Raw genomic sequence first — 142972 nt, 5'->3', positions numbered from 1 at the left:
TAAAAGAAAACTTAACAACACCACCGATCAATCTCCATACAATGTGTGGGCTGATATCTTAGAAGCCTTGATACACATTTATACCAGAGAGAACTTTAGTAATGGAAAGAGTGGTTATTTTGAAAAAATTAAAAGCCAACCAGATCGTTATTTATTGAAAACCAGTCCAGTAGTTATCGATTGGCTGCGAAAGCTTAAAGAGTCGAATAAGAAACTCTTCCTATTGACCGGATCGCATATAGATTTTGCAAATTTCACTGCCTCCTATGCTCTGGGTGAGAATTGGAGAGACTTATTTGATGTTGTGATATGTTTTGCCCGAAAACCAGGTTTCTTTCATGCTGGGCGAGAATTTCACCAAATCGATGGTTTCCGAGAAGCTGATCCAATAAACTTGGATGAGAATTTGGAATTTAACAAAGTTTATTCAATGGGAAATTGGAAACAGTTGCAAAAGGCGTTTGCTCAAAGTATCGATATTGATGTGAGTGATATGAGGTCTTTGTATGTGGGAGATAATCTTATTCAAGATGTATACGCTCCGGAAGCTTTGGCTGGCATGGATAGTCTTGCTATATCGGAGGAAATGCTTTCTGAGTCTGAAGAATCGGAATTGCCAAATCATTTTAAAAAGATTATTGCATCGAATTATTGGGAGTCGTACTTTTATGAAGATGGAGTGCCAACACTTTGGACGCACATTGTAGCCAAGTACTCAAAGATGTGTGTTCCGACATTGGAACATGCAGCAGCCAAGCCAATTGATTATGAATTTAGAATGAACAATGAAATCGGTTTCTATCCATCGCCACCTGTAGTCGTAGAGTAGAAGGAAAAATAAAAACAAAAATTCAGAAAAAAGCACAAAAAATTGCTTACTATGTGACTTTCTAGCTTTAACAAATAATGCAAGTTAAAAAAAGAATCCAGTATAGATAATGCGTTTTAATTTATAAGAAAAAAAAAAAAAAAAACAAATTTTGTAGCTAATTTTGAATAAAATATATTTTATTGTTATGTTAAATAGAGAGGTTTTTTAAATATTCGAGATTTATTTCTTTTTTAAATACGTTCGATAGCCATGGCAATGCCCATGCCTCCACCAATACACAAACTAGCAACACCCTTTTTACCTCCGGTGCGTTCTAGTGCATAGAGTAGAGTGACGAGAATACGTGTTCCTGATGCAGCAATTGGATGACCCAATGCAATAGCTCCACCATTTATATTTACTTTACTTGGATCAAGTTCGAGACATTTGAGGACGGCCAATGCTTGAGCTGAAAATGCTTCATTGAGTTCGTATAGATCGACTTCCTCTTTGGTCCATCCAGCTTTAGCCAACTAGAAGAAAAATTAATATTTTTTAAATATTTTTTGAAGCTATAACAATATTATACATACAACTGCTTTTACTGCACAGACAGGACCGATACCCATAACAGTGGGATCGCAGCCAGTTTGAGTCCAAGCAACTATTTTGGCCAAGGGTTTTAGAGAGCGTTTTTTAAGTTCCGCATCAGACATTAAAAGAACAGCGGCTGCTGAATCATTAATTCCAGATGCGTTTCCAGGTGTTACAGTTCCGTTCTAAATGTGTTATACAAATTGTAAAAATTTAATACAAAACATAAACATTACCTTACCGCTCTTGAAATTAAGTGAAGTAATGATTGTTTTTCTATTTTTAAATATTGCTTACAAGATAACTTTATTGGTATTTTTGTATATATTTTTAAACTGTATGTAGAGTTTGGAAACAAATTCGACTTAAAAACTAATATTCGAAATCGAGCTAAATTTTAACTCCCATAAAAATTATCGAAAAAATTTATCCGAGCTAAAATTTATCCCATTATAGATAATTTGTATTAACTGCGAAAATTAAAAATTAATATCAAGCTTAATAATGGTTTTCGAAACAGAAGAAGTTATGCGAATGCAAATCAATTTTGTTTTCGACCAATTAGTAAAAATAGTAAATTTAAATGTTAGATGTTGTTGTTCAAAGATTGTAATGGAATTGACTAAAACAGCATCCTAACTGCAAGTATGGAAACATACGAAAATTAAAATTTAGTGCTAACTTTAATCAAGTACACCGCAGTGTATGTACAAAATTCTCTGAAATGTAAAGACAAATTTTAATTTGGATAGTATTTCTTAAGGAATACTGTCTTAATTGGTTGCCGGTCTCTTCTGTGTACGTCAGGATGATTTTATTTTATTTTTAAGTAATAAAAATAGGCACGTTTATCAAATAGTTTTAATCAGCTGATAATGGTTATCAAGGAAATTAACAATTAATTATGTGTTAACCCTCTTATCTGAAATAATATTTTTTTCTCTAGGTGTCAAAAGCTAAAGTCTATTGCAACTCTAAGGTGTAAGCCGTAGTATGATTCATATATATTTATAAATTGTGTTACCTATTCAAATAATAAAATAAAAAACTTTTAAAACCAATTTAATTTCTTTTCTACGCCTCGTATTTGAACATTTTTTGGTTAACCACCCACAACTCGTGGAATGCGTTTTTTTCTAGGCTTATAAAGCAAACATTTTTTGCATAGGAAAAAACAATGAAATGAAAATGTGATTAAAATTTTTTTTTCACACACGGAATTGTTAGCTAAACTTATGCCGCATATCGGTATTTTTCCAGCGCTTACAAAAAATTTAAAAATTTTCAAATTTTTTTTTGCAGTTAGGGATTAGAACTAAAGAGTAATCGAGACTACTCATTAGCTTAGCTTGGTCATTATAGTCAGAATTATGTTAGGCTTAATGTAAGAACAATACAAAACAAAAATGACACAAATTTTAAGACTCCTTAAGGCTCAAAACTATAGCAAGATTCTTACTACCATAGACCTAGAAATCCTTTTTCGCACGTCAACATCAAAAAATCAAATATCCATTACATATTATTTAATAGTAAGATATTAGATTTTTTTGTTTATAATATGGTTGTACTCCTTTATTAATAACTGTGGCAATATTACTATCGACAAAAAAAAATAGCGAGCTGTGCTATACTCAGCGATTAATAGCGTGGTAGACTGAAATTAACTTACATTCATTATAAAAAATTTTTTAATTAAAATTGTAGTATGAAAGAAAACTATAATCAATTTAATAAAAAAAAGCCCTGTAATTGACCTTGATAACTTTTAGTTCCTTTTAAAAAATAAGCAAAAAACTAGAGGTGACCAATGAAATCACATGGACCTTTGGGGTCAAGTGAAAGAAAAACAAACATATACGTCACTTTAAAAATAAGCAACAAAATTAAGATCTAAACCAGCGATAACATTATGAACTATTAGGTTGGCTAAAGTTTATATCAAAGATCACATGTATCAACATTTTTTTTTGCTCAAGCTAGATTTAATATGCATGTAGTTGACCTCGGTTATCTACATAATGTGACTATTAGGGTCAAGTCAAAGATTATCATGCAAGTTAACATTTTCTATTTCTAAATTTACTGAAAGCAGATTAAGTTCATAGGGCCGAGCAACGCAAATAATATTTTGAAATATTTCTGTGGAATTCAAGAAGTTTTCTTTTAAAAAACGGGTATGGTTTTTTTTTATAGTTGCTGATGAATGCTTAGTAAATTTTTATTGAGAATTCGCCTGCGAAAAGCAATATTAATAACTCTATAGAATCTATTTTTTTATTGCTGTCGCCTCTGCGCCGACGAATTATTACGACTTTTCGTGAAGAATAATAGTAAAATAAAGAGCTCTGCACAACAATATCACAGTATATAGTTATTTAATGAAAGTATAGCCAATCTACTAAAAACAGGTGAAACCACAAACCTCCAATTCCAAGCATCTAAACGATATAGGGACAAACTTAGGGCAGTATTGAGATTTTTTCAGAGAAGAGAGTTCCAAAGTTTTTTTTTTTTGAGGATAGTGAAAAGTTCACCTCTGGATGTACATATAAAGTGAGTCACATACACTCAACACAAAAAAAAAAGTTTTTGAATATAAAAAAATAAAATAATTTTAAAAAATATCAAATAATTAGGAATTTTGGTTTAAACTTTTTGTAAAACAAAATATGTACATAAGAAAAATGAATAAATGCGTTTAGAATTTTGTCTCAAATATTTCTTTAGTTGGTGGTTTCAAAAAGTTATTCATTGAAGATCGTTCAAATAATTTGATTTTATTCATATTATTTGTACGATGAGTATATCGGCCGTATTCTGCTATTCGATTCATGTAAAAGTCTAAAATAAGAAGCGTTTAAAAAGGGCGTTAAAATTAAACTTAAACAATTTTTTTTCTTTGAAATATCGAAAACAGACGGAAAAAACGTTTTGCTTCCGAAATTAAGCGTTTTTTCAAAGAAATGTTAACGTGGTAAAGGAAGGAAATCTTTCGATTCACGTGAATCGAATAGCAGAATACGGGTGTATATAATTATATCTTCGTATGCATTTAATAATTTCGGGTTAGATTGATTTTTTTTTGTGTAAATTTAAATTTAAAATAATATTTTCTCATATTGCTTTAAACTTAAAGATATGAAGAATTCTCAAAAACGTTTGCTGAAATAAACAAAAAATTATGTTACAACAAGAAAATATTGCTAATCTCGGCAAAATTCGAGATCTGTAAAATTTGATCTCGGATCGTAAAAATAGAATTATGCCAATATTTCTCTGTATTTTTTACATAATTGATTTTTTTGTGACATACGGTAATTCACATAAGATGTAGGTGTTTCGAACTACATTCTTAATGACTTTTCAGTCTTTTTTCTACTTGCTATATATCTTAGAAAAGAAGGCACAAAAAATAACAGTTTAAAAGCTTTAAATTAATCAAATTGCAAGCATTTGGAATTGGAATTTAAAAATGAGAAAATTGAACAAATATTTTAATAAAAAGTTTTAGAAATTGAAGTAACATAATAAATCAAAGCCCTTTCCACTATATAGAAGCAAGTACAAGCGTACCAGTCTTGCCTCGTGCGCCTTATTTATTATATTTCGTCATATTCTTATTTTTTCACCATATCTATCAGAAAAATGAAGAAAGGTGCAAGATTGAAAAAATGGCAAATAAATCATTCTTTTTTCCAATTAGAATAGCCAACAAGTGTTCTATTATACTATTCATCTATATCAAACTAATGTTGAAAGCTTCAATTTTGATATTTACTGGGAAGGCTTAAAATAGCCAAACAAAATCAAATCGATCTAATAAACGTCAATAATAATAAAATAGTCTTTCGTAATAAACTAAACTACTCGTAAGTACCTACCTGCCTACAATAACAAATTAGTTTACTTATTTACGTAGTAATATATTTAATTTAAATAATACTTTGTTGTAGTAAATTGCGTTTTAAAACTTACATCAACAAAACAAGGCCTCAGTTTTGCTATAGACTCGATTTTTGCATCTTTCTTAATATATTCATCTTTATCAAATATAATAGTTCCTTTGCGTTCCACAATTTCGACAGCTACGATCTCTTTATCAAAATAGCCATTTTTCTGTGCAGCCTCTGCTGTATTCTGTGAGCGTATAGCATTTTCATCTTGTTCCAATCGAGTGATACCATATTGAGTAGCTAGATTTTCTGCTGTCACACCCATATGAATGTTATGCATTGCATCTGTGAGTCCATCATTCAATATTGTATCGAGAAATGTGCCAGCACCCATTTTGATTCCATCTCGCATGTGCATGACATGAGGTGCCTTTGACATACTTTCCTGACCCCCACAAATAACAATTGAAGAATCACCTGATCGTATTGATTGATACCCCAGAGCAACAGTCCTTTTTAAATTGGTATTCATAGTCAAATAAAAATTATCTAATTTGAAATCAATTTTGTTCTTACTTAAGACCTGAACCACAAAGCATGTTTATGCAATAAGCAGGCACATCTAAAGAAAGTCCAGCTTTTAGAGATGCTTGTCTAGCTGGATTTTGACCTTGTCCAGCAGTCAAGGTCTATACAAGAACTTTATGCAAATAAGTCTAAAGATATTTTTATCTGGGTTTCACTTACCTGACCGATTATCACTTCATTAACATCGTTGGGCTCAGTGTTAGATCTTTTGAGAACCTCTTTTATCACAATGCTGCCCAAATCAGATGCTTTGAGCTTCGAAAGTGTGCCATTGAAAGACCCTAAATATTTTGGTGAAAGTTGTAATGTAACGTTTTTATGATGTTAATATGAATATAGTTTAAAATTGTTATTCGATACAGTGGAAACTATTTTAATTTTCATTCAAAGAATAAGATAGTTTATGCAAAAATCATCAACGTTACGAAACTTAAAAAAAAGCATCTTAATTATAACTACATAAATATACGTATCTAGGAACGTAGGGTATACATACCAATTGGAGTGCGGGCGGCTGAAACGATGTATACTTCGGGCAAACTCATTTTTATGAACAAACACTAAAAATGTATTAAATTTTGTGGAATGTGAAAGCTAAAGGCACTACAAGAAGGCGAAGACGAACCAGAGAGGTTTTCCAATTTCAACTGAAAGCAAAAACGTGAAATGATTCTCGAATAGGTTCCGCATTTTAGAATAATATCTATTCTCTTTTTTTTGTCTCAAGTAAACTTTTACTCTACTTGTTGATAACAAAAGAGTGACGGACGAAAGCTCTAATGTCGTTTTGAGTGAACTGTCAAAATAAGGAGTGTGTGTGTAAGGAAAGTTAAAAACTATGTGTGTGTGTGTGTATAAGGCAGTGCTGCCAGGTTTTATTATCATTAAAGCGTTCAGAATAGCATACATGTTATCAAACATGAATAGCCGATGTGAACGTACTGTTCGAAATCAAGGCTTGACCACACCGGAAAAGTATGCGGTAGAGGTTCGGAATGAAAACAAAAATCGAAAGTTTACGTGTGGAATTTATTTCATACGATTACCCGTACCACCACCACATACCATTCCGGGGTGGTCCAGCCTTCATGGCTCCAAATCAAAACTAATTGATTTTTTGCTTGTCTCGAGAAGTTTTCTGTGGAAGTGTGATTTTTCATGATGATGATGACAACAAAAGCCGAATTTTAATATCCCACTTGATCCATATAGATCAATATTTAAAGCCAGAACTATAATTGTTGGATGCGTTGGACGAAACGAAGGGGAACAGCGCTCGCAACCGCACTCGACGGATGAAAACTTGTCGAAAAGTAAAAAAAAAAACAACAACAAAAACGTGAATTTGACATTAGCATCCGACTGCTTCCTCCAATTATAGTTCTGGCTTAACACGTATTACAACAACTGCATGAGATCTTGCTTTTCATCAGGATCACAAATCGTGATCTTGCTTTTCATCAGGATCATGAATCGTGATCTTGCTCATGTAGTTGTTGTAATACGTGTTAATTGGTGATCTATATGGATCAAGTGCGATAGTAAAAAAACGGCTATTGTTTCTATAATTTCAACCAGACAAACTCTTCCGAAGCTATCTGTCAAATCTCCAAGTTGCGATAGAGCTTCGGTAAATTTTCGTTTAAGCTTCTTATAAACCTTATAAGGAGATTGTTATGAAGGGTCCAACTTGAATAACGTTTTCTTGTCCCAACAACCTTAGTGCCAGTTGTACAAACGCGGATCAGTCTTCGTTCAAGAATTTAACTCGCTGATGGTTTCGGTGGATTAGCTGCGAGTCAACTTCGGTTTAAAGCCTGGTACGCTGCTCGCGCTAAATTTTAGCTCCCATACAAATTATCGAAAATTTTTAGCCGAGATAAAATGGATCCCATACAAGTTATCGATAACTTGTATGGGAATTTTATCTCAGCTAAAATTTAGCGCGAGCAGCGTACCAGGCTTAAGCATGGATGTGGCTATTAGGTGTGTTTTTTATTACCACCGGTCTTAACTGGACAAAAAAAACGCCTCGGGGCTTAACCTGAAATCTTGGCAGCACAGTATATTGAATGTTCCGAAAACAGCAGACACAACAAAAATTTAGTCATATTTTTCGCTTTCGTCATTTTCTTGTATTTTGCATGTATGTTTTACAAAGAGATATAAAAATGTATGCTAGCAAAACTATTTTAATACATTTTGTCCTTCCAAACGTGAGTTTTCACGTTTTTAAACAAATTCTAAACAATTTATGAAAAAATTAGTTTGGTAGCACAGATTTAAAACTCTTCAAAAAGTTAAGCCCAGAGAAATCTTCGGGCTAAACAACTAAGCCCAAGGGGCTAAGGTGTTGTTGTATTTAACATGTAAATTGCTTAGCCCAGACTGCGTTTTTTTTGTCAAGTTAAGACCGGTTGTAATAAAAAAAACACCTATTATTACATATATATAAACCTTGAACCAGTGTAAACCTCAGCTTTACTACCGATTTCAGAAGATAAAAGTTGATGATCCATGGATTAAATATTTGTACAACTGGCCCTTACTAAACTTGAAAGAAAGCGAAATTTGGATACGCGGTTAAATGCTTTTACCGAAGCTGAAATGTTAATTTGGTTTGTTCAGTAGTCGAAACAGGCTATAAGCCAAACAGAATTGAAATTAAAGAGGAATGAAAGGACTCACTTCTCTTACCTGAAAACTCCCTTATCATACTTAAAAACTTAAAGCCTGGTACGCTGCTCGCGCTAAATTTTAGCTCCCATACAAATTATCGAAAAATTTTATCTGAGCTAAAATGGATCCCATACAAATTATCGATAACTTGTATAGGAATTTTATCTCGGCTAAAATTTAGCGCGAACAGCGTACCAGGCTTAAGCCTGGTACGCTGCTCGCGCTAAATTTTAGCTTCCACACAAATTATCGAAAATTTTTAGCCGAGATAAAATGGATCCCATACAAGTTATCGATAACTTGTATGGGAATTTTATCTCAGCTAAATTTTAGCGCGAGCAGCGTACCAGGCTTTAAGCCTGGTACGCTGCTCGCGCTAAATTTTAGCTCCCATACAAATTATCGAAAATTTTTAGCCGAGATAAAATGGATCCCATACAAGTTATCGATAACTTGTATGGGAATTTTATCTCAGCTAAATTTTAGCGCGAGCAGCGTACCAGGCTTTAAACAAAAAAAAATTTAAACAGCTTGTCAGAGGTTAGATGCTCAATTTAGAGATTCATCGTGTAAAATACAACACAATCATTTCGTATCTTACTTTTTAAACACAACTCTGACAAATTTTTTTCTGATATTTTGGCATCACCGTCTACCGCTATAATTTGACATTTCATTTCATCTCCAAACATTTTTAAAAATTTTGCATCTTTTGTATTTTGCTCCTGAATAATTACAAAAATTAATATGCCAGCTCAAATGGAAACTACACAAACAGCCGAAGAAATAAAGCGAAAACATTTGCCATGGTAAGTTTTCAAGTATTAAAGATAACAATTTTTTAAACACCAATTGGAAACATAATCAGGATTGAAAAGTATCGACCGTCAAAGTTCGAGGAAATTGTAGGCAATGAGGACACAGTTAGCCGGCTTTCTGTTTTTTCCACCCAAGGAAATGCCCCAAACATCATTATTGCTGTAAGCTTGTTAACTATTTCATGAAGCTTTTATATATTTATATTTTTCACTATAAGGGTCCTCCAGGAGTGGGTAAAACCACAACAATTCAATGTCTTGCACGTATCCTTCTCGGCGACAGTTACAAAGAAGCTGTTCTCGAATTGAACGCATCAAATGAAAGAGGTATCGATGTAGTTCGTAATAAAATAAAAATGTTTGCCCAACAAAAAGTCACCTTGCCAAAGGGAAGACATAAGATTATTATCTTAGACGAGGCTGACAGCATGACCGAAGGAGCTCAGCAAGCTCTCAGACGAACCATGGAAATATACAGTAATACAACACGTTTTGCTTTAGCATGCAACACCAGTGAGAAAATCATTGAGCCAATACAATCCCGTTGTGCGATGTTGCGTTTTAGCAAACTATCGGATGCTCAAATTCTTGCCAAACTAATTGAAGTTTGTCAAAAGGAAAATCTCACTTTTGAGGAAGAAGGTTTAGAAGCTATAGTGTTTACCGCACAAGGTGATATGCGACAGGCATTGAATAATCTCCAATCGACGGCAAATGGGTTTGGGACAATTACTGGGGCTAATGTATTTAAGGTTTGCGACGAACCACATCCCATGCTTATTCAAGACATGCTGGAACATTGCGTGCACAATGATATTCATAAAGCTTACAAGATTTTGGCTAAACTCTGGAGGTTGGGCTATGCTGCTGAAGATGTTATTGGAAATATATTTCGGGTGTGCAAACGAATGTCATTCGATGAGAAGGTAAAACTTGAATTTATTCGGGAAATAGGTGTCACACATATGAAAATTGTGGATGGATTGAATTCGTTGTTGCAACTTACGGGATTGTTGGCGAAATTGTGTGCTATTGCAGAGAGGAACTAAACAAGCATCAGGTGGATTGTGTTTTCTTTTTTATAATGATTGGTTCAAATACAAATTTAATTTTTAATGTTAATATTTTTTGTTTACGTTTTACTTTAATGAACTTGTTTATTGGGTATGCAGCTAATCACTTTCTTATAAGGGTCAAAATCATGGAGGTGGAAAATTTGATGTCCAGGCATTTTTTTTAATCAAAACATTTATTTAAAGTTTTTTTCTCATTTACCAATTAAAATAGTAGACACGCATCTACGAATATATTTGTTTCGGTTAGAAAAGATACAATTTCTTTTTTATGGCATCTTATATACCCAAAAACAGAGTTCCCGGACATGTCCATAGCTCGAAAACTTATATTCAAATGACTTAAAAATACATTAAAGTGAATTATTTTTAAGTATTTCTTTTCTAAATACTACATATACACAATACTTTTTATAAATTGGTACATCTCTTACAAAAAAATTAAGTTTTGTTATTTTTTATACAGTTGTCCCAAGAAAAATGACGCATAAAACAAACATTTCTTAATGTATCAATATTAAAATCATCTAACGTACAAATTGTGCTGCAAGCAGTTTTTAAAGTTGATTTTATATAGATTTATCTTTCCACGCTTATTTTAATGGATATATATATAAAATGTATGTAAGAAGCTTGTTTTCGTTTAATTTTTAAGTAGCGTACATCAATTAACCGTCATTCCGGGAACGCTTGTTTTGGGGTATAGTTAGATTGAAATTTTATTTTTTTTTTTTGTGATATTATGATCAAAAATCGAGGCCACTACAATATAATCTCAAAAATATTTCGTTTTACTTTGTGACATAAAAAATAAAAATAAATTATGGTCAAAACGTCATTCCCGGGAACGCTCTTATAATCTGAATAAATAATGTTGCCTTACACTCATAATTTTGCATTTTTTAGGTTTTTTTACTCAGTATCCGATCGAAGTATGGCTGTAATATACACTTTTATCAAAAAAGTTACAAAAAAACAAAAGAAAAAATTACTTATGTCCTAAGTGTTTCGGACGTGCATATAAGCATTTTTTTTTGTAGAAATCGGTCTCTGCCCCAAGAAATAAAATTTCGAGTATAATTTTTGGGGTTTTGCGGCAAATTGAAAAATATACATTTTTGTGCTCTGCCCGTTCATAAACCAACAAATTATGGCTAAAGCGAACATTTGAGCATGAAATTTTTATCATAAAACAAAGTTGATTTTTTAAGAATTCGGTCATCGAAATTTCCCACCTCCATGATTTTGACCCATAAACAATACATATCTAGGAAAGTAATAAAATTTAAAAGACTTGAATAATGAATTCACTTATTAGGATAAGCAGATAGTTATACAATTCATTATAAATTGTTTCATTGATAAAATAACTTGCACTTTTTTGCTGTAATTTAATCGCTTGTAAAACCAGTAGCGGTTGTAGAAATCGGGTAAACAAAAAGAAATCAACTTGGTGATAGCCAATAAATCTTTAGTTAATAAAAACTAACCAAGTTGAAGAAAGTTAAAACACCCACGCTACATTGGCTCGGCCACATAAAAACTCTCATTATTTTCAGTATGGTCTATAACTTTTGGAACAATATCCTAGTTCTTTATTATTCTCAAAAAGAACCGAATACTTACTTCTATAATTTGTTTAAAATGTAAAATAAGTTACTACTGAGTTGTAGAAAAAACAGGGCTAACATACATTAGGATGGTTTTTTAGTTTGCAAATTTTGAAGTTTGTATGTTTTCAGAGCCTAGTAATAAGGTTAGAAAGTTTCAAGTCTCCAACTCAAGCACCTGAAGTTTCTTATCAGAATAACAACCTAACATGGGGTTTTGCTCCATGAAATATAAATATAAAATTCCAGCCAAATTATTTGTTTTAAAAATTTGAAACTTGGTATTCTTAAAAAAAAAAAAAAAAAAAAACAGACTAATCAAAAACCTCCTCCTTTTAGGAACTCGGTTAGAAAAAACTGTTTTTTTCCTTTTTTTTTGATTTTCTTTTTAATAAAAAAAAAAAAAAAAATAAAAAACTTAATGTTTTTTATCACCAACTTTCACTTTTTAATATTAATGTCGATTTCCATTTGAAACAGATATTTTTGTAGCAAATCCAATGATCTCTTGTGGCAAGTGGATATTGCAAAAAGATTTATTTTTATTTGTAACTGTGTGCGAGCAATTTTCCCATATAAAAAAAAACCTGGTCAAAAGTTAATAAAAACAAATGTTCACATAAATGTGAAGAGATTCTTTCGCGACCAAAATCCACCTTTAAGCGTCTTGATAAGCTGTACCGGCATAAAACAATATTAAACCGAAAAAAAAAAATTCAGTAATGGCTACTTTTTGTATTTTTGAGTACTTGATTTTAAGAAAAAAAAATCAACGTATTTTTTGAAAATTTTACTTAATTTTAATTTAAAGGCTAGCAAAATTATTCTTCTGTTTAAATTTCGTGAATTAAATGTGGTAACTGTTCCAAAAACATTCTTTAAATTTCAAAAATACGACAGAACATCAGTTTTTTTTTATCAAAATCGTTATTACCATTTTTGCGAAACGATTATTTTTTTGATTTTTTTTAACAAAATTGACCATTTTCGAGAAAATTATACTTTTCAATTATACTTGTCATAAGTACCGTTAGCTTTAGTCCAAGAAAATGTATTCCAAAAGCCCTCTAGAGAGTCTAAACATGTTTTATGTTACCTAAACTTTATTTTCTTTACGAATGCATAATTTCATAAGTATATAGTGCCTAGTTTATAGTAAACAAAAACATAGAATCCATTTGACCCCGTCATTTCAAGATCCTCTCAAGTCATGATTTTTTTGCTGAAAATGGTTCCTTTAAACTAGATGCGTATTCTGGATAAGAACCAGGTAAGTTAATACATTCCTTTTCCCCTTCAAATTTTACTGGTGAGAAAAATCTTAACACGAGTAACGACTATTAATTCCGCTCTTAATCGAAAAAATACCATCGAGTTTTATGTCAAAGTCAAAATAATAGGGGTATTCACGATCCGGTGCAACGAAAAGGTGTAAAATTGCTAAATTTTATTTTTCTACTACTACATCTACAAAAGACAAATTTTGCACCATTGTATTTTATTTTTGCAATACGGTTAGGGTATAGCAAAAGTGTAAAAAAAATTATAGTCTGTAGGTATATTTGGTTATTTTAGTTTAAGAAAATGTTACACTTTTGCACTTTTACAATGATACAAGACCATTTGCATCGAATCGTGAATACCCCTAATAATAATACCTACAAACGAAAAAAAAATCAAGAAAAAATAAATTGCACGACTGGGGTCGCACGTACTTGCTCTTATGCTTAAAGTAACTATAATGTTAAAGCTTTTTATTCAAGAAATTTAAAATTTGATATTTTGAAGAAATTTCATAAGTAGTATAAAAAAATTAAATCTGTTTTTATAATTAATTAAACTCCGTTTTAAATTATCTTAAAAAAAAAACAAATATGCCATTTTATTTCTAGTATAAAAAGGTATTTTTAGAAAAAAATTTTCGAAAATTGTAGGAGCCGTTTTTTAAAAAAATAATTTTTTATGTATAAAAATTTCTTAACATTTTTCAAAAAAAAAGTTGGTATGCCATTTTGAAGAAATAATTAATTTACACATAAAAACTAAATTTCAAAATTTTTCATTGATCCGTTTTCAAAAAATTGATTTTTCAAAAAAAAATTTTGAAATATTTTTTAAAAATCCAAAATTGCGTTTTTTGAAAATTTTCTAAATTTTTAATATTATTTTTACTTACACACGTTTGTATAAAAATTTTCATTTAAATCGGGTTAATGTTGTACGAGATATTCAGAAACGAAAAAAACCGTTCTATGACAGGTACCGTTAATAACGGTACAAAAAATATTTTTTTTATTTAAAAAGTTGGCTCTTATGTGTAGTACTACACACAAAAATTTTAATCAAAATCGTTAGAGCCGTTTTTGAAAAAAATTAACTTTTCTATTTCCGTTATATGGCAGGTACCGTTAGTTTTGGTCATAAAAAAAAAATTTCAATTTCCCCTCTAGGGAATCACCAAAAACTGCTAACTACCAAGTTTGAAGAAAATCACTTCACTCGTGTAGGCTGCAGCTCCAGATAGAGACAGACACACAGACAGACAGACAGACAGAATTGCCGGACCCACTTTTTTGGCATTCTCCATCATCGTAATGTCATGTAAAATTGTTATCTCGAGTTCGATTTTTTTTACGAATCCTAAACTTGCCCTATAGTACCTATATCGCAAGTAAAAATAAAGGCATAACTACAACGGCCACTTTTTGCACAAAGTGAAAAATTTTAAAAAGTAAAAAAAAATGTTCTTCCTAGCGCTATGTGAGTTTGAAAAAAAGCTACAAAAACTGTTTTTGAAACCAAAAAATAAGCTTTCTGCATCATTGTTTTTCATTCTGGGGTCGGAAAAACTGTCACAAAATAAGTTTGAAAATTAACACTTTTTGACTCTTTGCAAAAAGTGCTCGTTGTAGTTACACCTTAAATTTCGTTGTGCTATTTTTGTATTGAAAATTTCGTTTCGCTTTGTGCCGGGCTACACGGTGATTTTTCAATCGCCTAACCAAGAAAATATAAATTGGAACGTGATTGGGCACAACACTGTGTAGCCAGGCCCTTTAGCTTTAATAATTATGTAAATAAATAAGTTTGTAAGATTAATTTTTCAATATTAAGCCATAGAACTCCAAGATTTGTTTGAAAGGGCATGAACAATTTTTGGACTATGTTTTTATAACCGATTCATTCGGTTATAAAAAGGCAATTGTTATCAGGGTTAACATTACGAGAATCCGTTTTTTTTTCGAAATTAAACCATGATTATTTTCCTACTAACATGTTTGGAAGTTTTAATGTTTCAAATTTTTAATTAATTTTTCATATTTATGACTCTTCACAAAAAGTTTCATACTGTGATTTCGTCGCCGTAAAGCAAAATTGTTCTAAGTCACAAAAAGCAAATTTTACAGGGGACGATTTTTAAGTTTCAAATTGGTTTAAAGCGACAATTTTCTGCTCGTTTGCCATTCAAGTTATATTTTTTATAATGTTTGTTCTTTTCTCTTGAATAATACAACGTTTCCACCTAGTCTAAATCCGAGGTTAAGCTAAGTAGATTTACGGCCATATTATTCACTAGTTTAAAAAATACATCTGGATGTAAAGAAATTGAAATGTCAAAAATAAATCCAAATCAATGATATTCACTATCACAATAGCCATTTTTAACTATATTATTTAACTATTTTCACTGTTAAAATCGTGATAACTATTTTGGATTTGGATTTATTTTTGACATTTGACAATTTTACATCCAGATGTATTTTTTAAACTAGTGAATAATATGGCCGTTAGAATAAATCTCGAGATTTATTCTAAATCTCGGATTGAAAGTAGATGAGAACTTTAGATTTAGGGTAGTTAAACCCAAATCTGAGATTTAGCGAAGTAGATTTACAGCCATATTATTCACTAGTTTAAAAAACACATCTGGATGTAAGGAAATTAAAATGTCAAAAATAAATCCAAATCCATGATATTCACTATCTCACAGAGAAAAAAATAGTCATTTTTAACTATTTTCATAGTTAAAATCGGGATAACTATTTTGGATTTATTTTTGACATTTGACAATTTTACATCCAGTTGTATTTTTTAAACTTGTGAATAATATGGCCGTTAAAATAAATCTCGAGATTTATTCTAAATCTACTTAGCTAAATCTCGGATTTAGGCTAGGTGGAAACATAGTATAAAATATACAAGTTTACCTCATTAATAGGTGCATACCTACTATTTTTAAATATTTTTTAAAACTAAAAACCCAAAATTGGACATAAAACAATTCCTATACAAGTACGTTTTTTCCTTAAATTAAAAGTGGGCTCATTTTCAAAATTCTACTTCCCTGTTTGTATTGTTCTATGTCCCATTAAATTATATTACCTATCTGCGGAATGAAATTTTTTTTGACAAAAACGGTTTTCAAATTCAGAAAGAGCACCCTCAAATTAGTAAAACTGCATCATTAACTCATTTTCGGTAAAAAGTGGATTTAGAACAATTATTAGGTGTGTTTTTTATTACCACCGGTCTTAACTGGACAAAAAAAACGCAGTCGGGGCTAAGGAATTTACATGTTAAATGCAACAACACTTTAGCCCCTTGGGCTTAGCTGTTAAGCCCAGAGAATTCTCTGGGCTTAACTTTTTCAACAGATTTAAATCTGTGCTACCAACTCAACTTGTTCGTAAATTGTTTAGAATTTGTTTAAAAACATCAAAACTGATGTTTGGAAGGACAATTATTATTTTAAATATTTATTTAATAGTTAGTTAAACTTTTTTTTTCAAAAACACACAAGAAAACTCAAAAGCGAAAAATATGACAACTTTATCATGCCTATTACCGAAGACGCAGATGCACTGCTGCGGGAGTGAGAGTCACTTTTACAAGATTTCGTATTCCCGAAGCCGCCGGTGCGGAAGTGATAGAATGACGTTTGGCTATGTAAGTGTCAACAATGACATATGTCGGTAAGCAGTTTAGTGTGTTTTCGTGGATCGATAATACAGTTCATCCCGGGGAGTTCACAGATTGAAATTTGATTCGGTTGCGGATCGAGTAGATTCCCGGGGACTGAGTCACTGCGTCTTCTGTAATAGGCATGTATATTTTTTTGTGTCAGCTGATTTCGGAACATTTAGTATGTAGTGCTGCCAATTTTTCTCGCTAATCCCCGAGGCGTTTTTTTTTAACCAGTTAAGCCCGGTGGTAATAAAAAACACACCTATTATTTTGCTTTAAGGCTTATCTACATTCACCACTTTTTGAAAAAGTACAAAAGTGAAAATATTTTTTTTCTCGCTAGCGGGATTTTTTTGTAAAAAAGAGTTTATAAATTGATTTTTGGACGGAAAAATAAGCATTCTGCATCATTTATTTTAATTTTCTAGCCCGAAAAACCATACAAAAATGCGTTTGAAAATTTTCACTTTTGTACTTTTTCACTTTTTGAGCCAATGTAGTTAAGGCTTTACGCCGACAATTTTTTAAAAATAAACTACATCAAAAATATTTTACTTAAATTTCTATAGTCTGAACTGACCTTTAAATTCTGCCTTAAAAACAACAGACTCTACTGTAAATTCATACCAATATCAGTGCGGTCTAAATGAGAAAATTTCCATTCTCGCCCACAGATGTCACTATATGCAAAAACGCCATCCATCTTTAGTACTCGGGTGTTGCACTGCTGATTTTTCTTCTTCTTTCATCTCTGCTTCTTCTTCGGTCTGTGTGCCTCCGTCATATTGTTCTAAAAAAATTCCAAGTGACTGATGTAAAGTGAGAAAATATGGCGAGTCTTGGGGGCGAACAATTAATTTCTACAAATAGTCAATCAGGTACGAAAAATACAAGTGAAAAACTATTAAAATTACCATATTCAATTGTTAAACAATGTTTTTGTGTAAAAATTTATCGTGTTACCAATAAAAATCGCCCAAAAACAATCGATCGAAAAACAGCCTTGACAGATTTCTAAAATGAAAAAAAAAAACGAAAAAAAAAAAATATTTTCCACTGTGCTGTGTGCTGCTTTGCGTTTTTTTTTTCTTCTTTCTTTCTTTTTTCTAATTTCACATAGGTGAATAAAAATATAATTTTTAATTCCATAGAGATGAAAAAGAGTGCAGTTCCAGAGTAATAATAATAATTTATTATAGTCAATTTGTCTTTGGAAAATTTCTAAAGAAAAAAAAAAAAACCTACTACATACATGCCCCTACCGACCAAAGTGTTTGAGTCGTCGCGAAAAAAAAACCGATTCGATTGATGGCACTGTGTCCATGTTTTTCGGCAATTACAAGACAAGTCATTGAAACTCGCACATATAGTATAGAAAATATAAAAGACGAAGGAAAGGCAAAGAAAGAGGGGGCTGTTAAGGATGGTGCCGGGGGGGCAAAGTGGGGTACATTGCAAGTAGAGTCAGACACCATTCATTCTTTCCATAGTTTGCATACTTTGCAACGACCATGCACCAAAGTCAGTGAAAATTGCAATAAAATAGTTCTCTCTCGGTGCGAAAGGCGATGTAAATGATGATGATGATGGTGATGGCTTCGTTGTGTTTCATTTTTCTAGGTGTTGTTCCATAAATCTTTCTTTGTGTATTTTTGTAGTTCAATCAAACAATAATGAATATTTTAATGTTTCTTTTTTTTTTCTTCTTTGATTCTTTTCGAATCAACAAAGAAAATTGTAATTCAGAATTCAGTCACTTCATTATTTCAGAATAAAAAAAAAATATTTGACTTTCGATTCGAGTTTATACATACAAAATTATTTTTTTCTTCTTTTTCGCCTTTGAATGATGGGTCGGGGGCTGGCGATGCCCATTTATGAATAATCATACAGTCGAAACACTTTAAACTGAATTGTTTCGACATATATAGATAAAATTAGAAAATTTAATTTTTATATCAAATTTCTTGATAACGCCTTTGGATGACTGTTTAATTGTTACGTGATTTCATTTAAAACCCCATTGTAAACAAAACCAAACAAAAATTCTATAAAAATATTTATTTTGCATTTAGTAGTTAGTAAATTTATATCTTAACACATTTTAAATATAAATATTTAGGTGCAGTCAATTTAAATTTAAATAAATTACGATATAGAGTAATTTTTACATTTTTTTTTACCATATTTCTATTCTTGTCTCGCATACCTAATTTCAATTTTGTTTATAAAAAATGAGTAAAAATCTTAAAACAATTTTTTCTTTTATGTGGGCAAGGTCATTGAACTTAAGCTTTCAAAAACAAAAAATAGAATTAAAATCGATCTTGATGCGATTTAAGTGTTGTAAATAATGTCGCGATTGTGATTTTATTAAACAAAAAATCGCTTTCAAATCGATTTTTTTAAAGAAATTCGATATAGTCATCCCTCAGATCATTAATTGAACCATCATTGCAAATCTTTTGAAAGAATAAATACCTACGAAGTTATTTTTTTTTTTTTTTTTTGCTAGACCCGAATCGGATTTTATTTTTCTAATATGATGTTACATAAATCGATGAATGCCGGCTGCATGCACGAAAAAGCGTTACTCATGCTGACGTTTTGTCTTACACCTTTGAATAAATTGTGTTTTGCACCAGGGTCCGAATCCCAAAGACAGCCAGTACTTCTTTTTACTTTTCTATTTTTGTTTGTGGTTACAAATAACTTTTCGACGTGATAACCTGTTTTCTTATGACGATATCACGTAAATAGACTTACAGACAAGCATTATGTTGTCATTTTGTTTGAAATTTTCTCAGTCGTATAAATTTGGCTTAATTGTGGTGAATGGTGTTGCTCTGGGATGCTCCGAAAAGAAAGAAATACCCAACTTTGGGCGAATTTATAAATGCAGGACTGCAGCAGTGCTGCAAAAAAGAATTTATAATATTGTTATAATTACGATTGAATTTTGACTAATTTATTACTCGTTCTTAGAAACAAACACAAACAGTTCTAATAAGTTGGATACATTTTTCAACAGACAGTCCTTGGCTGAATAAATGGAAATTCTATTTTGCAGAACTGCTGCTGTCCTGCATTTATGAACTCGCCCATTATTATTCAACGACGTATTTCTTTTTCAAACTGTTCTAGTTTTAGGTTCAATAACGTTGTCTTGAACAGTTTAGACTTTACAACAAGGTTTTCTGCTCTAGCTTTTGAGCACAAAAGGTTTGAATAGATTCGCGAGAACTGTAAAATGTGTTAGTTTTGAGTGATTCTTTACTCATTATTAATTTCACTCTCTCATTATTTTTGATACGATTTTGAGTTTGTTTTCCGATTAACAAATTTGAAAGATTTACTGAAATCACAAAAAATCAGGTGTGAAGTCAACAAAAACGAATACGTTTAAATTTTCTCTTGAAAACAGCTATTACAATTCGAAATAATTTATTAATACATGTTTTTGGCACATTTTAATTGGCGCTGGACTTTTTTAAACACAATAAATTTTCTTAAAATTTGATAAATTTACTATGGGAAAAGCCACAGACAGAAATACAATACAAACAAAACACTACTACTAACAGAGAGCTTATTTTTATGGTTTAAACTTTAAAACACAATCTTACATATTTTCGCATCTATAGTGAGAGTTTCATGAAAATTGTAAAGTAGAAACTCCATTGCGATTCAGATTCGCGAAAAAATATTGTTTTCTTGTCATAACTATAAAAAACCTTTTTTGGGCTCAAGTCATTACATTTTTAATAACTTCAAAGTAAATTTTATCACCAATTTATTTTATAGAAAACTTTGTTCCAAATGAAAATTCTTTTTTATCAGAAATGGGATATATAAATCATTTTATATTTATCTCTTATTTGATAAACCGTTATCAATTTAATAATAACTTTCTCATGGAGTTTGGCACACATTTACTACAATATTGTATTGTTATCTGTTATCTGTGTTTGCAAATTTGAGCTGATTACAATTGGACCTGTCGTCTAACTTGATTATACGCTTTCTTCTTTAAAAATTAGCAATGAAAAGCTCTTGAAAAGCAATAATATTTCCATAAGCATTTTTATATAAATAATAAATTCTCTCAGTGTTGACAAGAGTTGTTGACACTGACATAAAATTTATTCAATGAGACACACGCTAGTGTAGAAAAAGTGTAAATCATATCTAGATAAGGAAAAAAACCATAAACATGTTTGAATATAAAACAAATCTTTTGTAGTTAAAATTTATGTTACATATCAGAAATAGGAAAACTTATCAGTATGTTTATAAATGCAATAAAAATTTTACTTGCATTTTTTTTAAACTTCCATTGAAAAATAAAACTACTTTTATTTTCATTTTTAAATTTATTGTATTTGTTGTTGTTTGTAATTTTTTTTTTTTTGCATAAAATAAACAGAAATCTTTAACTTAAGTGGCACCGACTGCCGATAGCTATCTGTTTTGATGGCGATTGTGGTTTTACATTTTTTTTTTGTATGAAGAAATAGTACGTAGTAAAAACAGCAAGATTTTCAGTTGTAATTAAATCTTTGTTTTATGCAGAAAGTTGTGCCTTTTTTCTGATAAAAAAATCTTAAAATTCTGTCAAAAATTGTATAAAAACATAAAGGATTTGAAAAAGAAACATTGCATATTTTATTATTTCTGTAGAAAATTCAATATATTGGCGTTTTTTCTTTTTTTTTTATTAAGTCGTCAAAACTACCTTGAGTGTTTCTGGTATTTTCTTCGATTTTTACTTTCAGACTAAACAAGAAAACCTTAAACCTTATTGTTTGGTACCCTTAAGAGCATTATTTTAATTGCTTGCATAATAAAAAATGAAAATAAGTTCTTTATCGGGTGCAAAAGCGTTAAAGTATTTCACTTCATTGAAATCTTAATTTTGATTTTATACCAGCTCATTATCTTTTTATATAATCTATTTTATAATTTCGCATTCAAAATAATAAAACAAAAAAAACAAGTATTTTCAAACACGTTTGCAATCCCACACACAAACGCGATTAAATTAAACCGAAGCGTTTTGTTTTTTTTTTTTTTTACTTTTTCAAACATTTGAGATTAGCAAAACAAAAAATGTAAATGTATTTTCCTTTACCCGGAAAACTTGAAGTTTTTCCTCTCAATTGAGAACAAAACAATTTGAAGCATTTTAAAGAATTATTTTTATTTTAAGAACATTCACCATCGATGTAAAGTGATTCGACTGTAATTAATTTTTATTGAGTTAATTTGTATGATGAGTAATCGTTATGAATTGGTTTCATTCCAGAACCAGCTCCAATTGATAGAAGCCGTGAAGGGAGTGTAGAAAGAAAAGGTGAGTGACTTGGTTATATTTGTTTCATTTCTTCATTTCAAATGAGTCTTAGGGATAAACATGATTTATTGGTGATATCTTTCTATCATTTCTTTTTGCATTACATTGTTTTTGTCTTATCTTATCTACCTACATGTACAAAAACAAAAAACAAAAAATATATATAAAATTCAAAAAAACTAAATAAAAACAACAAGCAGCAATGGAGTGTTCCAATATGACGTCAAGTCTGCATTGGTTTGCTCAGGCTGGTGGAGACGATTCCAATTCTATTCAAGGTATACCATACTGCCTGTGTGTGTACCGCAAGGTGCATTCCAATTTACCCACTCGCATGCACTTGGAGCTAATTGCAAATAATTTATTGTACTTACATTTAATATTGTTTTGTTTTTTTTTTTTTGTGTTTTTTTTTAATCATACTCTACAAACTACTTCAATTGAAATTGTTTTTGTTTTTTTTTTTTTTTTTTTTTTTTTAATTTGCGATAAAAGATTCATGCTGAGAAGAGAATAAATGTATTATGTTTTCGTTGTGATAAAAGTTTGTTTACGTTTACTAACAAATTATAATCAGATTAACTTATGACGCATAAAAATAAACAAAAAAAAGTCATAGCGATAGCATGTCCTTCTGAAGGTCGTGTCGTATCATAGTATCAGTAGTATTTTAGTATTTAATTCAAAAATAATGGAAAATAGAAAAAAAAACATATTTTGTTTATCTATTTGAAAATGTGTCAAAAAAATCTTGATTTTGATATAATTATTACAAAAGTGTAATAATGCCTTTAGAATGTCGCACATTAACACCAAGATCTCACAAAGATCAAAGTGGGTGCTGTGGACTAATGTGTCAGTGTGCAGGTATGTTAGCGGAAAAACATAGCATAACTTAGTGAATAATTTCGATACAAGAACTGAATTTGATATATACGAGAAAACAAAGTCAGAAAATTACATTGCTAGTTAACTATGTGTTACAACAAACGATAAATATCATTCAAACTAAAAAAGGAGAGAAACCACACGCAAAAAATCAATAGCATTGTAATTAGGGAGGGTGTGTTGGAGTTTGTGTTTGTGACGAATTGCTAATTAGGGTGCTAAAAACCTACATGTATTTAACTTATAATTACAAACAATAGACTTTTTTCTCATTTATTGAATACACTACACATGTCACTCGGGTTGAGTTATTTTTTCTCTAATCCAACAAGTTTAGAAAAATCTTTAGAATTTGCTCAAGCTAAGTTAGTGAAAAACAATCTTGACTTGAGAAAAATTATTTCACAGGCAAGCTCACAACAAAATAGGGAGTCTTGATTTGAGTTAACTGATAAGTAGAGATTACAATTTTGTATCATTTTGACATTTTTGTTCAATTCTCTGGTTCGTCGCAATTTTAAAAACCTGAAACAATTTTGATATTAAGAAGAAATAGCAAACCTAACTATAACCGCGCATTGGCCTGAGACCGACGAGTTTGTCATACTTCATAAAATGCATTAATTTAAACAAAGGAGAATGGGCATTTTGGACGTTGAGCGGCCATTAATGAAATTGGTATCAAATGAAAGAATTATAACCTAGGAAAAACTTTTACTATGCACGTTTCGCTGTATTGCGTTAACAATACAAGATAATGTAGTATTAGTATTGTTAATGCACTGTTCAATGTATGTAGGATAAATTGATTCATATTTTTATTTGGAACATAAAATATGATGCTCTGTCATTTTCCCTGAGTCTGAAGACATTAATCTCGAAAATCCGACCAATAGAACTCAAAATATAAGATTTTTAAGACAACCACTTCAAGATTTTGTTCGAAAGTTTTCAAACAATTGAAACTAACAAAAAATTGAACAACAAAACTCTTAAAATGGGCTTGAAAATGTTGTTTTAAAATGCTTATTGTTTGGGTTCTAGTGGTTGGATATTCAAGATAAAGGTCTTCAGACTCAGGGAAAATGACAGAGTATCATGTTTTGCACTTAAAACACACAATTAAGTTATAACATTGAGGCAATTAATATAAAGTGTTAAATGCAAAACTGCATTTTATTCATTTTTGGAGTCACAAGGATAAAACTTCTGCACCATATTAATAAACCTTAATTACGTCAAAAAAATAACAGATTCATTCCTGGACGCGTAACGTCCACGTTCCATACAAACTTGCCCATTCTCCTTTTTGTTTTATTTCAAAAACAATATAGCTATCACTCTGCTTATTAAAACAAATTTTGTAAAAAAAATCTAAGTAGAAGAGAAAATACGGACTCTTGAGTTTAATGTTAGTTTTTGACACGGGTATAGAAAGGTTTTTAAGAGATGTGTACTTCAATACATATGTTTTGAATATTTTGACCTGTGTGAGTGTTAATTACGTACGGAAAAGTGACTTATGGTCGCTGTTGTCGAAAATTAATTTGGGACATCTAACAAAATAACCTGCTCTGTCCCGAGCTTCATGACTAAATTGAAAATACATATAATAGCTCAAAAATCTGCACATGTTTTGAATAGTTCTATTTCGCTCATACACTACGTTTTTATTAATTTCATGCAATACACATTTCATTTTTTGGAAAACCACCCCATTACGTGCTGATTAAAAGCTGCAAAAATCGACAATAATTGGGATATGTCTCGGTATTTCTCGCAAGAAATATTATTGAAAAGAGAAGCTCATAAATCAGTGTTCGTACAATCTTCATTTCGCCCATACTTATTTTACAATTTTTGGCGAGATATTTGCATATTGTTTTTCGTGAATTTCTTTCATTCCCTGCCTCTTCCCCTTAATGAAAACGTGCTGAAAACGTTGCCGAAAGACATTTAAGTCTATTTTTTGTGAAAATGTAAAATTTGATTTGATGGTTCCCGAATCACCCAAGTCAACAAATAAGTTGTATGTTCCTGAACTTAGCAATACAGAAGGGAATGATATAGCAGATCAACTGGCAAAAAAAGGGTCAACGTCAAGAAGACATTCCGATCGGCGTTTATAAAACGAAAATAAAACTAACAGCCCTATTCTGCTATTCGATTCACGTGAAAGTCTAAAATAAGAAGTGTTTAAAAGGTGGTTAACATTTTTTTTTTCTTTAGAATTTCTAAAACAGACGGGAACAACACTTTGCTATCAAAAGTTAGAAGTTTTTCAAAGCCAATTTGACATGATTAAGAAAGAGATTCCTTCGATTCACGTGAATCGAATAGCAGAATAGGGCTGCAATATCGAAATAAAAAATCTCAGTATTGCTGATTATTCGCATCCGATTTCGGTAGGAATTGTCAGGGCGTAGAAGTGTTAGAAACCATTAAAAAAATGCTCTGCGACTGTCGAAACCTCCAAACAAATCGCCCCAGCTAATTTGAAAATAGTTAGGTCTTACTGAAAAATATGAAAAAAATTCCAAGTAAACCAGTCTTTGTAGAGAACTAGTTTAGGAGGATCTACCTCTCATAATGGGATCACAATAGATAAATAGGCCCTTGTTTACGCAACAGCCTCTGTGCTGTGTACGGCCCTCCTAACCTAAGCTATTTTGCAAACTAAACACAAATCATGGGTTAAAGTAACGATAGGAATATGCAGGTTCCCTATTTATGATAAATCGGACGATCTTGTCAGCCAGCGAGATTATTCACAATTATTCAATTATTCCGTGTTAGTAGGGATCAATGGAGTTGTATTTTGTATCTATTTGCAAAAATATAGCATAAATTAACTCTCAGCAACATTTTTTTTTCATTTTTCTGTTCTAATTTTATTTATCAGTATACTCTTCTGACTACCACGTGGATCAAAAATAAAGTTATTCACTTTATTATGATTAAATTCAAATCAACTTTTTGTTTTGTGTATATTCTTTTGCATCTGTATTATTTATATATAGCTTCGTACGATGTTCTAAATAAATTTCAAGACGGTTAAAAATGATATTAATTCAGTACGTACGGTGCTACTAACACGAAGCAGCCAGTAATTAAGCATACAATTAAGCTTTAATTGCGTTTATATATATTTTGTTTTCATCTACTACGATCGCATCTCTCATATAATAAACTAAAAACAATAACTACTTTTTTATTGAAAATTCACACTGCTACATTTTCAGAGAGATACAAAAATATAATAAATGATTTTTTTTTTTTGTAATTTTTTTGTTCTTATATCTTCACCACCATCCATCCATTCCAACTATCCCAATGAATTAAGTAGCCAGAGACCGTGAAGAAAAACTTCGACTAGCTAAAGAACGGCAAAATGAAGAAAGGCAAAAAAAGATTGAAGAGCTAAAAGCTCAGGCCGAGGCTGCACAAAAATATCGCGAGCAAAAAGAGGAAGAAAGGAAACGTCGCATCGAAGAAATAAGACTTCGAGATACCGAAAAGCGACAACAGGTCGAAGAAAGGAAGAAAGCAATAATTGAAGCCGAAAAAGAACGCCGCGAATATATACTTCGAAAGAACCAGGTAATTATTTATATAAAAAAAAAAAACATTTACAATTAATTAAACATCATGTTGTAAAGTAATTAAAGCAACAAATGAACATTCATAAATCACTTTTACTTTCACTTTCAATCAAAAAAAAAACAACAAAAGGAGAGAGAGGCCAGATTGGAGGTTAAGAAACGCGATAGAAATTCAATTGGTTTTGCTTTTGGTTCATCAACACCTCGTCTATTGGAACCTGCAGATTTTGGAACGGTTTCGCCTAGCATTTATTGGGGTCATCGACGGTATTCCTAAATTTATTTTAATATAATTATTATTATTTCTTTTACTTCCCAGTTCTTTTTCTATCTTCATAATACTCTAATATGAGTATAGCTAGCTACCTACTTGTAGTTAAATTTAAATTAAATTTTTTACCACATTCAAGTCTACTCTATTCCCGATTCCAAGCAAAGATATAATTTATGAACACACATATCGTTTTACTTATTTTTTATTCTTTTTGTTTCTACTCTTTTTTTTCAAATTCATTTGTCTGTGGTCAACACAACACACATTGTAGGTCAACGTCTATAACAAATGTTGCTTATACTGGTGCTCCACTCTCACGTCGAAGTTCCGAGAGGGAGCTTGCAGACGGCTCAAAAAAGCGGGCAACATCAGCCAGTGGAGCGGATCGACATGACGGTAAGTAAATCAGTAACATTTCGAGTCACTTAATTTACGGCAATATAATTTTTATACCCTAATCATAAGTTGTCTTTAAGCAAGTTACCAAGAGTTTTACTTTTTTATTTTTTATTTTTTTGTTTTTGTTTTATTTTTATTTGTTAAAGTACACGTTTTTTTAGTTTTTATTATTATTAATTTGGTAACTTATGTTTATTTTAAGTACGTTTTATTTTTATTATTATTTTTTTTAATTAATATTCGCAATTTCACTTGTCTTACAAAAAGAAACTTAAATGTATTTTTTTTTTTTCAAAGTTATTGAAATTGAAACATATGAAAGAAGAAAAAAAAACAAGAAAATAATGTAAAATTGTTTGATGAATGAAATGTTAATTGTTATGTTATTTCATTATGCACGCACACACCGACATTTATTTTATTATTACTACTACTACTGCTGCCTATCCACCATTTAGATCATCGTCGTAAGTCATCATCAATGTACGAGGTTTTTAATTGGGGCTATTCGAATGATGAACCTCCCAAAAGGTTCTCCTTATCAATTGTTGGAAGTGAAATAAACATAGGCGAGCCCCCAACTACTACCAAACTACTACCATCAGCACCACAGTGTTCTGCCCCTCGCAGACAATATTCAAAAAATATTTTCAAGGGTGAGGGTGGTGTGTCTCTAACAATAAAGAAACAAAACACTTTTGTTTTCAAAACTAATCGAACATACCAAAAAAAAAAATCAATAATCACAAGTTTTTCAATCTTTTGTTTTTGTCTCTGCATCGTGGTTTCTTTTTTTATTTTTTGTCTAAGTGCATGAGTAAAAAAATCATCTTTTCATTTAATGTCTGACAAAAAACCAGTGCATGTAAGTGTGCAGTGTGCAGTGAGTGATGTATCTTTATTCTAATTAATATTTTAAAAAAAATTGTAGTTGGAACAAAATCAACAGTTTAATTACATAAATCAAAATGAATTTTGTAATTAGTTTTTAAAATATTATAACATTTTGAAATAATTTATTTTAGAAGAAACTTTTAATTTTTTAATCATTTTATGTATAAGTGCTTGGAAGGGGTGGAAAATGTTGTACTTCCACGCAGACAAAACAAGACCATATTTTTTTTTGTGTTGACTCATGACACAGAAGAGAATTTTAGTTAAATCGTTTAGTTTCGAAACAACAGTAGTTCTTCCTGATTATTGAGTTGTCAAATGGAAAATCTACGAGTATGCATTCTTTAGCTTAACTGAAAATATTTTCACTTAAAAGGTGTGTCATAGTGTTGCAGTGCTCAAGGTTCGTTATTAATATATAAAAATAATTCCTTTAAGCGCATTCATAAAGGAAAATTTATATTATAACTCGAGGACATATTGCAATTTTCATTGTGGGCGTTGTATTTCAACTGTTGCTGTTTTTCTTTAGGAAAGTAATAAAGAAAGTAATTTTGAAGATTAATTGATTGGAATATAGTATAAAATACATATATATACTTTAAAAGTTGTGATATTTTTCTTCGCCCTGAAAAAAAATCAGTACAAAATGTGTTAATAAAAAGTTCTAATACGTCATATAGGAAAAAAAAAACTATGTAAGTTGTTCAAGTGAATCATCCTTTGCTGGTAGTTTCCAAAAAAAAAAAATAGCTTTTTACCAAATTAAAAGCTAAAACCTGGAATTTCTCAAATGGTCGTCTTCTAAATATATTGTTCTATGGATTGACCGAGACATTGCACTTGTATACATTGAAAAAATATTCTTTGAGAGCTGATTTCTTCCTTCCTAGAATGGGATATTCACATATCCACAAATAAAATTATATGAACCCTTTTCCGCTTTATCCTCCTGAAAGCCTCTGTAAAATCACAGAAACATGTTTAACTTCTTCCGTGAACCAAGGTGATTACAGTTTTTGCTCTGATATTATATCAAATATTATTGTTCAATCGCATTTTTTTGTGTTCATTTCTGTTTTGTTTTGGTTTTTTTACAAAAAAAAAAATACTATTCACACATTAAAAATGTTGATCAATATCTACAGTTACTTTTTCCAACAAAACAGGAAATATTAATTCAACTAATAAGGGAACTGTTGCGATTAGTTTATTTTTCCGGGCCCAAGTTAATAAGAGATTTTGAAGGTTTATTGGAAACGAAAAACAAACTTCTTCGATTTATCTGCATGTTACGGAACAATGGAAGCATACATATTTGCATGCTGGGACAAATTTGACCCATTCAGATTATAAGTATACATAGCATAAAGTAATTTTTTTCAAAAACTAACATTTAGTTTTATGCGTAAGGTTTTTTTTATAAAATTTTGAATTTTCCCAAGAAATTGTCGTTAGCTCTTGGAACATTTTTCACGGTAGAAGACCTTGTTTATAAAAATAGGGATTATTAATAACATCTATAACGTATTCAATACTAATTTCTTTCAATATGCGCAAAAAACTATATTTTTGTGAGAAAATTCTGTCTGAACCAAAAACGCGAAAACCCAGGTTCAAGGTTTCAAAACCAAAAGTATCATTAAACCGTCTTTAAATTTTATGCTTCAAATGGGATATTGATTTATAAAATCCGCTTTTGTTTTGGACAAGCTTACATTCAAAGTTAACTTAGAATAAGTTTATCTGAAAATAATTCTAACCCCAGATTATTCGAAAAGCAGCTTTTCAATGGAATATGCATTCTGAAAGCTCTAACAAATTGGGAGAGTAAACATTGAATGCTTAATCTATTTGGAAAAGTGAAAAGTACCTATCTATAAGATGCTAGATCTAAAGTACTTCATATAAGGCGTTCAGCATAATAATGTGTCGAATCTACTTTAAAGGAGTGTAACAACTGAAGTGCAATTTGTGTTTGAAAATTGAATATAAGAAAAATAAAAAGTTGTTTTTGATCAAATCGTAAAGACAGCTTCACAAAATTATTAATCTTGCAAGAGTCTCAAGTAAATTTAAATCATTATTATACTGAACGTTTAATATAAATGGACTAAAAAAATAACGTTCTAGCAAATTATAATTTTTGCAACGAAGTCAATCATTTAATGCCCTTTTTCATAAATTTTAACATATCTTTAAGAATTCCTTAAAATTTTGCATCATCGAATATCAAATTTCAAAAATCAAATACTTCAAAGTTAATTTTTGTTAAAAGTTTGGGCTGAGTTTTCTTCAATAAATTAAAAAAAAAAAAAATGTTTCAGCGCAGTCATAAAACGCATGCCGATTCTAACGAAGCTAGTTTTTGTTTTTTTTTTTTTTTCTTTATAAGCTCTTACAAGTTATAAGCATTTTAAATATAAATTTTCGTTAAAAAAAAAGAACAAAATATACTATAACACAAGCAAACCCACATTACAGAGGATAACGTCGATACAGCTCACATTGCTTTTCGAAGTGTGGCAAGGAGAAAAACCGATCTAATGCCAACAATCCCTAGCCCGAGAGACACTCATTACGGATCGAAATCTTCTTTAAGCACCACTCCCAGAACGCCAGGTAAGCTAAATCAACACAAACAAACACATCTCTTCTCCCCTTCTTCAGCTATATTAGTCATCCATATCGTCATTGGTTTTTATATAACTGAAAAAAGGGTTTTAGAAATAAATTTATTTAATATAATATAAATTGTGTTACATCGATTGCAAGGGGAGAACTTTAGTATCAGCATTTTATTGTTATTATTGTTAAGATTTTTTTCTTTCAAAACAATTTGTTTCTGAGTTTTAAAGGATGATACCTATTTTAGAGTTAAAATATTTATATTAAATATTTGTTCGGAATGCTTCTGCTAGATTTTGTTTTTATAAATTGCAATTTGGCTTGCCTATTTTTAGTGATTTTATTTTTAAATTAATATATAATTTAAAACAAACAATTTTCCCTCATTTATTCATTCATACATAACGATTTTGTTTTAATAAAAAAAACAATCAAACAACAAAACAAACAATATCAACGCAATAACCTTTTGCGCTACAAATTGGCATGCATGCGCTTTATAATCAACAACCAATACCAAAAATGTAAAGGACGTGCCTTTTCAATGAACCGTCTGGATCAGTTGGCGCAACCAATCCGTCGAAATGGTGAGCACATTCGCGCCATTGTCGAACGCGAACGACAGCATCAATTAGAGATGCTGATGGAAACTGAATCGTTAGATTCGTCGACTAATGCAGCAGCAAAGAGAAGCCGCAACCACCACGACGGAGGAAGCCGCAAAAATATGTCTCGCAGCATGACTCATTTAGTATCGTCTGGACACACGAAGTTAAGCCATTCGAAGCATATCGATTCAGTTGGATCAGCCTTCCGTCCATTAAATGAAATGGAATGCAAGGTTTTAAATCAAATAACAGCTCGCAGAAAAACCACCCAGAGTAGTATTTCAACAGGTGTGTTTGTGCGCTTTGCATTAAATTATCCAAAACGAATACAAACTCCAATTAAAATGGATTCAAACAATCGATTTTTAAATACTCATTTTTATATTCATATTTATATTTAAAAAAATTTATGTTGTTTTGTTTTATTTTTATTTTTTTTTTAAATTTTTATTTTGATTTTCGGGAAAGCGTTTTTCTTTTTAAAAATCCATCTGCTTAAGAAATGTTTTTGTTTTAAGTTTAAAATACTTTTTGCTTTAACTTTTCAGTCTGGATGATAATTAAATGGGCTTTCTCTTCGCTATGTTTTTACACTGTAGAAATGCTATAAATGCGTAGGTTTTTGTGTCCAGGAATCAAAGCATATAGACACATTTTTTGGAATGCACAACATACACACTCAACTAACACATCAACCATGTGGCTAATTTTTTTTCTAATTTTAATTTCAATTTTATTTTTTTGTTTAAAATGAATTTTTGTTTTTGTTCGTTGTTTGTTTGATTTATTATTATTATTTGCAATTTAATTCTTCTTCGGTTTTGGGCCGCCCAGTTTTATGTTTTTTATTCCATTCCATTGATTTTTATATTGTTTCTATCGCAGGTGGTGGTTTAATCTTTTATTTTATTCAATTTTATTTTGTTTTATTTCAATTCATTTAAAATTGTTCCATAGACATGACAAGGAGTTGGTTAATTTATTTATTTATTTAAATTTTTTATTTTAAATAATTATTTTATCTTAATTATGATAAAGTTAAATTAATAATTTTAAAAATTTTAATAGGTTATCGATCTGGTGATGTGACACCAGGTGGCAGCAACAACACTTCTAGACCAGGAAGTGCAATGTCCACATCCACAAATATGTCTATGTCTGGATACGTGCACAGGCGTCCTGCAACGACACCAAGAAAACCAAGGCCAGCTAGTATTGCAGGAACTGGTGTATCACTTGATGGTAAATTTTTAATTTAATTTATTAACAAAGAATAGGAAACTTAGAGGGGATACGTTGCTTTTGCTAAATACACAATGGAATCAGTTGGCCATTTGTGAAGCATTAGTTTAATGTATGGGTAAACCGACCCCTATTGGCCTATTCTTACAGTTTACAAGTACCTTAAAAACAACCCTCTCGATTGCAAGTCATTTCAGCTTGAACTTATTTAAAATTTGTCTTTCTTGAACTACAAATTTGTGATTGTAAATTGTAGTTTCGTGCAATAGACCCCAGATCATTAGCTTCAGAAGAAGGTTTGTCTGCTTGATATCAAACCCCTTTTAAGGTATTGGGAAACATGACTGAAGCTGTTTTTACAATTAGTCTGCAATTTTTTTTACTTAGGTTAGCATTAAAAACGCTTAATTCAATAACACTTTAAATCATATTTTTCATAATCACCACCTCATAATTTACCAACCTAATTATGGTCATCTGTTTTGAAACGTGCGTTTTTGTTACACAGGAAACAAATTTTGTATTCATTTTCAGCGTTTAAGCTTAAACGGTCACTGTGACGTATGTGGAACATTTTTTTAAACGAATTTTCTTAAGGCTCAGAAAAATGTTTCTTTTGCTAAACGCAAAATGGAATCAGTTGGCCTTTCAAGGACATTTGGGAACCATTAGTTTAATGTATGGGTTACAAGTACTTTAAAAATAATTCTCTCGGTTGCAACTCAGTTCAGCTGGAACTTATCTAGCAATTTGTCTTTCTTGAACTACAAATTTAGCTTTTCAAGTCTTTTCGAGTATTTTGTACAAAGTTCGAGTAGCAATTTTTGATTGCATTTTTTTTTTTATTAATTTAAAAAAAAACATAATTGTGCCCATGATTATGAAAGTGGACTAAGTCACTTTTTGCATTGTTTAAAGAAAAACTTACATAATAATTTTTTTATAATGATTTAATTATATTTCTTTTATGAAATCACTAGAGGAGCAATAAAGAAGTTTATTTACTGCAATTTCGGTTTCAAATAAACTTTATCCCCTAAATTATAATTATTTTTAGGCTAGATTTGATGGCATTTTTAGGAGTGACTTAGCCCACTTTCATAAATAAGGGCACAATTAGACATCGAATAAGACCACTCTGGTATCATAACCCATGAATAACAAATCAATTTGCAAGAAGAATTAAGCCAAAAGTGTTTCGTGAATTCAAGAATACGACGAGGAGAGAGAAATTCTACGTTGCAGAGTCGACTGCACATGTATACGAGTGTTTTTCCTTTGTACCTTTACTTCTTTGTTTGGCGTGCATTTATAAAAGCAATACCTATATTTTCCCACCCCTTAGACTTAAAGAAGGCATCTTTGTGCATGCTTCTGTGGTTATTTTTATCAATATACAAAAAAAAAGATGTTAAACTTGTCGACCTGAATGACTTTGGTTTGGCTTGAATAGCATAGCGATTGTCCTACCTACTTTACTTTTTCTTCGATTCTGTTTCCTAGTTAAATGTATTTTCACCCATTTACCCCTTTTATATTCTCATCAAACACAAAAATATTTAAGAAACTCAAAAACCGGAAAAAAAACCTATACCTTTTGCTATTACATGTTATTTATCAACAGAAGATGGTATGTATTAAAACTTTGAAACTAATTGTCAACTCAATTGTTAAAAGCTTTTCTATAAAATTTGTCTAAAGATCCTTAATAGCATTGTTACGTCTTTTTATTTTTGTAAATACAATGCCATAAGTATTAGATTCTTTTGTAATCTGGTTTTAAAAAAATAATGTTTGAAAAGTTCACTTTACGAAAAAAATCAGGTTAAAGTTCAAACTAATTAAAAACTGAAATGACTGAAAAAGGTTAGCATTCCAACAGAAAGAAGATATAAAAACCAATACCCAAATATTCGCCTTAATTAGAAACCCAATATCTAGTTTTTAACTTCGTCTATTTTTAGATTTTTACATTGAGACGATTTTCAAATAAAAATTCTATTGTATCTGAAAATAATTTACCTGAAAAAAAGTATGAAAAAAAATTTGGCGAAATTATTAACATGATTATTGTTTCTAGGTAGTGTAGTTTTTGCATAACACACAGACTCATCCATATCTAATGGATAATTCGCCTTTATACACACTTTGATAAAAATAGCCCTAAGCCTTGAATTCCTTCCATTTTAATTAAAGAATAAACTTAAAACTGTACTTAATTTTTTTTGTTAATAGAAATCAACAAACAAAGAGAAAAACACAGGACTCCAGTAAAGAATAGTAATCAGACTACTCCAAAACGCTCGAGTCTTATGACGACTTCTACATCTTCATCTCGCGTTTCAAGTGTTGAAAGGAAAACGCCTGCAAAGAAGGTATTTATATAATTTACAATTATTTATGAAATAGAATTTATAACTTCATTGTTCATTTATTTACAGGATGTGGCTCAAACTAGAGTACAGACAACACCCAAATCTTCTCTCTTGAAAACATCTAGTTCGGAAAAACTTAAAGATAAAGCCAAAGATATGACTCAATCTTTGATTTTAGAAAATCCGAAAACAAAAGATGAAAAGAATGCCCTCAATGTTGTTAAAACAGAAGAAGCATCAGAACAACAACAGCAACAACAAGTAGTTACAGTTGATAGTTCTCCATCAGATGTTGACACAGAAACAAAATCTATGGTTGAAACAGTTATTTCCAATAATGCTATTGAAACTGAAGTAGCTGAAGAAAAAGCCGATCAAGGTACTGAGAAAGAAATCAAAAAGGAAGGAGGAGGAAACAACAGCAAGGAAGGTTCAGTAGTGCGAGAGGTGCAACTCTTGTCTGACAAACAAGAAATGAATGATATGTCAGCATCTATGATAGCCAAATCGAAGATAACTACTGAAGAAGAAGCAAAGGCTGCATTGGCCGAACGCCGCAGGGTCGCTCGTGAAGAAGCCGAACGTCAAGCTGAGCTTGAACGTCAACGTCTGGAAGCTGAACGTTTGGCCGAAATCAAACGTCAAGAAGAAGAGGCCGAAAGAGAGCGTAAGTTTGAAGAGGAAGCTACTCGATTGGCTCAGGAACAGCGTAAAGCCGAAGAAGAACGATTGCGACAAGCAATTGAGGTATGTTGTATTGAAATTTGATTTTACTAGAAAAATATTAACATTTTTACATTTTAGGAAGTAAGACTACGCGAAGAAGAAGAGCGACTAAGACGCGAGGAGGAAGAAAAGCAAAGAGTGGAACGTGAAGAAGCTGAGAAAAAAGCTAAGGAAGAGGCAGAGAAGCAAAAAATTGAAGTAGCTGAACGCCTGAAACGCGAAGAGAAAGAACGCGAAGAAAGAAGAAAACGCGTTGAAGCTATTATGTCTCGAACAAGAAAAGCAGGATCTGCAAACACGCCCAATTCAACACCTGTAAAGGTAAGAATTCAGTTTTGATCGATTTTTCCTTTTAAGAAAATTGTGTCGCATTATAAAGCTTAGAGGTTATGGCATGTCGAGTTTACTTCATTGCCATTATTTTTTAAGAAACGGAAAGAAGAAACTTTACATTGAATAAAATATAATAAGACAAGAGTGGGAACGGTCAATTGAGTTCGATTTTTTCGCATTTATAATGTACATATTTACCTCGAAAACTTTTAGCATTGAATATTTATAAATAGAAGTGACACCGCAGATTACTCATGCGCCATCGGCACTGGAAAAAAGATGAACTATATTATAAATTTGCGCCTCAACTAACCTCTTTTTAGCCTTCATTTATCATTTCTCATTTTTTAAACCTTCATTTATCATCCTCATTTTTTAAACTTTTCTTAATTCATTTGATTCACAAGCCTAAGCACGCGATACTAACGTACCTGAATTCATAGCGGCCGTTTTGCGGGGTGTCTACTTCTATTTGTAATTATTCAAGCTGTGATACGGTTTGATAAGACGTTTTCTAGAAGACAGGCCAATACTTTTTCATCGCCAGAATTTCAGTTTGGAATATGCTGAAGATGAGATTAAAATTTTGATGACTTAAAAGATTACATATCGAAAACAGTCTAGCGAGCAATGTAGAGAGTTAGAGAGACTTGGGATACATTCGAATATTTTCATAGTGGTTGTGTTGCTAATAAACAAATTAAAGCATTGAATATGCATTTGAAGTGAATGCTATGAAATTTCGTAATCTTTTTTTCGAATTGATGCTCTTACTTGAGCTTAAATTTAAAAACTTGAAAACTACAAAAATATTCAACGTTAGCGAGAAAATAAAAAATGCTTGCTTTAAGTGAGGTACCTACTTTCGTGTGGAATTAGAACAAATTATTAGTATTTGTCCCTGCTCGGGCGCCATTTGTTTTCCCAGCGAAAATTCTGGCGATTTTCCTATTTCGCTTATAAAAACATGGTATCCAACTTCGAACCTTTCGGACAGCCAAGCTGCTCTCAAATTTCTTGTCTCTGTCCCTAAAAATTTAATTTACAAAATTTAAATGGACTGTATATAAGTTTGTATTTGTTATAAAAAAAATATGTATACAAAATGTATATGTTGAGTTTGACACAAGGTTTACCAATTAAGTTCTGCACAGCTTGAGCGATCGAATCCAAGAGAACGATGCTTGCAAGACATTTAATTTACAATGCACGAAAGAATATGACAACAAAAGAGAATGCAAGATTAACTTGAGTGAAAATTAATTAATGTCGAATTCCTTTCAATGCAAAAATCGAATTTTCGGCGATCTTAAAGCGAATTTTTTCTGAAAATCATGTTCAATGGAAAAAGAAATCGCCTCAAACGAAGCAGAATTCGAATTTTTTTTAATCCCTCTTTTTTAAGAGATTTACACGGATTTGCACACACACTTGGAACATTTGACATTTCTTAAACGTCAAGCTGAAAGATTGCTTCGTGTTGTCTGTTTATTTGAGGACACCAACTTCAAATAAAGTGTAAATTATAATCGTTTATCGTATTTTTATTGCGGAAAAATATGAAATCAATAAAAAAAAAACAATGTGCGATCAAAATATATTTTTTCCTGACATACTTCTTGTGAAAAAGCCCAATTACTGTGAATTTTCTTCCCGTGATTGTCTTCAGGAAATTTTTTCTCTGTAAAACCACAGCATACGGCCAAAATAATTAACCATCTACTTCATCTTCACTCAGATCTTAATAATATCTCCAATTTCCTATTGATTTTGATTAAATTAAATTTATATTATCGAAGAAAATAAACAAAATTATTGATCAAAGAGAACTCTGTTTTATTTTGCAGAAATTGTTTTGATTTCAGCTTGACGTTCGTGTAAAAATTGTTGTCAAATAACACACATACAATCGCAAAAAGAATTCGGTCTGTTTTCATGTTCCTTTTTAACACCAAAAATTCGATGTTTTTGAGGCGATTCAAAAAATTGAAAGGAATTCGACATAACTCAGTAGCTGATATGATGTGTGTGCATGAGTTTTAACATTAGATTTAAGTAGGCAAAAATATAACTGGACAGTTTTAAATTTGTAGAAATAATATAGTGTATGATTTGAATGTTTGGCAAAATGTATAAATGATATTTTTTTTGTATGAATTTAAGTATGAATGGTTTTAAAAGTAAATTTGAATAAATTGAATGATTTGAATGAAATGAATGATTTAAATAAATTTAATTGATGATATTTTGTTGAATGCTGATTAATCCTGAACACTGGTAGACATCTCTGAGGGAGATGTAAGAACAGTTCAACATTCACTTCTCGTGGTCGAAGTTCAAAGTATTTGTTGTTGAATTATGGGGTGATTAACTCACTAGTTTTTGTGGTAACCCATTCGGTCTAAGTGTGCCGGGCTCTGCCTGAGCTTACCTAAGAAATTATCTTAGAATTGTGTTTGTTCAGTGCCTTTGCGATAATAGTGCCTCGACATTGCTGAAAGCGCCTTCTGTATCTTCTATAAATAAAGTAAAACTTTGTTGTAGCTCTCCAATTTGCTCAATTTTGTAGGCAAACTAAAAAAATGCAATACGAGATTAAAAGCGTTGTAACCCAAGAGGCAAAAATGACTGTTCCCACTATGTCCCAGGATTGGTTATTCAATATTTAAACCATAAAACAATACAATTTTACATTATTATTCAAATAAACTTTATTTATAATAAAAAATATTATAATTTCAGGAAAGCGAAAATTCCAAAGCCGAAAAGGTAGTCCCTCCAGTACAAACACCAGTGACTGAAGTCAAATCTATAATTGACGATAGCATCAAAAGCCAAACAGACGTGACTGCGACACCAATAACAACAGCAACAACAGAATCTAAAGAAAATGTTGTAGCATCAAATGATAATAGTGCAACCACACTAGAGCCACAAAATTCACAGGCCATGTATGAGCAATCTGTTATGGACAAAGAAAGCGCATTAATGAAAAGTTTTTCTGCTATGATCATTGATGAGAACACTAAGAACTTGCATAATCTTCAACAAAATCAATTAGTTGATGTTACAAATGGTAAAATTCCCGAATTCCCTAGCAGTGAAGATCTTCTTCATAATACAGTGGCAAATGGAAATGGCCACTTAGAGAATATTAATAATAAAAAGTTAGTTGTTCTTTTTTACATATTTAAAATATTAATATTAATGATCAAAATCTTTTAGTGAAATTAATATTCTTCAAGATGTTTCCTCAACGAATCAACTTATTGATCTTAGTATTGAGTCACAAGATATCAACAACGCTGTGAATTTCAACAATAACAATAGCTTATTGGCAACTACAACTACACTAGTCAATGCTGATAGTCACGAAAATAAAGGTAAGTTACATACATTATTTAAATTCTATCTCACCAATAAGAATCAAAATGAAGCCCTTCAAATACAATTAAATTGATGATGGAACGTATTGTTGCTTGATCCGCAAGTCATATTTAACTATATATATATTTAACTTCCACAAGACCATGCATATCTCTTCCAGTTAGGTATTCTAATATTGTGTTCCTTGAACCTGACACTGATTACTTGCTGGCTAGAGCATCAGTATTCTGTATACAATTCAATTATTACAATTTTACATAGTAACTCAAAATATCTCACAATACAACTTGATCATTACATTTCGTTGATCTAGAGACATTGACAAAATCCACCAAAAGTTCCTAAAAATAATTTTTTTATTTTGACTAAACAAAATGTTTAAGCTATTGCATAGATTTTATGGCAGACATGGGCATGAAACCAAAAAATGTAGTAACGAAAATTAGTAACGAAAAATTATTACGCCGCACACATGGATGAATAACTAAACGTGTATGGTATGTGTGTATGTGTACATGGTACGAATCATAAACAAAAAATACCAAGACTGGAAACTTTCGTACGTCTTTCCCCCCAAACCCCTTTTGTGTACAGTGTTGTCTGTGAATATATGTGAAATGACGTTAACACGCACACATTTATAGATTCACCACACATCGGACACGAACACAACGATAGGTTCACGACATTCACTACACCTCGCAGCTTGTAGGCAAACGTCAATCGACCGCTCAGTTTCCAGTCTTGGTATTTTTTGTTTATGGTAGATACAAAACATAATAATTGGTTTTGTGTAGTGATTTTAATTATTTTGCTGAATTCAAAACTGTTTGCAGATTTATTTTGTCACGTCTATTTTCGCTATAAAGTCTCAAAAACTAATTTTCAATTAAGTTCTTTTTGGTGTTTAGTCAATAAAATATATATGTGTTTTCTGCAACATATTTGCAAAGCAATATATTTGCTTTTTTTAAGTCCAAATCCGAAGGCGCAAACTGGAATTTAGTTCGAAAAAACATTCATTACTTTGAAACAATCAATATTTTGAGAATTGAATCATAAATTTCTTTTTCAATGTCTTTGAGGAAAAAACTAATTTTGAAAAAAAAAAAAAAAAAATACCTTTAGGACGTTTTAATATAGCATTTTGATATTGCATAAGTATTTTTTCAAAAAAAATTTAACGGTGATATAATTCGACGTCAAATGTACCCACAAAAAAAAAAACGTTTTTGAGCTATTAATATTCACGTACATATTTCAAAAACGAGACGTGCTAGTGAAATTTTGACACAAAAATCCTTTTGAAAAGTAGGTTTTCGTTCAAGCCCCAAAAAAGATTGCATTCATTGACTTACACTTGAGACTTAGACTTCAAATTTTGCAATCACCAATCATTTTCCATGAAATGATTGCAATCTTTTTTTTCCCCAATCAATTGACTGCATTCAAATGATTGCAGTCTTTTGGGACTGCATGCAGTCTTTGCATTCTTTTTGCAATCTTTCCATTCCTTGGCAGTCTTTGCATTCCTTGGCAGTCTTTTGCATTCATTTGCATTCCTTGGCAGTCTTTTGCATTCATTTGCATTCTTTTGAATTCTTTTGCATTCTTTTGCATTCTTTTTGCAGTCTTTTGCAGTCTTTTGCATTCTTTTGAATTCTTTTGCATTCTTTTGCATTCATTTGCATTCTTTTTGCAGTCTTTTGCAGTCTTTTGCATTCTTTTGAATTCTTTTGAATTCTTTTGCATTCATTTGCATTCTTTTTGCATTCTTTTTGTAATCTTTTGGCACAACCACACCAAATGTATGGATTTCACAAAATGTTTAACATTTTTGTAGTTCAAGGATGAATTTCATAGTTTTAAGTTTTAAGAATAAAGTTCAGCTATAGTATCATAATAAAATCAAATTAAGAGTTTCTTAATAATTAAGTAGACTCTAAATATTTTACCATACCAATAAATCAATACAATACTCAACATATCGCTAAGTCACTTTAAATTTTAAAGTACAGAAAGTGAACAATTTAAATGAATTTTAACCCTAGTTTACGGATTGGGGTTCGTGCGAACCCCAACGCATGTTTAAATGGTTATAACTTTTTTCTAAATCGTTTTTTCGACCTGGGATGAAAACTCAGTGAACGAAATTAATTTTTGTTTACGTTTTTTTGTCTTTTTTCCATAAAAGCGGTTTTATATAATTTTCTGGAATTTTTTTCTGAAAAAAAGTCACAAACCAAACTTGGGGTTCATGCGAACCTTAAGACTTAAAATGGACTATTTTCAACAATTTTTATTATATTTTGGCAAAACCAAACACGTGTTATCATAAAAAAGACACCGCAACTGTCCCTTAATCAATAACAGAAAGAGACAATGCATCAAATTGTTGATAATGAACAATTAGAGATGCATAAATGCTGGGGTTCGCGCGAACCCCAAGTTTGGTTTGTGACTTTTTTTCAGAAAAAAATTCCAGAAAATTATATAAAACCGCTTTTATGGAAAAAAGACAAAAAACGTGGCAAAAGATTACAAAAAGAATGCAAAAAGAATGCAAAAAGAATGCAAAAAGAATGCAAAAGAATGCAAAAGAATGCAAAAGAATGCAAAAGAATGCAAAAGAATGCAAAAGAATGCAAAAGACTGCAAAAGACTGCAAAAAGAATGCAAAAGACTGCAAAAAGAATGCAAAAGAATGCAAAAGAATTCAAAAGAATGCAAAAGACTGCAAAAGACTGCAAAAAGAATGCAAAAGAATGCAAAAGAATTCAAAAGAATGCAAATGAATGCAAAAGACTGCCAAGGAATGCAAAGACTGCCAAGGAATGGAAAGATTGCAAAAAGAATGCAAAGACTGCATGCAGTCCCAAAAGACTGCAATCATTTGAATGCAGTCAATTGATTGGGAAAAAAAAAGATTGCAATCATTTCATGAAAAATGATTGGTGATTGCAAAATTTGAAGTCTAAGTCTCAAGTGTAAGTCAATGAATGCAATCTTTTGATTGAAGTCATTAAAGATTGCATTCAAAAAAGATTGCAATCTTTTACAACTCTGCCGACCAGTGAAATTTAAATACTAAGTCAAAAATGATAATGGATAAGAAAAAATGAATAAATAGCCTTTAAAAATTAATATCTGAGGAACGAAATAAGACGTCAACATTTTTTTAATGCATTTAAAAAGAACAAAATTTCTTCAAAAAATTAAGACCTTTTTACCATTATAATTAACAGAGAAATTATCATTAACATGAGTAATACGATATCAAAGTAAGCGTTTTCTTAAATCATAGCTTCTTCTTCCTTTTCTCGGCGCTGTTATGATCTCGATGTCGAGGGGATCATATCTATCCCACGTATCTGCTTCGCCGGGTTGACCTCAGAAATCGGCTGCAAGCCTCCCGGTTTTATATTGTTCCATTTCTAAGGTCAACTAAATGTTGGTGTTTTTGCATTTGCTTGTACCAGGAGTTTTTAGGCCTACCTTTCTTTTTATTTCTTAAATCATAACTAATTGTATCAATTTTGTAGACAGAGCTTTACTGTAAAACAATTTTTTTCTTAAATATATTTTAAATGTTCCTTATATTATTGCGGTACACCCTGTATAAGTGTTGTATCATATAATGGTTTTCGTTTCTCATGCCCTTCACAAATCTTTAAAAATGTCATTTGTAATCACATTTTACTAACAATTTTTATTAATTTTACAGAAATATCGTTGCTGTGAGTCTAAGCAAATAAAACAATATTTTGGACTATATAAGCAACGGGGAATGAATGTTTTCAAGATGTGCGTAAAAAAGATATGGTTACTAGACCTTAAGGCTAAACATTAGTTTATAGATAAATAAAATTAAAAATTATAAAAAAAAATGTTCCTCCTCAAGATGTGTGGAGTAAAAAAAAAGTATATGTGTATTAAAAAAAACAAACTGAGAAAAAAAGTAGTTACAAACAAAAAAAGCAAAACAAAAGTACGGAAGGCAAAAAAAGAGCAAGAAAAGATGGCAAAAAATGGAATATCTAATGTATTTTCGCATTATAGATAAAAAATAATAAGCAAAAACAAATATATTTATATTATAAACTTACTAATATCTAATTAACAAATATTTTTCGATTGTACGCAATAAATTATTACTATTATTATTATATTAACTATATATTAAAACTATTCTAGAACGTAGAACAAAAAAAATTCAAGGTAGAGATTTAATGGTGATTGCAATACATCTACAGTATTGCATGTAGTCTCCTGATAAAAAAAAAAAAAAAAAAACAAAAAACACAATAACTGCTACAATATTCAAACATTCAGCACAAAAATATCATTTTGTCACGTTATTGATTGATTGAATGTTTCCAATAGTTTTTTTATTTTTTAATTTTTCAAATTTATAATCAACCCCTATCACAAAATCCTTCGAAATTCAATTCAATGAAAATTCAACAGAAAAAAATATTATCGCAGAATTCTTTTGCATAAATTATCTCCAAGGGCAGCAATTATTTTTTTTTTTTTCAAATTCGCAAAAGATTAGAACGATGGATTCAGTGATAGAGGTGAATTAATAGCCGAAAATAAATAATATTTCACACTAAAAGAACGAGATTAAAATAATAAATTGATAGCTTTTTTTACACATACATAGTTATATGATTAAAAATACATCGTTAACTTACCACACTATACAAGGGCAACATGAAAATTAATAATTTATATGAATTTAAAAAAAAAAGAAAAGAAAAGATAAATAATTCAAGATCAATTTCTTGCGTATAACGTACTAACTAATGAGTAATTTAATTATATGTATACAGTTATACCATCTACCAGTAGTAGTTTAAAATTTATCAAAAAAATGCTTTACCAACTATATAAATTATATAATGTACGTGTAAACAGAAAAATATTTGTTCGTTTCGAAACCTTTTTCTAATAGACTTATATAACAAAAAAATATTACTAAAAAAAAAACTAACTTGCACTAAATGCTGTAATGTTGCGAATGCACACAGAATTTTTGCAGAATTCTTAAAAAAAAAAAAACAAAACAAATAAGCAAAAGCAACAAAACATAAAAATAATAAAAACAAACAATGCCACTTTTTACTAATATCATTAAGAAGCCAGTTTTTATTCTCACAGTGGTGTATTAGTTTGAGTTTTTCACCTTAATTACAGAATCATCGTAATCTGTATAAAATATGTGTGTCGTTGCTCCATGGCAGTAAAACAGAAATTCTTTTCAAGCAATGACATCTGATTAGTGCTTAGATCACTAAGATATTCTTAAACCATGACCCAAATACCACAGAAAACTCTTCCGCCTTCCAACTTATAAAGATCATATTTTTTTGCTCCAATAGCACCAACATTCCACCATTGGTATTTCCCTTAACACTACTTCTTCCATGAAAATAATCTGCCTCCTTGGAGATCATTTTTTCATGTTAATTTGTAAATCTTCCTTGAAATTCATTTCAAAGGAGAAAAAAATTATCGAAATGACAACAAAATTCCCAAAAAAACAAACTTCGAAGAAAACTTTGAAGCATTCCCAAATTTTAAAGGTGGGAAACATTCCCAGGAAATTTTTTTCGCGACATTATAGAAAACTTGTCCATCTTAAATCTACAACCTTACATTTAGCGCAAGAGACGCAAATTGGCTTTAGTATAATCTACGAATAATTGCTACTGCTTTCATACAAAAGTTGTTGTCTTTAGCGTCTAGGGAGACTGGAGAAATTTGATTTCTCTGGAATCTACTCCGAAATAAATTTCTCAACAAAACGAAAAATGTATTCCTTATCCGAGTCACTGCTAAAAAAATGAAGTGTCATCAAGTCTTCTAACCTAACCTTACATAAGAACCAACATATAATTTTTAAAGATTTTTCTCAAAAATAGCCGCTTCCAAGATCATGAAGCAAATGGAAAGGCTTCCTCTTTTCGTTTTGTGTTTTGCTTGTGGCTAAAACTTCAAGTCATGTTCTACTCCCTTGTTGCCCAATGTTTTCGGATGAGATTTTCAATTACGAATGGAACCTGTGATAGTTTTATTTCTTTCATATTTTTTGTTTGTTCTCCGCATGCATTAAAAATTCCGATTACGATGAATTCTGTAATAGGGGTGATTAAATCAATTTACAAAACTTTTTTATTTGTCCTTTAGTTTATATCAATAGAATCATTATTATTATACAATATTTAAAAAAAAAAGGAATAAATTGTAGTTAGTGTAACGTTTATAATCATGTATAATGTATATTTATATAAACTGTTCTAATTTGTTAATTGTTTTACAAATCAAAAAAAAAAAAAATATTATTTTAAGATATATAAGCAAATTAATTACACACACATTTACATATACATCTATATTTTTTCATGTTGTCTGCACTTTTTTTTATTTTATTTTTTTTTTTTCAAATAAAATTTATTAAATTACACCCAAATGCCTTTTAAATTTGTTTAATTCAATTGGAACACTAAAACGATTTTTCTCCTTATCTCTAGGTATTAATTAATTTTTTTACCACACTATATGATTATTATATAAAAAAAATAAAAACAAAACACATCATATAAATTAAATATATGCATTAAAATTTCAAAATATTTTAAGTTGCAAAAAATAATTTATAAGAATTAAAAAAGAAAAACAAAATAAAAAAATATACTGTTACAGCATGTTTGTTTAAGCAAGGGTAATTTTGATTAGAATTGCTTTTATGTTAAAAATTTAATTAAAAGGAAAAGAAAAAAAAAGTATGTATTATCAAAATATATGTATGTATAACTTAGTTAAAACATGTGTAAAACTCTATTATACTATATAATAACTCCCAAATCTTACATGCATAATATGCTATATGGAAAACGTATTCAAAAGTTATAATAAACAAAAACAAAAAAAAACACAAAACTCGAATGTGTAAACGTAGCATTTTTTTGGGACAGCTTAAAAAAAAAAAATTTTCCGCAGTGAACAGGCGTTGTGTTCAAGTTTAAAAAATGTACAATGATTCTTCAAAATGTTTATCTGATTAGAAATATCTATCGAGATATCCTTTCGAAATGACACTGGGATTCTATTAAGTATTTCGAAACGAGTGACTATTAAACGATATTGAAGTAAACGATAGTCACGACAAAGTGCGATTATGTAAAACGAGAAAATCCTACTAAACGGAAAATATTATTTTTTGAGACTCGCATGCATTCTCCGGGCAGATGTAATAATTTATGACAGCTAAACGAAAGTCAAACGATAGGCAAATGATAGACGTAAAAATTAAGATTATCGTTGAAATGTTGAAATAAAACGATTATCGTAAAACGTAATCGCATTTGAACAATAACGATGTAATTTCAACGATTATCGTTTTAAAAAATAGGCCTTTAATACGTTGTATAGGGGTCGTTTTTTTTTCAATATATCCCCAAAATCTAGATTAATGGGTATAGATGTCTTCTTTTTAATTTCAGCCATTTCAAAAATTAGCTTCGACAATTTTCAGCCGATTTTAAATTTTATTAGAAACTAGACTCGGCTAAGAATTGACGACGGCCGATATACCTATCTAGACGCTCCGACGGATTACCTTGCTAGGGCTGACAATGTTGAAATCAATGCAACAAGCCCTACAGAAAGTGATAGGGCTGCTTTAGAGTATTTTTTAAAAGGTACAAAGTGGGTGACATACATAAAAAAAAGTAAATCACGTAAGTTATTTGTACAAAACGACTCGCTCTGGACGCTATTATTGTGCCGTGGGGAAGAACGACGAAAAGTAACTGCGAAGCTAAATTTCTAATCTAACACAAATTGGCTTTCCTAGACCAAGACGTTTTAGTACGAACGACTTACGTGGTAGGGGTGAATTCTTTAGCTTGAAAAATTGTAAAGTATGAACTTTTTGTATCTACATCTTGTGCATATCAGAACTAGTTTATACCTACTAATTCTCTTGTATAAAAATTTAATATTTTGTATGCATACGGGCAAGTGTATAATGCATCGTGCAAACTAGGATTCAGTTCGTAAAAATCGGATACAATTTTGTTCCGCTCGCAAATTATATGATAGATTTTTATACTAGCCCTATTTTCGTGCTATTTGATTTTATTGAACAGAGTCGAAGAACAAAATCTTACTGGGAAAGAACACATCGCTCATTTACTTGAACACTGTCATATAAAAAAAAATTGATTTTTCAGGAAAGTTTTAAATTTGCACCCCTATTACGATTGTCAAATATCAATTGATAGTTGATAAATACTGAAATTTGGTGTTTTAAAATCTAATATGGGGAAAACTGGTAATTTTTTGAATGATATTTTTTAATTATATTTCAAATAAGTACGATGGGCATCATTCTTTGTTTTTAATTTTTTTGCAAATTAGATAATAAGAGATCGAAATTTATTTTTTAACAACTATCAGTTGATAGTTGACAGTCGTAATAGGGGTGTTCGTATCGATCTATTTTTGTATGTAAAAAGTTAGTTTCTAAAACAAATCTAGTACTCCTTATCCGATAGTTTTTAAGGCTAAAGCCTGGTACGCAGATCGAGCTAAATTTAAGCGGAGATAAAATTCCCATACAAGTTAAGGATAATTTGTATGGGATACGTTTTAGCTCGGATAATTTTTTTCGATAATTTGTATGGGAGATAAAATTTAGCGCGAACTGCGTACCAGGCTTAAGAAATGACTTTCTGCAGGATTGAAGATTTCTTTATTCCAATAACTTCAGCATTAATAACTCAAAATTCGTGATTTTTGAGTTATGACAGGGTTCAAATAAATTAGCGACATATAAGTTAACCCTCTGTCGGCACACGGGGGCAAATTTGGCTGGACAAAATTTTAAAATTAAAAAAGGTGTTCGCAAAACATTATTATTATTCAGCCCTATCGTGAGTTTCACGTGAATCAGATTCCACCCGAAAAAAATTAATTTCACTATTCCTCTATTGTGAGTTCCGGGCGAAAAGTTTCATGCTCGACATCTCGAGTGAGTCGATAACTCTTCTCTCATTTAAATTTTGGTGTCGAACAAGAAACTAGTTAACCTTTAAATTGGTTTGAGTGCGTATGTATAAGAAAAGCTGCATTTTATTATAACCAATGATCCATACAGAATTACAGATCATGGTTACATATTAAAACGATCTGGATCAATATGGATGCGGATTTGTATATTCATCTCTTTTTCGCTCATTATTGTTTAGTATCCGATTCATGCTCCATCTTTTATTTTTGTCCCTACCGACATTTTCGTCTTCATCAATGTCTCTCCTTCATACGTACGGATTTCAGGTATTATATCTATCTCCCTTTACTTTTCTGCATGCAGACGTATGTTAACACAGCATTGTTTTGTTTTTTACATGTGAATTTAAGTTTACAACTCGCTTGCAGAAATTGCACATGTAGCCGCCGATTTATTAATCAATGTTTTCATTTTTCATATAACATCCCTGATGTGTATTAAAATGAGGAAAGAGAAAGTACATAGTGTACTAGCATGCAGGGTTCGGACTTTACTTCGATCGAAGTAGATTTACTTCGATTTTGGGAAAAAAATAAAATCTACTTCCCTACTTCTCTTTTTCGGGATCTACTTCTATTTCTTGATTGAAACATATTTTTCAAATAATAAATTTAGAGATAGGGATTTAACTTCAATTTTAAATCTGGTCGAGGCATTGAGAAATAAAGCTGAACTCTCAAAAGATGAATGGAGGTCAAATATTCTTCAAATTCAAGATATAAATAAAGTTTATAGAAGTACCTACATTATGTAATTTTGACTGATTTTGAAGAATTCCTGATCAAAAATTTGTTAGATTATGCTGAATTAACCGTTTTACCCCAAAGCATCGTTACAACCACTAGATGAGAAAGGTGTTTTTGGAAAACATCATAATAAAAAAAGTAAAGAAAATAATTTTGTTGAGAAATAATTTTTTTAGAAAAAGTTTTGTAAATAAATGTTCTGAAAGTTTATTTTGAAATCTACTTCCGAAATTTTGGATCTACTTCACTTTTTTTTCAAATTTGCTTCGAAATTTTGAAACTGAAGTCCGAACCCTGCTAGCATGGTATAAAAAGACATCATTAGAGCCGCCATCTTACAAAATGGGGTAATAGTGTTTTGACGTTTGGCATTTGGCAAAGTCAAAAGCAACAACAATTTCCAAGACAAATTTGTTTACAACAACAATTTCAATGGGCTGGGCTGTCAAAACCTTAAGTAGCCATCTTTTTTTCTTTCATTTGACAGTTCTCGATACTGAGTTTTTTCTAATGATCATACCTTCTCTTCTTATACCATGGTGTACTAGTACAGCTGTGAGACAAAGCATCAAGTAGAGTACAAAACTTCACCTCACAACAGTGATGTCTATAGCTGCGGGAACATTTATCTACTACTTAGTACTTTAAACTACTTTGAACTACTTTTGCTATATTGAAAAAGTAGTTCAAAGTAGCTTTAAGTACTAAGTATATGAAATATACACCTAATATTGGTGGAATTTCATTTTCATTTTAAGGCCGTGTGTGAATTGCGTTGAATAGTTAACACCGTGTAAAATTTTTGACACTATTCAGGTTAATAAAAAAATTTCAGCTGTATGGATTATTGTTTAAAATTTTTTCTGCCATGATACCTCTTTTTAATAAAAAAAAAACAAAACAATCTGCAAAAAAAAATTTAACTCAAATTTAACCAGGTCCCAGAGCCCAATAAATTTTTAACAGCTGAAAATTCTTTATTCACCTCAATAGTGTCAAAAATTTTACACGGTGTTAACTATTTAACGCAATTCACACACGGCCTAAAGGCTTAACTACATTCACCACTTTTTGAAAAAGTACAAAAGTGAAAATATTTTTTTTCTCGCTAGAGAGATTTTTTTGTAAAAAAGAGTTTACAAATTGATTTTTGGTCGGAAAAATAAGCATTCTGCATCATTTATTTTAATTTTCTAGCCCGAAAAACCATACAAAAATGAGTTTGAAAATTTTCACTTTTGTACTTTTTCACTTTTTGAGCCAATGTAGTTAAGCCTTAAGACTCCAGTTTATCTTAGACGGAACTAATGTTATTTAAATAGAATAAATAAACTCCAGTCTATGAATATGGCCCATTGTTTTCTCTTTTATATTATTTTATGTATTTTTTTGAGTTGCTGTAATATCCCCTTTCTTTTCAACCTATATGTAGATGATCAATTCATTTTTTACTAGGTCTATTTATGGGTGGTATAGATATTGAATTATATCGTTTAAAGTGCGTACAAATCAAATACTTATGAGTGGTTTCAACTAAAGGAAAGGGGCTATTTTTGCCTTGACGATTGTAATGAGCTCTTGTGTTGTTCTTGCAGCACATGGATATTTGATTGTAAATCCAATAAGAATCATCATATTTCGTTAGATATGTTGGAATGCGGACCTGTCTAACTATATTGGACAAACAAGTGAAAATTTTTAAAATTATTTTGTGATATTTCTTTTCTTTTTAGCCTGGTACGCATAAACAAAAAATACCAAGACTGGAAAATTTCGTACGTCTTTCCCCGCAAAACCCTTTTGTGTACAGTGCTGTCTGTGAATATATGTGAAAGCCACCACGTTGGTAAATGACGTTAACACGCACACATTTATAGATTCACGACATTCACCACACATTTGACACGAACACAACGATAGGTTCACGACATTCACCACACCACGCAGCTTGTAGGCAAACGTCAGTTGACCGCTGAGTTTCCAGTCTTGGTATTTTTTGTTTATGCTGGTACGCTGCTCGCGCTAAATTTTAGCTCCCATACAAATTATCGAACATTTTTAGCCGAGATAAAATGGATCCCATACAAGTTATCGATAACTTGTATGGGAATTTTATCTCAGCTAAAATTTAGCGCGAGCAGCGTACCAGGCTTTTGAATGGAATGGTAAATATCATTTTCACATGTTGTGTCAAAAACTAAACTCTGATACAAAACGCCGGAAAAGAAGTATAACTTCAAATATAGTACTTTCTTATTAATTTCTTTGTTCTTGTAGAAGACAGCCCTGGCTTAAAATAAAATGTCACCATCACCATTTACCACCAACAATCCGACTTTGACCTCTCTCAAAAGCACAGCTTTCAATTTTGACTTTTTGTCAGCTTTATGTCAAAATCATCCGAGCTTTTTGGTGATAAAAGCTTTTTAGCTGTTGCTTTCTTTCAATCGGTTAAACAGCGTTTTCAATTTTTCCACTTTGATTTTCAACCAGTCAGCTTTTTAAATTCGTTGCGCGTAGACGTGCTTCTGTGATAAGTTGTTCAAAAAAGTCAGCCTTTGTGTTTTATACAAAACCTATTTTTTTTAAGTTCATAAAAGCAAACAAAACCCTCAACACCAAAATGTCAACTAACCGTGCTCCAAAATCTGGATTCGCTGCTGAAGCTCAACGCAAAGTAAGTAGTTAAAAGCAAACAAAACAAGGTTTAATGCATTTAATTTTTTCTTTTGAATTAACCAAGAATAAGTACTTTGTACTTTGGTACAACTTTTTTAGGTACAAACTGTGTTCTTGTCTTTTATGCTTATGCTTTCCAAGACGGGTTCTCCTCAGACCACCTCTGACACAGAACCTTCCAACTGTTTTTTTTTTTATTTTCGTCTTTCTTTTTTTTTTGTAAATAAAAAAATAAAATGTTGATGACAAAAGCGCTGAGGAACCAAACCACAAGTGGTCGACCTGGTTTTTAAAACCTGACCGAACGAACCGCCAAATACATTCGATTGTGTTGTTTTGTGAGTGTTTCGTTCCTATATAGTGTGGCTTTATAGCCTTTCCGTCAACCCAGGGATTAATCTAATTGGATTCAGGCACCTCTCTCGTAAGGAAGTAAAGCCATCCATAATCTAGCTAGATTATTATTTCTATTCTGGGTATGGGCATTCCGCACACGTTTCACTTTTACTCTTTTTATAACTCGACTATAAAAATTCTGTCGACTCTAATGTAGAGTCATCTCAGTTATGTAAAAAAGTATAAATTCCTTAAAACTGCTTCAGATCTGGAAAGGTAACAGAGAAGTTTCTTTTTTTTTTTTGTTTTTCTTGATGAAAAAACGATGGCATACTCATCTTTCTAGTAAAGTATGCATGCGCAACTAGCTATTTGATGTTGGTTGTTGAAGTTTATACAAACGAACTAAAAATGACGAGGACGGATCGGCGGCAACGGACGACGTAAGAAGGTATACGCGAGTATATCTGAATTCTGAAGCCGGGAATGATGTCATCGCTTTAATAACTCTTGCCTCTTGCCATTGCCATGGTGGTAATAATATTTTGTGTCTCTCGTGCACGTATATACGACGACGACGAGCAGGGAGCTACATATATATAGTATTTTTGTTTGTTAATCTTTTATTTAGGTATATTCCTATTCATATTGGTCGAGGAATAGATTGCGCATAAGTGTGAAATAATAGATAAACCACACACATAAAAAATCTAGTTTCTAGAGTATTGGGTGCTTTTTTTTTCAATTGTTCTCTGTTATGACTGTGACCATTGGACTAGGGGCGAATCTTTCAAGTTGGTTTTGTTTCTATTCCTTGTTTTTTCTTTGACAAACAATAAAATCTTCTGTTAAGGAATTTTTGTTAGGTATTTGTTTTGTTTTGAATTCGAAATGATAAATCCAATTATTAACTAAACATTTTTAATAGGCAATGTAGAAAAAATTGCTTATAATTATTTAAATCGTTATCTTTTTATTTTAAATTAATTCTTCTAAGCCTCTTTCTTTTCTCTTGACTTAAAATTACCTAATTCATCTTAATTCATTTGGAGATGATTTGTGACTCATGCCTTTTTGTATAGTCCTGACAAATATGAAATACAATAGAAACAAAAAAACAAGTTTTGACGTCAATAGTGTTTAATCTTTTTTTTCATAACTTCATAACATTTGTCATAAAGAGTAAAATACCTTGTTTCATTCGAAATAACTTTCCTTCGATTTGTGAGCCCTTGAATGAAGGAACCATATAGTTTATTGTATGTATCACTTAGTTTTAATAGCCCTGGAAATAATTTAGGTAAGGCTTTTCTAAGGTGTATCACATTTATGTGCACAAGCAGCCATGACATTTGTTAGTCTATTTTTACTGGGTTATAAAAAGATGGTGATGATCGACACTTCAATAGGTTTTCATGCCCAGCTCAGACCCTCCCAAACTAGGTAGTTTATGTGAATTTCCATTTGTAAGGGATTTTTGTAGCAAACTCAATGATCTCTTATGGAAAATGAAAATTCCCAAATGACTGTTTTGTGAGCAATTTTTCCAAAAAACCATGTCAAAAATTACCATGTCTTTTGCTAATACATAATTGATTTTTTGTGGTAAATGTAAATTCACATTAGAAATGGATATGGTGATGCATTCAATCCTCAAAAAAAAAAAAAAAAAAATCATTTTTAAACTTTTTTGTATATCCTTCAAGTTAAGAGGATTTTGGCTATAAGTGATGATAGCGTTTTGATACAAGCAGATACATTTTAAAATAGGTACTTTTTGTTTAGTATAAAGAAAAAAATTATGTAAGGTATATAATCTTATATATAAAAATGAGTTCGTTTACTGTGTGTGGCCGATAAAATCGCGTTTGGCTGGTCCGATTTTTGTAATTTTTTTTTTGTTTGAAAGGTATTAATATGTATATCGTCGGTGAAACCAGAAAAGTGTGTAACTCCAAATTTTCTGAAAATTAGATTTGAATGCCATCTGTTAGACAAACCTAATATCTACCGTTCCTTAAACTCAGAATCCCTTTAAAGTTCATAGTTTTCAGTTTATAAGCAAATAACAAAATGAAAACTCATACAAATGCCTTCAAAACGATTTTGTTTTTTTGCTCTCCTATAAAATTTGCTAAAATGGAGTTACACACTTTTCTGGTTTCACCGACGATATGGTTTGTATAAAAAAAAATAATATCTTTTCTAGCATCTTTACATAGCTGTCAATTTGTATGAGTAAAAAAACACTCTCGCTTTTTAAAAATGTTATCTAAGCTTAATTTGTAAGGCTTTCAAAATAATTAAAAAAGCCTGATTTTGAGTGAAACAAATAATTATTCGTCTTGTGACATTAAATCCACATATGGAATGCACAAATAAAATGTATATTCAATCTCTGATCTTCATTGAGGACACGTGTTTGATTATTGCGAGCAAAGCATTGGCACAGTTAGGATTTCTTACGTTGTTTCAATTTTAATTTAAAGATGTTTCATGTTAGTTTTTTCAACATTAAATCAACGTTGAACGTATTACATTTCACTTTGAGTTTTTTCCCTCAGTGAAGGTAAATTCCATAGGTAGGGTCGAATGACTGGACAGATTTTTGTGAAATTTTGTCTTATGACAAGGTTCATTCGAGACAAGTTTTGTTTCATGATTTTTAGTTGGCACTGTTGTCAAGTTTTAGGACAATTGCATATTTTGAACGAACGACTGGACAGATTTTTGTGAAATTTTTTGTGTCTGATAAAATTTATTCGAAACATGTTTTGTTTCATAAATTGGACCCGGTAGGTGGCACTGTTGCCGAAGTATGTGTAGACAAAATTCATATTTGGAGTCCGAAAGACTTGACAGATTTTTGTGAAAGTTCGTTTGTGTGATAAGGTCCATCCATGTTTTGTAAATTATAATTGTATGCGGTAGGTGGCGCTGTTGTCAAATAATAGGCAAATATTCCATATTTGGAGTTCGAAAGACTTGACGCTGTTGTCAAGTTATAGTTAAATTCCATATTTGGAGTCCGAACGGCTGTATAGACTTTTATGAAATTTTTTGCGTTTGATAAGGTTCATTCGAGATAGGTTTTGTTTTATAGTTGGACCTGGTACGTGGCGCTGCTGTCAAGTTATGAGCAAATTCAATATTTGGGGTTCAAAGAGCTCATATTCAAGGCTAATAAAAACAAACATGATTTAACTCTTTAAAATGTTATTTCCTCAATTAAAATTGTTGACCACTAAGCTATCTCACAGTTGAAAATTGGTATGATAAACTGAAACTTAAAATTTGTTTAAGTTGTTTCAACTTCCAATTTATTAATACAACTTCCGCATTTATTTAAAATGATTTAATTTTTTAAGAGAATATTTTAATATTTAGACGTATACATAGAATTAAGACGGAATCTTTTCATTTTAAGTCTGTTTTTTTACAATTTACAAAAAAAGATCGCTACTTTTTGAATTAACTAAATAGCCAAAAAATATCAAATTTTAGTAGCGATGCATACAACATACATATCGCCTGGAAAGCTAAATTATTGTAACTCCATAGGATCTGTTAAGCACATAGCACCATTTTGCTTTCCGCTGAAGATTTATGTTAAAATTATAATAGCTGTCAAACAAATGGTTTGCTTTTTTTAATACTTTATACAATTTTGTGTTTGTGCTCCATATATCAAGTTGTGGCCCGATTTTTTTTGTATTGGAAAAGGTTAACACATTACAAAGCCAAAAATTGGAAGTATATACTAGAAAAATGCGGAACGAAGTCTGCCGGGTCAGCTAGTTTTTTATAAAAATCCACTCTCAATTATTTTTCTGATCAAGAAAATCAAAAAAAAGTAGTTGAATAACTCATATATAAGAGTTTTGAAAAAAAAAAATAAGATGTATGTCGTACGAGTACTTTTCATACGAAAGTGAAAAAATCATTTGAAAACATATAATGGGATTTTTTTCTGGTTTAGTCCGTTTTGCTAAAAACCCTTTAAATTAATTAGAAAGAAATAAAAAATACAATACAAAACAGTTTACTCGTTTGATCTACTTGGCAGTTATACTTCTCAAAAAATCACAACATTTTTATACAAGATCAGATCAATTTGAATTGGAAGCATTGAAACATTACTCTTGGGAGAACCCGATAACCACATAATGCTCCGAAAAATCTGGCCGACTTTGAATCCGTAAATACATTATGTACGAACCCACATAATGTTATACCAATACAACTCCCAAAAATTTTGTTTCGAGTGTCTATCTTTATTCTGTGAAGTCAATTTATGAAATTGAAATCAATATTTGACTACCTTTCGGAAGACAAACGGCGATATTTTTATTTTCTTACATAAGATGTGTTTTGTTGGTATTCAGTATTTTACTGAGTAAACATTTTATGCGGTAAACAACAACAAACGATAATTTTTATTTTTTATTAATAATCCTATTGTTGAAGGTTCAAAAATGTATAAGTTAAGAAACAAATTTTCTCTGTAAACCAAGTAATAATTTGTTGTTGTTTCCCTTGCAAAATTTTATTGAATTAAGTACTGAGTCACCAAAAAAAAAAAAAAAACAGGGCTATTGCCTGAGCTAGAAGATGCGTGTGTGTATGTTGAATGAGCATGAAACCGTTTTAAGATCAGCATCTGGGGCACCTGGTTAAACAATATCAATAAAGTCAAATGTTTTTTTGGTTGTTTTGTGTATAGTTTAAATGGGATTTCCCAAAAATAATGGCTTACGCGTATAAGTTCATAAAAAACAATGCAGTTTATGAATACCCAATCGAAAAACAGTTTTGTCAACTCAATCGAAGGTATTTACTTTATATTCCAATAAGTTTGAAACTAAAAGTCAATACAAAAAATTAAGATTGGATTACCACTTTGTATGTTTCCGTGACAGCTCGGGAATTTTTTTATATTCAGAAATAATATAGAAAAAAAAAAACGAAAAAATAAAACAAACAAACTGCTGGAATTTTTATTTCCCTATGGCATACAAAATAATTATTGGGTCAGTGACATTGCGGTAGTAGGTACAAGTACAATAAACGGTTGTCATTATCAATGTACGTTGATTGTTTAATTTTTTGTTTCATTTTGCAATTATATAATCTTATTGCAATTCCAGTAAATATTCATACAGAGACAGCCATACACCTATACGTTTTAAATTCTTGTTTTTTTTTCTTATTAAATAGTGATTAAATGGAAAGTCATTAAAAAAAATATCTGGAAACACATTTGTACTTGCTATTTTTGCTATAAGTTTGTATGTGGTGTGGGTATGAAGTTAGTTTGAAACCTTCGAACTTGAAGTTTTGAGCAATTATGGCATTACAATAAAAGAAAATACCTAAAAGTTGGTTCCGCAAGTTTTCAGTTATCCTCTTAAGTATATTTCGAATTCCCTTTATTTAGGTTTTTTTTATTGAACATAATGTACTTGAAAAAGAAAACAAAAGGAGGATTTCTGTAACTGCATTTCCGAGTGTATTGCTTTCTGTATTGAAACAAATTCGACAAATCTATTTTTAAATTTTGTTCTAAGAAACACTTAGATTGTGAAGATTTGTATGATCTCGATCTGGAAAACAGTTTTCCCACTGTACTGCTTCACTGTCGCTAACAGCAGGTGCCCCGACTTTAAATTGTTCAATGTCTAAGCTCAACTAAATGCAGGTGCCGATGCTATTGTGTTGGAACGTCGCTTGCTATTACCCTTTGAACTCTGTTTTTATAGCATCCACAAGGCATTAGCAGTTTCGTCGGTCATGGTGTAATATTAGATACATAAAAAATGTATTCATGAAAAACGCCAAAGAGAAAACTCAACCAGCTTCTAAGAAAAAACACAAATATAAGTTTTTCTCAAAAAAATTTTAAAATAATGAGAATGACGAGGTGTCTCATCATAAGTCAACTGATGTGTTCATGTGTCTATGACTGTGTGCTTTCTTTTAACTCTTTAGTAATGCCAGATATCTTCTAACATTTTTAACTTTAAAAACTTAAAACGAGTTCTTAATATTTTTGAATTTTATTTATATATTTAAATATTAATAAGAAAAATTATAAGTGCAAACCAAATAGAACTTTAAGAACAAGTAATATGCAAAATTTTCAAATGAGTTCGTTTCTTTGAAAGCTTTAAATTCGCAGACAGCGGAAACATATTAATTGGTATGCACCTGCATTCCTGCAGTTATTTTTTTTTTTATCGTTCAAAACAAGTCAATCTAGATTGATAGTGTATAGGGAGCTTAAGGTTGTACTTTTGAACTGAAAGAGAGCTGTAACCCATTTTTAGCAAAAAAAATTACTTCCATCAGCAAACTTTAAATTATTTTGCACAATAAATACAATTGACATACTGCTCGTATTGCTAAAGTAAGGTAGGTAAGAGTAGCTTACCTACGTTATGATGAATTCAATTCCTACAATTATTTATGGCGACAATCTGTTTTGTTGTTTGTTTTTTTTTATTGTTATTATTTTTTTGCTTTTTTCTTTATTTTGCTAAGATTGCAATGAAGTGTGAATTGATATTCAGATCAACATTCGAAGAGTTGGCAACTTATTTCAAGTTAACCGCAAATAAAAAAAGGCTCAATATGATGTGGTGTTGGCAATCAGATTAATCTTATTAATTTAATGATGAGCTATTTACTAATCTGTATGTGTGGAAAATAAAAATACATAATACATATCGATAACAATTGCTTTGTTTTTTCGTGAAGTTTTGTATTTTGCTTTAAAAAAACACTTGTGTATTAAAAGTACTCAACTGATTTTGGGGAAATCAATATTATTTGATAAACTATTCCTGTGTGAAAGATTGTCACCACGTCAATTTATTGTAGGACTACTAGCTAATAGTGCGGGAGTAAGCAATACAAATATGTTGGGGCCATATATGGTTAAAACAAGAATAAACTAGAACTCTATTTATTTTGTGATCCAGAAAGAAACAAAGTAAAGAGAGTGAAAACCTCGAAATCTCATAAAAACAAGACGTATACGTTTTTATTCGACTCTTAAAAAAATGCAATGAATGCATTGGAGTTATGATCTTAAAACTTTTACCAAAACACCCACCACTCCTGTTGAAAGTTTATATTTTTGTTTTTCAAATTCATTCGCATAAACTAAGTTAAAGCTTAATATTTGCATTTTAAAAGAAAAAACATTATTCTGCAATAATTCTTCATGGACAAACTTGCATCCTCTATCACCTATTTTGAGTAAGCAAATAAACAAGTTTTATAGGAAAAGAAGAATAAAAGCTAAATGCCATAATGTCATCATATCTGGATTTGTTTCAAAAAATATATTTATTTAACCAATTTAATGCCACAAAAAAAAAATTATAATAAAATTGTATAAAAATTGATAGATAAATGTGCTCGTTTTATTTGATAAAGGTTAATATAATTTAAAAACACGTATTAACATAATACAGTAGTCCCTCGATAATGCGAATTACCGATAATGCGAATTTCTCTAAAATATGAATCACCAAAAATTTTCATTGTCACCTCTATAATGTGAATTTCGAAAATTTTTAGACTCTATAATGTGAATTTCCTTTGCAAAAGCTTGCATGTTTTTCTCGTTCGTGCACGCAATTTTTGTATAGGTCTGAAAAATGCATAACTGTTATTTGTCTAGACATATCTTAAGATATATTAAATGCAGCTGCAGACTGGAGATTTTTGTGCTAGCATTTTACATCTTTTTATGAAGTTTTTTTTACGTTATTTTATGAAGAATTGATTTTGAAGATTATTATGATTTTTTTTTTCAGTTTTTGAAATGGAGTGTACTCCTTATTACTTGTATTTTATTGATTTTTTTATGAATTCAATAAATGCTTAAACTGAGCTTAAAAAAAATATTTTCTGTGATATTCATCGGTTATAAAGAATGTTTTAATCTGTTAAATGACAGTTGGAAAAAGTTCCAGTAATGTGAATCCCTCTAAAATCCGAAAACGCCTTGTTTTAATTAGTTCACATTATCGAGGGACTACTGTAGTTCAGTCAATCGAAAAAAATCTGAAAAAAAAAACGTGACGAGAACCTCTTGTCGCACAGAAAATTTTCAAGGACCTTTATAATTACCTTTTTTCTCCAGTACCTACATCATTTTCTTATGGGAGTTTTTTAGCACGGCAAATTGTGGATTTTCAATGTTTCTTGATGATTTTAATAACCGTAGAGTTATGTGAAAATAACTAAAAATAAGATACTTTTCGGTGCTATAACTAGGAAATTATATCTCCTTTAGAAGAATGATGTATGAAGAAAAATTACATTTCCAATGCAAATTTTCTGTGCGTCAAGTAGTTCTCGAGATATTAAGACTTACGGGTTTTTCAAATATGGCCAAACAATGCGAAAACTGAGGTTTATAAATTTGCGTCAAGCTGAATTCTTACCTAAAAAATTATTGGAATAGGCAGTCTTCAGAAATACCTGTGTATCATCTTTTTTTTCTGAGCAGGTTGTCCTCTTCACTAAAGCTTAAATTATATTCCATTAGAGCTTTCATCTACTAGTGAAAACATTGGTAGGATGTTATATTCAACACACCATTCACGATCAAGTCGTATTCACGAAGAGTTTCAAATGGAGGGGCCGAACCTTCTTTCAATACTTAAATGACTTTCTATAGCTGAAGACCCGAATTTCAAAGTGCATCCAAAATTTTAAATTAGCATTTAAAACTTTTGATACCTAATCTACGCTCTTGGTTCAAAAGTGTTCCATCTGATTTATATTTTAAATTTAAATCTTCCAAACTTATACCATAAAACCATAAAAATAGCCGATATGACTTAATATTGATTATTTTCATTAAGCGTCGTTAACATACATAATACATTAGTGAGTCATTGTAATTTAGCTGAAAATTTAGTGTGATGTAATCAATCTCACAAACATGTTCGCCAAAAAATAAAAACAAAAAAAACAAACACTAAAACGTTAATAAAAATTTCTCATCATCTGGGCGCTTCGATAAAAAACATGCATACTTCAATCTTCAATAAATGATGTCATACGCGCCGCGCGATAAAGTAGGGTAAACACTTCCACTTTGAATTTTTGTATTGGTGGTCAGACATACAAAATACAATGGAATTTTTTTTTCTCATTCGTATCGTTTTTGCATGTATTGAAGATGAGTAGTGTTAAATTGTCTTAAATAACAAGGGTGGTGGTGGTTTACTTTAAGCTCGTGTTACAATTTTGTTTATTTTTGTTTCGGGGGAATTTCGATATGTATCATTCTATTTGCAAACTACTTTCTTAAAGGTTTTACAAGCAAACACCAACCAAAACGACACGTTGACACCCTATAGTCATCATTATCGATTGTGCAACGAGCTATACACAACTTCGAATGGAATTGAATAATTGGCAACATGGTGTTCTCGGGGTGCGAGTACTGAGTTCCTCTAGTATTCCACCACTCAAAATGGAAGTTGACTACGTGTGTTGAATTTTAACACTTTGGATTATTATCGTCGCCGTTGTCGTATACCCGTAATCACTCTGACGCATTAAAACATATCGTATAACTTTTTTGTGGACAATTCCAACTATGGACTTTTTTTTTAACTGTTAAGAACATAATTTTCTTAGCGACAAAACCAAATACTGATACTTCGGAAGTAGGTACCTTAGGAAGTGAGAAGATAGACAAAACACATTTAGAAGGGCGTTTTTAGGTTATTAATCAATCAATCAATTTTGTTGTGTTTCCAATACCTTTTAATCAAAATCACTTGATGTCAATAGGTTCGTTTGGATATAGAATTAGGTAGGAACGTACCTGCATAACATACTTTGAAAATAGTTGTGATGGATGAACTTGAATTTAATGGTATTAGAACTTAAGTATATTCTCGTTAGTAATTGTATACTTGGTGTGAAAGCAAATAAAAAGCAATACTTAAGTTCAAGTTCTTAGAACCATTACCCTTGTATTTTTTTTTTTAATATTTACTAGAATCATATAACTTCTAAGAAAATTGAGAACATTTCGAAAACATTCAACTATAAATGTTTATTTTTACTAATTTTTTTTTTGCATAATTGCCATTTTCAAAGACCAACAAATGCTGAGCCTATTGAAGACTGCCGCACTACAAAGCTTCCAAAGAAATATGGTGGTGGATTTAGGGAACTAAAGCATTGCACGTTTATAAAGATAATGAAACTGACTTTGAAAAGAAAATTACGCTAATATTGCATCAAAATTAAAAAAAAAAGATAATGGATAAGGTCTAGACCTAAACTCAACTTTAAACTTCCGTGTTCCCATTCTGTAAATAAAAATAAAGTATTTATTTCCAAACAAAAATAACCAATTTATATCCTTTTCAATCTTATCTATTGACAAGGACTTTACATAGACATTAGCAACAAGTCGAGACGTTAATTCAATCAATATTATAGATTCATTAGATAGTATGTAGTTAACTTGGCATCATAGCATAGCAATCCTCCCCTTTTGGGGGAGGATTTTTATTTTTAAACGCAACAAGTTTCAATATATAGACAGATAAATGTGGATAAACAATTCTACTACTTAAACAAGCTGAAAAAGCCACTATGTCGTGATGGCCACTCATAAATTGATTTTGTCTGAAAAAAAACGGCTGAATAAGCAAGGGAAGGACAGTGCTTGTGTAGGGGTGATTTAGATCCGGGTAGGGTGAAGCTTTAACGCTTAGCAGTACGAGAAGTGAAAATATGTGAAAACATTTTAATTGTTCATGGTAAAGTACCGCCCATGACATAGATTAAATATAAATAAAGGAAATTCTTAATTATGTAAAACAGCATAAGAAATATGTAATAATTGAAAGGCAAGTTCATGTAGACGTACATATAATATATGATGAAATTATGGAAATCGTTTTTCATAAAACCAAATTAACAAAATACCCCACCTAAATTCTGTTCACTGACTTTGTTCATTTAATTACTTAAAAGGAATTTAATTTACTTACCACACTCCTTTAACTCTCTGTACAACACTCCCCATCAATATTCATCAAAAAAAAGATGACATTTCTTAAAATTTTCATGTACATTAAAACATAGAAATTAATTACTTCTGCTTTCATAAAACTCAGGCAGCGATCAAGGACAAGCAATCACTATGCCATGATAGGAACAAATTATATCATACAGCGATTTTGTTTTGTGAATATAAAAGTGTGTTTCTGTGAAGTTTCACGTCGACTTTCGTTTCTTAATTTTTGTGAAAATGAGAGTTCTAACCCATCTAAGGTAAACCTAAGTACGTAAGAAGCGCTGATGTTTGTCTTTAGGTTTTATCCTGAAATGCTAGAGGATATAAATCGATGTATTTTTTACCATCTAGTATCGAAAAGAGAGTCGCAACCAAACCAAAAGTGAGACTTTGGTTTAGAACGCTTTTTGGGAGCGCATGCACTGCACATCTCTGTTATTTACCCCTCCAGATCTATATTCCCCTTCCGCATTTGCATTGACTCCATAGATAGATAGATATGTAGATAAATTCTTTATTTCATAAAATTTTGTTTCACAAATTTCTTTTCTTAAGAATAATGACATGGCTATTCTGCCGTCTGCCTGATATGACATTTCGCTTAGTGTTAAAAAGAATATAAATGAAAGAATATAAAAAAGTAACAAGTTTTTTTTTTTTTTTTTTCTTTGAATACAAAACTAATACGAAAGTAGTAATAAGTTAATAATTATATTTATAGGTTTGCAAAATTCAATAATCCAATTTAACGATAAAGTTTATTATATTTATAAATCTTGAATTACATAAAATAATATCATTTTAACAATTTTAATATGATTTGAAACACAAAAGATACCAATTTTGAGATGATTTGAAACACAAATATTTTAATACAATTTCAATTTTAACGTGATTTAAAACACAAAATTCAATTATCCAATTTAATTTATTATATTAATTAATCTTGAATTTCATAAAATAATATCGTATTAACAATTTTAATATGATTTGAAACACAAATATTTTAATACATTTTCAATTTTTACGTGATTTGAAACACAAAAGATATCAATGTTTGTTTGGTGCAATGAACTGCAGTAACCAGAGATTTACAAATCAAAACTATTTCGATAGGTTAGGGCGTGTTTGCAGTACTTATAAAGGGAAGACCATCCTAGAGCTCCGTTAAGAATTTCGTATAGTCGATTTACATCGATATAACTTACGTCGAAATACAATCGTCGAATTTCCAGCAACATTGGACAGGTTGCAATAAAATGGATTATGTCTTCATTCTCTCTTCTATTGCAGAGATTGCAAAGTTGTGGCAAGTCATCTCGATGGGGTATAAAGTTTAAGTTTAACAGTTCGACTCGTGCTCTGAATACGTAGCTTATAGCTTCAACCGAAAATTCTTTGGAAAAATAGTTTACTTCTGAGGGCAACTGGTGATCAAGGTTCTTATATGTATTTCTAGAAGTTGTTTCTGTTGCTCTAGATAGATGTTGAATATAAGTCTTTTCATCAATTTTTGCGATGACATTAGCAAAAATCCCCGGCCATTCATCGACATTTGTTTCATTGATGGAAAGATTAGTCTAATGGGCTATGGCTATTGACTCGATAAAACGTCTGGTATAAAGGTAGGATAGTTGTTTCGACGGTGTTTAGTTGTATCTCTAAGTAATGTACAGTAACCTGGAACGGAAAGGGGAAACAAATGGGCATAAATCGTGTGAGTGATTCCTTTCTTCTTCACTCCATAGTCATTATTCCAACCATCATCGCCCCGTAGTCCATTTCCCTGTAAATTGTATGTTTTAAGTACTTATAAATTAAATGATTGTGATTTTTCTGAACGCTTCATATATGACTGTCCTAAAGTCTTTAATATTTCATATTCGTGGGAGCAGTAGAAAATAATGGAAATTTGGGAAACATTTTTTTAGCCACAAGCCATTTAAGTAATGTTTACCGTTTAAAGCTGAGAATAAGAGGAAGGGGTAGGACCGACACATTCAAGTAAGCACTCAATTTCAAAAGATTATCACTACCCACAGTTCTTTACCAGTATCGGATGCTAGTTTTGGGTAAATCTGGGTACTGTCACACCAACTTTTTTTTTTAATTTTCACATGCTTATTTGTACCTAGAATAATATAATAAAAATTTATTATTTCTTCAATACAACAAGAAAAATTTTATAAATGATTCATTTTCAACAACAACTCTTTAGAATCTATTTATAGTTTTTTACTAAATGATTGAAGCTTTCATGTCAGTTTTCTGCATTAAAATGCTTATCGCTTCTCCATCGTCTGAGAAAATTTATGAAATACATTTCCATATATTAAACACCCGCATCCTATCCTAACAGTATTGAATGTGTAGTTCACTCTCGGTAACATCTAAATCTTGTAAAATGCATTTTTACATACAGTTGTATCTTTATTAAAAACAAAAAGGCGCCGCAATAGTTAAAGTCAGAATTGGAATGCAGTATACAAATTATAAACTTTAATTTCCGTACAATTTACATTTTTAATGTATGTCAGTTTTAAAACTTATTTTTAGTGATGCATTTCAATGATATCAATAACAAGTGTTATTTTCAAGTCTTACCTACGTCAAAGGAAGCAGTAAGAAATGGCAACAAACATAATCTCAAACACTCATGTATATGTTTCCTTTTCGAAACCTCAAGGCACATTAACCAAAGACCCCAAATTAGCAATGACGCAAAAGGGAAGCCGCAAACTCTGGGCTATTAACCTAATTTACCCTGTATACTCGACATAAGAAATTCACGGTTTTATTTCCTAATGTGAACCATATCTCGTACTGACCTACATACATTGTTTTATTTCAGATAAATCTTTCCCAACTTATAAGGGTTAATCTCCTCAAAGAGCAGTTAAAACATCTGTGCCTGTTGGAAGATGTAAATCCAAACACAAATATTTGTATAGAAAATCATACACTCGAATCAAGGTCACCTGCCGTTGCCATATCATCAGAGAACGTTCCGTGAAAGCTCTCAAAAACAAAAAAAAAAAAGGTCGTTTTAAAAGCTTCCTTCCCAAACTGAGAGTTATGTGTGCTTGTTATGAATCCAAATCTAGGTCAATCTTTGTTTTTGTTGTTATCAAAATAAAACACCAGCAACAGCATAACCGTGTTGTGTATTGAATGCATTCAGCTCTGGGCTTGCTTCTGCACCATAAATGGCCGAGGGTTGATTTGGTTGTTAATTTATATAAATGTTTTGCCAACTAAAGTCTTATGCAAGTTGCCGTATGTGGAATTATAAGCTGTCCGTGAAAATGCTTCAACTAATATGTATGATTCAAACTTCAGCCTCTCAGAGTCAGAGTCATTTAGTCAGCCAGCCAGAGCCACTTGTTGTCAAAATGCTCTTGACCGTGATTTCATTTTTTATTTTTTCTTCTCTTTTTCCACACTTCTGTTCTGAATGTCGTAAATGTCGTGTATGCTATGTAACAAATGTATATCCATGTTTGTATGTATTGCCACAGATTTTTAATATTTTTTTATATGACAATTCTGTTGTTGTTGAAAAAAAGAAGAATCAAAACCGACCCGCATTTGTTAAAAGATTAGGTAGGTACAAAGCTTATTTTAATTCTTTATCCACTTTCTATGTATGTATGTAGAATGTAGAAATGTAAATATGTATATAACGGTAAGTTACCATATGAAGAAGAAATATAAATAATCACTTAACTGACAGATAACATATAAAATTGAAATCGTGCCGCCAGCAGCGTCTGACACTGTGCAGCACCTTAGCCACATAGCCGTTGTCGTGCGTCGTTCGGTTGGGTCGCTTACAATGGGCGGCAGCGACAAATCTCGGAAAAGATCTTGAAGTTCTCTTCCTTTTGTCACACAAACTGCTGCATAGACTGACTGGGCATGTGGGCGGTTGTTGATTTGCTTACCTTTATGGCTTGGTTTTACCTTCTTGGAGAGATTCATATAACAATTATTTGTCTGTCTATGTCTACCGCTTCTAAACCAACGGAAATTTTTTTTGTATTTACTTCTATTAAAATAAACAAGATATAGGTAGTTTTTTGTACTTTAAACTATAGCTTACCGCTATCGTTCTTGAACTTTTTCTGCTTGTCATTGGAGTGGAAAGTTTTTTTTGTGTTTTTCTTTTTTGGAAAAGATACCTACATTTTTAGTTTGGATGTTTGTTATATTTAATACGACTATAGATACTTAAAGAAATGAAGAAGACTAGAATTGATCATTGTGGACATCAATGTGCATACATATTTAAGAATTAATTAATTTAATTCTTGAATCACTGTTTTTTAAAAAAGATGAACGAACAAATTAAAGCAAACAGTTTTTGCGTTCTTAAGTGATACAGAGGGAGATGATAACATATTTTTGCTATAGTATTTTTATATCAACTGGTAAGGTGAAGTAACTCAGTAGTTATGCCTTATGAGTTCTAGGTTTAAAGTTAAAAAAGATAAGAATCTATCTTATTTTGTTTAGGTAATTGTGCTAATGAGCAAACAATCCAAATATGTATTTAAATTGATGAAGGCAATGAAGATCTCATCTTGTAACAGAATTAAGTGTCGTATTGAATTTTCGAAACCATTCAAATCTAAGCATAGAAAAAATAGCACAATTAAAGCCAGCACTGGTCTGGTCAGGTAAAATTTATTTAGCGTCTAAGTGCCTGGCTACAGGGCCCTCTCAAATGCACTTAAGTAGGCTAGGTAGCTCGGTTACTACATTGCGTTGGGACAGGCTAAGGCGTATAAAATTCGCCATTATTGAGTTCAACTTTTAACTGTCTTGCACATTCTGCAAAAAAAAATCGTTTTTCAAACGACTATATTCGGTCTTGCTCACACCTTTAGAAGGTAGGCGCGCGCCGAAGCAGTCCTTATAGCCACGTACCAAGTTATTGATATGATCTCCCCAAATGAACTTTTTATTACACAGCTCGTAAAAATTTGAGGTATCCTCAAATTGCCCGAGAAATAGGAAAGATATATGGCTAAGCACTAATATGTGTTTTTCTTTCTAAAAAAATTATACACATGGTAGTGGGAGTTTTTAATTTAATTTTAAAATTGATATTTTTTGTTATATAACATGATTATGATTATCTTAAGAATCTGTGTGGAGTAGTGTAAATGAAGGGCTAAGTCTGCTAAAAAAATAAAAAAAGAAACATCTATGATCCAGTTTGCGTCCAGTTTCTATTGAGGTAAAGAAGGCATAGAGCCAAATATGTACATTTGTAAATGCGTCCAGTAAGAAGATTTATGCGTCTTTAACCTGACAGTCGACCGCCTATTCCAAAGCCCTAAAGACAAGTACAATGTTCGACTGCTCTTATTCTACTATATTATAACATTAAATCTGGCACTCAGGTCAAATCTTTGTAGAAATGAGGAAGACTAAAAATTTGATTGATATCCCGAGGTTCGTTGACAGAGATTCAAGTTCAATAAGCTGCTGAAAAGTATTACCCGGAAGAAGTTGGAGTTCACTGAAGAATATTCAAACATAAATCGGTTCAAGAATTGACCCTTGAAATGCTCCTGGTACAAAACGTTTGGACAGAAGTAGTCGCTCATAAATTTGTATGCTCTTTCAATTAACTTAAAAAGATTGTAAAGTTTCTACTTCAGAGTTTTGATTTTTTCAATCAAAAACTTTGGAAAAGATAAACATACAAAAAGTGTTTTAGAAAAATTAAACAAAAAAATCTCAAAGCATCAGTGAAAACGCATGCAAACATGCAAACTTGTTTCTGTAGTAGGCAATTAAAATTTTTTTGTCATAATTACAAGCCTTGTCACCAAAACACACTAAATGAAGTAATAAAGTTAACGAGAGGTAGGTTAATTGCTCATTATAGTTAAATAGTCTCCTATCCTTCTAAGATGCAAAGTTGTGGACTATGTTCATCAACTCTTGTTAAAATCGCTGAATAAATTCATTGCTTTTTTTAAAGTTCAAAATTTCTCAAGACCAAAACGAGTGCACCCTTTGATAAATTTAACTATGTTACAAGTTACCCCCTTTTTTTCTTTTATATGCCCTAAAACATAATCCATCTAATGTGTATACAGCCTCTATAAGACTTAAAACATTCAATTTATTTTGATAAAAGTCAACATAAAAAATAACAAGTAAAGCAGTATGGAAATCAACGCAAATGGATGTTATGAAATTGCTTTGTGTCTGTCAGTGGTGAAGTGTTTCCTCATTCATTCTCAATTGCCACTGCTTAAGTTTCATTTATAAAATTTGAAGTGCACATGAACAGTATGGTGCGCAGCACACAGCTTCCGGAAGTATCTTCATTGTGTATAAATATACTGCTGTGAATAGGTACACTTGTTATCAGCATGAAGTAGAACATAATTATGATTTTCTGTATAGTAGGTAGACCGGCTTAGTATATGGATGTTACAAAGGCAATAATACCGCCAAACAATATAACCATAAATACATAGTATAATAGAGTTATGATGATTATTATGGGAATATTCCAACTTTCGAAAAGAAGAGAGAACTAAAAATACATTCACTCACTATTGGCATCCACATAAGTTTCATTAGTTTATTATTAACTGTTTAAAGTTTCTCAGACCAAGACAATGGAAAGAAAAAGTAGAACATTCATTGATACATATTTATGATGTCATGAAATTCTTCAGTTATTTCAATATACCTTTTTGTTATTGTGACAAAAAAAAATATCAAAAGACACAAATGATTTATTTTCAATTTAAAAAAAAAAGAGATTTTTGCTGTGAATGGCAAATTATACCTCATACAAATATTGTTTAGAAATCTATTAAACAATTCTTTGTTTGATGCCAAAAGCGAAAATAGAGGTATTAATTAATTAAAAGACGATGATGTCACAAACGAAATATTTTGCTAGATTATTAGAAAAATAATACGAAAAGAATAAATTTTTCCTGAAAACGTATAATGTTTTGTCTACAAAAAAACTTAAAATTTTATTTTTTGTCAGAAACGTCTTGATGGGTTCCGCTGAATCTTTTAAAAATTTCTCGCTTTCAAAATGTGATCACTGATCACTATTATTCATAGAAAATATATCAAGTACAACCACCTTTCATAAAGTGTCACTAATAGCTGCAATAAGAAGAAAGTTAAGGTGCACATACATACAAATGTAGGTATGTATACCCGGTCTTAAATGATTAACTTACGAAAATGCCCGGACGAACCGGGCATTCTCCTTCAATACAAATAGCAATATTATGGTGCTTATAATGACAATTTTTTAACGATAAGCAGAAAAAGTCTCTCTTTCGAAAGCGTATCCCTTCTGCGACGGGTCGATGAAAAGCTAGACCAAATTCTGGTGAGCAATACTCTATTTGCCAAATTTTTAAATTGTCTAAAAAGTCAATTTATCATAGTACTCCTATTAAACTTATTCCTGAATCAACTCACTTAGCTTCAGAGGCGTTTCAATAGATCAGTAAGTCACACCTCTTTCCATTCCAAAAATATGTACCCTCACTGCTCTATAAATATGTACATACATATAGCCTTTTCCTTTGTTGCAATAGTGGTACTTTTGAATAATGTTCTAAGTGCCGCTGTGATTTTGCTTCAAAACATTACATGAAAATTCGTGAACAAAAACCTAATTTCTGTTTTTTTTTTTTAACTCTGTTAAAAGTCTTTTAAAATGGATCTGTTGCTAAGCTTTTCCATGTAATTCTTTTTCAATAGTTTTATTATTCTTATCGGTCGACACACTCCTTTTCTTTATTATTTCATTGCATTAATTTAAATGTTACGATAGTTGTTTTTATGTAACATAGTTCTTAATAAACAAATAATTTAAACAACTTGTTGATATTCAACATTTTGTCAACAACAAGATAAAATCGAGGAAAAATCGATTTCTTGCTTATTCTGGACTTATCAAAATTAAAAGGAAAAAAAAATTGAAGAATTCACTTAAAATAAGCATATTTGTCATAAATACTTTGCCTAGTAACTTGGCTTGCAATAATTATATTGTTGGCACCATATTTATAATCTTATAAAATAATCAAAAACAATAAAAAATAAAACTCAAATAATAATAAATATAGGTTGCTGAATGCATTGTGTATAATAATAAAAAAAAAAAAAACAAAAATAATTGTACAGCGATAAATCATTAAAGTCACTCCTCTATTTATTGTGGTTTCCCTATATTCATTGTATAGTTGACACAAACAAAAAATTCTTCAAATACAAAATACATCATTGTATATTTTTGCACTGCTCTTATCGATTTTTGTTTTATTTTTATTTGTTTTTGGTGTTAAACACCTGTTTTTGGGAAAGGCCCCAAAACAATATAATTAGTCTAGGAATGTCACGCACTCATATCATCATTATTGGTGATTTTTTTGTATTATTAGAACAAGCCTTTTTTTAAATCAAATTGCTCTATGTAAGAATACAAAAATAAATAAAAATATCACCTGAAATAAACGCACTATTATAAATCCGTGACGACAAACTAGCCATCTATGTATTTCTATATTTTTTGTTTTAATTCGTTTCATAATAAAAAAAAAATATCTTGATTCTATTAACATTTCCATATAAAGTTCCAAATTCTGACCAGTCCGTCTATTGAATAACCATAAAAGGATGAAAAAGATCTGTCGAATGAATATAGAATGACAATGCAGGCCATCTGTTTAATACACACGTTCTTACTTACAAATAGATGTTTGAATGTAACACAAACTAAACAAAAAAACGAGAATTAATTCATTAAAACAAAAAGATAAATGAATTGCAGTTGAAATAAGTATAGTAATAAAAGGGCAGTGCCGGACTCTATAAGGTAAACCTTCAATTAATTAGCAAACAATTCTGAGGGGCTCGTAGATCATGAATTTAATTATGACATTTAAGGAGTATGTAATCAAACCAATTTCAAATAATTAATGGTTATCAATCTGTGAGCGTAAAAATTGGCCAAATTTTGTTCAAGCAAAGTTTATGGACTGTCCTAAAACATGCAAACAAAATTCTTTGTTAAATAATATCCTTTTGGTAGATACCCGAGTATTCAACTGACAATCGGAAAATCCGGTCCCGGGCAGATAAACTATAACTTTAAGCCACAAGAACATCGTTATGCTACCCCAAAAAGGTTTTGGGTGATTTTTTAGATTCAAAACTTATTATTTACTCATATGTATGCACATAGCTCAATTTTTCAAAGAAGAACTTGTGACACGACTAACTTTTCTAAACCAATTTACCTCAATCCAGCCCTGATCAAAGGTAAAAAATATAATAACTGAGTTACAACACATACCTACCTACTTTATTTAAAAAAAAAAGAAGAAAAAGATAAGAAATTATTTATTTTAAAGAATGAAACCTAAGCAATCATTCTTATTTGTTTGCCAATTGATTGATTGAATTGATTAAATCAAAATGAAGAGTATTTTTTTTTATTTTCTGAAACCCATTCTACGTAACATCTAATAAAAGATGTAATGAGTCGGTCGTCGTCTGTCTTTAAAAAAATATATTTATGAACATATGTATATTAAAAGCAGAAAACTAAACAACCAGTTAGAAAGCTTAGTTATTACTCATGTTATGTGCTTGTTTGAGGTACGGATGTCCGCTCCTAAAAATTCTTATCGTGCTGTCTTATTTGCATAATATAAGTAGAAGTACATACGTTTTTTTTCTGCTTCAGATATGGAAATTTTTTTTAAAGATTGTTTGAAGGCCAGCAAAAAATTTTTTTGTTCTTTATTTATTTTTTTTGACATTAAATTATTTTCCGCTATTAGATTAATAATTAAATGTAAAATAGTTAACAGGGTGTACCGGATTCAAACATATCATTCATTAACTTTCGTTCTAATGTTCCATAATTTAACTTTAAAAGTTTTGTTAAGTCCCATCTAATTTTCTATATTTGTAAGTGGGGTCTTTTATGAAGTCTCCAAGTGCTAACGACTTCCCAATTTTGTTTTGTTTTTCAATGGTAATAAGGGAAGCACGTTCAAATTTTTAAACGAACTTCAGACCATAATAGAAATGTAGCTATCATAAAAAGCTAAGATTTATTCATCGCTAACAAGAATATTGACTTGTGACTACTAATAACTGTGTTTCAGATATGAATGACTTTTGAGGGAAATGAACTCCATAGCTTTTTTGACTGCGTTAGATTTCTTTTCTATGAGATTTTCTTTCAATACCTATATTTATCGTCCAACTATTTATTAACACTAAATTTCTATCTTTTCTTTCAGATTAACTCAAAATACAGCGAAGAATTAGCTCAAGAATGCTTGGAATGGATCAAAATCATTACCGACGAACCAATCAACACATCTGGAGACATGGATAACTTCTTTGAAGTTTTAAAAGACGGTGTCCTTTTGTGTAAACTTGCAAACTGCCTACAAGCTGGTTCGGTCAAGAAAATAAATGAAAGCAAAATGGCATTCAAATGCATGGAAAATATTTCTGGTAAGAATATTTATTATTTTATACACTCCTGAAGTAGCATTTTACTAAATACCTTAATTTTTATCTCATTTTCAGCTTTCTTAGCTTGTGCAAAGAATTTCGGTGTGCCAACGCAAGAAACATTCCAAAGTGTTGATCTGTGGGAAAGACAGAATTTGAACTCTGTCGTCATCTGCCTGCAATCACTTGGCCGAAAAGTAAGAACAAATTTTAAAAATAACATTATTTTCAACTTAACTAACAACCTCTTTTCAATTTTTAAGGCACACAACTTTGGAAAGCCTTCCATTGGACCCAAAGAAGCCGACAAAAATGTTCGAAACTTCAGTGAAGAACAACTCAAGGCTGGCCAAAATGTCATATCTCTTCAATACGGATCAAATAAGGGAGCCAACCAAAGCGGAATCAATTTCGGCAACACCAGGCATATGTAAATTTTTGTAAAAAATACTATCGCGTACTTATAAACAAAACAAAAAAAAAATTAAAACAATTTACATTCGCTTAGCAGCATTCCATTTTAGAAAAAAAAAACAAAAAAATGTGAAACAATTTAAGTGAAAACCACTAATAATGTATTTAAAGTTAATACTATTTTTTTTTCTATAAATTTTAAGAAAAAACGTTTAACTTCTTGTGTGTACTTTTTTCCAATTTATATCTTTCTTTTTTATTTACATTTTATTGGCACCAATTTTTTATTAAACATTCCTTAAAACAAAGCAAAGACAATGAAATTCATAAAACAAAAGACCAACTATATTACATCTTTATAGACAAAAAAATACATATTTATTTCTTAAAATTTTATAAAAAAAAAAAATGTGCCATTAAGCATTTATAATTTTTTTTCTTATATAACTAAAATGAAGAATGCAAACTGGCATTATTTTGTATTATGTATTACTAACTTTACAAGTCTTTTACCTTAAAACTTTTAAAAAAATAAGAATATTTTTTTTAAGACATTAACCTTTACGAGAGTATTTTTGAAAGGCCTTTTACACAAAGAATTTAATCAAAGTAGTGTCTTTTTAAAAAAAGTTGAAATGTTATACATCTTATAAAGTATATATCGGTATATTTATGTATATTTAATATATATATTATATCTGGTTAACTGTTAAATTCCTTTTGAAAAATAAAATACATTTTCTTTTTATAAGAAATTCTGTTGTTTTTTTTATGAAGATAAAGATTTTAAAGTTAAAATTTGCATCCGTTATCTGGGTATCAAAAAGGAGGAATTTTGGACAAATTCTTAAAGAAAATTAAATTGTAACGAAGAACAGTTTTATAAACATATCGGTAAGCATCCACCTTTTTATTCGCTTTTCGAAAACCACTTGTCTCCTGTTACGATTGGAATGGTAGGTAAAATACTATATTTTTTTTAATCTAATTGAGTTATAACATAATATTAGTATCAAATTAAATTAAAATACAGAAGTTTTCCAGAGCGAAGCTAAGTTCTTTTGTCTGTTTTATGGTTAAAAGCGATGAGTGCAATTTTTTTGTTAATGTCTTGAATTTTTGTTTGGTTCGGTGAGTTGAGGATTTTTTCAATAAACCAAACATTTTCTTATTTATCAACAACAATTAGACAAAAGAATGCTGTGGACATCTACACTCATAGAATAGGTACACAAATAATATCGTCTTTCAAAGTTTAAAGGGCTTCCTGGTTCCTGATCAGTTTCGCTGTTAGTAACAAATCTTTCACCGATAATCATTTCTAACGTTAAAACAAACTGCTTAAAGGAAGATTTCAGATTTATACCTCAAATTTTGTTTGATACATGGGATAAATCATAAGTTTTATATCTTTGTAGTAGTAAATAGTAAATTATACAAAATAAGCTAGAAAGATCTATGAATTATTAGTGTAGACATAATCTTTACTTTATTATTAACATCATGTTTTAACTCGATGAGACTTAAAATTCACTTTAGATGCATGATAACGGGATAACATGTGGCCTATAGTAATCTTTCAAAGCAAAATTGAAATTTTTCTTAGCTTTATGAGTGAAGCATTTTTTCATTGAAAACAAATTTCTATGGCAGTATTGTATCGGTTATTAAGTAAAATACCAGTAAAACCATTTGAAGGGTCAAGGGGAAAAACGGCACTTGTCCACTTTTTGTCAAAATTAAACTAATGATGAGGTCTTTTAGTATTTACGGAGCACTATCCTCACTGTTATAAAACAATTTCAAGCCTTGCTGAAAAAATAAACAATTTGCGTGCTTTTAGTACTAAGTTGTATGGAGAACAAACTTTTAAAATGCGTTTTTCTCGAAATGAGTTGGAATGGACTTGTGCTATTTTTCCCCTGGACCCTTCATTAGAAATCCCAGAAAATGTTCAATAATAATCTAATCGTCTGATAAAAATTTGCACAAGAATTTGCATTTTACCTGTTAAAATTATTCAATTCACAAAAAAAAAAATACACATACACCACAGTGACCCTCTAACATAATTTTTTGATATACCTATTTCCCAGTACTTTTTGACAGAAGATACAAAATAATTGATTTTTTGTTACAAATAGAAACTCAAAATAGAATATCAAAGGGTAAGTTTGCCTTCATTTAAAAAAATTATCAATTTGTTATTTAGAAAGTATCAAACAAAAATGCAGTTTACGAACTTCTTTCATTAGTCGTAAGTTTGCATACAGGACATTCCTGGAAGTCATTTAATGTGCCGTAAAGAATATAAACTTTCTTCCTTTAAAACCCTCTCAAACTACAAACTTTCTATCGGCCGACATACAGTTGCAGTCGGTCAATGGTAATCACTAATCAGTATGAAAATGTATGAAGGTGCGTATGAAGTATCGGCCAATCAAAAAGTTTGAATGATCGAAAATAAGGTTTATTTTGCTAGCCAAATATTTATTCGGCTGAAATTGCGAACACTGAGCCCAACCAGATTCAATTAGCGGCAGATAGAAAGCCTGTAGAGAGCGGAAGCTCTAACAGCGTACGAGCTGCCGACTTTTGCATTTTATTTCAAATCAGCTAGATGCTTCTGAGGATTCACTCATTGTGTACAAGTATAGATGAACCGACTATGATAATTTATATACCTACCTGAAAAGCAAAATTAACAAAAATTAATTTTCAAACATGAAATAAAAACCAATTTAACTATAGTTTAAAAGTTTATTTAAAACAAAGCCTTTAATAACAACAATTTTTTTTGGTAAAAATTCTATTTCTGGAATGGATAATAATCCAAACCAGAATTATAATCGTACTTCTTCTTTTGTTTTCTCTTAGCGATTTCAATCATTTTCTGGACATCCTTCCTATATGCGGGTGGTTGAAGTTCCTCGTGCAAAGTACATTCTACTGCTTTAGGTTCTTCTAGCTTGAATATGTGCCTGCGAATAATGTCAATATCTCTTCCATATTCTTCATTTAAATCGACAATTTTTGTTGGAGCTGTATCAAATTGTATAGCAAAATAGTTTCCTTCTCGATGGACTAGACCGTGTTCACTTATTTTGTGAGGTAGTGCTCGTGAACCTAGATTTTCTAGCTTTCGAATTATTCCACCTTTATCAAATATGCACTCGGCTGTTCGTTTCAATACGGAGACGATTTCGGGCTGCAATCATTATTTTGTTTAGATAATTGGTTGGCATTTAATAAGTGTGGAATTAACTTACCCGACTCATTTGTCGTAAGACTAATGATAATTCATAAGTTGGCATTTTTGTGTTTTAATTTTAATTGGAAATTAAAATAATTGAAATATACTTTTTTTCGTAATCCTTTCACAAATCACAACATAACCCCATCGGCCAAATGTCAAACTGTGAAAATGTCAAATAAAGAAAAGAGTGGTGCCAAAACTCAAATATTAACTAGATCACAATAACCAACATAAGGCGCGTTTCTACTAAAAACAAGTGAGATAATTGAAACCTTTTATTTTTTTTTCACCATTTATATTTGTTTATCAAAAAGAACTGTATACTGGGCTATAATTAAAAACTATTATTTTCGAATATGAATTTTTACTTCATTTTTAATATGAAATTCAATAACAACTTCATAAACTCACCTTTTAGTTCATTATGAATATGTCAAAAAGAAATTCTACATATCGTTGGTCTCATAAGGAAAATTCGTAACTCCACCTTTTTTCGAAAATGGCTTTTGAATGCCATTTTTTAGAAAATATGTCAGCGGAGCAAATATTGCACAGTACGTTACTTCCCAACTACTCTGTAGTCTCTCTACTATTTCGTCCTGTGAAATTTTGATTTTGGGAGTTACGAGGTTTACTTATGAGGCGAAATTAGCGAAATCTTGAAAGAAATTAAATTTGTTTTGTTTTCGCTTTTTAACTTATTTTCTGATGGTTTTTCTTGAATTTTTTATTTGTATTTTTATTATCTTTACTTTGCTATAATACCCGACGGCATTTTTTTGTTAACATGTTCGCTGTTGACCTTGGAGACTTCAAATTTTTTCGTTTCGCTTCAGCTGCGTACTAGGCCTTACACCGTTTCATGAATACCCCTAGTGTATACATTTTTACATTGCGAAACGATTGTAGTAGGAGTGGCTGTGGTGGTGATTTACCTAAGCTTTGTATAAAACAATTATACAAAATGAGTGCCACCTCAGACCTCAAAAGGTGAAATGTAGCCTGTTTTCACTAGAGTCAAAATGAGATAATTTCGCAAACTACGCCAGTTTGAATTTCAAATTTAAAAAAATTCTAATGCGATTTAACATTCGAAATAAGATAATTGGCGAAATTTCATTTGGATTTAAATTGAAAACAGTCTTTAAGTTAACAACAGGACTTAAAAGTAGTTACCCTTCAAGCAAGAAAACTGAGTTCAACAAAGAAACTCCGACCTCAGACCGCGAAAATCGGGCTTGCACTCACACACTTGCAACTATTTGTGTATGAACACAAAGTCGAACGAGAATCGTGGTGAAAAATGAGAAAAGGAAAAGAAAGACAAGGCCAACAAGAGCCAAAGCGTCATTCTGTTATTTTTTGTTGAAGTGTTTGGTCGCGTCGTGTCTCGTGTCGTTGTTTGTATAATGTTAGTTTATTAATTATAAACAATTTTATTAAATTATAAACAATATGGAAAACAAAAAAGGTATGTTTTATATATCGCTCAAAGTGTTTGGGTTAAAATGTTGTTTCTTCTTGTGTTGTAGATGTAATCTCTAATGATGAAGAAAAATCTAGAAGGTGAAACATGCGATTGGGTTAATAAAAAAACACCAACAACAGCAGCATCAAATGAAATAAAATGAAAAAAAATGTATTGTATTTTATATTGTATTTATTGTGAAAATTTCGTTTGCCAAAATAAAATAAAAAATAAAACAGTTTCAGTGAAAAAAAAAATAAATCTTGTTCTTTTTTTGGTCGCAAATGCGAAATGTCATCCCTTTTTTATTCCTCTTTCTGGTAGGTTTTCGCTGCTCCGGCTCAGGTCCGCCTTCGGCTCCGTTTTCTCGGAATGGAGATTTTCACCACACCAATACATATGCAATCGACTTCGCGGTGATTATAATTTCCATACTAATTTGAGCCGCCTTCGGACCAGTTTCTGATCCGAAGTCGGACTCAGCTCCGCCTCAGGCGGAGCGGATTCGGACCGAGGTCGGACCTGTTTGCTTGAAGGGTAGGCTCGCTTCAACGGTGCATTAAAAATAGCTAATCCTTATCTCTGATCTTAAAATGGAACGCGCATAATATCTCTGATGAAACACCCGAATTATTTTAAATTTGTAAGCGAACACACCCGCCTGATGACATTTCTTATCTGACATTTCTTTTTGATAAACACAAACTGCAAATTGTAAACACATGTGATTTATTTTTTTAAAAACACTTTAAAATTTGGAAATAAACAAAAAATGACTGAAATTTGGAACGAAGTTGATCTTAAAATACCGCCACTCATAACAATTAAAGTATCAGATGTAACCTTTGGTAAGAAAAACTATAATATCATAGAAAAATTAGACACCAAAACGATTGAATTCTCATTCTAGCAAAACAAGTTCGTTCTATATTTTTGAAACGAAAGACTTCCGAATTCGACTATCTGCAAGATGAGATTGCTAACACAGCAGCATTACTCTCACGTTTGATGGCACGCCGTAAGAACTCCTTCCACAACATGAGTGGTTTCAAATCCGTTTGTAAACTCAACTCTGCACTAAGCCGTCTTCTAAAACTTGCTGTTGAAAAAAGCCTCAATAACTTCTTCCAAATGCTTCCTGACTCAACATCATACAATGAAGTACCATCGAGGAATAGTTTCGATTATATTTTAATACGATTAATTTCTGTGCATAAAATATTCCAACGCATTTCTTACTGTTGCCTAGAATCTGCTCAATATTTTAACAAACTAATGAAGAAAAATTTCTTCATGGACACCATTGCACTTTTTCTAGCTACCATTGCAAAACTTTGGGATTTAACTAATAAACTTGGCAATACTTACTCAGAATTTTATAGAAAATTGTTGCAATTTAGAAAATGTTTTCCACAAATGGATTCACACAGCAGTTTTGAAAATGTCGTCTTTCCCAGAGAGCTTGAAAAATTCACCATGCAACAACAGCCGACATCAACTGAAAAAGAAGTTTCCAACACCACCGAATCCACTTCTACCATAACAATGCACAAGGAATTGCCTCAAGCTCCATCAGTTCCAGTTGTAAGTGTTCTTCCAAAGCTACAAAAAGAAGAAGACTTGGGAATGGCCATTAGCAGAGAATCATTGAAACCAGTCATTGATTTGAGTCGCATTCACAATGTCGATGATGTACGGGCATTTTTCAAAAAGGAAGATGAAAAACGAAAGAAATCTATGAATTCGTGTGCCACAAAATATATTCTTAAACACGAATGGCTGGCCATACAAAAACTGGTCGAGAGGAAAGTAATTGCAAATGATCATCAAAAAGCTCTCAGTGTTTTTCGAAAGTTTATTACAAGCAAAACTTAATGATAACTTTACGTTGGAGGCACCATCTTTGGGAATGTAGGAATGATGTGGGTTTGTGTTTTGTAGTTATGTTTCTGTAAAAGAAATTAGATATATTTTTGAATTTAAAAAAAAACTAGTTGAAAATAAATAATTAGTTTAAAAAAAAAACATAAGTAATTTTTTAAGTAAGTTTTCTTTTTGTAAAAAAGTTGAAACTTTTCGTTATGAATCCTGCTTTTGTAAAAGTATAGGTTTCAAATAAATCTGATGGTCTTTTGAATCAATACTTTTGTTTTATTCCAGCTAAAGCGTCGGAAAAAAGGGTCTAACCTTGCTTGGAATAAGATTTTTGTTTTTATGGGTGGATCGATAGGCAATTAACAACTCCGATGAAGACTACAAAATCGTTTGGAGTGATTTTTAAAAATTAAAATTTGACTTTAACTGGTTGTCATTTTGTATTGAAATATGTATTCAATTACAATGTTTTTGCACCATAACGATACAACATATTGTGAAGAAGACATTGTACTTTTGATTTTAGCTGTACGACATATTTAAGCCTAGATATTCGACGAAACCCGCAAAACTCCGCTTAAAGAAAAGGTCAGGTAGTGCAAATTTAATTTTAAAAATTTCAAATAAGCCCCAATCGATCCATGAAATAAAAAAAGACAGTGCCTTTGGTTAAATGACGGTGTCATACTAACCCGAAACCTGAGATTAATCGGCCCTATCACGAATTCTATTCGTATGGGAAATTGTCTACGATTGCCGAAAACACAATTCCATTATTCGTTCGTAATGGAAAATTTCATACAATTCGACACTACGATCGGATTTTGTGATTGTTTTTTTTTTCGTGAACCGTGGCAAATTTCCGATACGAATAGAATTCGTGATGAGGCCGAATATTCAAGGTTAAATCAGTTTAGCATCTATAAAAAAGATCAGGAACAATTAGATCCATTTTATTCGCAGCTAAACTGGACAACTGGTAATTCAACTCTTAAAATTCAACAGCAAATCACAAGAAATAATCATTCCAAACTTGGGCTTTCGCGGACTTATTTTTGAAAACAAATTTTTTAAATGAAGTTGGTATGCCATATTGTAGTTAGTTGAATTAGTCATTGTAAAGAAATTTCGAATTAAAAAAAAAAAACGTTTCTATTGCAGGCACCGTTAATAACACTGTGCAAGTTTTTTCAAAAAAAAATTTGAGACAAGTGCGCTGTTGACTTTATTTCGGACCTGAGAAACCGATTGGCATCATTAGTTTTTCGATTTATCGATACGACTTCAAACTAAATTTTTTTCGGAAGTTTTTTTTAATAATTTTAAGCATTTTGCCCGGTTTAAAGTCATTTTTCTACTTTATATTGCTATTTATTCGACTCAAATGTTATTTACTATGACTTGTAATCATTACGCCCAAAAAATTTAACTCCAAAAATCCGTCTGCAATTTCCATAAACTGCTATATACCAAGTTTGGTTCTAGCTCCTTATACAGACGGACAAACGATCTTGCGGGATTACTTTTTTTGCATTCTTTTTCATCTTAGTGTCATGTTTGACCGTTATCTCAACTTTTAAGAATTCATATCTGATATAAAAGTTAAATATATCGAAATAAGAGGAAGGACTAAGCGAACTGAGGATTTTTAATCATGAATTCAGATGCGAACAAAGTGAATCTTGTCCTGAATAAAGATGAAACGAAGTACGTGGTGTCATAAATTACTTTGGATTGTCGCACAGCTCTGAATTGAGCCCCCAGCTCAAACGCATACAAACTCTTGGTATTTGCTGTTTCTTTACGCTGAGAAAACAGTTCAGGAATAAGGCTTTGTCGGAAGAACCGAACCAATGAGACGTTTTGCGCCAATTGACAAGAAAAGAACGGTCGCGGTAGGTAAAACGAAATATTATACTTTAGTAGAATATATATTACACACGTGAAATTAATGAACTTTGACACCCCATTTCATTTAGTTTAAAACGCAAGACAGACGAAGAAAAAGAAGTTTTTAATAATAGAGTGAGCAGGTTGAAGGTGATTTCCGACGAATTGAGGTGCAAAATTGGAAACTTCTAGAAAGATTTAAATCCGGCTAGAAGAGACTTTTGAATGCTGCTTTGATGCAATACACGCTTTAGAACTATCATAATTATATACGGCTACATTAACTTTTAGGAATATCTATTCCAAGAGGTATTCAATAACTTAAAAAAAAAATAAAATTAACGGCCTGAATTTTTGTAATGATAGTTATAAAAGGACAAACAAAATTACCTTAACAAATGCTTTAAAGTTCTTCCTAGAAGTATTCAAAGAAGTATCAGATGTTTCATGAGAAATTGAATAACTGCTCGCCTTTGATGTTATATTCATTTTACGTACTCGGACTTCAATACCATCTTTCAACGAATCAATCCATTCTTTTCGTTTTAAATCGTCTATTGAACAATTTTTCTCCTCCTTCTCTTCCTTCACTTCATCATCGCTTTTTATTTTCAAAATATTCAATGCTGACAGCCAACCATCTGAAGAAGGTTTAATTGGAGAAACTTTAATTTTGGAAACATTATTTGCGTTGGGTGTTTTTTTATTGTTATTTGGAATGAAGGGCTGTGTTTTTGGTAAAGTTGCATCTTCATTCCGTTCAACTCGGTTGTCAACTTGACGTGTAGGACTTTTGTTTCCAAATGCAAATAACTCATCTTCATCTGAAATGCATCCCCCTCCAGCAGAGGGTTTAGATTTTTTTGGAGATGACCCAAAGTTAAATATATCATCGTCGTCATCGTCACTGTCATTATCAGTAATAAGAGCAATTCGACCTCTTTTGGCTGAAACAGATTTATTTACGGGTTGCTGACTCGACTGTGCTACTACTTCTGGTTGGGTGTTAACAATTTGACTCTTTTGAAGAAAACCTGGCAACAAACTTGGTCTTGTTGATTGAGGAACGTTTCTTTTAGAAGTCGATACTAATGGACGTTCAATGGGTTTCTTCTGATTATCACTCTCTTCTTGATTTTCATCTCCGATGGGAGTTGATATTCTAGGTTTTTTGCTCGATACCCCATCCGTTTCAATGGGTGTTGTAGGCCTCTTTCTAGTTTCATTACTCTGAGAGTTTTCTTTAGAGCTCAAGATTTCATTTGAAACCATATCCGATGACATAACAAGATTTTCACTAAAATCATCATCAGAGAAATCAATATTTCTTAAATTTTGAACTTCTTTTTGACTAATTTCTTGTATAGTTTGCTTAGATCTTTTACTTATATCACTTTCGGGGATCATTGAAAGACGATCCGATGAATTTTGACTCTCGACAATAACCACTTCAGAATCATAAACTTCCGATTGAATTGTTTTATTTGGGCCAACTTTGCTTTTCAAACAATTACTTTCTGGTATATCGGAATTTGGAAAATAAAGTGAATTTAATTGTGATTTCTGTGATGCTGTATTTTCTGCCAGCATAGTACCAATATTTGGTGATTCAACAGCAGAATCAGGCAAGATATTGGAGATCGTACTGTAAGCTGGATTGCAATACTTTTCTATTGTACAACATACAATTGCCAATCCGATTTCATATTCGGGTATGGTTCGAAGAGATTTCGATTCAATATATTCTAAGAGAACAAAATTTAATAAAAAAAATACGAAAGATGGAAAACAAAGCAAAAAGCCAACTCACCAGAAATTGTGTTTATTGTCTGGGTTCCTTGTGACTGTGTAGATGCAACATATTGCACCACAATCGTATTCTTCTTTACCAAAAAAGCTTTCGAAACATTATTTTTTAAATCTTTACATTGTCCCCCAGCTTTGGTAACAATCTCCGAATACATATCGAAATGTTTCTTTGTCATAAAAACAAATGTTTTGCCAGCAAACAGTGTTTTACGATTTTCATTGAAACCCAAATGTTCATCTTGGATAGCTGAAGACAATTGATTGCTTCTTTTGGGCATAAATCCACTTGGATTTGGTGGTTTTTTTTTCTCTTGAATATTCTTAAGATATTCTTTCCAAAAAGAACATGACACTATAGGAATTTTCTCAATAAGTGCATGTAATACCTTGATAGTTATGGTTATCTCGGGCATTGTTAAATGAGTGCACTTTGATTCCCATTTGGAAATTATATTTCCCCCTAATAAGTCAAGTTGTTTCTTTATTTCAACCAAATCTTTGGGGTTCAATGATGAGACCATTGTATTAATACTGTTTTTGGAAATGAGCCATTCATTTTTCAATGCTCCAAATAAAATACGATCACCTTCTTTGAGGTCAATTAGATTGCCTTTGGTGAGTTTTTGTTTATTTTCGATGTGTTCATTGTGATAGGTTCCGTATTTGGAACCTTTATCTTGGAGTTTTAAAAAGTCATTTGTGACTTGAAAAAGTGCATGTGACCGGCTTATGGATGTATCATCGGTCAAAACTATATCAGAACCTACACGACCTACGGTGTATTGTTTACCTGTTAGAAGGTATATTTTGTTGCCTGTTTTGTAAAGTATAGAAAGATGTACTCAAGCAATTTGATTCATTTAACAATAAAAGAAATACCTGAATTTATATGAGTAATTACCCACATAATTTTTATATTTTTTTTAACACAATTTTTAGTAAATAAGATTTTTATTTTGATAAGCAGTTTAATTTTATGATTCAAGTGGCGAAATGTTTTTATTCGAATCGCAATTTCACAAAGAATATACATATTTTAGATTTTGATGATAAAAAAAATGTTTAAAACAACTCTGTTAAATAGCATACATACCTATTAGGGTGGCCCCACAATCTTGAATTAAATATCCCTATTTTAGAATAGGTAAAAGTTGAAATACGCTGCGGGTGATTAAATTTTCATTGGATTTTTTTTGGTTTTGGTTTACAGATATGAGTTCACCGTCAACAGGCCAGGGGCCAGGCCCATGCATTTTGCTAAAAAAAAAATTAAAAAATTATTTTTTTCAGATTTTCGAAAAAAAAATCCAACCCTTGCCAATAAAATTGTATTTTCTCCAAACCTATCGAAAAAATGAGACATACAAATAAATGCTTTTCGTTTTTCAGTACGCAGCTCTAGCGAAAAATTGGAGAGTTTTCACTCATTTTGTCACTTACTTTTTACTGTCCTGTGCATTTTTCTTGACTCCAAAGAGCAGTGTTGACGGTTTTTTCACTTTGTTGATTTTTCTGGATTTTAAATTAATTAAGAATTTTTTTATTTTCACTTTGAGAGAATACTCGATGATATTTTTTCGTTAGCATTTTCGTTGTCGACTTTGGAGACTTGAAAATTTTTCGTTTCGCATCAACAGCGTACTAGGATTTACTCGGGAAAGTTTGACAACACTTCATAGCTTCAGCCTTGTGCATTTAAAAAAAAATCATACAAAAAAGATACAAAACCACCACTAACAGGGCTATTCTGGAGTTGTGATGCTCACAAGTCACAATTTTTTGTGAGGTTTTTTTTGTGAGGTTTCTTATGAGGTTGTCACAATTTGGTATTCTACGAAAAACCTCATAAGAAACCTCACAAAAAATTCACCACAGAAAGAGGTGAGTTTCTAAGTATGACAGCCAGCTGATCAAAACAAATAAAATAAAAAAAAATCAATATGCACACTTTTGGATTTATATCTTCGAATTAGAAAAGAAGATATATTTTTTAATCTACTCACATTGACTAATCAAAATATTTTATAGGGTAAAGGAAAGAAAGCATTTATCGACCGAGAGAAGTCTGTACCTTTTCATCAAGTCAACACTTCTAATCCTCTTGTCGTTGATGAGGATCCTCTTATTCAGCGTCGATCCAAAAAACAAAAAATTGGTAGATTCATTTGAAGTAAAAGTTACATTACATTAGAATGGTTAGATCTGGTTTTTGATCTGATGAGTCATCGATTTCTCTTGGTGGATTAAGAGCTGGATTGAAGTCGCTAAGTAGTGAGCCTTCGTTAATAACTTTATGGTCAACGCTTATCTGGAATGTATTGTCCGGCTTCACAACTAATTTGTACAAATGTGGTAGTTTATCTTTGAAAGGCTCCTCTAAGCGTTCCCTTATTAAAGAAAACAAATCAATTACATACAATTTACATCTAAAGCAACTAGTACTATTGGCATCGATTAGAGAAAAAAAGCAGAATTAATAAATTATATATTTTTGTTTTTTTTTTCTTCGTACCTGGGTTTACGGCAGTGTTTCTCTTCTATGGAACCATTAATTGTATTCACGTGGCGGAAAATGAAATGCAATTTGATGTCATTTCCACACTTGTCTGGTCCGAACATGATAGTGTATGGGGTCTTGTCATTGAACTGAATGAGGATTAGGAAATGAAATTTGGTTGTTGTAGGCGCAAGTAAGTTGAGCAAATGTGAATTTAGGAATTTTGTTCTTTACCTTTTTAAGATCTTCAGAATTCTTGCCGGCAGATAATAGCTTAATGTATGAACCACTGCATTCTTGACCCTCCTGTTGGTTTTTTTTTTTTATTATTTGTTAATAAAAACATATCATTTCTTTAACGAAAAAAAAAAACTAAACAGTCATACCTGCATTATTGTGACTTCATATTGTACTACTAATGGTTTATCTTCAAACTTGAAGAGTTTACTTAAAGGCGATGAGATTGCAGCATGTTTGGATTTTGATTTGAGAACAAGTTCAATATCGTTCTTCCAAACGATTCTTTGAGATGATTCGAATTTCCATATGTCATCGTATTTGGCTATTTCTTTAGCAATGTCATCCTTCTTGGCTTGAGAGCGAGTCCAAGCTTTTTCTGATTTCTCGTATCGTCAAAATGATAAACGAAATAGAATTTACTGATGATTTAATTAAAAATTGAATACGGTGGCCGGAAGACCACTTTTTAGACTAGAAACCGAGATGCGCCTGCCATTGATGACAATCATATCTGCATTGTATATGAGTTCTTTCGAATGTGCTTTTTTCGATATCAATTTTATCAACAAACTCGTCGAATTTATCAACCTCTTCCAATTCAAATGCATTTTTTAGGGCATCATAAGATAGCGTTTGTGTTGCATTTAAGAAATTCAAAGAAATCGTATGGTTCCAACATTGGCTCCTTCGTTTGTGTGTCCGTGAACTTCGTTTTCACTTTCGATTTGAGCAAAGTGATAAATGATGGCTACTCCTTGAGATAATGAAAGAGAGCTACATTATCAAGCATAAAATCATAATCCTGTGTTTAAAACAGTCATTGCCGACGCAGGCCATGTCGCAAATATTCATCGATGACTTCAACATCGATGAGAAACTATCTCCAGATACAACCAACATCCAATGGCAAACGTTTGGGACACTGCTTGGGGTAAATCAAAACAAGGTCGAATTCCATTTTTGTTGAATCACAAATAAAAATAAAATGCACGACTGGGGTCGCACGTACTTGCTCTTGCAGTTCAAAGTATCGTTATCTTAAATAGCTTTTGGAAATTTAAGATTTTGTTTAGTCGAGAAAAAAAAATCAAAAAATAAAGTTGCAAGTTAAAAAAATTAAAATTAAATTTTTTTTTTTCAAAAACTTAAAAAAAAAAATTTTTCAAAAACTTTTTTAATTTTTCTTTTTAATTTTTGACACTTCAAAATTATGTCTGTAAATTTTGAATAAAATTAACTCATGTTTTGATGAAATATATGAACTTAAAAAATATGTTAATTTTTGAAAAACGGCAACGCCATATTTCCGTTCTCCGAATTTTTTGAGAAAAACTAAAAACGCAGTTTTGTTAAAATCAATAAGAGTATTGCGCACACCAAATTTAATCGAAATCGTTAGAGCCGTTTTCGAAAAATTTGCAATACCTCGAAAACGTTATATGGGAGATATGCGTTAAAATGGAGATATTAAAAAAATAAAAAAAAGGGGTCTAGGGAATTATGTAAAAATCATCTGTACCAAGTTTCAAGCAAATCCATCGATCCGTTTAGGCCCTAGCTCGATGTACAGATGGACGTACAGACGCACAGACGCACAGACCGACGGACGGCATGACGAAAACCACTTTTTTGATCTTCTCCATAATCGTAATGTTGGTTTTGATTAAAACCTCGATTTTTTTTTTCTACACGAAACCAATACTTGCCCTATAGAGCAAGTAAAAACTTTAATTTGTTTTCAAAACATTTTATGGAAATAAAAGTCAAAACTCTAGCAATTTGTGAGTTGTGACCTGCTCTGAAGGAGATCACAGTTTTTACAATTTTTATGAGGCTCACAAGTTGTGAGGGTACGCCAGAATTCGAAAAACCTCACAAAATCAAACTCACCACACCTTATGAGGTTCTTGTGACTGTGAGGTTTTCGTTAGAATACGAAAAAGTCACAAAATCGAGTTTAACTCGAGTTATGAGGTTATTGTGACTTGTGAGACATCAGTGAGGTTGCCCAGAATAGCCCTGTAAAGTGCAGAGGATTTTTTCTTTTTCACTATTCTCATCTCAATTGGCCAGGCCACTGACGCGCGCCCAGGGATTTTTTTTATTTATTTGGTTTTCAAAAAAAAAAAAACAAAAACTATATTTTGTTTATTTCCAATAAATATTATAAATAGTTAAAAGAATTTTTTATTTGCACTAGAAAGAAAAACTATTTCTTTTACGTATAAATTTCATCACTTACGTACTTCTAGATTCGAGCAGTCATGGATTGTAGCAGTACGGATATAACCGGTGAAATATATACTCCTAATAAGTACTTTTAAAGAACAAGTTTCAGTGGTTTTTCTGTAGCTAAAAAAGCGTATACTAGGCTTAAGTGACAAATAAGTGAAAACTCTCCAATTTTTCGCTAGAGCTGCGTACTGAAAAACGAAGAGCAAAACGAACCCAACAAACAAAATTGTATTTTGAAAATTTTTTCTCCAAACCCATCGAATGAGACATCAAAAAGAAAGATCTTTCTAAGCTCTATTCATAACTGAAAACCAAAAGTTTCTTCGAAGTCTGGTTGCTAAGTTATTTGCATGCAAATATTTAAAAATAATAAACAAATTTCTTTCTTTATTGTTTTTGAAACACTACAAAAATCAAAATTTGACAGCTGCAAATGTATTTTTGTCGGGTTTTCCATTGGAGATGGTAGTTTATTACTAGTATATGTTTTGGTTAATCTAGCAGGGCTATTCTGGCGTTATGAGGGTCACAAGTCACAATTTTTTGTGAGGTTTCTTATAAGGTTCTCACAATTTCGTATTCTGCGAAAAACCTCATAAGAAACCTCACAACAAATTCACCACACGAAGAGGTGAGTTTGTTTTTATGACAGCCAGCTGATTTGTCAAAACAAGTCCGATAAAAAAAATTTATTTGCACATATTTTGGATGCATCGAACTAACATCTACTCATGCTCTTCTTCCCGAGTAGATACGATTTGTATTGAATTCGTTAAATGTGCGTTCCATTGAAAATCTCTACTAAACTACTAGTATTACTTTGCCACCTCCCAAAGGAACAGGGCTATTGTAAAAAATTTACCCTCGGCAAAATTGTTCAATCCAATTCGAAAACGCTTAAAATTCTAGAGCTTTTATGTAATTCAATACAACAAATGAAAAGTGTACTAATTATATGTCCACCACTGTATTTAAATGTATTACCTGTTGTTCGAGTCTCGATTTTTCTGTTAAAATAAAAACTTTATTCTGAAACGCACCAAAGCAAAACTGTTAATTACATAATTTCAATTATTTGAAGTTTAAAACGTCAACACGAAAGTTATCAACTCTTGTTTTTTTTCCCGATTATACCTACCTTCTGAGATAAATTCTAATTTAGAAAGTCTACTTGAGTTCGCGTAATAAGTTGTTGCCGAACAGAAGAAAAGTCTAAACAATGTTACGCACAGTCTCAAAATTCACAAGAGTGCTTCAGCCTATTTCACTTCTTGTCTCCAAGCCCAACAAACTACCTCAATTATGTGAACAATTTTCCAGACAACTCTCAGTTACTATTCCTAACTTTGATAAATCAGAGTAAGTTATTTATTCTATTCATTAATATGCAATTAAACAAATAAAAAAGCTCCCACTCATCTACGTAGAATTCAAATAACTTTTGTGAGAGCGAGTGGGGAAAGAATAACATCCAAGGGCAAGGTTGGAGACACTATTCTCGATGTCGTTGTTAACAACAACATCGATTTGGATGGATTCGGAGCCTGTGAAGGTACACTCACATGTTCCACATGCCATTTGATACTAAAACCCGCTGATTACGAAAAGCTCCCCGACAAACCTGGCGACGAGGAGCTAGACATGCTAGATCTAGCCTATGACCTCACCGATACATCTCGTTTGGGTTGTCAAATAACTTTGACCAAAGATATGGACGGCTTAGAGGTTCAAGTTCCAGCAACTGTGAATGATGCACGTAGCGCGTAGCAGCATCGATCGTTCAAATAGTGCAAAGCAAACTAGCTATGAATATCTAAATGTAGAATCATTTTTTCTTTAGGTAGCTCTATTTTTAATTTTGGTGTTTTTACAATGTAGAAATTTGTATTGTTATGGAATATAAATAAATAAAAAAACAAAGTTCATACATAGGTATATTTTTTCAAAACAAAACTTAATTTTTTCTTTTCTTTTGAAAAAAAAAAACAACTAACCTAAAAGTTAGTTTATAAAATTAACATTATATGATAAGCTTCCGACATACGCAGAGATGAGAGTAGAGTATACCTTTTCACTCCAAGTTGATTGCTTTGATATGGTTAGTGGCCTTGAACTGATCATTAATAATAATGAACGCGAAATAGAATTCGCCTAGAGCTTGATTGCACGCAGTTAAGATTTATGAAATAAAAAACAAAAACAATGTCAAATAAATTATTTTGTTTGTTGTATATTATGATAAACTTTGAAAATGTTTAAACAAAATAATATGGTTTATAATTTTAATATAAAACACAAAAAAGATAATGACCCACGAGTTGTTATAAATAAATTGATAAATTTATATCAATGAATTTGCGTTAGAATAATATGCCATTGGTTTTTTTTATCTATAATAATTGTTGGTTACTTGATGCGGCACACACATATGCATGTACAAATCTTAAGTACATTAATTTCCGTGATAATATAATATAAAATAAACTAGTAGATATTGCAACAAATGAAGTTTTTGATGAAATAAAAAAAATTAAATAATTGTTAAAGAAACTGAATTAGAGAGACGATTTATCTTGAAATGCTTATTTGTTCAATTTAAAAATCTGCATTTAAGTAAAAATTGAACATTTGTTCAATAAGATTTGTTAAGCTGTAGTCGAAACAGACTAATTGAATTTTTAATTCAAAAATGTTTATATTTGTTTGTTTTTTTTTTTTTTATAGATTTTGGTCTTAATAATTTATGTATTTAGTTCGCTTTCATACAAAATAATCTCTAAAAGTTTGTCGAGTTAAAATTTTGCTGAGAATATAGTATGGAAGTTGAAATATAACTCGAAATTAATACTAGGCATAAAAGCCCAGTACCATTGAATAATTACACTAGTTTACAAAATTATAAATTACACATCAGTTCTTTGGCCTATTATACGTTTTTATCTCCTTAATGATATATTGAGTTGAACAGACTTACTTAATCTTAAGACACCTCGGGATATAAAAAATTTTTCGGAAAGATTTAAACAGGCCTCGAAAGAACAAAAACTGTTATTATAGTAACCGTTACGATTTATGTTTAAACAATTTTCCTTACATAAAAGAATGACGTCCGAAGTAGTTAATAATACGTTTTTCGAATTTTTTAGCGGTAATATTTCAAAAACGGAAGCTGATTAATTTTTTTCTGACTTCGGATTCGAGTTCAGTACACCGAAAACCTTCAGAAAAGTATATTTTTGTTTAGGCAAAAAAAAAGAATTTTTACCAACGGTATTTGATCATAAAACCGTTTTTTTGCTCTCAAATTCTCTTAAATGACTTAGTTGATTTCTACGAACATTTTTTTCAGTTTAATTAAATATCTTAATTTAATGGGTGTTCATTTCAGAAGAATGAAAAGTTGCGCAACTTCAAATCCATGGATTTTATAACTTAAATTAAATTTCGGAGTAATGAGAGCATGATATAAGCGTATTTTTACTTGCGATATAGGGCAAGTTTAGGATTCGTAAAAAAAATCGAACTCGAGATAACAATTTTACATGACATTACGGTGATGGAGAATGCCAAAAAAGTGGGTCCGGCATTTCTGTCTGTCTGTCTGTCTGTAAGAACCTCGAGCTACAGCCTAAACTACAGAAGTAATTTTCTTTAAACTTGGTAGTTAACAGTTTTGGGTGATTCCCAAGAGGACAAATTAAAGTTTTTTTTTAGGACCAAAACTAACGGTACCTGTCATATAACGGAAACAGAAAAGTTGATTTATTTCAAAAACGGCTCTAACGATTTTGATTAAAATTTTTCTGCTTACTGTTACAGATAAGAGCCTCCTTTGATAATAAAAAAAAAATGTTTGTACCGTTATTAACGTTACCTGCTATAGAACGGTTTTTTGGATTTATGAATTTCTCATTAACGACAAAACAGATTTCGACCAAATTTTTAATACAGAAACTTTTAAACAATCATTATTTAAAAAAAATTTAAATTTTTCAAAAAACACATTTTTGGATTTTTAAAAAAATATTTCAAATTTTTTTTTTTGAAAAATCAATTTTTTGGAAAAGAGTTGGTGAAAAATTTTGATTTTATGTGTAAATTAATTGTTTTTATGTGTAAATTAATTATTTATTCAAAATTGCTTATCAACTTTTTTTGTTGAAAAATGTTAGAAAATTTTTATATATAAAAAATTATTTTTTTAAAAAACGGCTCTAACGGTTTTCGAAATTTTTTTTCTAAAAATTCCTTTTTATACTAGAAATAAAATGGCATACTTAGTTTTTTGTAAAAGATCATTTAAAACGGTATTTAATTATTTATAAAAACAGATTTTATTTTTTTTTGCACCACTAACGAAATTCCGTGAAAATATCAAATTTTAAATTTTCCCTTATTTTGTTCAATGAAAAACTTTAACATTAGAGTAACTTTTACTATAAGACCAAGTATGTACATTAGGGTGGGTCAAAAAAATCGAATTTTTTTTTTTTTGATTTGGTACTCCGAAAAATCGATTGCTAGACCTCTCTAGAATATACACACCAAATATGAGCTCTTTATATTAATGGGAAGGTCCTCCGCTTTGCAATTTTCCATTTTTACATCAAGCTTCTACTAAAAAAAAATAATTTTTTTATTAATTGACTTTTTAGCAAATTTCTTTTCATATTCTTGTAGGAAATTGAACGCTCTACAAAAACGGCCTTATACACTTTTTTCGTTTATCTAACCGTTGAATAGATATTTGAGGTCCAAAAATCGAGAAAATCTTTAAAAATTCGTTTTTTGTTCTTAATTTTGTAACAAATTGAAAAATTATAATGATCAAACGCGCAAGACATATTCTTGTTGAAAATTGATTGCTCCACAAAAAAGGTCTTATTAACTTTTTTCATTAATCTAACCATTCTAAAGATATTCGAGGTCAAAGTTAAAAAAAATATAAAAACATTTTATATTTTTAAAAAAATTCTAATTCACTGAAACTTCATTATTTTCAAATTAGCAAGAAGTATTCTTGTAAGGGGCTTAAACGTTCTACAAAAAATTCCTTGGAATGAAATTGATTGCTTTAACCGTTTAGAAGATATTCGTATCCAAACCAATGCTCACTGATTTCAATAGTTTTCTTATGACCCGTATGAATTGCGATTTGGATACGAATATCTTCTAAAAGGTTAAAGCAATCAATTTCATTCCAAGGAATTTTTTGTAGAACGTTTAAGCCCCTTACAAGAATACTTCTTGCTAATTTGAAAATAATGAAGTTTCAGTGAATTAGAATTTTTTTAAAAATATAAAATGTTTTTATATTTTTTTTAACTTTGACCTCGAATATCTTTAGAATGGTTAGATTAATGAAAAAAGTTAATAAGACCTTTTTTGTGGAGCAATCAATTTTCAACAAGAATATGTCTTGCGCGTTTGATCATTATAATTTTTCAATTTGTTACAAAATTAAGAACAAAAAACGAATTTTTAAAGATTTTCTCGATTTTTGGACCTCAAATATCTATTCAACGGTTAGATAAACGAAAAAAGTGTATAAGGCCGTTTTTGTAGAGCGTTCAATTTCCTACAAGAATATGAAAAGAAATTTGCTAAAAAGTCAATTAATAAAAAAATTATTTTTTTTTAGTAGAAGCTTGATGTAAAAATGGAAAATTGCAAAGCGGAGGACCTTCCCATTAATATAAAGAGCTCATATTTGGTGTGTATATTCTAGAGGGGTCTAGAAATCGATTTTTCGGAGTACCAATTCAAAAAAAAGAATTTCGATTTTTTTGACCCACCCTAATGTACATACGTACGACCCCAGTCGTGCAATTTATTTAACCTGAATCTTAAAAAAACGTGAATCTAAAAAAAATAAAAGGATTTTATTTTATAAGTACCCTTAAATTATGCACAACATAATTCCAATATTCCCAAATATGATTAAATCTATATAAAAACTAATTTTTCAATTCTGTAAAAAAAAATACCCTTTTTCAAATAGCTTTTGTTGAATTGGAAAATAAAACCCGAAACCCATTTGGCAAGAACAAAAAGAAGAATTTTTAATTTGCACACTGAATGTACAATTTAAAAATGTACAAATAGTATTACTATACTGATGTTTTACTCTTATTTATAAGGTATTGTATCTCACTGAGTAATTTTATACAAATAAAATAAATGAAATAATTAAGAAGATTCTTCGTCTCCATTAAATAAGATCTTTGTGAATATTTTTATATATGAGACATTAAATGAAAGTATCTTAATAGAAAGACCAAAAAAAGTGCTTTGTTTATGGATATGGATTTATTTTTGACATTTCAATTTCTTTACCTCCAGATGTTTTTTTTAAACTAGTGAATAATATGGCCGTTAGAGATTAGAGTAGGGAGAGCCATCTCCTTGACATCCCAAGAGTTTGCACGATCAAAAAGTATAATTCGGGAAAAAACTTTCAAACTAAATTTAATAGCAAGGTTAAGTGGTTACGTTAATCCATGAACTACACTGCAAACGCCATCAAGTGGTAAGAATTAATTTTCGGCTAAAATTGGGGCACAATAGGCCTTAAAGGCCGCAGTGCATTTTCCTTGCATCTATTTATTCATTCATTCATTTGTCCACTCCATTTTGGATTTGGGTTGATAACACACAAGAAGATGAACATTTTGTTCAGTTATTGGTTGCAAGTGTTTATTTTATTTTTATAAAGGTGTGTTGGAGTCTAGGTCCAAGTTGTAATTCACTTGATTAACTCGTTGTCCACATGGCGTATACTTGCTTTTTTTTAATGGATTTCTTTTTAACCCACATACCTACATTGAAAATTTACCTCTCTCTTCAGTTATATAACCTTACCAGCTAGCTGGATATTAATTAATATCAGACGAAAGCCCTCTCCTTGTAAATGGTACAATTTTTGTTTTCAAATGGTTGATCTTAAGCCCCAGCGATAATATATATTTCCGGTAGGCGGGAACCTCGAACTCAAACTTGCTGTAGGCGGTTACTACCATGTCATTGCCAAAACCAAGACAGCAAATGAATACCCAGAGATGTTAAATGCTCCAGTAGTTCATCTAATACAAAACTCCACTGCTAGGGTGGTAGTATCCTTCCGTGTGGACAGCCTCTTGTAATTATTTTCTGTGTTGTTTCACTTGTATTTGTTTCTACCGTTCTTGTGCTGTGCTTTTTCAATCTACTTAACTTTGGTGATCGAAACGCACTTTCGAGCTTTACATACAGATTTATGAGAGGTGTTATCGAAGGGCCTCTCCATATCTAAAAAAGGACACTATTGCCGTTTATTTAGCTTCTAATGCTTTTTTGAGATTATTGAGTACTCCTAAAAAAAAAACTATTATATTTTTTGTAGTACGATTCGTCAGTCATCCTGTATAATCGGCCCAAAAAAATGCATTTGTGAAGGAGCACATTTTCCGAGTCATTGAAATACGAGTAGGTACTTACAATTTTAAAATGTATATGATGCAAAAAAAAAAAATTGCTGTAGCCCTTGTATATATCTTATAACTTTAAACGAGCTAAAATTGTTTATATATATGTATATATATATATAAATATATATAAAATTGGGATCTCGGAAACGGCTCTAACGATTTCGATGAAATTTTCAGGGTTTGTTCATCTAAGCGAGTAAAAAATTTTGGAAGTATTTTTGGAAAAATCCGCCCACTGCCACGCCCACTTTTTTAACATATAAGTTTTTTCAGAAACGGCTCTAACGATTTCGATGAAATTTTCAGGGTTTGTTTATCTTAGCGAGTCAAAAGTTTTGCAAGTTTTTTTTGGAAAAATCCGCCCACTGCCACGCCCACTTTTTTAACATATAAGTTTTTTCAGTAACGGCTCTAACGATTTCGATGAAATTTTCAGGGTTTGTTTATCTTAGCGAGTCAAAAGTTTTGGAAGTTTTTTTTGGAAAATCCGCCCACTGCCACGCCCACTTTTTTAACATACATATAAGTTTTTTCAGAAACGGCTCTAACGATTTCGATGAAATTTTCAGGGTTTGTTTATCTTAGCGAGTCAAAAGTTTTGGAAGTTTTTTTTGGAAAAATCCGCCCACTGCCACGCCCACTTTTTTAACATATAAGTTTTTTCAGAAACGGCTCTAACGATTTCGATGAAATTTTCAGGGTTTGTTTATCTTAGCGAGTCAAAAGTTTTGGAAGTTTTTTTTGGAAAAATCCGCCCACTGCCACGCCCACTTTTTTAACATATAAGTTTTTTCAGAAACGGCTCTAACGATTTCGATGAAATTTTCAGGGTTTGTTTATCTTAGCGAGTCAAAAGTTTTGGAAGTTTTTTTGGAAAAATCCGCCCACTGCCACGCCCACTTTTTTAACATATAAGTTTTTTCGGGAACGGCTCTAACGATTTCGATGAAATTTTCAGGGTTTGTTTATCTAAGTGAGTAAAAAGTTTGGAAGTATTTTTGGAAAAATCCGCCCACTGCCACGCCCACTTTTTTAACATGGAATTTTTTTTTGGTAACCACTTTAAGGATTTCGATGAAATTTTCGGAGTTTGTTTATCTAAGTGAGTAAAAAGTTTGGAAGTATTTTTGGAAAAATCCGCTCACCTCCACGCCCACTTTTTTAACATGGAATTTTTTTTGGTAACAACTTTAAGGATTTCGATGAAATTTTAAGGTTTTGGTCCCCTAGCCGAATAAAATGTTTTGGAAGTACTTTTAGAAACATCCGCTCACAGCTACGCTTATTTTTCTCACATATTAGTTTTTTGGTAATTGCTTTAAAGATTTCGATAAAATTTTGAGGGTTTTTTCCTCTAGGCAAATACAACATTTTGAAAGTATTTTCTCTTACATTAGTTTTTTTTCGCGGAGACAGATTCAACGATTTCAATAAAATTTTGAAGGATGGTTCCATATTTTACGCATTGTTCTTTTTCTTTTTGTTACAATAACTAAACAAAAATTTTTAGATCATGACTTTTTTGATCATGTATTGAAACTTTTAAGTAATTTGTTAATTAGGTATCACACATTACCTTTGTCTTACGTTTTTCTTTTGATTAAATGCAACTATTGTTAACGTATAAAAATAAAATAACTCACAACAAGCCGACAAGGCTTAACTTGAAAAAAAGATTAACTTTATGTACACTATCCAAAACTTTCTGACCCGTAAATTAAAATTTGAACAAAAAGGGATCTCATTGCTGTAGGCATTTTCGATAATGCAGATTCCTGTAACCCTTCTATCCATTACTGATCGTCGTATGTGTATTCAAACGTAAATAAACTGGATTATAAAGTGGGAATGTGGTGTTTTGTAACCCGCGAAAAAACTGGTCATTGCAAACTCAAACCCACTCCAAAAAATTGCTGTTTACATTTGACTTTTTTCACTGAAAGTTATGACATTTAAAGATACCGAGCAAAGCTCGGTCACCCAGGTACTAATAGTTTATATATACAAGGCTGTAGCGCTATAATTTGATAAAATATTTTGATTCATGTGAATGATTCATCATTATTTTTTATAAATCATATTTCTTTGAAGAACAAAGCAATACCGCTATTTATTTTGCTTCGATTTTTATTAAGAATGCAAATAACGTGCTTTGTTGTAGGTAGTTTAAGAACATGTCATTTTTTGCCTCCAACGCACGTATGCAGTAAAATTTAAATGTTTACGTGAACCTTAAACAGAACTATGTCTAAATAACAAAACAACCAAATAAGCTATGTAATGCAGTTCAACTTAAGAAAAAAAAAAAAAAAACACTGCAACTCATCTTGAAAAAATCAATTTTTTTTTCCTTTACCATTATCTATTCATAAACTGATAAGTAAAAAAGTAAAAGCTCTCCCTTCCACCCATACTGAAATTCAATTTAATTCACCTAATGTGACCCCCAATTGAATGCCCACTGATAGCCCCCACAACAAGTCAACACAATCAAATTCAACAAAAAAAAAAAAGAAAACATCATTTCTACACACAGTTTTTGACTCTATTTTATTTATTTTTGTTTTTAATGCAACATACGGTTAGTTTTCTTAAAAAAAAAATATGAAACAAAATATTTAATTTTTAGTCTTACATTTCAAACAAATGAAAAAAAAGGGCACACACTTGCACTTGATAGGGAAGGAAATTCTTCAGAAAAAAAAACAAAAACTTGCTTCTCTCAGAGCAACATGATTTGACAACAATTTTTAAAATGTGTTAGTGCTCATTTAATTAATTATATATTGTTATTTAATCTTAGTGTTAAGAATTTTTATGAATATTTAACGCTGCTCAAGATAAGGTTTTTATTTTATTTTTTATAAATGAAATGATTCTGTAAACTGACTCATACTTTTACTTATGAAACAAATAATGATAATGAGATTATTTTGTAACCAAAATCAAGAAGAAAAAAAAAATACAAAAAATATTTAATTGGATAAATAGCCGTATACTATATATTTTCACCATAATAATAATAGTTTTGGTAAGAAAAAAGAAAAAAATTTAAAAAAAAACATAGCAAGTATCCAAATGTTAAGAAACTAAAATAAAAGCATTAAAAGCAGAAATAAAATGGAAACATACAAGTTTCAGAGTTTCTTTTTTGTTTATAGTTTTTTTTTGTTTTGTTAAAAGTTTGTAGATATTATTACGAGCCCTTTTACTTTACATTCTAACCAACAGTCTCACAAATAAGTGAATGCTTTAAGCATCCTTCCTTTTTTTTTATTATTTTTTTTTTTTGGTTATCTACACAAACCAGAGTTAACTTCTCACAAAGTGTGATAGTTGCGCTCGTTTCGAGCCTTGTAGAATTTATAAGCGACAAGGCTAATGGCTAGCAAGCCAAGAGTAAGGACAATGCCTCCAATGAATGAAGGTCCATCGAATCGGTGGCAAGGAACCGGAGGAGCGACTGTGGTTGATGATGGGGTTTCAGTGGTGGAGGAAGTGGTCGATGGAGCAGGAGTTGTAGTCGAAGATGTACTTGATGTTGTCGATGGAGTGGTTGTACTGGTCGTAGACGATGTGGTTGTAGTGGTAGGAGTTGTGGTATTTGTTCCTGACGGAGTTGTAGTCGTAGTTGGGACCGTTGGGGTTGTGGTAACAATGGTCGTAGTTTCTGGAGCGAGTGTGGTTGTAGTTGCATTTGTTGGTGGAGTCGGATCAGTTGTAGAATCAGTTATTGGAGGAACATTTGTTGTTGTATCATTTGAGTCGACTTTAGTTGTGGGTATAGTTGTCGTCGTAGTCAAAGCAACATCCGCTTCTTTCGTGTCATTGGTTTTTTCTTCTAGAGCTTTGGAATGAAAAATAATAAAAAAAAAAATAGAAAAAATAAGATAAAATGCACGCGCAAATGCAATGCATTAAAATATAAACCCTGCAACGTCATACCTGCACAATTCGCAGAAATGAAGAGTCCAGCCAACAAGCATAGCAAAAAACTTTTAGATGATTTCATTTTTTTTTTTTACTTTTCTTTCTTGCAGCAATCGACAAAAGATACGATTTCTTTACTTTTTAATAGGCAATAAATTTTTTGTAAAATTGATAAGAATATTTTCACTTGGATTAACTGCTTCGTAGCGGAATTCTTCTTGTAATTAAAAAAAAAATTTATATATCAGTTCAAGCAGATGAATAAAGTGTAACTATGAACAACACAAAGGCCGTGTAGAAAATTCCACTGAATTTTTTTTTCTTTTCGTCTTTTGACAAATGGGCTGATGGCCGATGAAGAGATGATAGAAATTTCGGGATGTGTTCGTAGGTTATGCGCTTTATTTCTACGTCAATGGGGGATGGGTTCAAAAAATAGGAAAATAGTTTTGTAATAATTAGGAGATTGGGCTTTTAAGCCAAACGTCAGTGGTGAAGAAAAAAAAAAAAAACAGAAAAAAAAACTTTTGACATTTCAATTTTGAGGAAAAGTGGCGTGTATTATGCATGTATGCTTTTGTTTTCCTCAGAATTGATTTGATTTGATTGGTTGTACTTCTTTAATAAATAGTTTTGATAGAAAGGAAAAAGACAAAGACAGATTGCTTAAAAGCCCAATTGTTTGGTAAATTGGGTAGATTAATTTCATACGAATTTTTTTTTTATGTTGTTTTAAGCCTAGTACGCAGCTGAAGCGAAATGAAAAATTTTCAAGTCTTCAAAGTCGACAACGAAAAGGCTAACGAAAAAATATCATCGAGTATTCTGTCAAAGTCAAAATAAAAAAATTCCAAATTAATTTAAAATCAAGAAAAACAACAGAAAATAATTTTTAAGACAAGAAATAAATGAATTATTATTTTGTTGATGTTTTTTTCTTGATTTTAAATGAATTTTGAGTTTTTTTTTTTATTTTGCCTTTGACACGTGTGAAAAGGTGGTACCACCTATTGGTTTAGTGGAAATAAACCCCCTATTCTGGCAAACCTCACAAGTCACAAAAACCTAAAACAGAATATGAGTTGCGCAAACGTGGTTCAGCCTTGGTTCAGGAATTTAACTTGCCGGTTTTGGCAGATTAGCATTTTGTTCAATAATTTAGTTCAAACATATGGATTCGGCTATTTCAACATAAATGGACCTAAACAACCGATTTTGCTGAACCACGTATTAAATATTTGTACAACTTTCCCTAATGCCGACAAATATGTCACACGGCTTAAAGGCTTGGCCACACCGGAAGGTACATATATGCTGTAGCGGTACGGGTAGTTGTATGAAAAAAAATTCCACATCTGAATTGCCCGTACCGCTACCGCATGTACACTCCGGTGTGGCCAAGCCTTAAAGGCTTGGCCACACCGGAGGGTATACGGTATAGCGGTAACGATATTTGTACTAAAAAAATTCCACACCTGAAAGTTGATGTGTCAGTTTGGAATTTTTTTCATACAAGTACCCTCACCGCTACCCGTACCGCTACCGCATACCCTCCAATGTGGCCAAGCCTTAAAGGCTTGGCCACACCGGAGGGTACGCGGTAGAGGTACAGGTAACGGTACGGGTATTTGTATGGAAAAAATTCCAAACTGACACATCAACGTTCGGGTGTGGAATTTTTTTAATACAAATATCGTTGCCGCTACCCGTACCGCTACCGCGTACCCTCCGGTGTGGCCAAGCCTTAAAGGTAACGATATTTATATGAAAAAAATTCCACATCTGAACGTTGATATGTCAGTTTGTAATTTTTTTCATACAAGTACCGATTTTTTTTTTTTTTTTTTTTTTTTTTTTTTGTTCAAAAAATGCCACACGGCACAAGCCGGAGAGATGAACAAAACCTCTTCTAACATTAGAAAACGAAAACAGCCCAAAATCACCATCAACAAATCCATCGAGATGGAAGTGGCGCAGCAACTCGTTGTACTCAGCCGCCCGCCAAAGCAACCTTCGCAACAAAACGATGGAAATCCTGGTACCTCCAACAATGGCGCCACAACCCGAGCCCTTCAAATCGAAATCGATGACGACCTCCTGACAAAGGAATGGAAGATGCCGGATAAAAGGCACAAGGCAGCAACACCATCACCCCGCCAAGACATGGACACTGGCGCTCCATCACAAAACCAATTCGCCCCCCTGCTGGACATAACAATCCACACGCTAAAAAAGAACTCGCACAACCACAACATCACGAGACAATTATCACAATCAGCAGTCAGCAACGTGGAGGAAGATGTCCCAGGACAAAATAATAACACCGATGGAAGCACCAAAGACGGTACCAACAATACTCCAATCAACACCTTAGGAAAGGAAAGCATCCCTAGCGATATACCACATACAAGTAAGTACTGTCCGCCAATTATAATGAAAAATGTAGACACTAGAAAATTATTATTTGATTTCCGAGAAAAGTCGGTAAACTTCGCGTATAGGATAGTGAATCGCGGGAACAGCAGTAGGCTGTACGTCGATAACGCAAAAGTCCATAGGGAGCTTATGGATCTAATGAGAAAGACAGAGAGTGCCCAAGCACACTCCTTCACTTTGAAGGAAGACAGAACCACCAACGTGGTCCTAAGGGGCCTCACCTCAGATTATTTGGAATCCGAGATCTTGGACGAGCTCAAAATGAGAGTCCCTTTCGCGGAAAAGGTTTCTATATTTGAAACACTTCGGTCTAGGCAAAAGAAAATAAACTATAATCTCTTTTTGGTCCGGTTAACACCAGGCACCAGCATGGGGGAACTCCTCAAAATCAAATATTTGTTTAATACCAGGGTTCACTGGGAGAAGCCAAAGGGAAACACGGGCGCCCTACAGTGCAGGCGCTGCCAACAGTTCGGCCATCTCGCAAAGAATTGTGCAAACCAATACAGGTGCGTAAAATGCACCAATAACCACCAGCCCGGCGCCTGCACTGTGGAGAACAAGGGGGAGAGCAAGGCCACTTGCGTCAACTGCGGCTCAGACCACCCAGCTAACTTTAGAGGATGCGAGTCCTACAAAAAATATGACTCCAGAAGAAAACGCCTTCTGCAAGAAGCAAGTGCTAAAAAAGCTGACGCAAGAGGCCTCTCCCTCGCGATCTCCAGGGGTGCCCCTGTGGCACCGGGTATTTCTTATGCCAGCCATTTCAAAGCAACCCAAAATAACACCCCCCGAGTGGAACCCATGTTCCCGAACTACTCCAATAAAAAAACAGGACAATCCACTATTGATCAATTCATGTCACTGTCAAATGACCTTTTTGGCATTGGCATGAACACACTTATTTCGAATATTGAAAAGTTCATGTCTAACCTAAACAATTTCAGCTCCCTCGCGGAAAAAAGAATAGCGTACCTCGACCTGGTCAACCAACTCCTTTTCTGCTCCAAATGATGTGGTTAAAAATTCTACAATTCAACATTACGTCCTTAGTTTCACAAGCGCGGAGAATAGAACTTCAAAAAATTCTCCAAGCTAGCAATTGTTCTTTTGCGTTTATTCAAGAAACTCATTTCTCGAATAGACACAGAATACAAATACAAAACTATCACACTTTAAGAAATGACAACCACCAGGGGGTAGCCCTGCTCATCAAAAATAACATTGAATACGAGCTGGTGGACTATCACTCAACAAATTTTCCTTCGCTTTTCGTCACCATCAAACTGAAAATTGATAATTCACCCAAAACACTTCTACTAGGGTCGGTATACTTCCCCTCGAACACCCCCCCTGCACAATTTACCTCAGAACTCAACGCTATTGAAGCCCTCTCCAACAGATTTGATGGTTCAATTATAGGTGGTGACCTCAATGCTAGGAGTACCAATTGGGGGGACCACACCCATAACCTAAACGGTAAGACGCTTGAATCATGGTTACAAAACTTCAATCCATCCCTAGCCAACTTCACATCGGATACACCCACCTTTCCCAGAGGACCATCTTTTTTGGACCACTTTCTCATATCCAGTCATCTAATTAACCACTTCAATAAAAACTTCTCATTGAAAACCCTTCCCACCTTTACAGAGCACTGCCCCCTACTTCTGTGCATAAGTATTGGAGAAGCAAACATCTGCCTGCGTGAGGAGCACTCACTCAGATCATTTAAAAATACCAACTGGCAGTCCTTCAGAAACCAATTAGATAGCAACCTCCTTCAACTTTTTCCCCCAGCGACCTCCTGCCTACCCAATACCGACATTGATAAATACATATCACATTTTAATCAAACACTCATTACCACCCTAGAAAGAAACTCCACAAGCTCTTCCATCTCATTCAACAAGTACAAGAACTTACCCCCTGAAATCGAAAACCTCTATAAAGTCAAACACCAGTGGCAAAGGCGTTTAAAAAATATATTCCACAGATCCCTTAACAGAATCAGTCCAGCATATAGAGAGTTATCATCCCAGATCGCCTTATTAAACAACATTATTAAGCAAAAAGTAAACATCTGGTTAAACAAGGAACTAAGTGACAGACTTTCCAAAATTAAGCCTGGCCCATGGGCCTTTAAAGAGGCGTTCGGGATCTTGGGCAAAAAGAAAAAATTTCATTGCAATAAAGTGGTCGTTAATAATGAGACCTTCACCAGCGAAGCAAAAATCGTTGAATCTTTCGAAAAACACTTTACAGACGTGTACAAAGAAAGAGTGCCGCTATTCAACATAAACACCACGCAAAGAGCCCAAGAGTCCGCTAACTCAGTGGCTCTAAACACACCGGAACACATTTTCCTATTCAATTCCGAAAACTCTGCACTGAACCCTATTGCACCCCATATTTTTACTGACCCTGATTCTGTGAAGAACCTGCTTAAGCTTCTAAGACCAAAAAAATCGTCCGGGCCGGACAACATTTCTAATTACTTTCTGAAAAAAATTTCAAATCAAGCGGTTAACTTCCTAACAATTCTATACAATAATTGCATTAACAATGCCTACTTCCCCAGCCTCTGGAAAACAGCTAGGATCCTGCCTATAGTTAAAAAACAAAACAATTTTGACATTAACAATTATAGACCGATTTCCCTACTTTCCAACACCGGGAAAATACTCGAAAGAATAATCCTGAACAAAATGAATTGCCCGCTAGACAACCCCATAGACCCGATACCCGACTTCCAATTCGGGTTCCGCAGAGGACACTCCACCCTCCATGCGCTAACCAAATTTCAAAACGATATCATCTTAAATCTGAGAGAAAAAAGATGCACAGTCGCCTGCTCTCTCGATGTTGAAAAAGCCTTCGATAGCGTATGGAGGGTGGGGCTTATCTCTAAACTCGTATCAATTAATCTTCCTAGTTACATCTACAATATTCTGCACAGCTTTCTATCTAATAGAACTTTCTTCGTACAAATTCAAGGGACAAAGTCGAACCCCCGAAGCTGCGACAGTGGCGTCCCGCAAGGGTCAATATTGGGCCCACACCTATACAACATCTTTGTGCACGACTTCCCCCATACATGGTCAGAAAATAATTTGGTCTCAACCGGCCTCCTTTACGCCGACGACACCATCGCGTACTCCAACCACGAATATCCACTAGTAGCTCTACACCACCTCGAAAAACACATCGGGGTTATAAACGACTATTACAACACCTGGGGTATCAAGCTGAATGTCCCAAAATCAGAACTGATTTGCATCAGAAACGCGAGTGGTAAAGGTCCAATTGGAGTAGTAAGGGAAAGCAAACATCTCACACTAAACGTCAACGGTTGCCCAATCCAAGTTCAAAACAAGTTGAAATATTTAGGAATCAACTTCAACAATCTATTTAAATTTAATTATCATGCTAAACTCACCATTGAAAAGACCAGAAAAGTCTCTAACATGCTGATGCCCTTTTTCAGGCACAGAGCCTTAAACAAAAAATCCAAACTACTGTTTTATAAAACATTAGTTAGACCAGTAATGACATACGGGTTTCCAATATGGTTTACCATCTCTCCCTCGGTAGCCCAAAATATGGAAATCCTTGAAAGAAAACTTCTTAGGCTCTGTGCTGGTAAAAACTTTGAGACCCGGACCAAAAGATTCTCAAATAACTTTATTTACAGCGACACAAATACTGTCCCGCTGATGAGATACGTCTCGCTTCTCATGAAAAAAACAATTTCAAACTTTGAACAATCCGAAAACGACTTAATAATACATTCCTTAGCATCCCAGACTGGGTCCTCTTGGGACGGCGTTGGTTATCTGTCACCACTCGGAATACTCTCAGTGGATCTTGACGCTCCAGTGTTAGAACCTTTAGAGTTCTATAACAGGGCCATCCCAAATCAAAATCGCGGATAATTATCCATTCGCCACTTGCGTCCCGCGATTCACTACAGTGTACGTTGGGGGAACCCCTTTTCTACCTATAAAATTATTAAAAATAAGTTACCAAAATTCTCTAAAGATTGGCCGACAGTACTTACTTAAAAATACTAGAATAAGTATCATTTAGTTATCTTCTAATTGAAATAAAATACAATTCAAGTATTTATCAAACAATATATAACAGGTATTATTATAAAATAAATAATTACAAAATCATCAATGTAAAAGACAATTAAATGAACAACAAATCAAAAGTAAAAATATTTTATAAAACAAATAATTGTAATAATCAATGTTATCTGTCATTCATTATCTTCATTAATGAAGTTTCTTTTTTTTTCTTTTGTAACACCCTCTGTGTATCTATGTTTATCTCGTCTCGTACACAACAATCGAAGTATAAATGTGTTCCCCGATAAATGCCTTTTTCCTCCATGTTAATAATATTCACTAAAAAGGGAAAAAAAAAAAAAAAAACAAATAAATAATGAATCTAAGGGCGTACTCGCTCTTATAAACGAAAATGTTAACCTAACATACAATGTATTCACAAGAATCTGACTGAGCTCTCGCTCTAACAAAAAAAAAAAAGAAAATGTATATTTGTATTCCGTACATACTATGTATATTCGTATCTCACAAACCTAACAAATGTTCAAGGCATTCTATCGTAGGGTTAGTTTGTAAGGTATCTGTAGTTTTTTTATTGTATATATGTATCCTAGTTTATAAGAGGGTGACAAAACGTCACACAGTTAACGTAAACAAAACTCTCTGTCATGAGCAAGAGTAGAAAAAAAAGAAAAACATTTTACTGACCGCCATGAGGCAAACATTGTATTCATTTTCATTACAAAGCAACTGAAAGAGCAGGCAATACATTATAGCCGCCAGTTTAACTTAAGTAAAGTAGTAAAGAATTGTTATTTTTAGACTAAGACAGCAACTGTAACCTAAAAGACTCAATAAAGAAATTCAATTCAATTCAATTCATACAAGTACCGTTACCTCTACCCATACCGCTACCGGATACCCTCCGGTGTGGCCAAGCCTTTAAGTCGACTAGGATTTTTCTATGGCGATTTTGTCAACTGTGGCTTACGTTCACACGTCTCGAAAAGCTTACCAACCAACATTCCCGCGACAAACAATTTTGGTTCTATAAAGCTTTACAGATGCAATTGTTGCTTTTGTAAAGCATTATAGAAGCAAAATTGTTAGTAGGGCCCGCTTCTATAAAGCTTTATACTTTATGGAATTCCACACTCAAATACTTTTCGTTCTTACTGTACTAAAAAATCCATCCGCCATCCCTGTTTTTTCGGCGCCAAATTCGAAAATCAAGCAAATTTTTTTTTCGAATTTGCATGAACGAAAAAGTCTCCGGCGGCGCGCAGTTGTGCAAAAAAAAAAAAAGAAAACCTCACAAAAAAGTCGAACTTATTTTCGTGTGGCTAGTTGGTTGGTCGAGTACACGTTTTTTTCTTTGGTGCATAGCAAAAATCAAATTAAATTGTGTGAAAAATTAATCTTTTTTTATTCACTGATCAACTTGTTTAAAAAAAAGAAAAATCTCAGTGTTCATCGACTAATCAATAAAACAAAACAACAAATAAAATAACGAAATATAAGAAAATATCCAACAAGTTTTCTCATCGGCAAAAAGAATATTTGAAAGCTGAAAAAAATTCCAATAAAAATTAGAAGAAAATGGAACAAATTATCGCTAATCTTCTAGTAGCAGACAACGATGTTATACAAAAGGTAAGTTTTTTATTTTATTTTTTAATTTTATACATTTTTCACATTAAAATACTCATTTACTATGTAAAAAGTGAAATTTTCTTGAATTCCATTTGCATTGTGCATCGGAATTCTGTTGAAAAAAAAAAATTCGAAACAGGTTAGATTCGCTTTTATAAAATCTTTGCTAAATGTACGAAGAAAACACGTGGTAGCTCTCAATTGTCGACGAAGATGGTGACCTCCTTCACCGGGCGGACATATTGATGAAGAAAAAGCTCTTTTTTTTTCTTCTGTAGAGCTCCATTGCATGATCTGTCGATGAATTCACTAAAAAAAAGTTCTCTTCCCTGGAGAAAGATATATACTACAAGCGGGTGGGGTCTTTTGTAGCCATGGCGAAGCTCTTATTTGGGAACACGATCTTTCTTTCTTTTTTTTTTGTCTTAATTTTATTTTCCGGTATGTTACGCTCTGTTAAGCTTTGGGAATGTGAATCATTTTCAAATTATTTCGTTTGGAATCGAAAAAGAGGAGATCTCTTCTATAAATTGAAAATGATACACGTGTTTTGGTTTGGAGGAACCTGGGCCAATTTGCCTGCCACTCCTTATTTATCTCCTATACCTATCTTTATGTGCTGATTCTCTGATTGTCTTGTGCGTCGTTAATTTCCTAAAAAATTCGTAGCTATTTGCTATTCATATTAGATTTTCCTAAAACGTTGAGTTGGCAATTAAATTATTGGCATGCCATTCTCCTCATTCATTTTTTTATATGGATGTTTTTTGATTTGACTCTCTTTAAAGTCTCACGAACCACCGCACCAATGCATGCATAAAGCTAGCCGGCTGATGGAACAATTATTACTCTGTACTCTATTTTAAAAATTTGTTGCCAAGTAGGAAATGACGGGGAACAAATTTGTGAATTATTATGATCCATTTTGGAGCATTTGTACGCACTCAAGCTGCAGCAATTAAAAAAATATAGGTAATGTGTCATAGAAGCTTGATAATAGATGAAGTACGTACACATTTTATTAGATGACGATTGATTGATAGTTTTTTTTTTTTTTTGAGATTATTTGGTCTGATTCAAATAGTATTAAGGTGGGGAGATTAGGATAGAGAAATTTTTTGTTGGTTCAAAGATCATAATGAATAACATGCAATGGCGAGTGGAGAGAAATGTAGCGTTAATTAAAAAGTATGTACATTTGTAGGTAAGGAGACTTGTTTATTTATAGTTAGTTGCTGTGTAGGTAGAAATAGCGAGGGGTGGCGGATTTAATTCATTAGCAATTTCGCACCCTATTTGAATTTAGTTTTTTTTTTTCGTTTGTTCGTTATTATGTTTTGTTTGTTTATTTTTTTCAAATGTTAAACTATACAACGGCAATAGCTGTAAGTGGAAGAATTTTTTTTTTTTTTTGATAACTAGATATTCTCGGTATACCTATGTAAATTGGTAAGATAAACAATAGTTGTGACTTGTGAGTATGTATGTATCTTATGATGTAACTTGTAAAACAATGATATCGTGTTTTTTTTTTTTTTTTTAATAGAGAAGGGGTGGTATTTTAGTATTAAACATAACAATGTAAGTATATGGTTAGTTGCGGTAGTGGTAGTTCAAACGTAAATGATATAAAACATATATTATACTGTCAAAAGTATTATTAGTTAAAATGGCTATTTTATAATCTGTTGTACGGATTGGATGAATTTTTTTTTTTACCTACGTGATTCGTGATTAATTCCTTCGTTTTAAATTTGAATGGCCCAATCTTTGAAAGCACCCATCACATTTTGTATGGGAAGTGGCCCTCGGTGAAATTGTCTGAAATTTTATTTTGCGCTATCACTTCAGGTTTTCGAGATAACATCAAAAAAGAAACGAACATCTTTTTTGAGGTTATCTGGAAAACCTGACGTCATAGGACAAAATAGACTTTGAATCTGGTTTCAGCGACCCGAAAAACATATAATAAACATAGTCGCACTCCCAGATCAAACAAAAAAAATTTTGAGGCTGTAACATTTTTTGAGGTTATCTGGAAAACCGTACGTGATAGGCCGAAATGGACTTCTCTTTCAGCGACCCTAAAAACCTATGGATTCCACTAAAAAATAGCCGAAAACACAATATAGAGAGTTACCATCCCTTTTAAAAGGTTTGAGATAGTCATCGGAAAAAAACCGTTATTTTCAAAACTGTCCATTTTTCGACTTTCTGTTCATATCAACTTTTGATCAAGGGCTTCAAGAGAACAACTTACTAAAATTTCAGACAATTTCACCGAGGGCCACTACCCATACAAAATGTGCGGGGTCCTTTAAAGAGTTTCGTATTGAATTTATTACTTTCGACCCATTATAACAATCGTGGAGATGGTCAAGATTTGGCTGTTGTCATAAATCCATTTCTGCACATTGCCAACGCCCAAACGAACGGATTTTATTAAAATTTGGTATACCTATAGAAATTTTTTGTAAGTTTAATTTGTTTGAAAATTTTGTTTTGCTACGTAGTTTGGTATACCTATAGAAATGTCTTGTAAGTTTAATTTGTTTGAAAATTTTGTTTTGGTACGTAGTTTTTTTTTTAAGTTTTATTATTATTATTTTATTACCTTCTTAATAAATAGTCGACGGAAAGCAAAATTTGTGGTTCTAAATCAATTTTTTTACCGAACATGAGATAAGGACGCAGCTTTACTAACTTGAGGGTGCTCTTTCCGTATTTGAAGAGCGTTTTGGTAGCCACTTTAGTATAAGCGTTAATTTTTTTAAGTGAAATTCATTCCAAATTTTTCAAAGAGAAATTTTTACATGTGATAGAACAATTTTCCATTATTTAAATGTGGAACATTCAAAAATTAATTTGAGCTTTACATTCTAAAAATTAAATTGAACTCTCAATTTGATCTATGAGTATCTGTAATGACAGTTTCCAAGAATTTTGTAGCTGACAAAATAAATTCTCTCAAACAAAAATAATTTCATGAGATTACAAGATAAATAAAATCTTGCTCTTTCACTTGTCCCTTTTTTTGGTTTAACTTTGTTTAGTTTTTGTTCCCATTTAAAAAAATTTTTTTTTACATAATTATTTTAAAAATGATGGTAGGTATTAGGTATACCATCAACAAATAAAAAATAACTGGTTTAGCTTAAACCAGTCATAAAAAATAAAATTCGTTTTTCAATTGAAAAAAAAAAAACAACTCTTCAAATCAAATTAAGTTACAAGTATCTTTTATAAAGATGCATTTTTGAAAAAAAAAATGTCAAAATCGTCAGTCGTTAAAAAAAAAATAATTTTTTTTAATATTTTTTTTTTGAAAAAAAAAAGTTTAAAAACAAAATTTGTACCTATGCCATTTTGTAGCATTTATTTATCAACACCTAAAAAATTTCAAAAAAATTCAATATCCCGTTTTCGAAAATTCTATTTTTCAAACAAATTTTTAAATTTTTTTTTTAAATACCAAAATTATTTTTTCATTCAGCAAATCGTTAGGGAGAAAATCAGATTAAAAAAAAAAATGGTTCTATGAGAGGTACCGTTAAAAACGATTAAAAAAAAACTTTTTTTTATAAAACTTGTCTAAAAACTAACACTTGAATTTTTTGATCAAAATCGTAGGAGCCGTTTTTGAGTACCGTTATTTTTAGTCAAAAAAAAAAAAATGAATTCCAAAAACCCTTTTGTACAAGATCCAAAAACTGCTATATACCAAGTTTAAAGTGGATCGGCCGAGCCGTTTAGGTTGTAGCTCCTTATACAGACCGATAGATATATTTTGCAGAATGACACTGACATATGGACGGACAAACGGACTTCCGAGACGCACTTTTTCGCATTTTCTATTATCGTAATGTCATTGTTTGTGTGATTGTGTGATTGTTATCTCAACTTTTTTTTTTTACGAATGCATAATTTGCTTGTTCAAATGTTGACAGTACATACCTAATACAGCTACAGACTTTTTATGTATGAAAATGCGAATATTTCAACGATTAAGTATCGGCCGATGAATAAGTTTAAACGATTGAAAAATAGTATGCATATGCTACACAATACATAATTGTTTTCAAAATACATCCGACCCGACTATTTAGTCTAACCTGACTATCAGCCAATAGAAAGTCTGTTGTGTGCGGGGGCGTATAGAAAAGAACAAAATATAATGGAACAAGCTACGAGAGGAACAGCAACCAAAACAAATTTGAGACAGTTTTCGCAAAACAGTCTCATTTAAGAGTTGATTTTAGTTCTATGAAGCTGTGAAATGTGAAATCACTTTCCCGCCTGATCCAACTCAAATTAGATTTTCTCTAGAAACCTTTTAGGACCTTATAAAACCTTTCGAGTCTGAAACCAAAAGTTCTGCCAATTTTGCTTATATGACACAATGTTAAAATACACAACAAAAACCTTTACCTTTTCTAAGGCCTAAATAAGTTTCATATTGGCCTGTATAACCATCACAATGTCCAATGCGATTAAAGATGGTGGGAAATGTGGAAAACCCAAAGGAATGTCTGCTTTCTTAAAAATTGTTTTCAAGGCATACAATTCTGAAAATCTCTGTAATGTATACTCCATACAAATATATTCCCTATTTTGCAAACAGATGCCGGAAATTGCTCATCTTTTCTTTCTCACTACCTGAATTTCAATCTAAATCATCATCATCTAAATGAAATGATGCATTAGGGCTTAACGAAAAAGATACATCATATTATATTGTTATCTTTGTGCACTACTATATTTACCTATTTTTAGTCATTTAACGCAATGATTCATGAACCAAATGTTTCTCACGAAAACTTTATTGTTGTTGTTTACATAAAAATGAAAAATTACCTGAACATCAACAATAAGACATCTTATTAAATGAATAGAGGTTGTTTTTGTAATATGAAATCCTGTTTTTGTCTTTTTTTTCTTACATTCTTATTGTGAATTTTTCCTCATATTTCCTTCCTCCCCCTTTCTTATAGACCTACCCTACTTGTAAAATTCTAAATCATTGGTAAACAAACATAACGTGCCGATTGGTTTGTGTATTTTTTCTTTTCCTCAAGCGGTTGCCTTTTAAAAATAGAAAATTGAAATTCTCACTTTAGTTGGATTGGAGGCAATTTTATGCAATAAAACGAACGTGTGCTTAAAGGGAATAATTGCCGTGTCTTTAGATGGGTTTTTAATGGGTGCTTCAATATCTTAAACAAATAAATGACAGCCTTCCACTTTTATCACCTTCGTGTGAATTGGAATTGAACAGCCGCCTTCTTGAAAGAGGCAAATAAAAGTTGCAGGAAAGGCTGAACTTGAATAAATTAAAAGAACCTATTTTTAATTTAAACTTTCTTTTTTTATATATTTGTAACCATTAATTTTGTGTTTTGTTTTGCAGGCAACGGCTGATTTGCAGGAAGCCTACAAGCATCCCGAAACTATTCCAGCACTATGCCAGATCGTAGTGTCATCGAAGGAACCTCAAATCCGTCAATATTCGGCGGTTTTGTTGAAGAAGCGTTTGGGAAAACTGCGCAATTGGCAAATGATCCCACCTGAGCAACAATTAGTGTAAGAATAAAAATAAAAAAATCCCTCTTGACATAATATTCATCTTTCTTTTTGTTTTTATTAATTTACAGGATCAAACAAGGAATGCTTAATGCACTTATGCAAGAGCAAGAAAAATCTGTTCGCAATGCCATTGCCCAGTTTATTGGTGTCTTGATTCGCCATGAAGCCGATAAGAAGGGATCATGGATTCAAGAGGTCTTGCAATTTGTCTACAGCCATTGCAGTTCAGCTGATCCAAAGCAAAGTGAATTGGGTTCATCGATCTTTGCTACATTAACTGATGTAGCACCTGAACAATTTGTTGCACATATGGAATCTATTTGTGAAATGTTTACTGCTGCTTTGGTTGCAACCGAAGCCAGTGGAAATATGGCCACTCAAGTTATCTACAATATTCTCATGGGTATGACTTATTTGGTGCCATTCATTTTGGGACACAACACTGCTGAATTGACCTACCAGAAATCGATTCCTCTGGTTATTAAGTCTCTTCAAGCTTTTGCCGTCCAGGACTCTGAAAAGGTAAGACAATTTAAAGACTATATTTTTCAAAGATTTTAAATATTGTCTTTTTTTTTTAAGTTCGTCCAAGCTTTTGATATTTTGGAAAGCATGGCTGACTATACTCCAAAATTATTAACATCAAACATTCGATTGTTGTTGGATTTTTGCTTGGAGGCTTCCAATAATACTCAGTTGGATAGCTCAGTGCGTGTAAAAACTGTAGCATACATTGGTTGGTTGGTGCGCTTGAAGAAGAAGGTTATTGTCAAGCAGAAGCTTGTTGAACCCATCATTCAAGTTGTTTTCAACTTAATGGCCACTGAACCAGAATCGGCTGATGGTAAGAATTGCTTAAGTTTTTTTGAGTTTATTTTGTTTTAACATAATTTTTGATCTTCTCTAGATGATGAGGAATACTTCCTTGGTGAAGACAATTCCAATCCAATGACAACTGCAACTCAAACAATGGATCTGCTGGCATTGCATGTTCCCCCAGAGAAACTTATTCCACCACTATTGCAGCTTTTGGAGCCAGCCCTACAAGGTAACGATCCGTTGCCACGTAAGGCTGCCTTCCTAAGCATGGCTGTCATTGCCGAAGGCTGCTCTGAAGCCATTTGCAACAAATACTTGGAAACTATGTTGAATATTGTGAAAGTTGGCATCACTGACTTGAATCCAATTGTTCGTAATGCTGCCTTCTTTGCATTGGGTCAGTTCTCTGAACATTTGCAACCCGATATCACAAAATTCGCTCCTGAAATTTTACCAATTCTATTTGAATTTTTACAACAATTGTGCAATGAATTGAGGGTAAGTTTTTCTTGATTAGTCCATCTCTTTGTCTCTTCTCTCTCTCTCTCTTTGTATTATCCTGTTTTATTCAAAGCTGTTTTCCTCACTATTTACAAGAATTCAGCTTCAGCCCATTCAGGAATAGCAAATAGTGACTCAATTTTACACCTCAGTGGTCTTCAAATCAAACGAAAATCTTTGTTAACGAATTGGGTTAAGACATAATGATGATGATTGACAGAAAATATGATCTCTAGCGAATATATTTTGTCTTTCCAGTTTTTGTTTGATGTGATCATTTTTATGAAATTAATTTGTTTTAAATAATTAAGGTGCACTTTTAATCGGATTCTTATATTAGATTATCTTTTTAATTTTTTGTTCAATGTGTTCTTTGGTTTTGGTGTATTGGTTTTGAATTTTTCTTATTTTATCCTTTGATACTTTTAATTTAATTTTATTTTTTTTTATATAACTTTTGCAAAAATTTAATGCAATTATTTCAGGTTTTCGAAAATATTATGAAAAAATAAGTACAGCTTTTCAGCTGAATTATGTAAAAGAACTAACTGTTTTTTTTATAAGCAAACACTTCCAATTTATACATAAAATTTAAGAGCGAAATTTCTCTTTGGCTCTCAAAAAGAGGTCTGACTAGGTTTTCATCGTATTTTAGGATCGCTGAATCCAAATCTGGTATTTCTTGAATACCATTAGAAATTTTTGATGGAATCGTTACAAAAATGTAAAAAATCTGAAAAATTCAGACATATGTTTTCGGGATGATTTAAAACTTCGGGTCAGTTCAACTCTATGCTTTCGAGCCTAAGATCCTTAGAAGAAATACCTAAACCAAGCATTTTCTGCGGACAAATGAAATTTAGAGTTAGAAAAACATCCATACATTTTGTTCGGGGTTTTAAGTTGACATAAAACTTAATGAGAGTGAAAAAGTAGAGGATAAGAATTTATTTTCAACTTAAATATTTAAATTTCGACTGAGCAAACAACTCTAAGTTCCAATTTATTTATTTATTGCCATTAAAAATTGAAAGTCTATCAAATCGCATATAAATTTTAAAATTTTAATGGCAACTTTTACTTTAATGGAGATTGAATAAATTGGGCCTAAATCAGCTTTGTAAACTTTCAAGGTAGACCGGGTTCTAGCTTTTTGTTTAAAATTGGTGTCAAATCTTGAGTTAAAGAGAGGACTTTTTTCCTGACTTGATGTCACCTTCCAAACGATAGAATGAAGTTAATAATGTACTTCTTCGTCACAAACAATTCTTACAGAAGAACACTTCCTATTTTGACGTCTAAAAAGGTGTTTAAAAGAATTTTTATTGTAGTTACTTAGGTGTATATTGGACCAAATTAAAAATTATTGGAACCATTGGAAAAAAACAATGCAAGTTTAAACTTTAAAAAAGACCTAGAACATAGTACAGTCAGTTGAAAAAATATAAAAAGATACCGATTTGACTAACTAAGAACAAGTACCGATATTAGCAATAGAATGTATTTTGTTCGTACAGTTGTTAGACTATGAAACCATTCGATGTGTTTTGATCGCAAGACTTATAAGCTGAAAGCTGCGTGCGTTCTATTATTGGCTGCATCTGTTTTGCACTGCACTCCACGAGTTCTTTCTTTTTGGGTGTACAATAAACCAACCAAATATGGACCCCATAACTTAGAATTTCGCTATACTGAGACCATTACACGAGGCTCTTCGCTTATCTCTCTCATAAATAAAAGATTTTTACATGTTTAGACTAACCAAAATTCACATTTAAAGATCAGCAAGTCAAGTCCGTTTAGACTTAATGGATGGCCTTGATTTGACATTATTCTCAAAGTACATTAAAAGCTATTGCGAGTTTTAAAGACGGGAATTAACATTTTCTGCTAAACTGTTTTTTTTTCACCAAAATGTATCTGAGAGTTTTCCGGGGAGTTTTTATGAGGAGTTTTCCGAACGTGAACAACTTTTCGCCCGGAACTCACAATAAGGGAAATGTGAATTTGTTCACGTAAAACTCATGTGCTTTTGTTTTTCCTCGCAAGTAGTCGGTGTCTTATTTGCTTAGAAATAAAAACAAACGAACTGCTGTAAATCTAGAGGGACTTCTATCATTTCAGAATATCATAGAACCGAAATACAGTTCGTCGTCTTTATACTTCTTGTGCGTCAAAAAGATAAAGAAAGACGCGGCGGTAAAAGTTGTGAGGGTTTCTTCTGCTAAAAGACTCGCGCCCATGGATGACTTAAATGTTAACCTTGTACCCATCTAGGTTCTCAACTAATTATTGGTCTCATATGCTCTGTAAAATGTCCATGAATTAAACGGGCAACGATGTACAAGAGAAACAATAAAAAAAATGTTGTTATGATTTCTCGAAATTTTCTTATTTTTTCTTTCTTTTAAGATTGATTTAAATCATGTCTTGTAAGGTTCCTTAGTTTTTAATTCCTTACTTGAACAAATAACTGTTCTATAAAAAAACGAAATTTTTATGAATTTAAAGATTAATTTGAAAATGATCACATCATTCACTGCTATTGAGTCCTTTCCCCCAAAAGAACAGTCTTAAACGAGTAATATATTCTTCATTTTTTCTCTCTGGTGCGTTTATATAGAGTGGCGGTACCGAACCCAAACACATTGATCGTATGTTCTACGCATTGGAAACTTTCTGTGAGAATCTTGAAGATGCTTTAGTTCCCCATTTGCCTTTGTTGATGGACAGGTAAGAAAAAAAAAATCCCCCTTTTCTTCAAATCAAATTTTCAATGGATGTTTTTCTTAAAGACTCTTCCAAGCTTTGGACCCCAACAACTCTGTTCGTTTGCGTGAATTGGCTTTGAGTGCTGTTTCTGCTGCCGCAAATGCAGCCAAGGAAAACATGCTGCCATTCTTCAATCAACTCATTCAAACCCTTCAAATGTACTTGGTTAAGACAGACAATGAAGATATCATCTCGCTGAGACCCCAAGCCATCGACACTTTGGCCGCCATTGCAAGAACAATTGGCAAAGAAAACTTCATGCCCTTGGCCACTGACACCATGAACTTTGCCCTCAATTTACTCGCCGAAGCTGATGATCCAGATGTTCGTCGTGCATTGTACAATCTAATTGCCTCTCTGGCTGAGGTCGTCCACGAAGAAATGGGTGCTGTCTATCCAAAGATCATGGAAAGAATCTACGAATCGATCTTGTCCACCGAAGAAGTTATTCCCAACTTCAAGGATGACGATTTGCCAGTTCCAGCTGTTGAGAACGACGAGAATGAAGAAATCGACATTGAATTGTCCGAAGGAGAGGATGATGATCTTGACAACATTGCCGGATACAGTGTTGAGAATTCCTATTTGGACGAAAAGGAAGAGGCCATTTTGGCTTTGAAGGAGTTCGCTTTGCACAGTGGTGCTGCTTTCATTCCATATCTCGAACAATCCTATCAAAATGTCTACAAAATGATTGATCACCCACAAGAAGATATCCGTAAAGTATCCATCGATGCGTTGGTCACTTTCATTTTGGCCCTGTACAAACAAAAGGATGTTCAGGGTGTTTCAAATGCAGTTGTGATTTTGATCCCAAAATTGGGACAAATCATTCGCGATGATGAAGAAGTTTCAGTTGTTATGGCTGCTGTTGAGGGCTATGGTGATTTGTTGAAGGATTTGAAACAATTGGCTATTCCCAATGACGATCTTCGGGATACCATTTTTGCATGCATCAATGATGTCCTATTGGGCAAGGTAGCATGTCAATTTGATGATCCCACTGGTGCTGGTGGTGATGATGAAAATGAGGAAAGTGAATACGATGAGGCTATTGTCGAATCGGCTGGAAATATCATCCCATTGTTTGGCAAGGCTATGCGTCCTGAACAATTTGCCATGTTTTTTGGCAGAGTTTGTCCAATTATTTTACAAAAATTGGTAAGTTGACAGAAGAATTCCTACAAAAATTGAGGTATTGATTATTTTTGTTTGTTTTCTAGGAAAAGGCAAAGAAGAACGAAGATTTGGAATCCCAACGTTGTTTCGCTTATGGTTGCATTGCTGAATGTTTTGCTCCTCTGCAAACATGCTCAGCAACATACTTTGATACATTGTTGCCCGTTCTGCTCGATGGTTTGTCTGACGAGTTCGATCAAGCTAGACAAAATGCAGTCTTTGGTATTGGAGAGCTGGTGCTCTACTCTGAGGCTAAATCCTATGAGTAAGTTTCATTACAACACAATTCTGACAATCAAGTAATTTACCTACTTTTTTATTTTAGATCATTTCCTCAAATTCTCACAGCTCTTTCCCAATCTGTGGCTAAAGAATCCAAACCAGGTGCTTTGGACAACATTTGCGGTGCCATTGCCCGCCTTATCATGACCAATTGCAGTTTGATTCCATTGCAACAAGTGCTGCCAGTCTTCCTTCAAAATCTTCCACTCAAAGAAGACTTTGACGAGAATGCCGCCATCTTCAAGTGCTTCAAGTTGCTCTACATCCAGAGCCGTGATGCTATTGTCACCTTCCTTGAACAGATTCTCGCAATCGCTATCCATGTTCTCTACAAGAAGGAATTTGTCGACGATGAGACATGTGAGAATGCCTTGGGCATGATTAAAGAAGTTCGCGAAAACTATCCAGATAAATTTGCTGCCGTAGCAAATACGAATGCTGAAATTGCTGCATTCCTTCAAACGATATAAGGCGAGTTACAACTAAAAAAAAAGAGATCGTTTCTTTTTCAAAAGTTTACTTGTTTGATACTTATTTAAAAAAAAAAGAGAGGCACGAATTAATTTCTAAACGGGAAGAGAAGGGTATTCATTAGGTTACTCTTTAAGCCCGATTTATAAGTACATACATATATATCAAGAAAAGTCGCTCTCTTTTCTCGAAGCTCTCACATTTTTATTAAACTTAAATTATTAATATTATCATTATTTTTTTTTTTGTAAAGACTGCATTTTTTGTATATGATAAAAAGCGAGATCATATACGTCCATAAAAATTAAAAAAAAAACTACTTGTTTTCTACAACGCGCATTATAAGACTTGCAGAATTTTTCTCTGCACATTTTAAGAGATTCTCCCCATAGCACGAGAGGGTCACATAAATGAATACAAAATAATAATAATAATAGAAAAAACTAAATTATTTAACAACGGACACACTTTGTTAAAAACTATTTAACATCATTTTTCTCGTATTTTTTTTTTTATTATAAATATAATATTAAATAATTTGAGATAGGCATTTATTGACTAGTTGAACTAGGAAATTGTGCTTTTCTCTCCCTTCTGGTGATCATCAGTGAGATCAGAAGATTGTACATTCTATAGGCTGTGATGTGTGTCCTACTTGTTAAGTATTCTTTTTATTGTTTTTTTCCTAATTCACAGAAAAGAAAAAAACAAATCGAAAAAAAAAAATAAAAACAAATATAAACACAATTGTTAATTCAATAAAAAAAGAACTAATAAAAAGTATAATAAATCAAATTAATGTTGGAAGAAGAGTGTTTGTTGTGGGGTTAAAACGAACATCATAGCTAGCAGCTATTTTTTTTTTTGTTAATTTTTTTTTTGTTTTTAATCAAAGAAAAGCTATGGTTTTTTGTAGCTCGCGATTTATCCGATGTAACTTATTACTAATTTAATTGCTTTTATTTTATAATTCATAAAAAAATAATGAAGCTCAATTAATTTTTTTCTTTTTCGTCGTTTGTCTTAAAGTAAATGCTACATCGGTAAATAATGTATATTTTATAACCCCAAACATTTTATTAACGAAAAAAAAGAAAAGAAAATGGGAGTTCTTTCTTTACTTTATTTGATTTAGTATAGTACATTTACATATATATATATTTTTTTCTTAATAAAGTATATGTATTTTAAAAAAAGATTTCCATGTATGTTATATGTATACTATTTATATATAAAAAAAAAAGAAAGAAACAATTATTCCACCAAGCAAAGTTGTTAACTGAAAAATGTTTAAAAAAAAAAGAAAAGGATTACACAATAAAATTGCATGTATTTTCTAAAAAAACAAACACATTTTTTGTATTTATTTTTGTTTTCATTGTATACTCTGAAGAAAGAATTCTTTCTCGAAACTGGAGGTGAACCGTGAGTTCATCATCGTTATTTCCTGCAAAGAAAAATATCGGGTTACGAAACCAAACGCAAAAAAAAAGATACCCAAAGAAAACGATAGGCTCAACAATTACCGATTATAAATTACGAGAGTGGACGCTTTATCGTCGACTTAAAGCGAAGCACAGCTAACTCCATTTTTAAACTTTTGAAAAAAAAAAAAAATTGTTAAAAAATTGAGGTTTTCTCAATTTTTATGTCGATTTCTTTTTGAAATAGAGATTTATATAGAAAATCCAATGATCTCTTGTGGCAAATGGATATTGGGAAGAGATTTATTTTTATTCTTACTTATGTGGGAGCAATTTTTCCATATAAACAAATATTAAGTCAAGAATTAAAAAAAAAAAAACGAATGTTTACATGGGCCAATTTTGTAAAACGATTATCGCTGAAACTGATTCGTTATCGTTCAAACGCGATAACGTATTACGATTATCGTTTTATTTCAACGATACTCGTTTATCTTAGCCTATCGTATGACATTCGTTTTCGTTTAGGTGTTGGGTCTGCCGAATGCATGGAATTCTTCAAGCAACTGTGGAAGATAACATTTTTTAGAGCCACCCTAATACGAAAAAAATTAATATAAACTCATTATCTCAAAAAACACGATTTAGAAATTTTCTGTGTCATTAAAATTTAAATTTTTCGAAAAATGCAAAAAGAAACATTTTTTGCACCACCCTAATTAATATGTTTGCTTTTCATTTTTTTTAACAATATTTACATTTATTAACAAAAAAAAATCGAATCAAGAGTCAGATAAATTTCTTCTTGAGTTCTGCAGCAATACAATTTTGGCTGCGCAATCTGCCCGATGTTGACGACATACTGACGTTTATGAACAGCAGAACTGCAGTTGGACTAAGTTAGTCCGATCGCAGATCTGACTTTATGAACACGACTAACGCAGGCCTAAGTTAGGCAGACGTTTATAAAAACACCCATACGCTCTTTGTCGTGAATATCATTTACTTCATTATCGTTTACTTTCCACCTGTTTCGTATTACGTAATAGACCCCCAGAGTGGGGATGTATATTTTTTTTTTGATCGCTGAAGCCATATCCGAAGTCCTTTTAATTTGAACACCACAGGTTTTCTAGATAACATTAAAAAGTATTCACAGACAAAGTTAAAAGAAAATCTTATTTGAGGTTATGTCAAAATCTTGATGTGATGGGGGCAAAATGAACTTTGGTTTCAGCGACCGAAAAAATATTCAGCCCTAGCGAAATATCCTTCGGAACGGAAATTTGTTCGATTTCATTCAAATCGGATTCATTCAAATTCAAATTGAATTCTAAACCTAATGAAACACAAATATTTCGAATATGACAAATTTTTGTATGGAAAGATAACACTACATTACCTACAAAGCATCACGTTTGCACCAGTAATATTTTTGATGCAAATTTTTTAGGCGTTTATGATCTTAGCCAACATTAAAACTCAATTTCAGGAGCTATGTTCGAAAAATTAACATATCAATCTGCAGGGGTTCTACTACGTAATTCGAAACGAGTGGCAAGTCAACGACACGACAAAGCGATTATGGAACACGAGAAAGTCGTAAGGCCTAAACCAAAAAAAAATATTTTTTTGAGGCTCACATGCATTCTAACTGCAAACGCAACAATATTATCAAAGCTAAACAAAAGTCAAGCTATAGGCAAATGGCAGTTGTAAAGATTAACGAGTATCGTTGAAACAAAACGATTATCGTAATACGTAATCGCATTTGAACGATAACGAAGTAGTTTCAACGATAATCGTTTTATAAAAAGTCCTCAGGGCCCTATTTTGTAAAACAATATGATAATCGTTTTACTTCAACGATTCTTGTTAATCTTTACGACTGCTATTTACCTATCGTTTAACTTTCGTTCTCGTTTATCTGTCATAATATTATTGCGTTTGCTGGTAGAATTCATGTGTGTCTAAAAAAAATATTTTTCTCAGTTTAGTTTGGCCAAACGACTTTCTCGTTTTACATAGTCGCTCTTTGTCGTGACTATCGTTTACTTCACTATCGTTGACTTGCCGCTCGTTTCCTATTACGTAATAGACCCCCAGTTTTCGAAAATTGATTTGAAAAAAATTAGTAATTATCAACATCAGCCCATTGTGAATTTCAAGTGGCAAACTTTTCACCCAAATTTTGTTCGATCCGAATTTCAAAAGCTATTGCGAGTTTCACCGGAATGGGATTATTTTTTTTTATCGGGAAACTGCGTTTATTTTTCGACATCAAAACTTGAACATTTTACTTGAAAAATAGTTGATAAATAAGACAAATTTTCTTGAACATGAAAAATTTTTCACCCGGAATTAACAAAAGAGAGTCAAGTTCATTTTTCTGGATAGATAATTGCTGATTGTACATCATTGTTTATTTGCGAGGCCGTTGCGCATCATTAGCTTCAAATTGTCTATACTGAAAACCCGACTTAAAAATTGAAAAACAAAAATAAATAGAAATTAAAGTTTCTATCAAGTTTTATTGTAAAATAAAAATATTTAATTTGTTAACAACAATAGGAAGATCCTTTATACACGCTTCAATCGTCTTTATTGCCCCCTTCACTAATTTTTCTTCTGTTTCGCTTTTCCAATGACATGCGACTTTGTTGCAATTTTATTCAATTGTTTCTTCTTAAACGCTTTCATTGGTTTCTTCTTCTTTTGGCGTTCTAATATCGTCGTTTTACCATCAACTTGTCGAGCTTCGAATTTTTCCATAACCTTATTTTCCGCTTGATGTTGCAATTTTTCCATCAATGACATTTTCGATGGATCCACTGGTTTGGCTTTCTCCTTAGCAATGTGCTTCAAATAATTCTTTGTATGTTTGTCAGCCTCAACCTTAATTCGAAGTTCTGAAAGTGCTTTAGCATACTTTTGGGCATTGTTTTCTTCGACATCTGTTGTGACTTTGATTTCTTCGGTTATGACTTTTCCAACTTCAGAGAGTGTGTGCTAGAACAGAGAAAGTAAAATATATCTACAAGTATCTTAATTGATTGAATTCATTCAAACTTACATTGAAACTATTAAGTTCTTTCTGTGTGAGCATAGTTATTGCTGTTCCAGGTCGACCAGCACGAGCTGTTCGTCCTATCCTATGGATATAAGTCTTGATGTGTCGTGCTGGATCGTAAGAAATCACTATGTCAACATCAGGAATATCAATACCACGAGCTAGAGCGTCAGAACATATCAATCCATTGGTTTTGCCCCTGGCAAAAGTACTCAAAACACTTGCACGCATTTTGGGATTCAAAGCTCCAGAGAGTTCCTCTATAACCATCCTTTTATCGAAGAGGTACTTTAAAACAAACGCCAATCTAAAAGAAGACAAAAATTAAATAACTATAAAGAATAGAAAGAGTTGGGAGTTGGGAGGTGACTTCAAAGTTCTGGTTTTCAAAAGTCTGCTTTTTTAACGAAAATTCTGTTTTTCAAAATTCTGCTTTTTTTCTATTCTGTCTTTCAAAATTCTGCTTTTTAAAATTCTGCTTTTCAAAGTTCTGCCGGCATATATTTGAACAAAAAAAAACTGTCAATTCCGGTTTTTTTTTATAGCATAGTGCGCTTGCTAAAGAAGAATACATTTCATTAACGTCCCAAATATTTTTTTAAAATGCAAAAACTGACTTTAATTAAACTAACATCTATTGTCCTTATTAGAAACGATGTATGATACAAAATATTCCTTTTCCCATAAATTATAAATTAATTAATCAATTATTTTTCGAAAATATTTAATATTAAAAACCTTTTATTAATATTTTCAAATTTATTGATTTAGGTATAAAACAAAAAATTAATGTCGAATTCCTTTCAACCACTTGTAGTCGCTACTAAAGTCGACACTTTTTGGCTATTTAGGAATTTGAAAAATGTAATGTAAATCCGTTTCAATAAAAAAAAAGAGAAAAAAGATCGATTCTTCGGGAAAAAGTAGTGAATTTTTTTTCATTGGAATTTGTTTAAGAAAAAAGTCGACTGCAGATCGAGTTTGGAATTCGACAAAATAAAGGCTTGGCCACACCGGAGGGTACGCGGTAGAGGTACAGGTAACGGTACGGGTATTTGTATGGAAAAAATTCCAAACTGACACATCAACGTTCGGGTGTGGAATTTTTTTAATACAAATATCGTTGCCGCTACCCTTACCGCTACCGCGTACCCTCCGGTGTGGCCAAGCCTTAATACTTATGGGGTTTTCGTTTGGTACAAAAATCAATTTATTTTTTTATTTAGATCTGTCAGAAAAACTGATTTTGATCATTTTTGCCATCGTTTGGCCAGAAAAACTGATTTATTTTTTGATCTTAGATCGATTTTCCAGATCTGGATTTTTTGGGCATCCATCTGTTTAAGAAGTTTTTGTTTGATAATAATTTGCTTCGGTTTCAAAACAAGATTAAATTTATTTAAATCATCGTTCGAGTCAATAGATCAAAATATAAATTTACCAAACGAAAATCCCATAAAAAAAATGACAAAATAAGAAAAGTAATCAAATATATGTAGAACATTTTGCGAAAAGATGGTTTTACAGATCTCTGCAAAGAATTAAAAAAGGGTTTGGAAAATGTTAAATGTTAACATTTTCAAAAAACTTTTTTAATTTTTTGCCGAATTTTGTAAAACATAATTATGAAAAGTAGAGTTTTGAAAAGCAGAATTTTGACCCCAACCTGAAAAAGTTTTATAAAATTACCTTCCCGAAGATTCCACACTATTTGTAAAGCACAAAAACTTTGTCCAATTATTTTCAGTAATTAACGAGTATAGCGTCAAAGGTTTAATTCGACTCTCTGTTAAGCAATATTTCTCGGTCAACTCAGCAGGTGTCGTATATTTCCCAATAAATTCCTCCCGAATCTCTGCCGTTCTTGCTTCAACAAACTTTTCTTTAAGTTCATCCAAATTGGTCAAAACAGATGTGAACAACTTGGGCTGGAATAACCTAATACCTTGAAGTTTTTCAGGATCTTGAGACAAAGTTGCAGAGAATAACATTTTGTGTGGTTGATTGCATGCAACGGATTCCAATTCATGAATACAAAGAGGAGCAGTCCGGCCAGACAGTAACATATCTGAAGTAGTTTTGACGTGATTGTCCAGATGATAAAGCCAATTATGATGAACTTGATTCATAATTCTGTCTGCTTCGTCAATGACGAGGAATTTGAGGGATTTCAGACAGAATCCATTTGTAGCATGAAGATGCTCAACCAGACGACCGGGAGTGGTGATGACAATGTCAGCTTTTGAATAGAATTTGCCTTTGTAAGATTCAACAAGCTTTTGCTGTTCCAATGGGAAAGGATTGGATTTGGTCAGAAGGCAAACACTCAAATTAGTCTTGTCTGTGAGTTTCTTAAAGACTTTATAGACTTGGAGAGCCAATTCGGCAACAGGTAGTACGACAAGAGCACGAATTTTCTTCTCTACACGATTCTCCAACAACTGGACAATGGGAACAGCGAAAGCAAGTGTCTTGCCACTACCTGTTGGAGCTGAAACGCAAATATCTCTCGGTCGAAAGGGATAGGGTTTTGAATGAGCTGTTAGAACCCAAGGAATAACTGATTTCTGAACAGGGAATAAGTTGTCAATAGACAATTCTTTCAATGATTCCTTTAAATGATCAGAAAGATAGTCAGCTTTTGAAACAAAGCTATCTTCTTGTTCTGACGATTCGACAATGCTTGTGGCAATGACAGTTGGATGTGCTAACCATGGAGGAAGAACCATCTCAACTTTAGGTTTGCGATCAAAGACATTTGAGCCGAGAACTTGAAAATCTTCATTTTCTGCCGGTTCATCGGATAATTTTGGTTTTTTTGTGACATTTGTTTCTTCATCGTCATTTTGACTATCTTCTTGCAATTCTGTTTGCTTGTTTTCATGCTCCTCACTTATCACAGGGATATCAGAAATATTCTGTGGAATCTCAGAAGGTTGGGTACTTTTTCGTGCTTGGGCTTTTTTCAAGAGTTTTTGTAGAATGTCATCTTCTTTGTTTGGATCGTCGGTGAATTGTTCACCTTCGATGTATCTATGAAATTAATAAGGATTTTATTATTTCTGCATTTAGATATATAGATGAATAATGTTTTAACCTTTTTACTGAAAATAATTCCATTTTATAAAGGAAAATAAATAAATTGTATTGTTAAAATGAGAAAATAAACTTGTGAACGACTATGTCAACATGCAGCTGTCAAAATAGCACGTGTCCAAAAAAAAACAAATCGAGCGTAGCTCTATCTGGTTTTCAAAATTGAAACTAAAGCGATCAGTGCTGTCACTTGGGAACGAGAAAAGTATTATAATTCTTGTGGTATGAAATTGTTGAAAGTACGCTCTCGGAGTGTTTACTTTAATTAATTTATGGTCAATTTCATAAAGCCCTTCTAAATATTTATCAGGCTAAAATGACGTTTGTTCCATACAAAAAACGTCATTTAAAAATTTAAAAGCTTTTAAATGTTTATGAAATCGGTCATTATACTTTGTTTATAGATTTTATTAAAAGGTGTGTTTTTTTGTTTATCTATAGCTGCGTTCCTTTGGAAATATTTATCCACTTTTTAGTACTTAAAACTACTTTGAACTACTTTGCTATATTGAAAAAGCAGTTCAAAGCAGCTTTAAGTACTAAAAAGAAGATAAATATTTCCAAAGGAACGCAGCTTATATAGATTTTGTGCAAAAAAACGACATCGAGATTTTTGAAATCAAAACCATTTACGTGTTAAAAACAACAAAAACTTTAAATGTATAGATTTTTGAAAAAATCCAGATTTTACTTTTTCTCGATAAAAACAGTAGTGCCAAGGTAGTAAAATTGTTGTGTTCATACAGAAATATCTGAAAATATTAACAAAAAAAGCGGAGAAAATGAGGTTTGAAAAAAGCTCTCATATAAAAAAATATTCAAAAATTTCTTTGACATGGTTGCATTGAAATGTTAATATTTCGAGATATACGCAATGCACTTTTCAGATAAAAGTCTTAAATGGTTCTTGATAAGATTGTTGAACAAATATATACGTAAAATTACCAAAGTTTTTTCGAAAAATTAGAAATAAAAATAAAAAAGTTTCCACATTTGATTTTTAAAAAATCGAAAAAATATTCAAACGCTTATAACACAAGAACGACGCAACTAATGTTAGTGGCCATGGTCTTAAAATGTAGCTAAGAATATACAGATAATTTTTGGTTTTTTGTTAAAAAAACATTTTCTGAATCCAACATGGATGCAATGGCCACATGAATAGTTTTGGTTTTTTGTGAAATTTTTTTTTTGAATCCATCATGGATGTAATATGGCCATCATTGTATATATATTTCTATAGTACTATTTCTATAGAAAGTCGAATTTAGTATTAGTTCATGTCGCCACTTTTTTGAGGTGGCGCTCAGTGTGTTTTTTCATACAAATTCTTCTTTTTCAAGTCACCACTAGAGTTCCTAAGATCGTTTCACTTCATGATAGTACTATGGAAATATATATACAATGATGGCAATTCCTCTACGGAGTTAAAAAAAAAAAACATGAGCATTGCACATTTTTGACAGACAGCTGCCAAAGACCAACAACATATCGTCGCACAACGTCAAAACCGCGAATCTGTATTTTTGGACATTTTTATTTTAATGCGTTATTTTACTTCTCATAAGTAACTCTATTCGCTGCCTCGATCCCAATCTTTCATGTGTTGCATAAGAGCCTAAAATATCAATTTCCGTTGCATGAGTTTCCATAAGAATGCATGAGTTTCCAAAACTTTGAAGCAGTCTTTCTATAAACAACAATTTGTCAGATTCGTGGTTTTGGCTATGTGCCCACTATTTATAATTTTATTGCAAATAACACAAATTTGCTCTTATAAAGTTTCTTTTATAGCTTGGTTTTCAATTTCGCAAATTATCTCATGAGATAATTTCGCAAATTATCTCATTTCTAATGTCAAATCGAATAGAAAAAAAATTAATTTGAAATTTGAATTGACCTTATTTGCAAAATTATCTCATTTCCCACCAAACAATTTTGCTTCTAAAAAGCCTTTTAGAAGGTAATATAGCTCCTATAAAGCTTTATAGAATCAAAATTGTTTGTTGGGTTGGGCTTTAGTGAAAACAGGCTATTAGGTCTATTTAATTGCATAGTTATTTGCAAGCGCAACATTTTGTTTTTCTAATTCGGAAGCAGATATCTTCGGATCGAAATCTCGAAAAAGTTTTGTTTTCAAGATTTGAGTTCAGAGTGAACAGAGCCCTATGCATTTAAATCTAAAAATTACAAATCTATTTTTTTTTTTTGTATTTATGGACGAAAGGTCTCTTTGAGCTCTATTAATTAATGAAAACAAAAAGTTTCTTTTTGGTCTGGTTGCAGTGTTATTTGCAACCGAGATTTTTTGTTTTCCTCATTCGGAAGAAAATATCTTCGGATCGAGCACTCAAAACAAGATTGGGTTTGCAGATATGAGTTCACAATGAGCAGGCCTATTAAATTGGGTAAACAAATTACAAAAATTCGAGAAAAAATCAAGGTTAATCCCTTGCCTAAAAAATAGGGATTTTCAAAAATTCCCTCCAAATCCATCGAGTGATACATTAAAAGAAGGTCCTTTTTAGGCTCTATTCATAACTGAAAATCAAAAGTTTCTTGAATGTCTGGTCGCTGAATTATTCGCAATGGAAATATCGAAATATTGTTTTTTTTCATTCGGAAGCAGATATCTTGGGATCAAGACCTCGAAACAAGATTTGGTTTGCAGATATGAGTTCGCAATGAGTAGGTCTATCAATTTAGGTAGAAAAATATCAAATCTATTTTTTAAGGATTTTCGAGAAAAAATCAAGTTAAAAAATATGGATTTATTCATAGCTGAAAACCAAAAGTTTCTTGAAGGTCTGGTCGCTGAATTATTCGCAATCGAAATATTTTTTTTTCATTCGGAAGTAGCTATTTTTGGATCAAGGTCTCGAAACAAGATTTGGTTTGCAGATATGAGTTCACAAGGAACAGGTCTATTAATTTGGGTACACGAATTACAAATTTTTTTTTTAGGATTTTTGAGTAAAAATCAAGGTTAACCCCTTGCCGAAAAAACCAGGATTTTCGAAAATTTCCTCCAAATCAATTGAGTTATACATTGAAAGGAGGGCCTCTAAAAGCTTTATTCATAACTGAAAACTAAAAGTTCATGAAGGTCTGGTAGCCGAATTAATCGCAATGGAAATATCGAAATATTGTTTTTTTTTTTCATTCGGAAGCAGATATTTTCGGATCAAGACCTCGAAACAAGATTTGGTTTGCAGATATGAGTTCACAATGAGCAGGTCTATTAATTTGGGTAGAAAAATTACAAATCTATTTTTAAAGGATTTTCGAGAAAAAAATCAAGATTAACCCCTTGCCTAAAAAATAGGAATTTTCAAAAATTTCCTCCAAATCCATCGAGTGATGCGTTAAAAGTAGAGTTGGGCACTTTAGTTCATTTGTTCTTCTGAACTAGTTCATTTTAGTTCAATTTATTTTAATCACTCCGGTTTTGTTAGAATTAAAAAACAAAATTAGTTTGTACAAACTGTATCCAAATTTATGTAAAATTGACGCATTCTACATAATAAAACAAATACAACCTAAAAATATTCTTAATTTCGTTCATATACTTGTCGAGCTTTCTGGTTCCTGACGAAAGTCTAGAATAAGTACGTTTTGCTTTCATTAAATCGAAATCATAGTAATGCAAGGACCAAGATGCTACTTGTTTTTTGTTCTTGCTCAAAAATAAGAGTAAGTGGTGCTTGAAGAAGAAACGCTGATAGAAACTGGCGCAAGCGACCTTTTGTTTTACCGACATCTAAATCTTGAGGTAGAGCAGAAGAACTGATTTCGCTCAACAAAGAATTGGATGCAATTTAATATGCCTTTTGGTTTCTGCACCCCTTCTTTAGACGTCTGTCGGGTTAAAAGGGGCTGTCGTCGTATAAGAGAAGGAGACAAGGACCAAATTTGAAAATTCCCTTTACAGATGGGACTTCCTTTCACCCAAAAAATATTGCTGTTTAGTTTGTTGAAACAAATCTTTTTCGCTATTCGCGAACTAAATTGAACTTAATAAGTGAACTAAGTTCACTAGTTCACCAAGATGAACTAGTTCATTGAACTAGTTCGTTCGCGAACTACACAAGCCTAATTAAAAGAAGGGCCTCTTTAAGCTTTATTCATAACTAAAAACCAAAAGTTTCTTGAATGTCTGGTCGCTGAATTATTCGCAATGGAAATATCGAATTATTTTTTTTTTCGTTCGGAAGCGGATATCTTCGGATCAAGGTCTCGAAACAAGATTTGGTTTGCAGATATGAGTTCAGAATGAGCAGGTCTATTAATTTGGGTAGAAAAATTACAAATCTATTTTTTAAGGATTTTTGAGTAAAAATCAAGGTTAACCCCTTGCCTAAAATATAGGGATTTTCAAAAATTTCCTTTAAATCCATCGAGTGATACATTAAAAGAAGGGCCTGTTTAAGCTTTATTCATAACTGAAAACCAAAAGTTTCTTGAATGTCTGGTCGCTGAATTATTCGCAATGGAAATATCGAAATGTTTTTTTTTTCATTCGGATCAAGATCTCGAAACAAGATTTGGTTTGCAGATATGAGTTCACAACGAGCAGGTCTATTAATTTGGGCAAAAGAATTACAAATCTATTTTTAAGGGTTTTCGAGGAAAAAACGCATTATTTTGGACTACAGGTCAAAACAAAATATAAATGTTATCTGATTATAATTTCACTAAGGAAGGTTCTAATAAACAAAAACATTAAAGGCCAATAACAGATAAAAAACTATAGCTGTTTTTATTTTAAGAAAAATTGAACAAAAATAAACACTTGAACAAATCTGTCACGCCTTTCTTTTACCTTCGACAGGATGCTACAAAAACAACTTTGGAAAATTTACAAAAATCTTTATTGACCAATTTAAATTTTTTTCAGAGAAATTATATTGAACATTAATTTACTTTCCCTTGATACTCTTTGCAGCATTAAAAGAATATTGTCATACAAAACAACGTTTTAAATAAAAAGTAAGCTATTTTTACATCTAAAAGTGATGTTGCAAGGAATGGAAAATATTATGAAATACTTTTCAACAGGTTTCTTAACTGTTTTTGTGTTATTTTTTTTTTGTAACAAATACTTGCATTAAATTAAATAAATATTTTACACGACTGAAATGTTCAAAAATATTTTTACCAACTACAAATAACAACGGTGAGTCGGCAGGTGTTGGTATGGGTTATTTTTAAAAGGACTTTGAACATCCAACAATCGAACAAATAAATCATACAAATTATTCATTTCGATAAAATGTCGCCTTAGGAGTTCAGAAATATAATTTCTGATGATAAGTTTTAATTATATGAATTAATTACCATACATTATTCAATGTGAATAAATGTACCTATGGTAAATAATATTTAAAAAATGTATATTCTTTTAAAATTTTCGATAAAAAATTAAAAAAAACAAGTTTATATTGAATCATTTTTACAAATTCAAAAGAACTAGAACTTTTATGATCTGTAGAACGTAATAAATATAACGATGGAAGATTTTTAAGAAATCATGAGTAATTTTAGGGAATTCCATACCATCAGCCTTATTTATTAGATTTCACTAAACAGCTCTAAACGGCTGCATAGTTATACAATACATAAAGTTTTATGTAGCCTTTATGCAACGTTACATAAATTTCAATTTATTAAACATTTTCCTAGCCATTATTGTTATACTAGGTTTGTGTCCAAATAAGTACTAAAAATGGAAAATTAGTACGACAAACAACTCCATCTGTCGATAAAATAACTCCATCTGATTCAAAAATAAACAAAAAAAAAATAAACAAAAACGTGAACGAAAGTTCTCAATGTCATATATGTATGTAGAAGGAAATCTCTAAAAAAAACACATTTCATTTGATAACAAATTGTTCACATGTATGAAAATGTAGACACATAAGAAAAAGATGAATACACAGACACACATGAATTTATAAGCACTGCGGCCAAAATTTCTCGAAAATTATATCAGGAACAAATCTGCAAATTTCTTATTTTTTGATGTATACATCTATATACTATAGTTGACTTCAAGTTGTTCATTTAATTGAAAATGTAATCAAAAAAATTAATTTTTCAATGAAAAAACAAAATTTTTCAATTTAAGTTTATTGAGACTTTCTTTTTTTTTTTAACATTTGATTTATAAAAGTAGTAAAACTTATACTAGGTTTTGTTGCTGACTTTGAATTGGTCTAGCTCATACATACAAATTTTTATAAAAAGATTTACATTATCTTTTGAAAAAATAGTAAATAACTTGACTAGTTACATATGTGTTTAAGTGTTGCTCAGGGCACTTTTCAGAATGTACATATTGTGATTGAGTACTTAAAACTAGATAAAAAAAATTAACAAATTAACAAGAGGCAGATATCGACTCGTGCCAAAAAGGACACAAAAGTCCCCTCATTGACACGAGTCGATAAATGCATCATACCACAAAAGGTATTACATAAGTTTTTCATTATACATGGTATAGAGTTTAGTTTCATAAAATTTGTACATTGTTCATTTAGTTAAATAAAGCAAATAATTTAGAATTTTCATAAAGTTTAAAATTTGTACATTATTTAGAAAAAAATTTTTGAGATCTGGAATTGTTCAAGTGTGTTAACATTTTAATTAAAAAAAAAAGCCACAAAAAGTGTTTGAATGAATTGAGTTCCATCTATTAGCCTCTATATACATTTGGATTGCCCCTCCCATAGAAGTCAGAGAGGAATTCGTTGTCATGAAGTTGAAATAATTGGGAAGACGAGGGGTTCGCCAAGCTAATTGGAGATGCATAATACCTATCTTCAATGGCAAATTCAATATTAGCTGTATATACATTTCTAATCAGGGGGTTGTCATGATAACTAAAAGAACGAATTCTTTTCGTAACCAGGTCGAAAAGGTATGAGAGTAAAGGTATCGTATTTGACTCGCCATATATGATAGCATTTTTATACCATTTTCCACCTGGTCGTCTATGTTTGTTTATACAGAATCTTAAGACATATCTTTCGAATATTTGAAGTTCTTTAGCTACAGTTGGAGAAATTTTAAACCATGAAATGAAGCCGTATGAGAGGATAGGTCTGATAAGTGTTTTATATAGGAGGAGTTTGGTGCTTTTGTCCACAAAGGAAGATCTGAAGAGAAATTTAAGCTGGGCTGCTGCAGCTTTACTTTTATTAAGAGCAATACGAGCGTGGGGGTTCATTCTTAGTCTCTCATGGAAGTTAATTCCAAGATATTTTATCTGTTTTTTAAGTGGGATCAGATTTCCATTAATAAAAAGTTTGAGTTGCTTGCTTTCTCTCACTGCTAAGTGATGACCACGAGGGGAAGCGTTTCTAAAACAAATCAACTCGCTTTTTTGATAATTGATGGATATGCCCCAGTGGTTAAAGTAGTCGACAAGTCTTTCGACATGACTTTTAATAAAATTTAAGGCATCGTGAGGTCTTTCAGAAAAAACAAAAATATATACAATTATTGACATTTTTTTCTTTTTCTGAAAATTATGTGAAGTTCAAATGACATTTAAGCAAAATAAATTCTTATTCAGGCTCTAAACAACCTAAAAACGCGTTTAGCTTATACAACCTTTATTAAACGTTGCATAAATATTATAAATCACAATTTTTTGTTTAAATACATTATAAAGAGTACATAATGCTATGTACTCTCTATGATGAGTTTTTAAATAGGGCTGCATATGTTTAAAACCGACTTTGTGTCCAAATGAATATTCATTAATTTCTATACTTTAAAGAAACTCATCAGATTTAAAGTGGTTGTACTTGTTTTGTATATAAAGTTGGGGTCAATAGAAAAGAGGTTTTTATGATATTAATAACATTAATAAAATCATTTCAAATTGAAAATAAGAATTAATATATTAATTGGGTGGGAATTTCAAAGATTCACTAAATTTTATTTTCAAAAATCCCCCAAATCGGTTTTAATTTAAACTGCATTTAAAGAGAGAGAGTTTTGGGGAAGGTATTGATTTATGGAGCAGGAGCTAAAATAAAGTATATTGATGCATTTTGGACACATCACAGATTTTTTCAATTTGTTTTTTTTTGTTTTTTTTTTTTTGTATGCTAGATCCCACAAGACCAAGTAGAACTCAATAGTACCTACCACCTTTTTTTATTAAATGATGATACATTAGGGTGGTCGTTATTTAGAAAAAAAAAATGGGATTTGTATGCTCCCAAGATTCAAGTCTCTAATCCGTAATTCTGGGTTTTGGACCTTGTCCGATCAATTTCAATTTTTTTCAGACTTTTTCAAAAGGTCGCTTTTTACACGTTGAATGTCAAAAAATTAAATAACTAGCTGATGATTGAAAAATCAGGACTTGGATGCTTAAGGTTCAATCCAGCAAACGGCTCTAAATAATTTATATTTAATTCATCAGATGATAGCTAGAACTATAAGGTTTAAGTTTGTAAAACAAATGAACAAACTAATGCTAAAATTAAGAAAATTCTTAAAAAAAACTGTTTTTGATTTAAAAAAAAAAGTTCAAAACTTTTATTTATTTTTTTTTTGAAAACGGATCAAATGTTTTTCTTTTTAATTTAAAACAAAATATTCTTTTATGAATTTTTAAAGCAACTTTTTTCATAAGAGAAAGTACGTGCGACTCCTGCAAACTACTGAGTTAGAGCCAATCTAATTTATGACGGCTAAATATAATAGATTATCGCTTTCTGACACAAGCTCATTTTCATTATAACAATAACACAAGTCTACAAGATTTTTGGTGCCGACACTAAACTATACTTTTCTATAAGTTTTTGGTGTGCCTAACTCGAATCCGAAGTCAGAAATATCCTATCAGGCCCCGTTTTCGAAATATTATCGTTTTTAAAATTTTAAAATGGCCTTTAAAGAAAGAAACCCTAAAAAGTGGTAAAAAAAACGTTTTTTTGCATCTTCTAATGCTAATATTTCAAAAACCGGGAACTGATAGGATATTTTTGACTTCGGATTAGAGTTCAGCACCTTCAGAAAAGTATTTTGGTTCTTGTGGGAAAAATCTTAATAATTTTTTTAGTTTTCTAACGGTAGTATTCCAAAAACAGAAGCTGATACGATATTTCTGACTTCGGTTCAACACATCAAAAACCTATAGAAAAGTATAGTTTAGTGTCGGCACAAAAGACAAAATTAAATTTTGTAGACCAGTGTAATGTATCGACAATTTTCTCTTGATAAGGAATTGTTGCAAGGTGGTATAGAGACTACATAAATCCTAATGCAAAGTATAACTACTATGAACCGTTTCTTTTGATTCAAATGAATATGTATAATATAAAGCATATAGTTTCGGCACTTTTTAAATGAAAAAACAGACAAACCTGTGATAAACAAAAAATTGGATTTTGAACTGTAGTCGAAACAGGTTGTTATACAATATACAAAATCCCTGTTTCAAATGGTAATCGTCAAAAATCGTCAGTAATTCGTATTCAAGTTTTCAATAACGAAATAACCAACGTCAAACTGCCACTGTTTTATTTAAAAGCAATACCAATTTTGAATACCTACATATCTACATAATTTTTCATTCTATTAACAATTTTTTAGGGAATGAATGCAGGTATAATGCTAAAATCCGGTATTTTATTTAAGAACTTTTGTTTTAAGTTATGTAAGTTTAAAGTTCTTAAGAACTTCTAAATTAATATGTCAGTATTCATATGCAAATTTTTAATCCCTAATTTGATATTTTTAATAATGGTAATGGTGAATATTTCACTTCACTCAAAACTAAAAAAAAAAAAACTAAATTTATGCTTGATCTTAAAACAATCAAATCGTTTGTTCTTTGTTAACTTGACAAACAACGTTGATTAAAAGATTAATCCGTCAGATTGAATAAAAAAAAATCTATTTCTAAAAAAAAATAAATAAAACTGCAAACATTTTTGCAACTTTCAAAGTTAAAAAAAAAAAAAAAAAAAAAAAACTGGTAAAACTAGTAGTTACCATGTTCTATTGATTTAAAAGAAAATATTTTTTTAACCAATTCCGCTACAAAAAAAGAAATATGACTCAAGCTTGGTGCAAAACGGAAATACATTCTCAATACGTTGCAATCTATCACAATTGTGAATTCTTCTGCATTAAGTTTTAAGTTATACTTTAAAGCCAGTAATTACTATGTCCAAGTAACATTGGACTTCCGTATACTACTAACAAGCAAAATTACTCTCTACACATTATTCCACAACATCTTAATCTGTAATCTGACACAGGTCCGTCTTAAGGTGAAAGCAATGAGTGGAACTTATTTCCCCCGATCTGATACATCAAAACTTACAATACTTTTTTTTTAATTTTTTTGATGGACATAACCATAACCTATCTAGAAAAGGTATCGTGAATAAAGCACGTTATATAATGGCAATATTTTAATTTTATTGTTGGTTGACAGAACAGGGCAATAGCTTAATAAGTCGTTAGTAGACTTAACATCCCTTGGGCAATAGCTCTATAAGTCGTTAGTAGACTTAACATCCATTTTGGGGAATCAACTTCATATGGCCCACCTTTCTCAAATAAGTTTACAAAAAAAAGTGGGGTAGTGCATAAGTCCATCCATTTTGTATCATGTGAAGGTGTCCTTTTGCCCTAATAATACAAGTTTTGAACTCCAAAAATGGAAATTTAATTTCTCCCCAAAATCCGGACCTGCCTTGTTGTGTTAAAAATTTTCCTTTTGCCAATTAATTCTACGAGTTCGTTAGGTGCAAACAAAAAAACAATAATCTGTAACGGATTTGAATGTTGATTAGATATATTTTATTTTATTGGGTTTTTGGCTGAAATTAAAATGTAGAAAACAACCGCACTTAAACTGGTTTATCTTAGTCACAAATCTCAATATGTGTATTCAGTGCAGTTTTGTTGAAGCTTTCTTATATGTAAGTACAAATTATAAGTTTTAAATATTGGGAAGTCCCCAAGAGTGGTTTCGTGGTTATTTTGTAGATCAATATAGTGGTTAATCAATGCGATTTGTGTTTGGTGAGTAATGCGTCTTCAGGTATTCCACTGATGTTAATTATAATTATTGTATCAAGAATGGAGTAGACTTTCCATTTACGTATAAGTATGTATTCTTATACCTAATACAATAAATAAACATAACCTAAAGGTATTTTATTTTAACTTTTTTATGGTTGATTTGCTTAAGACCGCGGACCAAACTTCCTGTGTGTCGCTATTATTATTTGTTCTTTTGGAATCAATGAACGATCTTGGCATTGGTTGTGCAGCCATTTGAAAGTTATTCTATTGTTCATGATAAAATAATTATAATACAACTTTTTGAAAAGATTACGTATACATTTATGTAATATGGTGTAATAAACAACTATGTTGCACGCACATACATATCATTGATACATATATAGCTTAAAGAATTTCAATTTTGATCCATTGTTTGTTGCGAAAACATTTAGTGTGAAATTAAAGAACAAGAAAGATAGTTTCCCGGAACTACAGAAGTAAAAAAGTTGTTTTTAATCTTTGATAACATTTCAATATGTTTAATTTCACGACTTGCAAAAATAGGAATTCTATCAATATTGAGTTAAATGAAGAGAAAGTTCTGTAAGGTTAAAGTACGAAGTTGGTATATTGATTTAAAGCCGAACAATTTTTTAAATCTAATTGAAAATTTTGGTTTTCATTTACCTTTTTTGTTTGATTTTTATCAATATTGTATTCAAAACATGATGTCGACAGCTTCAGTTGTTAATCAACAATTTAGACAAACATTTTGTCTTAGATCAACAAGCCTGATACTTTGTCAACATTTTTTTAAGAGGATAACATTCCAACATAATTTTTTATTTGCTGCCAAACTTTCAGAAACAGAAAAATGGTTATTCTTTACAAAGTGAATCAAGATTAGGTCTGTTTGGGTACTGCCTTAAACAAAAATATTTTTACTTTTTTTCAAATTTTGTAACCCAATTCCTATTTGGGTACTCTTAGACTGTGTAGTTTTTCACAAAAAAGAGAGCCGCTAGAGAGAAAACAGTTTCCCCTTCTTGCGAATTTCTGCCCAAAAATCTGAAAAAAAGGTAGTGCTTTCTCTGTTTTCCTTATATATGTTTGTTTTGTCGAAAAAACCAAATAAAATTGAATTTACTTCAAAAATCCACAAAACCAAAACAAATTTTGTTTACGTTTTCAAAAAATACATACGTCTGCCAGCCTCTATCAACGCCGCTTTCGAGAACTACAATGCCGTTTTTTTTAAATGATTATGAAGTAAAAAAATGTTGGATCTCGAATAAAGCTTCCTTGATACCAAAAATATGACTTATGAAACCCTTTTTGGAGCTATCTACCCACAGTATACCAAAACATTAAAAGACTATGGGATACAAAGGAGAATGGGCATTTTGGATGTTGAGCGGCCATTAATGAAATTGGTATCAAATGAAAGAACTATAGCTTAGGAAAAACTTTTACAATGGAAGTTTCGCTGTATTGCTTTGAGAATGCAAGATATTGCAATTATAGTTGAATTAAAGTTTTATTTTAAATATATAATATGATGCTCGATCATTTTCCCTGAGCCAGAAGACATTGATCTTGAAAATCCGACCAATAGAACTCATAATACAAGATTTTAAAGCCAACCACTTTTGTTTTTCTCGAGAGTTTTCAAACTTACAAAAAATTGAACAACAAAACTCTAAAAATAGGCTTTGAATTGTTGTTTTAAAATGCTTATAGCTTAGGTTGTAGCGGCATATATTGAAGATAAAGGTCTGCAGACTCTGGGAAAATTACAGAGCATCATTTTTTGTACTTAAAATACATGTTATAGCTACATAATTGAGATAATCAGCATTAAGTGTTAAATGCAAAAATGCATTTCATCCATTTCTGAAGCACTTTCTGAAGGATAAAACTTCTGCAAAACATATGTAAGACTTAAATACCTACATGATAAAATAACATATTCATTAATGGCCGCGCAACGTCCACGTTTCATACAAATTTGCCTATTCTCCTTTACCTTGATCAAATTTTGAAATCTATTAATTTAATTCGATTGATGAGAAAAACGTAGTGTTTTAGTCTTTTTAGCTACTGCTTAGGAAGATAAAAAAATAAAAGGTGGAGAGTTCCCTCCAAAAACCGTTTTTTTAAAGTTATTATATCAGTTATCCACTCAAGGCATCAAACTTTATATGCAATTTCGTATAAAACTATCTAAATATTTCTATTAAAATATGATAGTTACAATAACGATTAAGAGCTCATTTTATAGAGTATGTGAAATTGGCACACCCAAATGCAATTTTTTTTTTCAAACCTGCCTGGTTCGATTACCCAAAGTAAGCCCAGGATAGCCCAAGATTTTTTTTCGCTAGCCCACCCTTAGTACTAAAATTATAACGGAATTATTTTTTTTCACCTCAAAAATAACAAAAAATATTTTTTTTGTATTCAGTGTAAAAATTTTTGGTTTTGCACTGTGGTTCGTTTGCCAAACATTAACTATTTTTTTTTCAAAAGATAGGTACAACAAAAAACTTTTTTTCATATCAGAAAACGACAAAATTTTCCTGTGAAAATATCGTTTGTTTGCCCAAGGTTAATCCAGAATAGCCCAATTTTTTGTTTCGCTATCCTATGCTTAGTTTAAAAATTATAGAAGAATTAGTTTTTATTTACCACAAAAAAAAGTACGCATACACCACAGTGACCTTTCTAATTTATAATTTAGAGAAATTAAATCCACTGGTGTGGGCATTGCGCCTATATCTTTTTAGTTTCTGATATGAAAAAAGTTTTTTGTTGTATCTTTTAAAAAATAGTAGAATAAAGAAAAAAAAGTTGGGCTATCCTGGGCTAACGTTGGGCAAAGGAACCACAGTGAAAAACCAACATTTTTTTCACTGAATAAAAAAAATTATTTTTTGTGATTTTTGAGGTGAACAAAAATAATTCTGTTATAAATTTAGAACCAAAGGTGGGCTAGCGAAAAAAAATCTTGGGCGATCATGGGCTAACTTTGGAAAATAAAATGTAGAACCTAGCAGTTTGGTTATATCATTTTATCCCCTGAAAACTGAAGCTTAATGTCTGTTGTACAAATGAATGGCTCTTCAGGTTCACTAAGTTGATACCAGAAAATATTATGTATGCTTTCGCAACCATCCAATCACCCATATATGGCAGATTAAACATTTGAAACACTCTGTAGCATGAGTAAATATTTTGCTTGCACTCTCTATCTAATGAGAACTGTCTCGAATCTCTTATCATCACATTTCAGAAAGTATTTGGAACATT

At 31.6% G+C, this 142972-nt stretch overlaps 13 protein-coding genes and 1 long non-coding RNA gene across 26 annotated transcripts in view; 7 read left to right on the top strand and 7 right to left on the bottom strand.

Annotated features, from left to right (window-relative positions):
- Window positions 1–958, top strand: part of LOC129909811 (5'-nucleotidase domain-containing protein 1) — a 1891-nt gene extending 933 nt beyond the window's left edge. For both annotated transcript variants that reach the window (XM_055986907.1, XM_055986908.1), the window contains one exon: window positions 1–958. This exon is cut by the window's left edge. In XM_055986907.1, coding sequence (XP_055842882.1) covers window positions 1–829 — 829 coding nt within the window. In that variant the 3' untranslated portion in view covers window positions 830–958.
- Window positions 959–987: 29 nt separating this feature from the next.
- Window positions 988–6569, bottom strand: LOC129909812 (acetyl-CoA acetyltransferase, cytosolic). The gene is made up of 6 exons (XM_055986909.1): window positions 6386–6569; window positions 6049–6170; window positions 5878–5990; window positions 5384–5813; window positions 1405–1590; window positions 988–1344 (listed from the first exon to the last, which is right to left on the bottom strand). Exons 1-6 carry the CDS (start codon window positions 6432–6434, stop codon window positions 1063–1065), a joined length of 1182 nt encoding a protein of 393 aa, XP_055842884.1. The 5' UTR covers window positions 6435–6569; the 3' UTR covers window positions 988–1062.
- Window positions 6570–9178: 2609 nt separating this feature from the next.
- On the top strand, window positions 9179–10508 carry LOC129911973 (replication factor C subunit 2). The gene is made up of 3 exons (XM_055990017.1): window positions 9179–9377; window positions 9437–9548; window positions 9605–10508. The coding sequence occupies exons 1-3, from the start codon at window positions 9316–9318 to the stop codon at window positions 10433–10435; spliced, it is 1005 nt and encodes a 334-aa protein (XP_055845992.1). The 5' UTR covers window positions 9179–9315; the 3' UTR covers window positions 10436–10508.
- A 7276-nt stretch (window positions 10509–17784) lies between these two features.
- On the top strand, window positions 17785–44858 carry LOC129908350 (MAP7 domain-containing protein 2). 7 transcript variants are annotated; one of them, XM_055984778.1, is made up of 16 exons: window positions 17785–17912; window positions 22340–22387; window positions 22588–22665; window positions 26622–26875; window positions 27008–27144; window positions 27423–27547; window positions 28009–28206; window positions 30929–31066; window positions 31603–31968; window positions 32749–32922; window positions 35158–35297; window positions 35364–36044; window positions 36102–36344; window positions 39099–39523; window positions 39582–39739; window positions 43468–44858. In XM_055984778.1, exons 1-16 carry the CDS (start codon window positions 17864–17866, stop codon window positions 43482–43484), a joined length of 3231 nt encoding a protein of 1076 aa, XP_055840753.1. In that variant the 5' UTR covers window positions 17785–17863; the 3' UTR covers window positions 43485–44858. The 7 variants fall into 7 exon arrangements, with proteins under 7 accessions (XP_055840753.1, XP_055840754.1, XP_055840755.1 ...); XM_055984779.1 differs by lacking the exon at window positions 22588–22665; XM_055984780.1 differs by lacking the exon at window positions 28009–28206.
- A 7186-nt stretch (window positions 44859–52044) lies between these two features.
- LOC129909034 (myophilin) lies at window positions 52045–75350 on the top strand. Its single transcript, XM_055985980.1, has 4 exons — window positions 52045–52245; window positions 73962–74181; window positions 74257–74378; window positions 74445–75350. The coding sequence occupies exons 1-4, from the start codon at window positions 52192–52194 to the stop codon at window positions 74613–74615; spliced, it is 567 nt and encodes a 188-aa protein (XP_055841955.1). The 5' UTR covers window positions 52045–52191; the 3' UTR covers window positions 74616–75350.
- Window positions 75351–77341: 1991 nt separating this feature from the next.
- LOC129909894 (probable 28S ribosomal protein S6, mitochondrial) lies at window positions 77342–78024 on the bottom strand. The gene is made up of 2 exons (XM_055987042.1): window positions 77865–78024; window positions 77342–77803 (listed from the first exon to the last, which is right to left on the bottom strand). Exons 1-2 carry the CDS (start codon window positions 77907–77909, stop codon window positions 77405–77407), a joined length of 444 nt encoding a protein of 147 aa, XP_055843017.1. The 5' UTR covers window positions 77910–78024; the 3' UTR covers window positions 77342–77404.
- Window positions 78025–79919: 1895 nt separating this feature from the next.
- Window positions 79920–81280, top strand: LOC129910463 (uncharacterized). Its single transcript, XM_055987862.1, has 2 exons — window positions 79920–80167; window positions 80230–81280. Exons 1-2 carry the CDS (start codon window positions 80092–80094, stop codon window positions 81192–81194), a joined length of 1041 nt encoding a protein of 346 aa, XP_055843837.1. The 5' UTR covers window positions 79920–80091; the 3' UTR covers window positions 81195–81280.
- Window positions 81161–85899, bottom strand: LOC129910462 (nibrin). Its single transcript, XM_055987861.1, has 4 exons — window positions 85773–85899; window positions 84895–85707; window positions 83475–84829; window positions 81161–81268 (listed from the first exon to the last, which is right to left on the bottom strand). The coding sequence occupies exons 1-4, from the start codon at window positions 85798–85800 to the stop codon at window positions 81203–81205; spliced, it is 2262 nt and encodes a 753-aa protein (XP_055843836.1). The 5' UTR covers window positions 85801–85899; the 3' UTR covers window positions 81161–81202.
- A 1176-nt stretch (window positions 85900–87075) lies between these two features.
- LOC129909388 (calnexin-like) lies at window positions 87076–88044 on the bottom strand. Its single transcript, XM_055986473.1, has 4 exons — window positions 87777–88044; window positions 87625–87696; window positions 87406–87539; window positions 87076–87280 (listed from the first exon to the last, which is right to left on the bottom strand). The coding sequence occupies exons 1-4, from the start codon at window positions 87780–87782 to the stop codon at window positions 87076–87078; spliced, it is 417 nt and encodes a 138-aa protein (XP_055842448.1). The 5' UTR covers window positions 87783–88044.
- Window positions 88045–90944: 2900 nt separating this feature from the next.
- LOC129910100 (adrenodoxin-like protein 2, mitochondrial) lies at window positions 90945–91788 on the top strand. The gene is made up of 2 exons (XM_055987363.1): window positions 90945–91224; window positions 91293–91788. Exons 1-2 carry the CDS (start codon window positions 91085–91087, stop codon window positions 91630–91632), a joined length of 480 nt encoding a protein of 159 aa, XP_055843338.1. The 5' UTR covers window positions 90945–91084; the 3' UTR covers window positions 91633–91788.
- Window positions 91789–100564: 8776 nt separating this feature from the next.
- Window positions 100565–101577, bottom strand: LOC129911319 (integumentary mucin C.1). Its single transcript, XM_055989073.1, has 2 exons — window positions 101277–101577; window positions 100565–101178 (listed from the first exon to the last, which is right to left on the bottom strand). Exons 1-2 carry the CDS (start codon window positions 101341–101343, stop codon window positions 100652–100654), a joined length of 594 nt encoding a protein of 197 aa, XP_055845048.1. The 5' UTR covers window positions 101344–101577; the 3' UTR covers window positions 100565–100651.
- Window positions 101578–107330: 5753 nt separating this feature from the next.
- LOC129910139 (uncharacterized) lies at window positions 107331–108642 on the bottom strand. 6 transcript variants are annotated; one of them, XR_008771484.1, is made up of 4 exons: window positions 108304–108642; window positions 108200–108233; window positions 107758–108109; window positions 107331–107697 (listed from the first exon to the last, which is right to left on the bottom strand). It is a non-coding gene; the product is annotated as an uncharacterized LOC129910139 (long non-coding RNA). The 6 variants fall into 6 exon arrangements; XR_008771481.1 differs by having other exon boundaries at window positions 108191–108642; XR_008771479.1 differs by having other exon boundaries at window positions 108200–108642.
- A 432-nt stretch (window positions 108643–109074) lies between these two features.
- On the top strand, window positions 109075–121762 carry LOC129908932 (importin-4-like). Its single transcript, XM_055985773.1, has 9 exons — window positions 109075–109423; window positions 114831–115003; window positions 115075–115528; window positions 115589–115850; window positions 115914–116323; window positions 118950–119059; window positions 119122–120259; window positions 120322–120542; window positions 120603–121762. Exons 1-9 carry the CDS (start codon window positions 109370–109372, stop codon window positions 121027–121029), a joined length of 3249 nt encoding a protein of 1082 aa, XP_055841748.1. The 5' UTR covers window positions 109075–109369; the 3' UTR covers window positions 121030–121762.
- Window positions 121763–124965: 3203 nt separating this feature from the next.
- LOC129911323 (probable ATP-dependent RNA helicase Dbp73D) lies at window positions 124966–128742 on the bottom strand. Its single transcript, XM_055989080.1, has 4 exons — window positions 128622–128742; window positions 127214–128557; window positions 125528–125831; window positions 124966–125463 (listed from the first exon to the last, which is right to left on the bottom strand). Exons 1-4 carry the CDS (start codon window positions 128642–128644, stop codon window positions 125071–125073), a joined length of 2064 nt encoding a protein of 687 aa, XP_055845055.1. The 5' UTR covers window positions 128645–128742; the 3' UTR covers window positions 124966–125070.
- Window positions 128743–142972: the final 14230 nt, after the last annotated feature.

The sequence above is a fragment of the Episyrphus balteatus genome, chromosome 2 (assembly GCF_945859705.1).
Source record: "Episyrphus balteatus chromosome 2, idEpiBalt1.1, whole genome shotgun sequence".
Lineage (NCBI taxonomy): Eukaryota > Metazoa > Arthropoda > Insecta > Diptera > Syrphidae > Episyrphus > Episyrphus balteatus.
Note: the sequence above shows the minus strand (reverse complement) of the source record. Positions and strands in the feature narration are given on the sequence as shown.

Excerpts from the sequence above, each read along its gene's own strand:
- LOC129910100 (XM_055987363.1), top strand. The coding sequence starts at position 91,085 with ATGTTACGCACAGTCTCAAAATTCACAAGAGTGCTTCAGCCTATTTCA. Across the intron at positions 91,225-91,292 it reads CCTAACTTTGATAAATCAGA|AATTCAAATAACTTTTGTGA; the intron begins GTAAGTTATTTA and ends TCATCTACGTAG.
- LOC129911973 (XM_055990017.1), top strand. The coding sequence starts at position 9,316 with ATGCCAGCTCAAATGGAAACTACACAAACAGCCGAAGAAATAAAGCGA. Across the intron at positions 9,378-9,436 it reads AAGCGAAAACATTTGCCATG|GATTGAAAAGTATCGACCGT; the intron begins GTAAGTTTTCAA and ends AAACATAATCAG. Across the intron at positions 9,549-9,604 it reads CCCCAAACATCATTATTGCT|GGTCCTCCAGGAGTGGGTAA; the intron begins GTAAGCTTGTTA and ends TTTCACTATAAG.
- LOC129909894 (XM_055987042.1), bottom strand. The coding sequence starts at position 77,909 with ATGCCAACTTATGAATTATCATTAGTCTTACGACAAATGAGTCGG. Across the intron at positions 77,804-77,864 it reads TCTTACGACAAATGAGTCGG|CCCGAAATCGTCTCCGTATT; the intron begins GTAAGTTAATTC and ends TAATGATTGCAG.
- LOC129908350 (XM_055984778.1), top strand. The coding sequence starts at position 17,864 with ATGGCGAGTCTTGGGGGCGAACAATTAATTTCTACAAATAGTCAATCA. Across the intron at positions 26,876-27,007 it reads ATATACTTCGAAAGAACCAG|GAGAGAGAGGCCAGATTGGA; the intron begins GTAATTATTTAT and ends AAACAACAAAAG. Across the intron at positions 27,145-27,422 it reads ATTTATTGGGGTCATCGACG|GTCAACGTCTATAACAAATG; the intron begins GTATTCCTAAAT and ends CACACATTGTAG.
- LOC129910463 (XM_055987862.1), top strand. The coding sequence starts at position 80,092 with ATGACTGAAATTTGGAACGAAGTTGATCTTAAAATACCGCCACTCATA. Across the intron at positions 80,168-80,229 it reads AGTATCAGATGTAACCTTTG|CAAAACAAGTTCGTTCTATA; the intron begins GTAAGAAAAACT and ends TTCTCATTCTAG.
- LOC129909388 (XM_055986473.1), bottom strand. Across the intron at positions 87,540-87,624 it reads ATTCTGAAGATCTTAAAAAG|TTCAATGACAAGACCCCATA; the intron begins GTAAAGAACAAA and ends ATCCTCATTCAG. Across the intron at positions 87,281-87,405 it reads AAACACTGCCGTAAACCCAG|GGAACGCTTAGAGGAGCCTT; the intron begins GTACGAAGAAAA and ends TTCTTTAATAAG.
- LOC129910462 (XM_055987861.1), bottom strand. The coding sequence starts at position 85,800 with ATGTGGGTAATTACTCATATAAATTCAG. Across the intron at positions 85,708-85,772 it reads AATTACTCATATAAATTCAG|GCAACAAAATATACCTTCTA; the intron begins GTATTTCTTTTA and ends TTTACAAAACAG. Across the intron at positions 81,269-83,474 it reads ACTTTAAAGCATTTGTTAAG|AAACATAACTACAAAACACA; the intron begins GTAATTTTGTTT and ends TTTCTTTTACAG.
- LOC129908932 (XM_055985773.1), top strand. The coding sequence starts at position 109,370 with ATGGAACAAATTATCGCTAATCTTCTAGTAGCAGACAACGATGTTATA. Across the intron at positions 109,424-114,830 it reads ACAACGATGTTATACAAAAG|GCAACGGCTGATTTGCAGGA; the intron begins GTAAGTTTTTTA and ends TTTGTTTTGCAG. Across the intron at positions 120,543-120,602 it reads TCTGAGGCTAAATCCTATGA|ATCATTTCCTCAAATTCTCA; the intron begins GTAAGTTTCATT and ends TTTTTATTTTAG.
- LOC129909812 (XM_055986909.1), bottom strand. The coding sequence starts at position 6,434 with ATGAGTTTGCCCGAAGTATACATCGTTTCAGCCGCCCGCACTCCAATT. Across the intron at positions 5,991-6,048 it reads ATGAAGTGATAATCGGTCAG|ACCTTGACTGCTGGACAAGG; the intron begins GTAAGTGAAACC and ends GTTCTTGTATAG. Across the intron at positions 5,814-5,877 it reads CTTTGTGGTTCAGGTCTTAA|GACTGTTGCTCTGGGGTATC; the intron begins GTAAGAACAAAA and ends CAATTTAAAAAG.
- LOC129911323 (XM_055989080.1), bottom strand. The coding sequence starts at position 128,644 with ATGGAATTATTTTCAGTAAAAAG. Across the intron at positions 125,832-127,213 it reads AGTGTGGAATCTTCGGGAAG|ATTGGCGTTTGTTTTAAAGT; the intron begins GTAATTTTATAA and ends GTCTTCTTTTAG. Across the intron at positions 125,464-125,527 it reads AAGAACTTAATAGTTTCAAT|CACACACTCTCTGAAGTTGG; the intron begins GTAAGTTTGAAT and ends TCTCTGTTCTAG.
- LOC129909034 (XM_055985980.1), top strand. The coding sequence starts at position 52,192 with ATGTCAACTAACCGTGCTCCAAAATCTGGATTCGCTGCTGAAGCTCAA. Across the intron at positions 52,246-73,961 it reads CTGCTGAAGCTCAACGCAAA|ATTAACTCAAAATACAGCGA; the intron begins GTAAGTAGTTAA and ends CTTTTCTTTCAG. Across the intron at positions 74,182-74,256 it reads ATGCATGGAAAATATTTCTG|CTTTCTTAGCTTGTGCAAAG; the intron begins GTAAGAATATTT and ends TCTCATTTTCAG.
- LOC129911319 (XM_055989073.1), bottom strand. The coding sequence starts at position 101,343 with ATGAAATCATCTAAAAGTTTTTTGCTATGCTTGTTGGCTGGACTCTTC. Across the intron at positions 101,179-101,276 it reads CATTTCTGCGAATTGTGCAG|CTCTAGAAGAAAAAACCAAT; the intron begins GTATGACGTTGC and ends TTCATTCCAAAG.